The sequence below is a fragment of the Polypterus senegalus genome, chromosome 13, assembly GCF_016835505.1.
Source record: "Polypterus senegalus isolate Bchr_013 chromosome 13, ASM1683550v1, whole genome shotgun sequence".
In the NCBI taxonomy this organism is placed as follows: domain Eukaryota; kingdom Metazoa; phylum Chordata; class Cladistia; order Polypteriformes; family Polypteridae; genus Polypterus; species Polypterus senegalus.
Genome location: NC_053166.1, coordinates 68002126 through 68146304, shown reverse-complemented (window position 1 = coordinate 68146304; position 144179 = coordinate 68002126). Strand labels below are relative to the sequence as shown.

Here is a 144179-nt window from a genome sequence, read left to right as displayed (position 1 = left end):
CACAATTAGGACAAAGAACCTGAGGACCACTTATTTTACAATTCTCTGAAATGTAATATTCAGGACACCAAACTGCCAACCTCAAATGAGAAAAGAGAAAACATTGGCTTTGACATAAATTTATACCCTGCTTTAACTGATTCAACTTAACAAAGATAAAATGGTGTGATACATCAGGCCCAGAGGCACAGCAACATCAACCATGTGACTCTCCTTCATAAACAGTTGTAAGCCTTCTCCAGGCCTACTTAACACTTTAAGACAGGATGGGAAACTCCCTAAAAATATGCAAATGTTGCCACAACGGCCAAAGAGTTCTTCCACAGCCACCACTTGATCTGCAATGCTCTGAATTGGAGGTTTGATTTTCGACCCCATTTCTCCATTCCATTTTCCTGGTTTAGACCTAACACAAGCAGGCAGACGCTCAGTCAAAGGAAGGCGCTCACGGTGCTCATTTTTTAAATTTTGAATCATCATTCTCAACAGCCAATCCAGATTTTACCAACCTTACCTGTTGTGTAATGTTGAAGAAATGTGTTAATTATAACACATCAATAATATCCAGTGTGGGGAAACTCAGGTTCATTTTGGCTGACGCTCCCCTAAGGGGGTTTTCAACCTCCATTGATCTCAGCCATACAAATGGAGCCAGCCCCATTGAATGCTTTCTCTAAAGTGGCTGGTGTATTTGTTTAAGGGTTCTCTGTAACTCTAGATGATATCTGCATGATATACCACCTGCTCACCCCAAGTCATCAAATAATTTGTCCAAATTTCTTCATAAAAATTGTTCTTGTTGGCCACCGTTCTTCTAATATTGCATGAAGGGTCTCTTTTTTAACATTAGACTAATTCTGGACAAGGACAGGCCATTACTAAACTCACCAATCCTAATCACCTAGATTCTTTACAAAATCTTTGAGATTTGGAAGCCCTTAAGTCCCTGCTCTCTGTCACGTTACTTGGTAATTTATTCCATATGTCTTTGTGAAGAAAAACTTTCTAACATTTTGTGTGAAATCTGCTCTTAACTGTGTCCCTGTGTTCTTGTTGAAGGATTTAGAGTAACAGCCTGTATCGACTGGACTAATTCCCTTCTTGATTTTAAACCCCTCTTCTTATCACCTTGGAATCTCCATTTGCTTAAGATGAAAAGATTCAACTCCTTCAATGCCTTCTGATTGCTCATATTTCTCAATCCCAGAATGAGCCTAGTTGCCTGTCTCTGGTCTGTCTCTAGCACTGCTATGTCATTTTTTTGCAATATGGAGACCAAAACTGTCCACACTACTCTAAGTAATTCCTCACTCGTGAGTTATTAAGCTTAAGCATAACCTTCCTTGACTTGTACTCCACACATTGTGCTACATAACGTAACATCCTGTTAGCCTTCTCGATCGCTTCTGAATACTGTCTGGATGTTGATAGTGTCGAGTCTGCTATGACTCCTCAATCCTTCAAGTTTCAGACCTCCCACCTAACACTTTTATTTCCTATGAGAGAGCAGGTTCACCCTGAGCACGTGTGACAGATGTGAAAGGGTCTGGAGAAGCTATGGAGAATGTTATGCTGCTTGTAACATTGTTCAGCATGACCAGTTTGGTGGGTTAGTAATGGTCTGGGGAGGCATACCCATGGAGGGACACACAGACCTCTACAGACTAGACAACGACACCTTGACTGGTATTAGGTATCGGGATGAAATCCTTGGACCCATTGTCAGACCCTATGCTGGTGCAGTGGGTCCTGGATTCCTCCTTGTGCACGGCAATGCCTGGCCTCATGTGACCAGCGTATGCATGCAGTTCCCAGAGGATGAAGGAATTGATACCATTGACAGACCCCCATGCTCGCCTGACCTAAATTGAATAGAACACCTCTGGGACATTATGTTTTGGTCCATCTGACGCCGCCAGGTTGAACCTCAGACTGTCCAGGAGCTCAGTGATGCCCTGGTCTAGATCTGGGAGGAGATCCCCCAGGAGACCATCCGTTGTCTCATTAGGAGCATGCAAAACAACGTTGTCAGGCATGCATACAAGCACGTGGGGGCCATACAAACTGCACTGTACAATTTTGAGTTGCTGCAATGAAATTTCGGCAAAATGGACTAGCCTGCCGCTAGTTTTCATTTTTTCACTTTGATTTTCTGGGTGTCTTTGAATTGAATCCTCTGTAGGTTGAGTACATTAATCAAACAATGTGCCATTCTTTCATTCCTAACACATTACCCAGTCCATATCAGTATAGATATCCAGCATGATTGCTTTTCCTTTTGAGATCTGATGTGTTTTCATAGTGTTCCTTTAATTTTTTTGAGCAGTTTACTTACATCACATGTCATCTGACACAAATCTGCCCAAGCCTGCATTTTATTCACGTTGCTCTCCAACAATTTAGCAGATTCTACACTTTAAGGTTCCTTTCATCATAACTTTTTTGTTCTTGGTGTCTAAGCTAATTTTGTCGCCATCTTTTAGTGGAGTACTAGCCTCTCATGTGGTACCTTAGCCATCTGAAAATGAATATAAATAGTATCATATGCAGCTCTCTGATCATATGCTTGTTCTCCTAGAATTCCTGCATATTAATTAAACACAATCTCTCCATTTAAGCTCATGTTGACTTTTTGCTACTACACCCATTCTTGACATGTGCTGCTAGATCTTCTCCTTAATAATCACTTTCAGTTATTTTACCCATGATGCATGTTAAACTTGCTGTCTTCTAGTTACTTGGATCGGTTCAATCATCCTTTTTCTACAGCAGGATACCATTTGCTAGCTCCCTGTCTTTAGATTTATCAGACCAGGCTATGCTTCTCCAGTCTTCAGCAGTCCAGGTTTGGTGAGTGTGTGCTCTCTGCAGAACACAGCTTTCTGTTCTTGGCTGGCAGGATTGGACTTCTGCTCTTTTAGCCCATCCGTTTCAAGTTTCGAAGTGTTGTGCATTCTGAGATGCTGTTCTGATCACCACAGTTGTACTGAGTGGTAATCTGAGACACCATTGACACTTTCTGTCAGCTTAAACCAGCCTTGCCATTCTCCTCTGAGCTCTCTCATCAACAAGGTATTTCTGTCCACAGAACTTCTGCTTACTGGATGTCTTTGCTTTTCACGCCAACCTGAGTAAACTTTAGAGGCCGTTGTGCGTGAAAATCCGAGGAGATCAACGGTTACAGAGTAATTCAAACCAGCCTATCTGGCACCAATAATCATGCCATGGTCAAAATAACTGAGATCCCATTATTTCCCCATTCTTCTGCTTGATATGGAGATTAACTGAAGCTCCTGACCTCTATCTGCATGATTTATTACATTGCACTGCAGACACATAATAGGCTGCCTAGATAAGCAGGTGTAAAGGTGTTCTTAATAATTTGTTCAGTGGTTTATATATGTGCTCACTAACTTCCTTAAACACTCAAGGATAAATGTTATCTATCTTGGCAATCTTTTATACAAGCTATTTAATCTAAGTTTAATCAATCTTGACGCCTACTGGTATCCCACAATGGTTCTGCTGCCACCACCATTACAGTCTTCTCAAGCACCATGTCTCTTACTTGCCCCATGATTCCAGATAAGAGACTTGACCTCATCTTGAAGCATTTTGGATTCCAAGTTCTGCCTAACCAATATTCTGGCCAACTTGCCAAAAAGTACCAATCAACTGACACCTAAGCATCTCTGTTTACTCAATGGCTGCCACGACTTAAACTGACCTTAGGTACACTTATGAGAAATCTTCTGTTGGACCGCAGTGTTTGTTGTAGATGATCTCTGACTAGCTCCCAGATGCAATAAGAACTGAACACATGATTCAGATCAGGTAAGCCCCTCTGACCCATTCACCTCCCACCAGGTGTCCCTGTCATTCCTCATATGAGCATGTCAGCTGCAATTCAATCAGAAGCAGTAAGAAAGGTCAAACTGAGGTCAACTTTTGATCGCCTTTATGTAAACAGAAAAGACAGCAGAAGAAGATGGACCCCATTGGGTTAGGGCGGCTGACTGACATGAGCCACCACTTTAATTATCACTCAACTGCAGCCCTGCCTTGAAGGGAAATGCATTTACTTTAAATTGACACACACAAAAAACTGTCTAATCGTGTGAAACAGAAGCCAAGAGCCTGGGGGTCACGCAGCTGCAGGCCCCCTGGTTAGGCGTCTGCCGTTACTCCACAATTTTCACACCTCTTGTTTGCTAAATGAGGAAAAAATATGCTACAGGTGAAGAAAAAAATGTGAAAGAGGGCAGAGGTGAATGTGCGTGTGACGTTGCTTGGAGTACTTTCATGTGTTCAGCTCTGCCATTTCTGTGAGTGAATGTTAAATAACAATTTAGTTATCTCCAAACCGGTTTTTCTGAGCACTGCATCGCTGAGAAGTCATCCTACAAACAAAGATGTTACACTCACATAAATTACCCACTCCACAGTTCCATGTTTGTACAGAGGGCAGCACTGTTGTGCCCTGCAGCTGCAAAACCCACAGTTCCAAGCTGTCACTGTGTAGCTTACATGTCCCCACTGTGGGGTTTCTCCAAGTATTTTCATTTCCTCACAATTAAATAGTAACTGTAAACTAAAGTGTGTGAGCAAAGCCTAGTGTGCTGCCTTCAAAACTGCCTTGAGTCTCTTGAGGCCCACCATGACAGTTTATTAGCATAAGTAGGCCCAGAGCATCCATTATAAAACCCATTTGATCCAGTTCAGGGTCATGAGATCAGAAGCTAATACTGGATGGAGGGTCCATTCCACTTCAGGTCACACACACTCATACTGGCCTGATTTAGTGTCACACAGTAACATAACCTGCACCATTGACCTTTAACCCATAGATACACTTATGAGAAATCTTGAGTTGGACCATGGTGTTTGTTGTGGATGATCCCTGACTAACAATGAAATGGGATGAGAATTTAACACCCACCGATTCAGTTCAGGTAAGCCACTCTACCTCTGCACTCACCTCCCACCAGCTAAGCATGTTTGAACCTCACCTTTACTTGGATGGAAGACCATCTAGAGGAAAATCTAGGTTTGCTGCTGGAAGAGGTGTTGGTGAGGTCAGGAGGGGGTGCTTACCCTGAGGTGTGTTTCTGGATCCCAATGCCCCAGTGCAGTGATGAGGACCCTGTACTGTGTTAATGGTGCCATCCTTTGAATGAGATGTAAAACCGAAGTCCTGACTCTCAATGGTCTTTAAAGATCTCTGGGCATCTTTTGTAAAGAGTAGAATTTGTCCCAATGTCCTGGCTAAATTGCCCATCACAGCTCTGTCCATTCTGGCTCCCCAATCATCCCCTGCCTCTAACTGGCTATCTCTCTCACCGCTTCTACATCTAATAGCTAATGTGTGGTGAGGGTACTGGCACAATAATGGCTGCCATTGCATCATCCATGTGGGTACTACACATTGGTGGTGAATAAAATGGTTCTCCTTTGTCTAAGGGCTTTGAGTAGCCAAAATATACTATATTAAATAAATAAATACATAAATAAATAAATAAATAATATTATCTATAGGCTACCCTAGCAAAAAATTAAATTTCCAGATGGGCCTAATCTAATTCAGAGTCATAGGTGGCATAAGACACAAGACAGGGCCTATTAATACACACAACCATAGGAAGTCAATTTGGACCCACCATTTAACAGTATCTGCATATTTTTGGGGATGTGGGAGTTAAACTCACAGAACACAACAGAATGTTGGAGCCATAGGGTAGCAGCAGCACTTAATATTACCCTGCCATTCTCTTCTCACCGTTGAATGTTGAAGGGAATTCAGAGAGAATGAACCAACCCCACAGAGTGACTGAATCAGGATTTGAACCTAAGAGCTTAGAGCTGTGAAGAAAAGTGTGAGAACTCCAGAATTAAGCCAAAAGCATGCCGGTATCCTCACAGGCCTGCCCGGAAGAAGCAACACTTCAAGGCAGCCTGAATTCCAACTGTATAGGCTGGCTTTGGCCTACGCTGAGCCAAATGGGGCCTTGGCTTGAAAAGTTCAAAATATTTTTGAAAATTACAAATAATAACAATAAATATGCTTCAGAAAGGGGAGAACCACAAAACTCCAGCTTACAAAGAAAGATAAGTCCCACAACGAATATTTATAAATGAAGGATTTGTTCACACAAATGAAGTAAAATATAAAAATATTCTGAAAGAGCAAAGAAAAAGGTAAAATGCAATTCAAAGCAAGCAAGACTATAAATAAAATGAACAAAATTGACAAGAACAAACCCGAGAAGCAGAGGAAAATAAGTAAAAAAAAAAACCAGAGATCAAAACCAAAGAAAATACAATACTCACAAAATTCCCAAGTTCACCAGAACACATTTGAATTAATCACAAGGGACTGCATTTCCCATAAGCCTTTATAGGGCCTGGGGTGGTCCCTCAATGGAGATGAACATGTCACTCTGCCACTTGGGGAACCACCCACAAAATACATGGGACATGAAAGAACAGCAAGATACACATAGATACTAAACAATAACCAAATAGACTCAAAATCTACTATATAATAAAGCACTACAGTCTGTGTGTCTCTGCTTCCTCTGAACAATCTGATTGGTCAGTTTGGCTTTGGTGTGATTGTTCAGTTTGACTTTGGTAATGTGATCAAATGAGGAAGTGCAAGTGTGAGACACACAAAAATTAGTAAAGGTGTAGGAGACATGTCACCATCAAAGATTTACAGTATAACAGTGGAAAGGAGGCAAGCAAGGCACCATGACATTGACAGTCTAAGAAGCAGGCTTTATGTGAACGTACTCGAGAGAGGGAGCAGCGGTCAAGAGAGGTTCTGACACATGAGGATACCAAGGAAAGGCTCTGAGGATACACACGGGTCAAGAGATATCAAATATTTTTAAATTCATTCTTTTGTCTTTGATAGATTATGCGACTAGTAACACATTATACATTATTAAACAAATAATAAATAAGCAGAACCATTTTTTTAATAAAAACAATTATTTACAGTATAAGAAGAACAAAGAAGACTGAAAAAAGAAAATGAAAAATAAGCCAGTGGAGGAAACCTGGCTTAACCATAACACCTAGGTCCACTATGTGAATAATTAAATGTAGTTGAACACAAACCCTAAATACACAGACATGGAATTAAAATTATCAAGGAGAATGGCAGCTTCACAAATTTAGTGTTCAATTATTCCTACCTAAAAATCAGATATTTGGATGGCCTGTACGGGAAAATGTAACTGATGACAGACCTGGGTTTTCCTTTTAGAGGACACCCACAGGGGGCACAGGCAGTAGAACTCGTTTTGCCGCACACATGAATGGAAAGGCCATCTGTCATCAGTGTGCTTGGCTCAAACACCTGCTGAAAGACTGAAACAGAGAGCTGAATGCAAGGCGGAGTGCAGTCTGAAGAAGTGGACAGGTGTGATCTTGGGGGGGTGGCATCTGCTGATCCTAAGGCGACCACTTAATCCAGTTTGGGGTGGGGTTAATCAGTCTCTTGTTTGTAATTAAAGGTAAATTGATCTGTAACTGGGGCCATAAGGAGACTTTCAGTTGTTTGATATTGGGACCCAAGACAGAAAAAAAATTATGATGGGGAAGGCATTAGAATATCACATTACAGCTGTTAATATTCTGCAAATGCTGACCTCCAGGTCCCACTGACCAAATTTATTCCAGGAATGTGTTTGTTGCCTTTTTCTACCTGAATCAGGTGTTTCCAGGAGTTCAATCATAGGGGGCTGCAGGTTTTTGTTTCATCTTAATTATGTGTTTAATTAGATGACAATCCTTGGTAATAGCAGAACTTATTGTTTAATTTTAAGGCTTGAGAGTGTTTTGATTTTGCCACCTCCAGTCAGTCTTATATTGAATATTTCTTCTTTTTCAAGTGATTTTACGGCCAGAAAAAATGAGTAATTCTTAGTTCTTCAATTTTTCTCTTCCATTTCTTTTCAAATATTTTTTTAAACAGATGCTTCATGATGAATACACACAGATATAAGTGGGGCTAAATTAGGAGGTGAGTGGTTGATTGTCATCTTCCTCTCATTGTTAACTGGTAAAATAAACAAAAAATACAGACTTAGGCCCAATCCACACTATTTATTTTCATTAAAAAATGCAGACATTAGTTTCTATTTTTATGTTTTTGAGTTGCAAAAATGGGGAATCCAGACTGTATACTTCTGAAAAGGCATCCTCAGCATTGTGGTGTGGATGGGCAAAAACTGAGATTTTTGAAAATGTAGATGCTATTGTATTCCAATTTCCTTGAGCATATTATGCATCCATTTGCTGACTGGATTCTGCTCATTATAACATCTCATTCCCTGACTGGTCATCCTTCATCCTTGTCCAACCATATTCCAACATAGTGGACATAGAATTGCTTTCCATGGCACTTATTGTTTTGTGTAGGCATCTAAATTGTGTTTTGTACTGTCTGAAAGGTGGATACTTGATCAAATGGCAAATAATTTACTGGTCACTCCAGATTTGTGATAAATCCTGTGGTCTGTGGCATTACTGTCCCTTCAAGGATTTTTCCACTTATGCCTGCATGCTGAGTGTAGGAGAATGCCTACTTCACATATGCTTTGGATAGTTTTAGTGTGGACTGAGATACTTTCATAAACGATGTGAAAATGTTAGTGTTTTTAAATGAAAATTTTTGTGGACATAGCCTAAAAGGTGAACTTAAGGGTTGGAAATCTTGAGAAGGGACATAAATAAAATGAATCACAAAAACATGCTTAAGCAGTAACTATTTCAGTGGCAGTAATGGGCTTCTAATGATCAAATTCAGTTTGGAACAGAAAACCTGCCATCACTGCTGGCATTCCAGGAACAAACCAGAGATGCATGTTTTAGGAGATGTCTCTGTCAAGTATGGCTAGAAGGGAAGAACATTGAGTTTCTGCATGGCTGTCCAAGGAGCTCGAGTTATGGAATCTTCTCTCTTACCAGGTGCAGTTAACCCAGAGCTTCCTCAGACATGGTGTTATATTTCAGCCAGAGTTCCTCCCCTAGCTGGAGTTTGTTTTATGTTTTCATCTCATTTTTTTATTATTTTGTTTGCATTAGATTTTTTATGTTTATTTACATTTTTATTTGTATTTAATTTTACCTTTGTGTTAATGCCTTTTGTTTTGTTGGTGGTTCTACAAAAGGCCACAACACCTACCTATCACCACCAGAGACTACCCTCAGTCCTATAAAGGTGAGGATTTCCTACGATTCCTGGTGGTTCACCTGAATGTGCTAGGGAGTGGTGAGATCTTCTACGTATTGTGATTTACTTGTGTCTTTTGTGATTTCCTGGATTTTTGAACCCGTGCTGTTTTCTGTCTTCACTTTGAATTTGTGATTTGGACTTGTTCACCTTTGATTGTCCTGCCCTTTCAGTCAGTCATTTTGTAACCTGCTTAGTCCCGAAGAGGGTTCACAGGGTCTGCTGGAACCCATCCCTGTTACCATAGGGTGCAGGGCAGGAACACGTACAGGCATCCACACACACACACACCAACCACACACTTGGGACAATTTAGGATGGCCAATTCACCTACCATACAGACACAGGGAGAACATGCAGACTCCATGCAGGGAGAAAATGGGACTCAAACCCAAGTCTCCTTACTGTGAAGAAGCAGTGCTATCACTGTGCCACTGTGCTGCCCCCTTTGCTCTTTCAGGTAGTCCCTTTTTGCCATCTGTGTTCCACAGAGCCTCTGTGCTACAGAGCTGTCATGATCAGGTTTAATTTTTACGGTTGTGGTCACTTCTAATTAAGGTTGAAATAGTTTACCATCTTCACTCACAAATTTTGGGCCCATCATTAGGGCCACATCCCATGTTTCTAGGAGTCTTCAAATTTACAACCCCTGATTTACAGGTTCAATGGGATTAAAGGTCAGCCAGGAGCCCATTTATTGATCTAACTAGCAAAATACCCTTCACTTCGCAGCAGCGAAGTACTGCCTTAAAATTTTTATTAAGAAGAAAATTAAACCTTTTAAACTGAGGGAAAATATATCAATAATTATTTGTTATGGATCTCTTTGTATACCACATTGTGAGTTCGGCCCTCTGGTTGTAATATGACCAAGCTGTGCGCTGAGCTTACTCTTGAGCATGCAACATACAGTTGGCCATGTGAACAGTAATCTTGTTTCAGATCTCACAGCTTGGATTGCTGCTGTCATAATCAGTTTGAGTTTCATGGTTTGTTTCAATTATGACAGTATTTGTAGGACTTGTGTTGAAGAGACATTTGGCATCTGACAAGCGTTGTAAGTATACAACTGGTTTCATCGATAACTTCACATCCAGTTTTTGAGAGTTTAAACATTCATAAACATCAAAGTGTCCACTACTGAAATCGTCACCTGTCAATCTAAGATGTTTAAGAGGCATTGGCGGATGTCATAAGGTGTAAAATATTTGGCCATTTCGGTACACTTGAAAGCGACAACCGAACAATTCAGCAGCAGCCATCAACTCACATGCAGATCCATAGGTGAAGGGCTTAAGCATTTCACTCTTATATTGCTCCTGTGTAGTATAATTTTCTCCTGTACCGTCATCAGTCCACACCTTGAACCTGTCCCAGTCATTCAATACATAAGACACAATGTTCCTCTGGATATCAAGAGTGAGCCTGATACGGCCGTGCAATATGTAACAAAGAGAATGTAAAAGGCAGGTGCCATCTCCGGGCATGGAAACCACTCGGTAAGTGACAGTTCTTTGATCGATGGTGATCACCTCGATAGACATGTTAATGGGGTTACGGTTGGAATGAAAAAGGAAATGGGTACCTGAACAACGTAAAGTAAGTCTAAAATACCAACACAATAACTATAATCGTAATAAATGAACAATAAAACAGCGGAGAAGCCGTGGATTAAATTAAAAGGCTGTAGTTATCAGCAGGGAGACGTGAATCCTGTGGCGTAGCAAGGAAGGGAATGTAGAGACTGGAGCGACGGACGGCCTTATATAGGCAGGCAGCCAACAACGTGGGAGGCATTGGGATGGGGGACCCAATGCCACCTCACACGGTGACTGAGCTGCAGGCTATGGACGTATATATGTATGTAAGTAGGATTCACTTAGCGTTGGGAACCCGCGTACCAAATTTCTTGAAGATGGGCCCATAAGTAACAAAGACCGTTGAAAAGTTCAATATGGTGGCCGACAGTGGCATCATACCACCGAAATAAGTACATACATTGGTTTCAGTTAGCGCAGGGAAGCCGCCTACCAAATTTCGTGAAGATGGGGCCATAAATAAGAAAGTTCAACATGGCGGACATTGTTGACCGTTATGACCGTTACGTGTAGAATTTCAAAATGAAACCTGCTTAACTTTTGTAAGTAAGCTGTAAGGAATGAGCCTGCCAAATTTCAGCCTTCTACCTACATGGAAGTTGGATAATTAGTGACGTTGTAAAGTTCAATATGGTGGCCAACAGTAGGTGTCATACCACCGAAATAAGTATGTACATTGGTTTTGGTTAGCGCAGGGAAGCCACCTACCAAATTTCATGAAGATGGGGTCAGCCTTCTACCTACACGGGAAGTTGGAGAATTACTGACGTTGGAAAGTTCAATATGGCGGCTGACAGTGGCGTCATACCATCGAAATAAGTACGTACACCGGTTTCGGTTAGTGCAGGGAAGCTGCCTACCAAATTTCGTGAAGATGGGGCCATAAATAAGAAAGTTCAACATGACCGTTACGTGTAGAATTTCGAAATGAAACCTGCTTAACTTTTGTAAGTAAGCTGTAAGGAATAAGCCTGCCAAATTTCAGCCTTCTACCTACACGGGAAGTTGGAGAATTAGTGATGAGTGAGTGAGTCAGTGAGTCAGTGAGTGAGTGAGTCAGTGAGGGCTTTGCCTTTTATTAGTATAGATCTACGTATGAATACAATGCCTTTTAAAAACAAACTCTCATTGTTACTATTCCTCATGTATTTCTTGGTTTTGACTTCTTGTCTGATTTATGACTGGGATTCAACTGGGCTTGAGTCACTATTTTTATTTTTATTTCATATATGCATATGTATTGGCTCTTCTCTGAAAAAGTTCACCTGTCAATTCTAAGGCAGGACAAGAGCATTTTTGTGCAGCATAAATCTTTGCATTTTATGAAGATTCTGCGTGCCTTCAGTGTTACTAGCCAAGCTGCATAACAGATGGGACACCAGGGCAAGAAGGTAAAGCCTGGTTGTACCTTGAGGTAAGCACAAATTAAGATATGATAGACTAAGGTAGTGCTGCAATCACAATGCTTTAAAAGTGTCTGTCTTTTTTAGTGTTTGAACTTCTAAATATTTTACTAAATATTTCAGATTATGAATGTGTTTCATAATTCATTCCTAACTGATAAATTTATATATACTTGTTACTTAATTTCTTTGGAGGACAAAACGTGACTTAAAAGTAAATTAGTATCTTCCAATTTCTGGTAAGGGAAAGGAAAGTTTGCCTGCGGTTGAATTTAATCATTGTGGCAGTCCTGGAACTAAAATACCTTCAAGAAGGTTTGGTCCAGGATGAGAGCATCAGGCACAAGGTCGGACCAAGCACTGGATGAGACACAAGTTCAAAGCAGGGCCCATTCATAGACTCATATAAAAAGGGCCAGTTTAAAGTCACCAGTCAGCTCAGCCTGCATGTTTTTGGGTTGTGGCAGTAATAGCTCTGATAGGACTGATAGCAATCCTCCAAAGACAAAGAGAGAACATGTAAAAGCAACACTGACCCAGACTCTGGAACCACTGCACCACCAAATTACCCTCCCATTGGAGCAGTTAGCTTTTATTGTTTTGGTGTTTATACTTTGGGTACTTTTTGTCTTCTGTACTTAAACTTACTTTAATATATTTCTATAATTTAAATTACTTCCTTGGCACAATTTTTCAGGTTGATGGTCCTCCTAATTACATAAAATGAAGAGAAATCCACAAGAGTACCTTTTAAGGGTGACACATTCATGGACTTTAGAATGCACAGTGGGGTCTGAGTGGTGTTTTGGCCTTTGAACCTCACAGGTTCATTTTTTCCAACTTCCTGACAAATGGAGTTTTTCTTTTCCTATCCTCCCTGACCCTCTGACCAGAGCTTGTAATTAAGCAGAACATTAGGATTCTCTACAATTACAAATAACTGTTCTTTAGTTTTTTTCTTTATTTTGTAGCTTTGTTTAGCTATTATTCTTCTAAAGCACCTTCATCTATTTCATGTATAAAATATGATATATTAGTAAACGCTATTGTTGTCTTTTACCTGCAGTCTGAATGTAGTTTTAGTAGCCTGTAGACACATGTGAGCTCAAATGTAGCTGGTATGGACTTTTCAATTTATTTTTACCATCCTATAGCATTGCTCCGAGCTTGGAGGGGCAGGTGCCACTGTGTCCCCGCAAAAACAACACTTACGTATGAATGCAACTTTTGCCAGTGCGTGGGCAGAGTTTCGTCCCTTGTTTATGTCAGCAGTGAAATGCCCTTGTTCTTTCCTCTTCCTTTAAAACAAATTGCATTCACAGGAGCAGACTTCCCTTCAGGAGGATGTTCTTCTAGAGACCACAACTGCAAAGGGAGAACACACTCTGAGGTACATGCAGTTTCTCTCAGTGAAAAGGTGAAGTGAACTGTGACAATGTACACTCATGTAAAGGAGTTGATGCTACACCATCAATTGGTTAGTTCTACCCCTTGACTCAAAGTTAAGATCCTGGTCTTCCCAGAACATCTGCCACTAGGACTATTGAGTCGAAGGACCACTTCTAAAGCTCTGGAAGCCACAGTCACCTTTTCTTTGTGAAATCACTGTGAAATCAATCATAGCTTAATCTATAGTACTTTTCATACAGAGTAATGCAACTGTAAATGAACATGAACATGAAACCTAAAGAAAATTATTATAAACCTACAATGCATAAAAAGGTTATTTAATGCAAACATGCATTCATTCATTTCCACGCCCAGTTATTCTACTATGGGGGTCATGGAGTGCTGGATACTTTTTTGGCTTCAATTGGCTCAAAGCAAGAATCAACCCTGGATGTCTTGACCCTGAGACCATGCACTTACTAGGCTAAGCTACCTGCTAGGGAACAGTAAGAGGGAATATTTTATTAAGGACTGTCTAACAGCCTCTCTTCTTCAGATTTTTTTATGGTTTATTTAATTCATGAGTAATAGATTCCAGTCAGTCATAAAGCAACCCATGAACTTGCAGTTAAATATGGAAAAATAATTGGAAGCAGAGGGACATATGGTGTGTCATTTCTAAAATGGAAGAGCTGCATCTGTCACATTTTTCCGAGAACTCTTGTCCATTTTGTGTGCTGTGTGTAACATATTTTTGTTTGCAGTGGGTGCAGGGATTTGAGTGTCATCAACTTTGACCATAGTAAACAGGGCAGACTAAGACACAGCAGTTTGTATTTTACAGATCTTAGGGGTGCACACAGGGTGACATATCAAATGAACAATTTACAGTCCTGGAGGGGAAACTGGGAGCTGAAAAATGAGCAGAAGCTCTTTAAAAATGTGACAAATATGAACAGTGGCTTTTGTAGTTCAGTTTTTAGACTAGCCCTGTCTATGTGTGTGGACATCAGCATACTTTGTGATGTACTGGTGTCCCATCCAAGGTTGACAACTCCTCGTGCCTGACGTTCCTTTTGTAGGCTGCCACCTCCCTATTCTGATAATTGGGTGAGGCGTCTAAACATCTGACCCCTCTCCATAGGTTACAGAGAACTTTCATTCCTCCCACTTTACCAAGGGATGCTGGTGCTGGATGAGTCCTTGTCACTTTTCTTCTGCAACAGAGGTAAACAGAAGAAGAACAGACAGCTCAGTGTGCTGTCTCTGGATGTTTGGCCAGGTCACTGATTCTAAAAATGACCCTGGACTGTGGAAAAAGAAATATGCCCACAAGGCAGAGATGAACAGCCGGAGTCTGAAGTAACACCATCTTTGGGGAGTACATTTCTAGTGAAAGGAGTGAAAGACAGAGGGAAGTGAAATGTGTGACATGGAGCAGAGGAAATGTGGATCTTCACTTGCACTAACAGCAGTATCTGCAGAGGGAAGAGCTTTCACAAATATTTTATAAAAATATGTACACAATCTGAAACTATGACTCAGGGAAAGGAAAATCTTCTTCTTGGTTGAAAGGCACAGTAGCAACATACTGAGCTGAACAGAATAGACCACTTTATTCATAGATTTGCAATTCAAAAGTCTAATAATGTAATTGGTGAGGGCCACTCGTACAGTGACTCGCAGTCTTGAATATAGTGACATGTGACAATAACAGACCATGTAACTTAAAAGGCAAGTGCTATTTTAGGTTCACCAGGAACATATCAGTACTCCATATAGTGGTTATATGGTACCTTCCCATAGTGAACCCCAGCTCAGGACACCAAACATTTTGTCATGCAGCTGGAGCAAGTTATGTGAGTTCTTCTGTGCCACACAGTGGTGATGATTGAATCAGGACCATTGTAGTCCATTCAGTTAGAACAGACTGGCTGTTTCTTAAGTGTGTTAAGTTTTGTGTGATGCCCAGCGTGAGAGTGTGTAAAAATATGTTACTACTAACTTTGCTAACTGTCCAATATATGCTTTAATCTAAATAATCAACAGAAACCTCAATGTTAAACGTTGTGTTGTGCACTACACAATTTATACGTCTCTGTTATATGCCGTTTGGTATGGGATTTGTAAAAACAGTGTTAATGTTTCTGATGTCCAATCTATTGGAATGACAAATACCATGCAGTTTAATACTAAAACTGTTTATTACACACCATCTTGTGGAATGACAGAGACATAACAACTGGACAGACACACAAATATTTACCCTTTTAAAGTGGATTGTGTATACGCATTGTGATACTTTCAATAAAGTTGAGCAAAATACACAGCACAGGATGAACACTACACATAATAATATATTGTGGCACCCAACAAAATCTGGGAGAATAAAGACTTTAATATGAATTTAATTTTAAAAACAAATTACTTTTAAATACTTTAATGTTATTTTGGATAATGAAATCTGAAATGCTTATTTAAATCAAGTGAATTTAACACCTTGGGTTACAGATGGATGGAGAATTGGATGAATAAGTGGAACTGTTTTTATGACAGTTTATTTCGCCAGGAAAAAAAATTTGGCAAAACTCTTTGTCTACTGACAACACAGATAAATAGATCTCACTTTTATTAATTTACTCATTAAAAACATTATATAATGCTTAAAAGACTATTAGTTCATAAAGATTCTAATTGTCATTCAATTATAATGTATGTATTGGTAACACTTTATAATAACAGTAATAAATCAATAATTAATCAACACACATTACACAGTACAATGCAATTGGAACTGCTTTCTTTTGCTGTGTGTTTAAACTATATATATATATATTTTAAGTTTTATTGATTTTATTGTGATCATTCTATACAAATAGATCAATTTTTACAAAAAATAGGATTTGAAAACAAATCAGACCCCACCCCCAACTATATTTTTATGTATTTTGTGTTGTTTCTGAAGTTTGTGTTTGCATTTTACCTTAAACTTGATACACTGCTCTGAGCCTGAAGGTCGTTATATGGAAATACATTGAACTGAGCAATTCTTTCTTTACGTCCATGCAAATCACTTATTCATTACTTCTAGATGTTTGTGCAGCCCAGCTAATTTAAAGTTGTAATTATTGATCTATTGTAAATCTTTGTAAAAGTTACTTACTGAAAGTAATGAAAGATCCTTCTGAAGTGTTAGATACAGTATATGGTAGCACTTGTCACTAGCAGAGTAACGATCAAGAAGCTCAAAAGCCCTAAAACAGTGATTACCTTATTAGGAGGAGGACAGAAGTGACTCCTGTTCATGTGCACAATGACGGGCGATGTGAGGGAGACAAAAAAGAACATTGTGATCGCCAAACTTACAAATCAGCTGGTGTACCCACTCCAACATGCTGCCAAAAAAGTCCTTTGCTTCCAAGAACAAACCATCCAAGGAATCTTTAGTGGCTGCAAATGATCATTGTGCCATTGCCCTCTCATTTTTCAGATGTATATCTGATTGAAAATCTGTGGTCTGTAATGAAGAATTCTGACCACAAGTGTATACCTAAGGAGCCCAAAGACCTGGGTAACCACTACATCATGAAGGAACAGATCCCATTATGTTCTTCTATTTAAATAAAAATTATTGGAGACAACATGGAGCTGTTAACTTGTATCATGTTGAACGTTCTACACTTAAACACACCTCATTTTAAATGTGACACCTTCAAAGTTAATCATATGAAAGTTTAGGCACCAAGTCAACTCTACTCCTTAAGAGGTGCAGTGGCTGTTTATTTTACTTGTATACAGTCTACACATCAGTAACCGCCATATGTTTGTAAATGGCTGTGTTCGACTACACTTTTGATTTGTCTAACAAGATGTTTAGCAATTGTCTGTTTTACAAGTTCTTTTGGAAGTGATTACAATATTTTTATATTTTTTCAACCTCTGTTATATGTCCACAAGTCTTAGCCATTCTATTCAAGCCATAAAGAAAAAAAAAAAAAAAACAAGGAGCATACAAACCCAAATAGGTGCTGCCACCTAGTGGGAAACCTTAAGCAGACTATTTAAAAGGAAGGCCAAACTGAAATGTGACTAGAGGACATTATAGATTTATAGGGTCATTACTGTCACTTGTACAGAGTACAGTGAAATTCTTACTTGCATTTGACACCTGAGACCTCTCTTTAGGGATCTTAGACAACTAAAAGCTTGGTTTAGATATGCAGAAGTGTGCTACTCTTACTTACCTTCTCTAATGCTGTCTTAATGTTACATTATGTCCTAGAATCAACAAAATAATAGAAATTTATTCTTAAACACTCATTAATCCCATTAACTTGTGGTGTTATGTTACACCACAGGGGATTTTTGCACTGTGATGTATTTATATTTTTGTATTTGTAGTATATTATTGTTTTTGTTTTATTTGAATTATTGTTATTCATGTATTTATTTCTGTTGGCCCTGCTTACTATTCATTGATTCCAGTATGTGCTGTCTCTTACAAGGAAAGGTAGCACATTTAAAGAGATGGCACATAATTAATGAATAATAAAGAAAACTAACAGAAATGACTCAAAAGCATGAATGACAATAATTAAACTTAACAAAAGCAACACTGAAACAGTGAATACATTTAAACCAGGAAAAAAAACCTGGCTGTAATATAACAACTGTATGCCATTAAAGGGTTTGGAACAAGTCAGGAACCAGGCCTGCTGTAGATGCAGGACACATTCTTGCATACGCCCATGTGTACACAGACCAGAACATTATGAATCACCAGTTTATCTTATAACTTTGACCTTAGGATGAAAAAGAAAATGAGAATGCCCAAAGAAAACTCACATAAACCCAAGGAGACTGTGCAATCTCCACAGAGGCATTGGCCAGACCCAGAATTAAACTTGGGTCCTTAGTGGTGGGAGGAAGAAGTTCAAATTACTGCTGCAATCTACCACACATTTGGATTTGACACAAAATAACTGAGGTATAAGTTGCAGTGCTGAAGCCATGTATATACAGTGGTGTGAAAAACTATTTGCCCACTTCCTGATTTCTTTTTCTTTTGTATGTTTGTCACACAAAATGTTTCTGATCATCAAACACATTTAACCATTAGTCAAATATAACACAAGTAAACACAAAATGCAGTTTTTAAATTAAGGTTTTTATTATTTAGGGAGAAAAAAAATCCAAACCTACATGGCCCTGTGTGAAAAAGTAATTGCCCCCTTGTTAAAAAATAACCTAACTGTGGTGTATCACACCTGAGTTCAATTTCCGTAGCCACCCCAGGCCTGATTACTGCCACACCTGTTTCAATCAAGAAATCACTTAAATAGGAGCTGCCTGACACAGAGAAGTAGACCAAAAGCACCTCAAAAGCTAGGCATCATGCCAAGATCCAAAGAAATTCAGGAACAAATGAGAACAGAAGTAATTGAGATCTATCAGTCTGGTAAAGGTTATAAAGCCATTTCTAAAGCTTTGGGACTCCAGCGAACCACAGTGAGAGCCATTATCCACAAATGGCAAAAACATGGAACAGTGGTGAACCTTCCCAATGAGTGGCCGGCCGACCAAAATTACCCCAAGAGCGCAGAGACGACTCATCCGAGAGGTCACAAAAGACCCCAGGACAACGTCTAAAGAACTGCAGGCCTCACTTGCCTCAATTAAGGTCAGTGTTCACAACTCCACCATAAGAAAGAGACTGGGCAAAAACGGCCTGCATGGCAGATTTCCAAGACGCAAACCACTGTTAAGCAAAAAGAACATTAGGGCTCGTCTCAATTTTGCTAAGAAACATCTCAATGATTGCCAAGACTTTTGGGAAAATACCTTGTGGACTGATGAGACAAAAGTTGAACTTTTGGAAGGCAAATGTCCCGTTACATCTGGCGTAAAAGGAACACAGCATTTCAGAAAAGAACATCATACCAACAGTAAAATATGGTGGTGGTAGTGTGATGGTCTGGGGTTGTTTTGCTGCTTCAGGACCTGGAAGGCTTGCTGTGATAGATGGAACCATGAATTCTACTGTCTACCAAAAAATCCTGAAGGAGAATGTCCGCCATCTGTTGTCAACTCAAGCTGAAGCGATCTTGGGTGCTGCAACAGGACAATGACCCAAAACACACCAGCAAATCCACCTCTGAATGGCTGAAGAAAAACAAAATGAAGACTTTGGAGTGGCCTAGTCAAAGTCCTGACCTGAATCCAATTGAGATGCTATGGCATGACCTTAAAAAGGCGGTTCATGCTAGAAAACCCTCAAATAAAGCTGAATTACAACAATTCTGCAAAGATGAGTGGGCCAAAATTCCTCCAGAGCGCTGTAAAAGACTCATTGCAAGTTATCGCAAACGCTTGATTGCAGTTATTGCTGCTAAGGGTGGCCCAACCAGTTATTAGGTTCAGGGGGCAATTACTTTTTCACACAGGGCCATGTAGGTTTGGATTTTTTCTCCCTAAATAATAAAAACCATCATTTAAAAACTGCATTTTGTGTTTACTTGTGTTATATTTGACTAATGGTTAAATGTGTTTGATGATCAGAAACATTTTGTGTGACAAACATGCAAAAGAATAAGAAATCAGGAAGGGGGCAAATAGTTTTTCACACCACTGTAGCAGGATGGTCCAAGACCCACTAAACAATCACAGAGTGAAGCAGAGTAGCTTTCTTTTCATTACAGTAGAAAGGCTCTTCACCCAGAATTCCCTCATGCAGCTTCAATACCAGTAATGACTATGGATATCATAGTCCTTGCACTGCAGCCCTGATCACCAAGGGACCTTTGCCTATGCAAGAAAAAAAATGCAGGAATTTTTCCGTTTCAGCAGTACCATGCATTCCATCAAGTAACATACAGTATTTATATTTGGGTGCTCAAAGCTTCATGCATGACACTTGTTACAATCTGCATATTTCAGCCTTGCTCAAATATCCAAGAGGAACATCCCCCATTTAATTTAGTGTAAGAGTAAACTTGTGCTTGAAGTGCATAGAGTGTGAATTTAAGTGTATTCCTAGTGTGGTACAGAGGTGAGGTGGGCCTTTAGAGTTACCTTAGGGCCTGTGGAGGTCTTAATCTGGTCATATATATCGTGCATTAATATGAAAACTACTGATATTAAAATTGCTGCCTCTGGATCCCCATCAGCTGTCATTCACCTTTCTAAAACTTAAACCTCAGACAGTGTATGATGGCCCTTTGATTGCTTATACAATCAGTTTTTGCTTTAAGGCTGAGAGGCAGTTATGATCTTACCCTTGGTAGCACAAGGACATTGTAATTTTTCTACACCTGCCCTCTTTTTATGTGAACAATGTTTCATTGAAAAAATAACTAAAATACAGAAAGAAATACGATTATAAGGTAATGAGATAACCCCCCAACCTGGCAAGCAAGCTCATGAGGAACAAAACAAACATAAAATCAAGAAATGACTAAAGTGGAGTCTGCATGATTAACCAGAAAGGGCTGTAGGGTCTGCCTCCAGACTGAAAAAGAAAGGCAGCAAAGATAATAGGTTCCCATCATTACTAGGCATGAAACAGCCTTTCTCCCAAAAGCTTGATGATTGAAAGCCACTCCCTGATGTTGGAACCAAATGTTAATCCTCAATGCAGAGAGTTCAAGAAGAGTTAGGTTATAGGAAGAAGATCTACAAGAATCAATAGAGACAGAAGAAGAGGAATTCCATTGAGAAGGCTGGGTAAATCTAACAATGATGGTACCCCAAGAAAAGAACATCTGGTGCATTGGGCTGAAAAAGAGTGTGGAAAGGACCAGAAGAACAAAAATAAAAGGTGACAGAGGAATCTGGACAGAAAGCATTGAAGGGAGGGAATTCCAAATAGCAAGTCAAAAGTGAGCAACAGTTAGACTGTTCCAAAACATGTGGAAGAAGGTTCCAGGGACATCTAAGAAGCAGAAGTGACATAGGGGGTTAGTGAATAAACCTCTAGCAATTACTGAGGCATAATACAAACGATGGACAAAATTAAGCTGCGTTTGCTGATGACTGGGCTTGTAAAGAGGCTGAATGCAGGATGACTGCAGGCTTTTGTGTAATGAGAAAAAATGAGCAAAGACAAAAGTAGAAAGAAGAGAGGAGGAAAGTGATATATCTCATGTCTTAAGTGCTGATCTTAGTTGAAGATAAAAGAAGATAAAAGAAAAAAGAAGAGAAAGAGATGGAAACCCTGGATCTTAGGGCTTTGAATGTCTGGAGTCCAGAGTCAGAAAAGATATCCTCTGAGTATTAATAACTAAGTGAAAGTATATAAACCTATACTTTTTCCAGTGTGGTCAGGTGAAAGCATCTCCATTCTTGGGGATATTCTCTATGACTCTGATTCTTACACATTTTAGTCCCTGAAGTTCAACTGTGCTATTCCTACATTATCATTCCTTTCCTAATGCCAGTTAAGTTTAGTCATTTAAGCCTGTAACATCACATTATTGTCATCCTTTTGCTATAATTTATAACCAAAAGCCAAAAAAAAAATTTGCCATTTTGGAAAGGAACCCCCAACCTTTAAAATATTACATTTTTTTAGGACATGTCAACCCCTTGAAGATGATTTCAGACCCCCTTTGCTTTCTATTAGCTCATGTCTATCATTTGGTAGGCGCTACTCTGCCTCACTCTCATGTGCAACAAAGACCATTTTCCTTTTAGACAATCAGTAGGAAATCAGCTCTGACTTCTTCTGGCTTGGACGACATAATTTCTCATTGTAACCCTTTCAGTGTCTAGGGTTAATAGGGCATGTGGGGCCAATTTTACCAAATGGCAACATCTGTCAGATGTGGTACATAACCACATTGCTGGTCATCATTGTTAATATCTGGAGTGGTGCCCCATGGGGTGTGGGGTCTGCTGGGCCAGTGGTGCCACCTCTTTTCTCCTAAATACTTAGCAGAGTATGTGTACCTTTGAGAATGACAGGGAGGACTCTTTTCACATAATTTCATAAATACCATTTTATTTGAATAATTTTATTTGAATCATTTAACTTAATGAACTAAGAGGCAGTATAGTGATTCATATGTGGGAGTAAAGGCCATAAACCTTATGTTTGCCCTGCAAACTCAAACCCTCAGATATACTGTATATGTTTGTATGCAAAAAGATTTGAATGGTTCAGAAAACATAGCAATATAATAAAAAGTCACCGTCATTGCACAGAATCCATTTGGGAGTGCTAATTTATGAGTTAATGGAGCCCTTGATCCATTAAGGCATACCAGATGCCATCCTGGATTAAGAGGCTTTCATGCTTTGTACTTCATTGAACTTCATCATCTTTATGCACTGGAAGTCCCATGTGACGAAATGAAGAACTCTGCTTTGTGATATGAAGAATGGGGCTGGCAGTAGAGGCACAATTGAAATCACAGAAGTCTGCATCTACCACACAAATTAGATGATGTCCACTGTTATGATCTTGTGATGATTTTTATTTTATCTTAACCTTGCAATTCTGCACATTGTTATTTTGCTATTTTGTGATTTTTGACATGGAGAATTCAATTTTGTCACAGGCCTCCTCCATGTGGCACCGACCAGGCAACTTGGATCAAGTCAATCAATGGCTGACCTTGGCTAACAGCGATGGCTTCCATTCCACCAAGGTCACATGGATATGAAGCAGTGGAGGGCTCCTACAATAGAACACCCCATCAGTGGTATCAAAATCAAATGGTATTGCACGCACCAATTTTGGATAGTGTCAGGGTATCCCCCACAGTATGTGGCGCGACATGAGAAGTAGGAAAGGGCTGCCCAGTCATGGACAGAGTGGGCCAAAGAAGCTAGCCCAATGTCAACTACTCTGACTCAAGACCACAAGCCTCATCATCAGCATCTTCACTGGATTTTACAGAGATTTGGCTGACATCCTCATGCGCTGACGTGTCGATATTGCCTGCATTTAAGAAATTTGCTGAAAAGGTAGTAAAGCCCGGGATATCAGCAAGGGCTACAAGCCGTTCTACCACAGTCAATAGGCCAACTCCAAAGGTGTTGGCATTGTAGACAGTGATCACCTGAGCAATCTTGTAGTGGAAATCTCCCGAATCAATGATTGCCTCATGTTAATCAAGATCGATAATTCACCAGCTTTTTTGGATCATGTGTGCCTACGCCCCACAAGCAGGGTGATCTGAAGATGAAAAAGACAACTTCTGGGTGGCCTTCAACACACATGTCCAAACGCTTCCAGCAGATGAACACCTTTTCACTATCGGAGATCTCAACGGCCATGTTGGATCCTTGAGAAATGGATATGACGCCATGCATGGGGGATATGGATTTGCCACTTGGAACGATTAAGGTATTCGGATCCTTGATTTTGCAGAGGCTCACGATCTTGCTGTTGTGAAACTGTGTTTCAAGAAGTGGCAATCACACTTGATAACCTTCTTGAGTAGTGGTCGAGACACCCAAATTAACTTCTGGCTGATGTGACAATGGGACCTTAAGATTGCAAAGGACGCGAAGGTCATCTCCTCAGACAACTTAGTCCCCCAACATTGGCTCCTTGTCCTTGATGTTCAGGTTAGTTCCAGCCTTAAACCACCGGACCTGTGCAAATCAAGTCTTGGAAGGTGCCCAAAGGCAAAGATTGACTCATACAAGCTCTCGACGGCCTGAACGTAGACACCACCAAGCCTGTCGATGGATTCTGGGATGACCTCACCAATTCGATCTGCAATGCAGCTGCTGACAATGTTGGAACAATGAAACCTGGAAGAAAATTCACTGAACACAATGTCTGGTGGTGGAACGATTCTGTCCAGCTGCCGGTCAAGCAAAAGAATGCAGTGTTCAAGAAGTGGCACTTATTATGTGGTGATGACTGGCATGAGTATTGTTCACTCAAATAAGCAGTGAAACGAGTGGTTGCAAAGATGAAGTCTGAGTATTACGTGGACCATTATGATCAGCTGGATTTTCCACTGGGGGTCAGCACAGTGTTCTGCTTGGCCAAGATGAATCATCGAGTGACCCAAGACATTGGTCAATTTGTGCAGATCAAGGATCAGGACCACAATGTTCTCTGTAACCCACCAGCCATTCTTTATCATTGGCGTGACTACTTTGCAACATCGAATTTCCACACCCATCAATCATCAATTCGCTACCATTCCCTGATCCCGTCCCGGATATCATCACCCAGAAAGTGCAGAACATATTGAAGAAGATGAAGAACAGCAAGGCCAGGATGTATCCCTGCAAAACTCTGGAAGCTTCTTGGTTGACACAGACTCGACTCACTCACCTTACTCTTCAACTGTATCATAGTCCAATGCACGATCCCTAGACCCTGGAGAATGAGCATGACAGTGCCCATATGGAAGGGCAAAGGGGATGTGGCTAAATGCAAAAACTATTGCCTGATCCACCTGCTTGGCCATGCCATGAAGACATTTGAACGTGTTCTGTTTGCCCATCTTTGCGCAATTGTCAAAATCGCCAAACCAGTGAGAATGAATTAAAAGTAGTGGCACAATGGATGTGATACATGCCATCTGTCTGCTGATTGAATGCCACCAAGAGAAGAGCCTGTCCCTTCACCTCACCTTCCTTGACTTGATAAAGACCTTCGACCACATCATGAGCTTATTTGGCGCTCATTATGTGCTCACGGGGTTCATTGGTTCAAGCACGAGCACTGTCGGTTGCCTGGTTGGCCCTTTTCTGTTGTATTTCAACATCAATGTTGGCATCCACCAGAGATCATCCCTGTCACCGCTCTTCTTCATCGTGTGCATGGATACCATAATGGCCAATGGCTAGTGCCCCCACCCCTGAGACCTCTTGTACGCTGACAATGTATTTCTCACCAATGAGGCCCGCACCGGCCTTGAAGATCAAATGCAGTGGTAGGCAGCCAAACTCAGCACCAAACTTTCAGAAGATGGAGTATCTTGAAAGTGGCGAACAGACAGACTAGACCGTTCACTGGACTGGCCACGACATTAAGAAGACTATGCAATTTTAATACCTTGCCTCAATCCTCTCCTCAACACTCTACTTGACACTCAAACCGAGATCAATTCAGCCTGACTGAAATAGAGGGAATTCAAGGACATCCTTTGCAACTAGGAAGTACCCATCTACTTGAAGGCAAAAACCTAAAGAGCGGTCATTTGCCCAGTCGCCCTTTATGGATGAGAATGCTGGCCAGCAAACATGAAACACAAGCAGCTCTTCCAAGCCATGGAAATGAAAATGCTTTGATGGTTGCTAAGGCTCCCCTGACTTCACCATGTCGATGGTATAGCCATGTCATCTGTAGCGCCAACAACTCAGTAGCACAAACTGCACTCCATCTCAGCCCATATGGTCAGCGACCATGAGGCCAACCGAAGTGCCGGTGGATGGATCAAATTAACCTCAGTATGAAGCATGCCGACTTTGCCCCCAAGAATGCCAAGTGGAAATGCATACCGGACAGCAAACCGTACACTAATGCGGGATAGCTGCTAGGATAAAGAAGAATTCAGTTTTGTCATTCTTTTTTTACTTTTATTTTCATTTTGATATAGTAGATCAATTTTAAAATGTTATTTTGTTTATTTTAGGCCTCCATCTTATTATTTCGGGTGTTACCATTTTGAGGATAGTTGTATGGCGTTGGTAACCTAGTTACTATCATGGGATAACTTGAAGTGCATTACACGTGACTGTCATTGGGTCCCCAGAATTCACATTCTACATTTAATTTTGTAATAGTAAAAATTTGTTTTTTATTTTATTTTTTGTGTATTTTATGGTTTTTGGAATTGCATTTCATGTTTCCATTCTTTTATTTTTATGAAAAGTTGATTTCGGCTAATGTCTTGCTTTTACTATTTACAAGTATATGACGCTGTTGAAAGAAACATGTGAATGACATTCACATTAATGATGTCAAGGGTGTGGCACTATAAAGATGTGACAGTTTCTGTCTTCTCTGTCTCTCAGTGGATAAAGCAATGTTCAGTTTAGCATAGCATATGTTTAATGGTTGTAGAGTAACATTTTTTAGTTTAGATTTTATTTTATGGTTTTTAAAAATATTTTGCCTCTTGTCTAGGAGCATTTTTATTAGGGTACTGTTACTTAAATGATGCCATGCAATGGCAACTAGGAGTGCCCAGTATGTCACAACAATATAAAAGAGAGTGCTGTTCACTTCTTGATTATCTAAGAGTGTGAATTCAAAACAAGACTTTGCTTGTATTTATGGTGTTTCAGTGTTCCAGGTTACAAATCATTCAGTTTGAATTATAACCTTGATTATGGTTTACTGCCTACAGTTTAGTTGGCTCTGAGTATTGATTTGATGGTCATGATTCCTGTCCTGTTTCTTGGTAGAATACTGTAGAGGACATCTTTGTTTGCCATTTGTGGATAATAAATGTCAGGATAGATCTGAACTTCCTGATGTCTAGCTTTTGAGGTGCTTTTGGTCTACTTCTCTGTGTCAGGCAGCTCCTATTTAAGTGATTTCTTGATTGAAACAGGTGTGGCAGTAATCAGGCCTGGGGTGGCTACGGAAATTGAACTCAGGTGTGATACACCACAGTTAGGTTATTTTTGAACAAGGGGCAATTACTTTTTCACACAGGGCCATGTAGGTTTGGATTTTTTTCTCCCTAAATAATAAAACCATCATTTAAAAACTGCATTTTGTGTTTACTTGTGTTATATTTGACTAATGGTTAAATGTGTTTGATGATCAGAAACATTTTGTGTGACCATGCATTTTGAATGAAACGCTAATTGCTAGCGCTCTTGGTTTTTTTTTAAACATAAAGATTTTTGACTCTAGATTTTTTGAGTTTGGGTTTTGTTTAATGTTCTGGAATTTTATTTATGACTTGAATTTCTTGCTTAGAATTTTGCTTTTGCTTAGTGTTTCATGTTAGTAGCTTTGATGTATTAAAATTGGTTTTTAACCTCTTGCCTGTTTTTTGACTTCTATTCCTTTTGCTTTTTGCACTTGTTGCCCTTCTACTTCTTTTATCTGTGGTAGAAACATTCACCAGATCAAGTGAGCTATAAAGACAGATCATTAACAATTAACAGAGTCAAGGGTGATATCTCAACAAGGGTTTCAGACTTTCCAAAATTATTCTTAAAACTAAGATCAACATTTTGAATTCATACTTTGCAGTTCTTCTCAAAGGGTGTGAGATCTGAACATGTATCGAAAAGCTGACATGATATTCTTCAACCAAAGGTTTTCTACAACAGCAACTACAACAGCAACATGGAGATTAAGATATAAATAAGAAGTAGTCTGAACCATCCTGGCCTACACATAACATGGAAGAAGGCATATAACAGAACAACATGGTGGTCTGTTCCCTATGTCCACAATGCAGTCATTAGCTGCTTTAGGTGACTGCCCTCTAGTGGTGTTGAGCTAAAAAATGTAAATTGATGTAAATATGTTAGGTTCAAAAATCTGCAAAGTTGTCAGATATTATTTACCCATTTTTAGAAATATTTACTCCAATATAAAAATATAATGTTCATGCAATATTATGGCAGCAGGAGAAAAGCAGAATCCACTGGCACACATTGTAACTGTCTATGGTCAAATAACATAAAGATTTCAAAAAGAAATAAAAGGTAAATGGTTTAATTTAGACAAAATATATTTAAAATTCAGAGTCTAAAAATACAGTACATTGAATTTGTAAGACATTTCAGCCAGTCTGTGGTGGGCTGGCGCCCTTCCCGGAGTTTGATTCCTGCCTTGTGCCCTGTGTTGGCTGGGATTGGCTTCAGCAGACCCCTGTAAACCTGTAGTTAGGATATAGTGGGATGGATAATGGATGGGTGGATGGATTTCAGCCAGTTTGACAAGGTCTGTATTTAAAAGATAGCTGAAGAAGAACAAACAAAATTGCTAAAACCTTCCATACATGTGTGATAATGGGCTGTGCTAGGTATAGACACTTGAAACATTAACGCACCTATTGTACTAACTGTATTACTACTGTACTAGTACTGCACTACTGTATTAACCCCTACTCTCTTCTGTTTCCTTTTCCAGGGTCCTTTTGGTGGTGGCTTACGCCACCACCATCTACTCAAAGCACCGTGATGTTCCAACAATTATGGATGGATTAAAAGCCAGAAGTCTGTATGACTATCGAAATCAAGTGACTCCGTGAGAACCCTAACTACAAAGAGGAGTATTTCATTTATGTTAGGTAGAATGCCCAGAGGGGACTGGGCGATCCCGTGGCCTGGAACCCCTGCAGATTTTTTTTTTTTCTCCAGCCGTTTTTTTTTTTTTTTCTGTCCACCCTGGCCATTGGACCTTACTCCTTTTCTATGTTAACTAATGTTGTCTTATTTTAATTTCTTGTTTTGTCTTTTATTTTTCTTTTCTTCATAACGTAAAGCACTTTGAGCTACTTTTTGTATGAAAATGTGCTATATAAATAAATGTTGTTTTTGTTATTTAAATTGTAAAGCTCAATTTGAAAACTTGTGTATCCCAGGAAAATCAAGACCTCACTGCCTCCTTTAAAACTACAGAAGAAAAATTCAGGAAAAAAGAAAACTAATGGTTTTAATATATGCCCTGAAGTGACAGGGTTTACTCAAAATTAAATCAAATTTATGTGGATTGCTGGTCTTGTAAACTGCTCATTTGTACAAATATACAGGCTAGACATTCTTTTCACAGCACCTACTATCTCCATGAGCGAGCAATTCATCTCAAAATGTTTGCCTATAAATTAGCACAGTGAGAGGTCACTTGAAGTATGTTTACACATTGCCTTGTAATCAGTTTACTTTTCCTAGAATATATATGAATTCACAAACATGAGCCCCAGTCATGCAGTGCTCAGCTAAGAGCTCAACAAATGCAACATTAGATGGCTGTCTTTAATGGTAAATAATCTAAAATGCAGAAAGCGTAAAGACTGAGGGATTAATTGAGCTGTCAGTCATGATTAGCAATGTGGTGAACTGTATTAAAGAAAATAAGAATAAAAATGACTAACAAGCTTTAGTTTTTCCATTTATCACTCATTAGATAAATAAAAAAAGATTAGAAAAAAGCAGCTCTCTTGAACGATGTCCTAATGGAATAAGTGAAAATAGTTTAACCTGAGTTTCTTGCACTAAAGTCACACAGGTAATAATGTTATAAAAGTAACTTGACAAAAAATGCTAGTGAAAGCCTTGATTGTACAATAACACATAAGAACTGCAGTGGTCTCAGCCCACTGATCTGAATGTGAAATAGCAGTTGGTGAGGCAGGTCCACATCAGTTTGACAGCACGGTAATGGTGAATGAATGTGGGCTTTATGGTTTCTCACTACGTTTATTATTAAGTTGGGGAGTTTGAATGAACTTTACATTTATATTGTGTTGCAAATGTGCTTTAAGGCATATATATCTTTAGTTACTCGAATAAAACCTGAATGTACAGTATATTCAGAAAGAATTCAGACCCCTCCACTTTATGCACAATAGATTTTTGTAGATTGTATTTTAAATGGAAAAATATGCCATTTTTAGTCATACATCTACACTCAATAACCCATAATGACAAAGTGAAAACATGTTTTCAGAAAGGTTTGCAAATTTATTAAAAAATCAAGGGTAAGAGGAAACAGATCTGCTGATCTATAGAGACAATAACTGTACTCTTTAGGCAGAACTTAGACAGTGCCATCCCTACAATAAAACATGGCGGAGGCAGCATCATGTTATGGGGCTGCTTCTCAGTGATAGGGACAGGGAGGCTGGTCAGAACTGAGGGAAGAATGAATGAGGCCAAATACAGAGAGGTTCTTAAAGAAAACCTGCTCCAGATAGCAACCAACCTCAGACTGAGGTGACACTTCAGCTTTCAGTACAGCAATAACCCAAAGTGTAAAGCCAATACAACACTATAGCAACTTCAGGACAAAACTCTGTCCCTTAATGGCCTAGCTACAGTTGTGCTTGAAAATTTGTGAACCCTTTAGAATTTTCTATATTTCTGCATAAATATGATCTAAAACAACATCAGATTTTCACTCAAGTGCTAAAAGTAGATGAAGAGAAACAAGTTAAACAAATAAGACAAAAATACTATACTTGGTCATTTATTTATTGAGGAAAATGATCGAATATTACATATTTGTGAGTGGCAAAAGTATGTGAACCTTTGCTTTCAGTATCTGGTGTGACCCCCCTTTGCAGCAATAACTGCAACTAAATGTTTCCGGTAACTTTTGATCATTCCTCTGCACACCAGCTTGGAGAAATTTTAGCCCATTCCTCCATACAGAACAGCTTCAACTCTGGGATGTCGGTGGGTTTCCTCACATTAACTGCTCGCTTCAGTTCCTTCCAAAACATTTCGATTGGATTAAGGTCAGGACTTTGACTTGGCCATTCCAAAACATTAACTTTATTCTTCTTTAACCATTCTTTGGTAGAACAACTTCTGTGCTTATGGTTGTTGTCTTGCTGCATGACCCACCTTCTCTTGAGATTCAGTTCATGGACAGATGCCCTGACATTTTCCTTTAGAATTCTCTGATATAATTCAGAATTCATTGTTCCATCAATGAAGGCAAGCTGTCCTGGCCCAGATGCAGCAAAACAGGCCCAAACCATGATACTAAGACCACCATGTTTCACAGATGGGATAAGGTTCTTATGCTGGAATGCAGTGTTTTCCTTTCTCCAAACAGAACGCTTTTCATTTAAACCAAAAAAGTTCTATTTTGATCTCATCTGCCCACAAAACAGTCTTCCAATAGCCTTCTGGTTTGTCCACGTGATCTTTAGCAAACTGCAGAAGAGCAGCAATGTTTTTTTTGGAGAGCAGTGGCTTTCTCTTTGCAACAGTACCATGCACACCATTGTTGTTCAGTGTTCTCCTGATGGTGGACTCATGAACATGAATATTAGCCAATGTGAGAGAGGCCATCAGTTACTTAGAAGTTACCCTGGGGTCCTTTGTGACCTCGCCGACTATTACATGTCTTGCTCTTGAAGTGATATTTGTTGGTCGACCACTCCTTGGGAGGGTAACAATGGTCTTCAATTTCCTCCATTTGTACACAATCTGTCTGACTGTGGATTGGTGGATCCCAAACTCTTTAGAGATGGTTTTGTAACCTTTTCCAGCCTGAAATTTCCTTTGTTCTTGCCATGATACACTTCCACAAACGTGTGTGGTGAAGAGCAGACTTTGATAGATCCCTGTTCTTTAAATAACACATGGTGCCCACTCACGCCTGATTGTCATTCCATTGATTGAAAACACCTGACTCTAATTTCACCTTCAAACTAACTGCTAACCCTAGAGGTTCACATACTTTTGCCACTCACAAATATGTAATATTCGATAATTTTCCTCAATAAATAAATGACCAAGTATAATATTTTTGCCTCATTTGTTTAACTGGTTTCTCTTTATTTACTTTTAGGACTTGAGTGAAAATCTGTTGATGTTTTAGGTCATGTTTATGCAGAAATATAGAAAATTCTAAAGGGTTCACAAACTTTCAAGCACAACTGTAAAACCCACACTGTAAAAAAAAAATGTTAAATTTACAGTAAAAAACTGGCAGCTGGGGTCGCCAGGATTTTACCGTAAAAAAGAAGGTAACAATGTTTTTTGATCTACAGTACACTTTAAAAAATAATGTTAAATTTACAGTAAAATACTGGTAGCTGGGTTGCCAAAGTTTTACTGTAATAAATAAGGTGACAATACTTTTAGGTCTACAGTATAATTTTGTAGTAAAAACTTATTTGGTCTTTGCTGCAACAAACTCCAACATAAGGGAATGTTCAACCATAACCAGAAATTCATTTTATGTAATAAATATGATAATCAATAAATAATATGTACTGTCAGGATCAAACCCCAGTACATAGTTTGCATCAGTTAGTTAACAACAACCAATAGCAAACATGTACCATCTAATTAGACGCATTGAAAACAATTCAATGCTTAAGTTACAGCGCTTGCCTGGTACGGAAGTAAAGTTTTCTCTATTGTGGTGTATGGTTTCCTACTTATCGAATACAACCCACCATAAATCAGCTTCCATAACCTCAAAAATCCTTCAGCACGTGGGGAAAAATAAGTCTGCTAACTTAGGTTAAGTTTTTTCCCCTACTATTCAATGGTATGCGGTTCACCAGGAACAATATTGTCAAAAGGGGCGTGTCCTTATGCAAATATCGTAGCCGGTTTTACTGAAACAGTGATTTACCGTTTTACATTTTACGGTTGTTTACCTTCGTTATTTAAAAGTTGTACACTGTAAAATTAACAGATTTTTTTCAGTATAACTGTAATGCATCAATAAACGGTATTTAGCATATTTTGAAGGTAGAAAAATATTGATTTTACAGAACTTGGCTGTAAAAAATAATGAAATTTATTGTTTAAGATATGCAGGTAATTTTCAGTAGAACATAAGGTAACATTCCTTTTTTTCAGAAAAGGTCTTTTACCTTCACCATTTACAGTATTTGTACCGTTAAATTTACTGACATTTTTTACAGTGCAGACTTAAACCCCATAGAACATGCGTGTAGAGACCTGAAGGTGGAAGCTTCACATCAAATCTAACACAGCTTGAGAGAATCTGCCAGGAAGAATGGGATAAACTGTCCAAAGTGCTAGACTTACCCAACTAGACTCAAAGCTGTAACTGCTGCTAAAAGGGCTTCTATAAAGTGCTGACTTCAGGGTCTGACTGATTATGTGAATTAGAGATGTCAGTTTTTGATTTTTAATAAATGTGGAAACATTTTTATGAAAGCATGTTTTCCCTTTGTCATTGTGGGTTATTGAGTGTAGGTTGATGGGCAAAAGTGGCAAATTTATCCATTTAATAAATCTACAACAACATAAAGTGTGCAGAAAGTGAATTGGTCAAAACACTTTTTGAATCCACTGTATGCTGCACTCCTCACACAATCTGTAGTGGCATAGAGTCATTTTTTTTCAGCTGCTCCCGATAGCGGTTGCCATAGCGAATCATCTTTTTTCCATATCTTTCTCATGCCATAGAGTATGGGATCAAATTCCAAAATGGGATTAAATGTTGCCTCAAATTTGAAACCGATGAATAATCTGAGGCCATATAAGAACAATTTTGACCAAACAGACCGTTCGGCCCAACATAGCTCTTGACCTAACTCTCTAAAGATAGCTATTTGTACATGCAACAAAATATGTTTTCTGGCGTGTACTCGATATTAAAGACACAATACCTTGAAGTGGGGTGTGGGGTTCTTCCAGTATGTATTCGGTAGAGGGGCGTATGGCACTTCATATATTAAGTAGGTGACAGGGCGGGTCTCCACTATGTCAGTCCTGCCGGCTCGACTCAGGTGTCGCTCTTCTCAGGTAACGGATCCTCGGCAGGCGCGCGACTGTCAACCTCTACCAGGCGAAAGGTAAGAGACGCGTAGGCATAAGGATTAAAAAGCACGAGGTGGCATTTACAAGGTGTACAGAGTTCTTGAATACTCCGTATTTTAGAACAAGACCCTAACAGTTTTGCATATGAGCGGCTAATTTTTAAATTTACCTTAGCGGCGCTCAAGCGAAGCGCAAACGGCGGTTGTCATCTCTGGACGCTCCGGTGTCGCTCCCCGCAGCGCGACTTTCCCGCTTAACGTGAGACATCGGGAGGAGACGGCCGGGGCTTCAGATGTTGGAAAATATTAGAACGTTTCGTGTAAGTTAAATGAAGCTATGCCACGGGGTTAAAAAGAAAAGAAAACAAGTTGAGATATGAGGGTGTAGTCGAGGTGGGCAGCAGGTGGCAGTTTGTTGTCGACTCTCCCAATTAGTGCATTAAGCTTCTTACTTTTTATTTAAAAACGAATCGGTGTAAACATTCTCGTGAATATCAGCAGCAGAAATCTTGGACGGTAACGTACATGTCCTTGCCTGTTTTGATCAGTATTTTTTTTCTCCGTGAACCAGTTTTCAGGACATCATTTTTCCTATAGCAAGTGCTCCCGTCTGAGTGAGTTGGGTTGGTGTGTTTTACTCTTGGATGGACTAATGCCCAGCATACCAGCCTTACAGGTGATGCTGTCAGTGACGAAGCTAATGGATTCAGTTTTGTTGATAAATAAGTGCTATAAAGCTGTGTGGTATTACACAATGTAGGCTGTTTCAGTGTAATTTTCGCCATATCTCACTTTAGGTCTAACACACATGTTCTTCAGTTTCAGGATGCAGCAGGACCTCTGGCTGAAAGCAAAGGCTCGGGTATTGGCATCTTTAAAACCTGTGTGGGCAATGAAAGCCACCAGTAATAACAATGAGGCTGGCCAGACTGAGCTTAAGAAAGGTAGGATTTTCTGGACTGCTTTGGAAACGGTGCTACTACTATTTTCATAATCTACAATTCTGAATTAAACATATTGTTTCCTTCAAAACAATTCATAGGCATATTTATAGCCAGTCATGTTCATAATAATTGTATGATGGTGGTATAGGGGTTGAGCAATTGGGGTAGTTGTATGGTATCACTTCTTCACTTTTAGAGGAACTGAGTTTTATTCTAGCCTGATAAATCTCTATGTGGGGTGTACACATTCTTCCTGTGTTTTTGTGGAGTTTTATCCACATACTCACTAAAGAGTGATCAATTCGTTTGCACCTTTCCTTAACTGTGCTTTGCTTTGCTTAGTACTGTTTAACACTGTATGGCTATGCAGATTTCACTGTTTGGATTAATTTTGTATGTTTTTGCCAAGTCTATGTATACCAAAAATGTGTTTGCTTTATTAAATAAAAGTTCAGACTGGCACCATATGAATGACAATCTCTTAGGTATTAGTGTGTCTGTGTCCAAAGTTCTTTACTGCTTGGATAGGCTCCAGCACCTGTGTCACTGTCCTAAAAATGATTTATAATGTTTTAAAGGGGATGAATACAATTCTAAGTTTCAGGACCTTATCACCTAAATGTCTCTGGCTTTATTTTAGGTGTTTTCCACTTAGAGTTTGATTAATAGATCAGTTTTAAAATTTGTGGTAGTATAACTACAGGCCAGACAAAAAGAGGGTGTTCAGTCCTTCAGCAGCTGAAATGAGATTCCAAGATGGAATTGATGCAGCCCCTTGTAACCTGACATTAGACTTTGTTCTGTATGTTGAAAGACAATGGTATCAATGAATTGTCTCCAAGAGACCACAATAATAGGTACTGTATATAGTTGCATTGTGTCGAGACTGCCAAATATGTGTGACAGTCAAAATGCAGTTTCAACATAGATCCATGGCCTAAAATTACAGTTGATAACTGTTATTTCTCAGTTGCGATATTTAAAATACATCCACTGAACAGAGATTACTAAAGATATATGTCTCTTTAAGTCATGAATTAAAGTGTTTACACAAAATATTTAAATTCATCTTATTCTTAATGGTGGCCTGGTGTTTAAAGCCATTGTCTTACAGGACCAGTGTACTGGATCACCCTGTATGTGAATGTGTTTAATTTTTTCTTTCCATATCCTCAAATAATGTACATTGGTTACTCTGAATTAGCTTCAAAGTTAGGTGAGTGAGAGAGCATATGTGCCCTGTGATGGACTGGTGCCAAATCCAGGGTTGGTTCCTGCCACTTGCCAAGTGCTGCTGGAATAGGTTCCAGACCCTAGATAATGTATGTGTGTATCTTACTCTTTCCATCTCTCTGAACATCCCTTTGTATTCACCAGTGGAACAGTAACAGAAAAGCTAACCAAACCACTTTTTAGTAAATGTTGATGATGTGTTAATTTGTTCATTGCATATTAAGGGACTGTATTTTTTTATTACCAGAAAACGTTAATGATGACACAATCGTCAGTGTTACACATAAAGTTTCAGGTTTTCCTACTAAAACATCAAATCCTGCTAAGTCAACAAGGACACACCAGGAGTTGCACAAGGAGCTTCTCCTTGCCCACAAAAGGTAGGATTTCTTTCTTAAGCAGAAGCTAGCATTCAAGCTATTTCCTTTGAAATTCCTTTGAATATTCCTTTCATCATTCCTCGGACATATTGTTTAAGTAGCTGTGCTAACCGTCTAAAACCAGTTTAAATCTAAGTAATAAATATACACCTCAGTGTTAACTTTGCAGTGCACCATGCAATGCATATGTCTATGTTGTATGCCATTTAGTATGGGATTTGTAATAGCAGTCCCGTGAATTGGTGAAAATGATGTCCAGTACTAATAAGAAATGATTATTTAAAATATTCCAATTTACTCTGTTTCTATTAAGGTGTTTTTATTGACAGCACCTGAAATCAGGCGGCATGGTGGTGCAGTGGTAGCGCTGCTGCCTCGCAGTTAGGAGACCCGGGTTCGCTTCCCGGGTCCTCCCTGCGTGGAGTTTGCATGTTCTCCCCGTGTCTGCGTGGGTTTTCTCCCAAAGACATGCAGGTTCGGTGGATTGGCGGTTCTAAATTGGTGTTTGTGTGTGTCCTGCGGTGGGTTGGCACCTTGCCTGGGATTGGTTCCTGCCTTGTGCCCTGGGATTGGCTCCCGTGACCCTGTGTTCAGATTCAGCGGGTTGGATAATGGATGGATGGAGAACCTGAAATCATAGTGTACTGCATTATACTGATTCTTATGTAATACTAAACATTTTTGGGAGCCAAGTAAGAAAAGCAAAACACAGAACTGAACCATTCATGATATTGTAGCATATGTCAGCCTGTTATTGGTTTTCACTGTGTAGATCAAAACTTACTATTTTTTATCAGCAGCAGTGTTTTCTCACTGAAAATTGTTTGTGACTTCAGTTAAAGAAAAAATATTAATTCTTCAAGCTTCCTTACCATAGGAAGATTTGAGAAAAAGATTCAACTGTTGAAACCAGATTTTTTTAGTTAATTTTATGCAATTGACACCTTGGCAGTTTTCATTAGAGTGTGTCTGCAGTCACCCCATTTGCAACATTTATTTGATTATCAACCAAAACACATTTGACACATTACATAATTTGGCAATAAATTACAAAATATTAAGTAATAGCTCAGATTTTAAAACCAAACAAGATTTCTTTTCTAGGAAAATAGATGAAAAGGAATTTCATTTTTTATTTAGTTCAGATTGCATAGAAGTCTAAAGTGAACTCTAAAATAACTGAAGTCAGTGGTCTGAGGTACTACACTGCAATTAAAATGGCAAAATCTCCACACAACACCTTTAAATGTAAGTTGTTACAGTATGACGTTTTGTAGATTAATGAAATGATAAGAGAGGAATGTTTTGCAAATGTAAGAAAAAGGTTCAAGTGTTACTTGTATCTTAATTTTAGTTAAATGAGAGGAAAGCACAGTTTATTGTAGGCTTATTTTTAAATAGCCACAACTCGGTGACTTCCTGCAAGTCTATGCATTCCAGACATAAGATATAAATCCTATTCACCTCAAAACAGTGGTATATTTTAGTATGACATTATACCTCATGTGCTTACACTCACATTTTGTGCAGCTTGATGTTTCTAAGAAATTTTGTCTTGAGGATTCACCTGGTTGGGTAACTTTAAGTTAAATGAAAAAAATGGATGTAGAAAATGTGTAAAATCAGTCAGTAATTATCACTCAGACATTAAATGTTTGACTTTTGTCCTCTGATACATTTTCATTAAAATCCTTTCTATCCCTCTGTCTAAGATGTTGTTGGGTAATAACAGTAGCTGAAAGAAAGCAAATTCACCCTGAATAGGGTTCTAGTGTATAAGAGAAATGAAAATGTAAGTTTTACCTTGCAACTGCCAATCCATTTTCAAAACTACTTACTCTAGATCTGGGGGGCTTGAGGTTTATTGCAATATCACTAGGCACAAGGAAGAACCTAAAATTTTGTGGGGCTCTAGTATATCACAGGGTTCATTCATACATGTATAAATACTCTCTTACCCACATCGAATGAATTTAGAGTTGTTAATTAACCTGAAACACAGAATGTCTCCAGAATGTGGAAGGAAAACAAAGCTACCCAAAGTGGAACCCATTACAGACATATGTAAATATGCAGTACCAGTCTTCTGGAGCTGTAAGTCATTAATGGAAAATACTCTGCCACTGGACTAAACTTGACTTTCAATGTAAAGTAAAATTATAAAGACACAATAAAGGACTGTCATTTTATTGTTGTTTTTTTAAAGACATCACTGAAAACAGATCATTTTTTTTAAAACAACTTATTTTCTTAATGCAACAGGAAATTTGGTGTATATAGAACACAGTAGGACAGATGTGCCCCACCTTCTTCTAGTACCATCAGCTTATTAAATTATGAATGTCTTTTACATAAAGCTCATTTCCAAAAATAATCCATTTTAAAAGCACAGACAAGTGGTTTCTTTTGTTCACAAAATATAAGGCAGTGGAAAAATAACCCTGCCTGAGGTGATACTCTTGTAGCTGACAACTTCAGAGGACACATCGATATTATTTCTGTCTAACCAATATACAAAATGAGGCACTGTCACCAATGTAACAGCAATTGGTAGTTGAACAAATGAAGTGCTCAGAGTGAAGATGATTTATACAACGGTCCTACAAGGTATTGTGAGGAGCCATCTGCTGGCAAATGGCACTTAAATTGTGTTTACTTTCTTAGGTTTCTGTTTATTTTATTCTGCATTTAATGTTAAAAAGTCTATATTCATTGTTTAGATAAATTGTTGAAAATGTAATGCTGATATTAGGAAATAATTCATTTAAGTTTGGGAAAGAGGTATCTTGCATAATGTTTTCAAATTTCAATATGTTTTCATCATTGTTGCTAAAATATTCAGATCATTTCTAAGGAAAATGGGTTTTTGACAATTAATACCTAAAGTTAAACACAGTCTTTAGTGTAGTTTAGTTGCAAAAACTTAATTGCTTTGTTTTTGATACCTCATCTTACAATCTATTTGTATCATTACAAACCCCATGGCTAGAAGTACATTGACACACCTACAGTAGCATGGGGGGAGTACTTTGGTGTATTTTGTACATCTTAAATATAGCCTTATTTCAAATAACTCTTAATAGAAACTTAAGATGCACCAGTATTTCAGAAAAAGTATATACAGTACATTTTAATAAAACTGAGATTTTAAAGTGCTAGTGTCTAAATAATTTAATCCAGTTAATTTTAAACTGTAATCTTCTTTACCCTCATGTGTTTTAGAGGATTAGTGGTAAAAAGTAAACCAGAACTACAGCAAGTGTTAGAGAAACGTCGTCTGGACAGAACAAAAAAAGAGGAGTGTGAGAAAGATAGAACTCCCCTTGAAGAGGAACTTATGAGGAGAGCACAGAAACATGAAGAGGTAAGAAGATTGAAACCTTATTGAACATCTGAACAAACTACAAAAAATAGTCTGCTTATGTCCAGCTATTATGAACTCACTCATTAAAACAGGACATGAACTTGTAATTCATTCATTATCTGTACCCTTTAAGTTCAATACAGAGTCTTGGGATCCAGAACATATTGTTCTAGTAACACCAGACAGGATGACAGTTCATGGCAGGGGCACTCATTTACGCACCCATGCTTACACACACCTGACCAGCTTAGAGACATCGATTGACTACTCATTTAATTTGGTAAATATTACTTAATACTATCTGTTATTCCCACATTAAAAAGTACTCTATAGAACTATAACCAAAGCCATAGATGTGCATCTACTTTAAAGCACAAGAAGGTGAGTAAAAAGAATAGTAAAGTTTGAAATTGTAATTATTTCCACTAAATAATTGTTAAGGTACTTATTTCAATACCTCATGGCAATGAAAAGCTGAAAATAATTCTTTAAAGGAAATGTTTCTTCATATAAGGAAGACAAGATAAAGTAAAGAGAAACATTCCTGGAATGGGAATACATAGGCACATATGGGGATACATCCTAGATGATAGATTTAGGGGTTTACAGATCAGTGGTTAAATCCTGGATGGCCCAAGTAGCCTGACTTGGCTTGGCTTCAAGATGGCACATGGAGTCACAATGTAGAATCTTCACCCACAATATAAAGGGAGATGTTCACGGGCAGTGACTGGCAGGAGATGAGTGTGTAGAGACTATATCTAGACTAGTGTTGTGTAAACTACCTCATTTTGACTCTGGGTTCGAGTAAAAATACTGTCTGCTTGTACAAGTCTAAGAATTATTCAGAATATTAATACTTATTAGAGATGGTAGAGGTTGTGCTCAAAAGGGTGCCATCCACCAAATTGTTAATCCTTCAGTTAGACTTCAGAGTTCATGTTAAGAGAATTGTCTATTTTTGGAGTCATGATCTTTCTGAGCAGAATCTAAGTACTAATTTTTTGTTGGATTTCTGTGTTAGTTATGGATTATCCATAACACACAGAATATAGAAATACATACTTGCTTATTTGTATAAATTGTATCAGAGCACCTTATCATGAGGCATAGGGAATACCATTTTTGAGAAGATGAAGACTGTATCTCAGATGTTTATGACTGATGTCTTTTTGACCTTCATAAGACTATGGTTTCTGTCATGTACTGGAGAATTTTCTCACTCTAGTGTGAAGAAGTCAGCATCTCTAATTCTGACTTAATGATTCTCTCCCAGAAAAAAAAAATCTTGGTTTCTGTATGTTAGGGAGAGAGGTTGCAGCTTTCTCAATTGGAATAGCTTAAATGTCTTAGTGTCTTATTCGCAGAGATTCACCAGTGGATTAATGCATTGTGAGTGTTGTAGCAGATGATGCTTATGGATCTAAATCCTCAGCCTAAATTAACATTCAGCTTCCCACCAGATTGTTACAAATTCTGTCGTGTCCTTTTTTGCCTGGTAAATCCCAGGCTGGGGAACTCTCTAGAGTAGTGGAATAAATGTCCCTTTGCTTCTCTTGTCTACAGTCACTGGTATATAAAGGTGCTCTTCACTCACCAACTTTGATTGCTCTGTTTTGGGCCCTTTATCTGTCTTGCTTCTTGATCATGCTCTTGCTGTACCAGGAATGTGATTACAAAATAGAGAACTTCCATATTTGAAATGGTTATTATTTATTCTACCAAAGAGGTTTATTTAATATTTGAATTTAATGTTAATATTAATTCATTGATAATTGGTATTTCCATTTCCAGAAAGAGCGAATGGAAGCCAAGGCAGAAAAAGAAAATAACCAAGAGTTTCTCATGGTTAAAGCCAATCTGAGGAAGACTGCGTGTATCAGGCAAGGGAACTCTTCATCAACAGCCCAGTCGTGACCTGATATATTGGTGGATTCTTTAATTACCAGAGCAGCATTTACCCAAGAGACACTGAAAGGAAGGATTCTAGTACAATTTTATTTTATCTCACATTTCTCCTACAATAATAACATTTTTGGAGTGACTGCATGAACCTGCTGCACTGATGCAGCACCAGGACAACAATTTGTTCTAAAGCAGGATTGACTTTATATGAAATCATTTTTGAGACTTAGACTATGGCCTTCTACCCTGGGAATTCAGCATGTTCTGTTAGTGAATGTATTTTAGCCAATGAATTTATTTTTCTTAATGCAGTATTTGAAACATAAATTTTAATGAGTTAAACAGCATTTAGTTATTTATATTTATTAAGTGATATTGTTTAAAGTTATATGAGTAAAAATGTTGGTGACAAGTTAAAATTACATTTATAAAAGCTCCTGTGAATGATGTTTTTTAAATGCAGCTATGATTCATTTCTTCTTCATTTGTTTCTACAGACATTTATTTTAATTTTAAAGTGGGTGCAATTTTCAATAATAAAACACTTATTTATTTATTTGTGGGATAAATTGATGCAAACCTAAAAAGTCTGCCTAACTTTTTCCTTTCAGCTATTGTCCACATTTTTGCTGATTATGTATAATTTACATATTTTTCAACAGACACTACAGATTCACTGGGAAGGGGCAGTTGATGTTTAATGCCTTTTTGACCTGTGTAGCCTCTCACACAACTGCAAAATAAGCAATTCAAAAATTTCTTTAGTAAGATAAAGCATGTAGATAGCTGGAAAAAATGGATCAAACATCTTTGCAAATTGCTGACCATGTGAGGCTGGAATTACATTACAAGTATTTTGCTTAAGAAACCTGCGTGGTGTTGCATTTCCTAAGTGTATGCATGTTATCAGCAGTGAAAATGTTTATACAATGGAGTATTAAACTCAAGCTATTTAATCAGGAGACATACAGTTACAGAGAAGGAGCATTTATGCACATGCTTTACATTATCATGTTGCACAATTTTATGGAAATGCAAGAATAACCATAGTAACTCAGAACTATTTCTGTGTTTTGCCAAAAACACATATATTTATATGATGTAAATATATTAAAATCTGTTACAGTAATTATTCTCTACTATAAAGATCCCTTTAATAGTGATTACCATGCCAAAGGGTTTAACATGTTCATTATTAGGACTTAAGTACTGGAAAATAGGTGAATGTTCATAATCTTTGTTACTCAATCACACTGTCTGACAGATGTTTAGTGAAATATTTTACGTTTAACATAAAAATCATAAAATAGTGCCTGCTGCCATGGGAACTGGTGTGGTTCTGCTCAGCCTTGTACTGAAGTAAACTGGTTCAGAAAATGGGTAAACGAAAGCTAACCCTTTCTTCAAAACCTAAGACCCTAACCCGTTGTTTTTTTCTGGTCTATGTTAGATAGTTTTCTGTTTAAAAGGTACCTTATGATAAAAATGGATTCAATAATGTATACTTTGTAGTATTGCTTTTATCTATCAGAAAATATGGAGCTTGTCCAGCTACAATAATTTACTTAAAAGTAATGTATCAGTAGCTAGGTACAGAGGGAACAAACGCTTGACAAAAGATTCTTCTTTATAGCGCTCAACGTAAGAAGGTCTTCAGGGTATCTTTCAACATTCTAACAAGAAAACGGTTCACATTAAAATTGATTATCAGAGCAAACACTTTTATGCAAGTAACAGTGCATTGCTGAAAGCTTCTTGTTGCCGGTGTGACCAAAAAAAATGATACGTGCTGAAAGAGAAATGCAGCTCAGAGGTTTGGGTTACTATTTAAAAATGGATAGGCTGAACAATCAGACTTTCCTAGGCGGAGCAATAAACCACGCCCCTTCTTTAGTAGCCAGCTCTTTTCCAGTAAGTAAATGCGGAGATTGGTTTAAATGACACGCCCACATGCTGGTGGGTTAGTTCTATTTGCGCATAAATGATAGGCATCAAACTTATCTTCCAGTAGGGCGTGTCAGTCACGTGATTTGTCACACGGCTGAGCTCCGCCTTGACGTAGTTCAGGGACGTACACGGTCATATGATCTACCAAGTTGGTTTGCTGTTATTCTGTGAGTATGAATAATAAGGCGTGCTGCCGATTCAGAACGAAGAAATTATGTCTATTAATTGCACAGCTGCTTATGCGAAAATAAGAAATGAGTCGGTAACAAGCTGATATCTTTTCAGGGTTATGTCTGCAGCAAGTAGTCACTATCTGCAGGGCTGGGTTAATTTCGCAATTAGAGAAAAGCTTTTTGTTCGTATTTAAGGGATGCTTTGCAGGAATGGTCAGTGCAGTTAATTCGAGAGAAATGAATTTGCCGACAGTGTTGTCTTATGGCGGAGTCTGTAGTGAGCCTTCCGCAGTGAGTGCTGTTGTGTCTTGTCCTGTGAAGTCAGCATATCCTAAGGATGTCCTGCACGTTCTGGTGAAGATGGGGGAGGGAGTAGTAAACCTCCGACTTCTGTCAATTCTATGCTATAAAACATACTTTTTACTGGTGAAATATTTTAAGTATGCTTTTAAATTTCCTTAATTATGGAGCGTAACTACATGCAATTTAGTATTGCCTAATACGTATCTTGTATGTAAACCTTTGGCAGATGTTACTGTTATTTTTTTTCTGGAAGTTAACATTAGAAATATTTGACAGCTCACATTGCAGTTTTTCTAAAAATCCTGGAACTCCACATTATGTGTAGATTTTCATTAGCACTCGTTGAATAACCTGTAAACTATTCTAGTTTTGGCTAAATATTGTTAATTTAAGTGTTGTTTTCTTGTTTTAGTATCCACTTATATGAAAGATAATTTAGTTTTCAACCAGGCTACCATGATTTAAAAGTGGTTCTCACAGTCCTAAAAATTTGGTTCAAATCATTCTCTGGTCAATATATGTATTGAGTTTCTCCCCACATTTCCTATAATGTCTTCGTGAATTTATCTGGCAAAAAGATGAACAAGAATGCTTTAAACTGGATAATTTCCTCTAATTCAAAATATAGATGAATCGAACTGTACAAAACATTAACAGATTGGAGGGGAATGCGAGTAGTGTGTCTCTAAAATATGGTCCATATAATTCCGTGTTGTCTATTTTTAAGAAAGTCAGTGACCAGTTTTGTTCATAAATTTTGTTAAATCAATTTGATATATCTTTGACATGTTTTCTGGTATTTTTGCAACCTAACCGACTGTCTTTTCACACCCAACCTCTCTTTTTTTAACTAGAGGGTTCTAGGACATCAAGAGCTTATCTTAGCAGCAGTTGATGCAAGGCGTGAATGAAGTAGTTCATACAGGCACAGACACATTATCACTTGCAGTCGGCCTGATTACCTAACAAGAGTGCCTTTGAACTTTGGGAGGCAACCCATATAAACATGGAAATAATAACAAACCATACAAAAGGCACCCTAGTTTGGAATTTTAGTACACCCAGTTAGAGTTCACGACATATGTGACAAGGCCTTGCTAATGCTTACTTTTTAAAAGATGCATGTGATGCAAGTAACAGCAAGTTCAATTACAAAGAACTTTAAAGAAGAAACAGGGTTGCCGCATGGGAGTAAACTGGCAGTTTAACAAGTACAATAAAAATGTAATGATTTGAGCATGCTGCAGTGATCTGTGTGCAGCATGCGAGTGGGACACAAGGGATGTTGGTGGATAAGTTAGCTCACTGGAAGCACATAAATCCTGAAGTGCAGTTTCCCAAACATAGTACTTTAGCTACTTTTGGTAATCAATAGACAGAGGCTCCTGTTTGTTGGGCAATAAAAGGGAAATGTCCTGCTAAATATATAGTTTCTTATAAGTAAGTTCATAAGTTCATGTCTTATGTTCTGATTTATTAGAATGTAGATAACAGAAATGTGGTGTTCACTCTGGATAATAAAACTTTACGCATTAATATAAATCAAGTAAATCTCATCTGAAAAGCTTTAATATTCCAGTGAGTCATATTTCATCTCTGCAAGTGAAGTAGTTACAGTGTTAGCTCCTTCCTGATTCAGTATGTAAAAATGAGTTAGGATTGCAGACATTTATTGCACACAACTTACAGTACTATATAAGTAATCCACCTAAATAAAAGGATGTGTTGTTATGTCTCCGTTTTTCCAACAGATGGCATATCACAAACTTTATCACTGCTTTTATGAATCCCATACCAAATGGCATATGACAAATGTTTTGCATTTGTTATCCCAACAGGTGGAGCTTACAAACATTTGTAGTAGTACATTTTACTAGTACAAATGTTTGTGATGTGCCATTTGTTACAATGACAAGTACAATGCATTTTATTACTGCATGCATTGCAAAATATATTCCAGTGGATGGCAGAACTGCAAATGTTAAAGTAGAGATCTATGCTGATCACTTACATTTCAACCCATCTATAGCTGTGTAACTCACAGCAAAATCATAATAAAAGGGTTAAAGAAAAAGGTTTTGATCAGGCAGATCTTTAGGGAAAAAGTACAGGGCCCTGTTTAGTAGAGGGGAATTCAGTATTTATACGTAATATACATCTATTATTGTCACATGCACAGAGTATTGTGGAATCCTTACTTTCATGTTCCAATCAACATGCAACACATCAATCTTAAGAAGTGCAAAACAGACAGATGCCAACAATTCAGAAAATTAAGAAGGAATTAATCTTATTTTTTATTTTTTTTTATTTAACCAATATCTTACTAAGTTCAAACAAATGAAACAACATTTAAACTAAGCAAAACTTGGTAGTTATTGTGCTTTTTTTTTCTTTTTAAATGTATCACTATGCTCAATAGTTACTGAAGTTGCCTGAGAGGTTTGTGAACTTGGCTTTGGTTTTTCAAATAGTAACTGTCCATGTGGCATGTTCACTTTTTAACTGTACTCGTGTGTTGAGCTTCTTGTCCTGGTACTACAATTTTCATTCCGCAGACCTGCACATTAGCCTTCTATGCTAGGCAAGAGTCACATCCCAGGCTGAGATGTCTTAAGGTCAAAGCGGCTGCAGTAGGCCTCAGCTCCCTGAGACCATGTAAAAGAAAACGTAAGATGATGGAAATTATTATATTCACATTAAATCTTGTTATAAAAATTTCTTGCAGTATAAAGATTACTGGGTGGCATGGTGGCGCAGTGGTAGTGCTGCTGCCTCGCAGTAAGGAGACCTGGGTTCGCTTCCCGGGTCCTTCCTGCATGGAGTTTACATGTTCTCCCCGTGTCTGCGTGGGTTTCCTCTGGGTACTCCAGTTTCCTCCCACAGTCCAAAGACATGCAGGTTAGGTGCATTGGCGATCCTAAAATTGTCCCTAGTGTGTGCTTGGTGTGTGTCCTGAGGTGGGCTGGCACCCTGCCTGGGAGTTGTTCATGCCTTGTGCCCTGTGCTGTCTGGGATTGGCTCCAGCAGACCCCCGTGACCCTGTGTTAGGATATAGCAGGTTGAATAATGAATGACTGACTGACAAGTCAGTAGAAGTAAGTGGTACTAAAAGTGAACAGCTGGAGGAACATTTTGCAGCTAATTAGGTTAATAGTCAACAGGTCTGTAATATAATTGGACATAAAAAAGAGCATCTTAGAGAGGCAGAATCTCTCAGAAGTAAAGAGGTCCAAAGGTTCATCAATCTGCAAAAAACTGCATCTACAAATTGTGGAACAATTTCAGAATAATGTTCCTCAATGTAAAATTGTGACGACTTTGAATATCTCATCTACAGTACATAATATCGTCAAAAGATTCTTAGAATCGGGAGAAATCTGTGCTTGAGGGACAAGGCCGAAAATCAATATTGGATGCCTGTGAGCTTTAGGCCCTCGGGTGGCACTGCATTAAAACCGGAAAACATGGAAATCACTGCATGGGTTCAAGAACACTTTCAGAAATCACTGCCTGTGAACACCGTTTGCTGTGCCATCCACATATGCCAATTAAAGCTCTGTCATTTAAAGAAGAAGCCATATGTGAACATGATCCAAAAATACTGCGTCTTATGTGGGCCAAAGCTCATTTAAAATTAACTGAGGCAAAGTGGAAAATTGTTCTATGGTCCGAGGAATTGAAATTTAAAATTATTTTTGGAAAACTTGGACGCTACGGCCTACTGACTACAGAGGAGACGGACCATCCGTCTTGTTGTTAGTGTTCAGTTCAAAAGTCTGCATCTCTGGTATGGGGATGCATTAACACCAATGGAGCTGGCAGCTTGCACATCTGCAAAGGCATCATCAATGCTGAAAGAAAGGTATATACAGATTTTCGGGACAACGCCTTTTTCAGGGAATGCCGTGTATATTTCAGTGTGACACTGCTAAACCACATGCTGCATCTGTTACAACGACATGGCTTTGTAGTAGAATAGTCCGGCTGCTGAACTTGCTTGCCTGCAGTCCTGACCTTTCACCAGTTGAAAACATTTGGGGCATCATGAAACTAAAAATACAACAGGAGAAAGAGGACTGTTGAGCAGCTAGAATCCTGTATCGGACAAGAATTTGGACAACATTCCTTTCCCAAAGGTCCAGCAACTGGTCTCCTCTGTTCCCAAATGTATACGGACTGTTAAAGGAAGAGGGGATGCTACACAGTGGTAAACATGGCTCTATCCCAACTTTTTTTGAGATGTGATGCTGCCATCAAATTCAAAATAACCTTATTCTTTTCTTTAAAATGGTACTTTTTCTCAGTTTTAAACATTTTGTATGTTTCCTGTGTTTTATAGTGAATAAAATATGGGTTTATGAGATTTGCAAATCGCTGAATGAGGTAAAGCAGTTAAACGCAGATCTTTGTGTTCAGCCCAGTTTGTTGGAGTTGAAATAAGTGTGATCATAAATAGTTAGTAGTTTACCATTTTTTTTTAAACCTGCTTAATCCTAATCAGCATCCCTGGGAGAGCCAGAGCCTGTCCTGGTAATACAGGGCACAAGACAGGAGCCAACCTAGGACTGAGTGGTGGTCCTTTATAGGACCACATCACATGAGGCCAATTTGACCTCTCCAGTTCATCTAACAAGCATGATTGTGGACATGTGGGATAAAAACAAGCAAATTCCATACAGACTGCTGATCATTATAGAGTCAACTAAAACAAGAAGTTACATTTTTTTTAAACCTTTTTTTTTGTTTTTAAACCTGTCATATTTTTTCCTTTTTGAGAACATTGTAAAGGCAACTAAAGGTCAAGAAATCTTTAACATTTCCCATCTGCAGTTCAAAATCTTCCATGGCAGATCCGGGTGGGTAGTTCTTCAAAAGGAGTCATTTTTAAATAATGAGTGGATTTGAAAAATAATTTCTCTGGAACAATTGTTTATGAAAAGAATAATTACTATAAAATCGGTAAAGGAGCAATCATAATCTGATATAAAGGTGCTGTGCACACCGGGCACCACTGGTGTAATATTACTTAAATTGAAGTCTACTTTTTATGAGTTATTCTATCAAGTGTCTGGGGTGAGTTATGAGGACTGCCTGTGTTTGTCCTGCTGTTAGGCCTTAACTTACATTATTTTGTCTTCATCTAAAAATGCAGACATACATCTTAATTGTTTTGCTTTTCATCCATGTTACAGCAGTGTTTTCAACCTCTGAATACAAATACTTCTGAAAGCACTCTCCAGAGCTGGATACTTTCAAAAAACCCCAGCGCACCATTTTATTGTCCATCTATCATCCAACCTGCTATATCCTAACTACAGGGTCACAGGGGTCTGCTGGAGCCAATCCCAGCCAACACAGGGCTCAAGGCAGGAAACAAACCCCCGGGCAGGGCGCGCACACACACGGGACAATTTAGAATCGCCAGTGCACCTAACCTGCATGTCTTTGGACTGAGGGAGGAAACCGGAGTACCCGCAGGAAACCCACGCAAATACGGGGAGAACATACAAACTCCACGCAGGGAGTACCCAGGAGGCAAACCCGGGTCTCATAACTGCTAACCACTGTGCCACTGTGCCGCTCCCATTTCATTGTGGATGGGAGAAATCAAAGATATCTTGAAATGCTGAATTGGTTCATGTTTGTTAAATGGTTCTTCCCCGATTGGATCCTGTGACTGGTCACCCTCATGGAAGAAAAACATTCCAACATAGTGGGCATAGAAGAGTTGCTTTACATGAAGTGTGCTGTGTTGCTTACGTATATGCATCTAAATTGCATTTTGTGTGATATTATTTTTTTTTTTTTTAAGAAATCATGGTCAAGTGACTTAGCCCATTGCTTAAAAGTCACCAGTCTTGTATGTGCTAAAACTGTACAAGCAAATTTGGTCCAATTTACATGCTACGATGTGTACAATGCACACTATATGCAGTCATTGTGCAATTAATTTTGGGAAGCTTGATGGCAACATGAGAAAACTGCCTTGTGAGAGTGCCCCCAATATAAGACAACTGATTGAAATTTCTGACATGACAAGTATTCTTCAATTGTGCAACATCCCAATTGTAAGATGCAATCGGGCATTCTATCCACTCTCATACTGCATGTGAAAGACTTGCTTATGAAACTGAAACTAAGGCCAACTCTGAACATCTGTCAGCAACTGCAAATTGGGCTTAAAATCTCCATGCCTGGTTAAAGATACCTATGCCATGTGCATGCCCTGTCTAGACGGCAATTGCGTCATGTGCATTTCTAGGTGTATTAAAATGGATGAAAATACTTTTGTAAACAATATGTAAATACTAGTTGTGGATGGAGATCATTTTTGATCATAGTAATAGGGATGTTGCCTTAGTTTGTGTGGTCAGAAACATACAAATGGGCTGCCAACAGGCTGGAGATCCTGTATGAGCTGAAGAATAGGCTGTTATCACTGACTGCTTACTTACTAAACCAAACCTCTGCTTGTGAGAATCCGCATTCTGTGGGTAAGACTGCATTCCAAACTCCTTTAGATGTTGCATAGGAAAAGGGCATTGATGGCACCACAGGCATTAATGAGGTAGCTGATAATGTAAGAGACAGGAGGCAGCGTCATAAAAGGTGTAGGCCAAGTGACCATGAAGGTTGGAGTAGGAAGTCGGTCAGTCATTTTCCAACACGCTATATCCTAACACAGGGTCACAGGGGGTCTGCTGGAGCCAATCCCAGCCAGCACTGGGTGCAAGGCAGGAACAAATCCCGGGCAGGGCGCCAGCCCACCACAGGACACCCATGCACACACTAGGGATAATTTAGGATCGCCAGTGCACTTAACCTGCATGTCTTTGGACTGTGTGAGGAAACCACACAGACACGGGGAGAACATGCAAACTCCATGCAGGGAGGACCCAGGAAGCGAACCCAGGTCTCCTAAATGTGAGGCAGCATCACTACCACTGCGCTACCGTGCCGCCCATTGGTTAGAATTGCAAGCGCTTCTAGAAAACGATGGAAAAAATTGAAGTGCTTAGTAGTGACTTTTCTGTGACTGCGCCTTGAGCATGGGAAAGGCACTACTGTATCTACACAAAATGTATTATTATCCTGGCCTAAGGTGAATGCGGTCAGGCTCAACAGGGCACTTGCTATAGTGCGCTGTCTCCTTTGTCACCCATGTGTCTCCATAAACCAGTGAAACTTGCTTTTAACCTGAAGATTAAACCTCAGGCGTGGCAGCAACAACATATTTTGAGGTTAACATCAGGGCAGCGGTTTTTTGGAGGATGTTTTGTTGCTTTAGGCTTCATGGATTTCTACCACTGAAGTTATTAATTATGTTGTGTGTCTTTCTTTTGTCAAAACATTTTCCCATAATGACGTGGCAATGCATGTAGCATACAATGTAGGTGATACAGTACTTAAAAGTACAGGGTATTAATTGAGATCTAGTTTGAGTCCCTGTTGGACGCACACATGGACATGTTAAGGTGTATTCTTCTGTTTAAAATAACCACAGGCTAAAAAAAACAAAAGTGTGTGTGTGTGTGTGTTTTTTGTTAGTCTCCACAGAGATTTTCATGAGTGGCATCGATCTTTAATTATATCAAGGCCCCCTGGCTATCAACTGCTCGATATTCCTGTATCTCTCATGTCTCATCATTAAAACTAGGAAGGAGCACCAGATTCTTTGACTGCAAGCTTGTGTGCCTTCAGCCCTGAAGTCAGGTATGGTATAACAATGTATCCTGTTGGCGTAATACCCACCATCGTCCAGTTGCATGCTTACGGCCATCATTTTGCTAACCAGGCTGAGGGACATTTGTCTTACATAAAATCTCATTAGCACTATGCCACTGGGCTTTTGTCCCAGGTACTGCAAACAGGATAAATTGTTTCAGTTTACTGTGTTGCTTATATGCTGATGCAAATTATTATTATACAAACCCCCATTTGTGATGGTTTAGTTAGTGTTTACTGGGCTATTGCACAAAAATAGATCCGTGTTGTGTTTAATATGAGTTGCAGAAAAATTGACGTATCACAGTATAGTATGTGAGTTTATGTAAACTTTTTTTTTTTTTTGTTTTTTGCTTTTCAAGTGGTGATGGTTCCTGCTTCCTTCATGAGGCAGGCAGTCGGTCTTTATTTTGCCTGTTTAGAATGCTCCTATATGGCAAAGTGTTGTAATAACTGCAATGTTTTACTCTTGTAGAGTTTTTCCATGGCTGAAGAGGTTTTGGAAAGCTTCCGCAAAAAGATTTGTGCTGAGCTGGATCAAGTTGTGGCTTTCTGGCTGAAGCACTCGCATGATGAAGATCACGGGTAAATAAGATAAAGAAAGTGATTTTGAAAAATTAGGCATCCTGTAGTGCAAAGCAAAAAATAATCTGGACAAGAACACACTGGGAAGTGAAAGTGTTCATAATTACTAACCCTTAATGTAGCTTGTGCATTGCCTTTGCTGCTTTACTTTCCAGTTTGTGTACTGCTCCTTGAGTAGTAATGTGTCTCTCTGAGCTGGAATGATGGCGGTCTTTTGAAATTTAGCTTGTTTGTTCAAAATGAGCGCCCATTTATGGCAAAGCGCTATAGTGCTGGTAACTTTCAATATAGCAACATATCAGATTTTTTCTCAACTCTAAGCAGCCTTTACTGACACCATTACAATCTGTTTAAACAATCCATGTTGTAACTTTTATCTTTAAACAGATCAGAGCAAAGTCAGACAATACAATCGATCAACAGGATACAGTAAAATTCTACATTTAATATGCAAACTCCTGGACTAAATACAAGTTTCGTAAGACCTGCTGTAATTAAAGATGTATGTCAATAAATAATTTACTTGTATCACAAATTAATAATTGCATGTCAGAGGTTTGATATACAATACAATACAATACAGTTTATTTTTGTATAGCCCAAAATCACACAGGAAGTGCCGCAATGGGCTTTAACTGGCCCTGCCTCTTGACAGCCCCCCAGCCTTGACTCTCTGAGAAGACAAGGAAAAACTACCAAAAAAACCTTGTAGGAAGAAACCTTGGGAAAGGCAGTTCCAAGAGAGACCCCTTTCCAGGTAGGTTGGGCGTGCAGTGGGTGTCAAAAGAAGGGGGTGAATACAATACACAGTACAGAACAAATCCTCAATACAGCATAAAATACAAATTTTACAAGTATGGAGCAGAATGTAACAGTAGATGATATCATATAATAAGATTTGGATATTTTTAGAGTCCTGGAGACCTCATCCATCAAGCTGCCTCCCCATTTGGCCATTCCACGGCTGAAACAGTGCTGCCAGCCAATCCGATGAAAGGACCCCTCTTTCCCATGATTCCTGTGATCCTCCATCAGGGATGACTTTACCATAGGCAGGCAAACAACTTGGCAGGTGGGCGTGGCACCAATGCCACATTTGAGTACCGAGAACAGAAACAGGATAGGTGAGGGTTAGTATTCAATTATAACTATCATGTTACTTATGTTTTAGTGCTAATGACTAACAACAGAGATGCAGTCTGTACAGTTAATCAGCAGCTCTAGTCAGGATATGCTAAACTGAAGTAGTGATTTAAAGGCTGAGACCGAAGGGACATCTCTTATAGAAGCAGGAAGACCATTCCACAGTTTAGGGGCCCTGTAACTAAAAGCTCGACCTCCCACTGTTATTTTATTAATCCTTGGAATCCTAAGCAGACCGGCATCTTGAGATCTTAATGTGCGCTCAGGTTTGTAAGTCATGATAAGTTCAGACAAGTAAGCGGACCTTGGCCATTTAATGCTTTATATGTTAAAAGGAGGATTTTGAAATCTGCCCTAAACTTAACTGGGAGCCAGTGTAAGGATTTAAGAACTGGAGTTATGTGTTCGTATTTTCTTGTTCTTGTAATAATTCTTGCAGCGCATTTTGGATTAACTGGAGGCTGTATAGAGAACAGTTTGAACAGCCAGTGAACACCGCATTGCAGTAGTCAATCCTACTAGAGATAAATGCATGAATTAATTTCTCACAATCCTGTTTATTTAGAAAGCCCTTAATTTCCTAACATTTTTAAGATGGAAGAAACATGTTTTGGACAACTTTGTAATATGTGCTTTAAATGACATGCTAGAGTCAAAGATAACTCCTAGATTGCGGGCTGATTCAGTAAAATTAATTGGGATTCCAACTGAGTTAAATGATGACAAAATATTGCTGTGATCAGCGTCATTCCCTCCAACAATTAACATCTCTGTTTTATCTGTATTTAAAGACAAGTAGTTCTCATTCATCCATTCCTTTAATTCACTAACACAACTAATTAAAGACAACATCGGAGAAACTTCATTTGATTTAAATGAAAGGTATAACTGGGTGTCATCTGCATACAGTGAAAATTAACATTATGTTTCCTAATGAGAGATCCCAGTGGAAGCATGTAAAGTGAAAACAGTAAAGGTCCCAGTACTGAGCCCTGGGACACCATATTGAACTTCTGTGTATAATGATGGAGTACTGTCAGCACATTTCTGTACATATTGGAATCGATTTGATAAATAAGAACTAAACAAGCGAGCATGGTGCCTGTAAGCCCAACATCATTTTCTAGCCTGTGCAGTAAAATAGAATGGTCAATGGTGTCAAATGCTGCACTTAAGTCCAACAACATAATTACAGTGGAGTTTCCTTCATCAGAGGATATCAGAATGTCATTTACAACCCGTGTTAGTGCGTTTCTGTACTATGACCAGTGCGTAAAACAGACTGGAATTTCTTCAAATAAATTGCAATGTGTAAGATGTGACTGAAGCTGACTGGCGACTACTTTTTCTAGTATTTTAGAGAGAAATGGTAAATTTGAAATAGGCCTATCATTATTTAGTATGTGTGGGTCTAGGCCTGACTTTTTAAGTAATGGTTTAACTACTGACACTTTTAGTGCATCAGGTACTGTGCCATGCAATAATGAATTATTGATAATGTTTAGAATAGGCACTGCAAGAACATCCATTGCACTTTTTACTGGTTTTGTTGGCACTGGATCTAGGGAACAAGTAGTGGGCTTCATTTTAGAAATTAAAGTTAAGACTTCCTGCTCAGTTACAGGATTAAAATTATTAAAGTGCTGAATGCAATGTGAGACAGGGTCTGCTAAGCTAGTATTTGGTTTGTACTGTGATGCTGAGATCTGGGATCTTATATTTTTAGTTTTCTCATTGAAGAAGTTCATAAAGTCTGTACTGCTAATATCTGTTGATATTTTGCACTGTTGATCTGAATTGCCATTTGTTAATTTAGCCACTGTTCTAAACAGTACCCGAGGATTTTTATTATTGCTATCTATTAATGTAGAATAGTATTCTGAGCAAGCTTTAAAGAGGGCTTTTTTATATTTATTAACACTCTCTGTCCATGCAATTTGAAAGACATGTAGCTTTGTTGTTCTCCATCTGCGCTCCAGTTTTCGACACTCTAATTTAAGAGCGCAAGTGTTTTCATTAAACCAGGGAGAGTTTCTATGTGCTTTGATATACGGTATATTGGGCAAAATCATGTGGGAGCAAGCGTGAGATCATCTAAGCATAAACATTTACACTGCACTGTCAAAAGACAGAGGAGGAAATTATGAACACAAGAAATTAGTTTTCCTTTCCAGTGATGCTTTTCCTGTAAATTATTTAAAGTTCTGATGTTAACTCCAAGAAGCCCCCGTCCTTGTATAAAATGGCATTGCCTTTATCACGTAGTGGCTTCTGTGCAAATGTGCCTGACCACAGCCGAGTGACAGCTGCAAATCTGGAAATGCTGACCTCCTTGGAGGTGACAATCGAGACATAAAATATAAGTGAAATTAGGAATACAATTATTTTCTCCTAAATTAGCAAGTGGAATACATTAATAAATCAAGAAAATACTAGATTCTGTTCTGCTAGATCTGACAATTTCATTCTTCTGTATATAAGAAGAAAAGACTTAGATAAGGTAGACTTGCTTGAAATGTAACTTATCCCTTTTATTGGCAAAATCGATAACATTTACACTTGTAAATTGGTTTAGGATCCCCCAAAATATTAATTTGTACTTGAGATTGCAGTTACAAGCTGAGGTCCTTATATGTACGTGCATCATTCTTTCTGTGTGAGAGTTCATGAAACTTTTATACAAATTTAAAAGCGGACATGACATGATGGGTAAAGAATGAGCCCCTGATTACAATGTCTGGATCTGCATTTGGTAGTCAGTCCTTGGCACAAGTGAAATGTATAAATACAAGAACAGTCAGTGATTTTTAGGTGCTTTTATTTGTTAAGGTCTGCAGGATGTCGCTTCACACGATTAATCTGTTTACCGGTAAATACAAATTGGGTCATCTTTGGTAAACCTTTGAAATACAAAGCACAGAGTTAGTTTGGTAGAGATACGAGATGATTATTAATAGTATGTTGTCAATAGTATGTTGACATTGTCATACCTTCATTGTAAATTGTTGTAGCTGCCATCTTCTCCAGTGCAGACTGTGATGGACCTAGGATGGTGGAATTTTTCACAATTTAAGAAACTTTTATTTGCATTAAAACCACCATGTTTGCACATGAGAATATGTATTCTTTTTTTCTGCTTTGCAGTGTTTAACATTATGCTTTCAAGTATGCAACATATATAACATACTAGCAAAATACCCGCGCTTCGCAGCGCTGAAGTACTGCTTTAAAATTTTTATTAAGAAGAAAATTAAACCTTTTTAAACTGAGGGAAAATATACCAATAATTATTTGTTATGGATCTCTTTGTATACCACATTGTGAGTTTGGCCCTCCGGTTGTAATATGACCAAGCTGTGCGCTGAGCTTACTATTGAGCATGCAATGTACAGTTGGCCATGTGAAAAGTAATCTTGTTTCAAATCTCACAGCTTGGATTGCTGCTGTCATAATCAGTTTGAGTTTCATGGTGTGTTTCAATTATGACAGTATTTGTAGGACTTGTGTTGAAGAGACATTCGGCATCTGTCAAGCGTTGTAAGTATACAACCGGTTTCATCGATAACTTCACATCCAGCTTTTGAGAGTTTAAACATTCATAAACATCAAAGTGTCCACTACTGAAATCGTCACCTGTGAATCTAAGATGTTTAAGAGGTATTGGCGGTTGTCGAAAATTGTAAAATATTTGGCCATTTCGGTACACTTGAAAGCGACAACAGAACAATTCAGCGGCAGCCATCAACTCACATGCAGATCCATAGGTGAAGGGTTTAAGCATTTCACTCTCCTAGTGCTCCTGTGTAGTATAATTATCTCCTGTACCGTCAGTAGTCTACACCTTGAACCTGTCCCAGTCATTCAATACATAAGACCCAATGTTCTTCCGGATATCAAGAGTGAGCCTGATACGGCCGTGCAATATGTAACAAAGAGAATGTAAAAGGCAGGTGCCATCTCCGGGCATGGAAACCACTCGGTAAGTGACAGTTCTTTGATCGATGGTGATCACCTTGATAGACATGTTAATGGGGTTACTGTTGGAATGATAAAGGAAATGGGTACCTGAACAATGTAAAGTAAGTCTAAAATACCTACACAATAACTATAATCGTAATAAATGAACAATAAAATAGTAGAGAAGCCGTGGATTAAATTAAAAGGCTGTAGTTATCAGCAGGGAGACATGAATCCTGTGACATAGCAAGGAAGGGAATGTAGAGACTGGAGCGACGGACAGCCTTATATAGGCAGGCAGCCAGCCAACGTGGGAGGCGTTGGGATGGGGGACCCAACGCTGCCTCACATGGTGACCGAGCTGCACGTACGGATTCAGTTAGCGTTGGGAACCCGTGTACCAAATTTCTTGAAGATGGGCCCATAAGTAACAAAGACCGTTGAAAAGTTCAATATGGCGGCCGACAGTGGCATCATACCACCGAAACAAGTACATACATTGGTTTCGGTTAGCGTAGGGAAGCCACCTACCAAATTTCGTGAAAATTGGGCCATAAATAAAGTTCAACATGGCGGACGTTGTTGACCGTTATTACCGTTACGCATAGAATTTCGAAATGAAACCTGCTTAACTTTTGTAAGTAAGCTGTAAGGAATGAGCCTGCCAAATTTCAGCCTTCTACCTACATGGGAAGTTGGAGAATTAGTGACGTTGGAAAGTTCAATATGGTGGCTGACAGTGGCGTCATACCACCGAAATAAGTATGTACATTGGTTTTGGTTAGCGCAGGGAAGCCGCCTACCAAATTTCGTGAAGATGGGGCCATAAATAAGAAAGTTCAACATGGCGGACGTTGTTGACCGTTATAGACTGTTATGACTGTTACGTGTAGAATTTCAAAATGAAACCTGCTTAACTTTTGTAAGTAAGCTGTAAGGAATAAGCCTGGCAAATTTCAGCCTTCTACCTACACGGGAAGTTGGAGAATTAGTGATGAGTCAGTGAGTGAGTGAGTGAGTGAATGAGTCATGAGGGCTTTGACTTTTATTAGTATAGATAAACGAAAATGGACTGACTTACTCACTCATCACTAATTCTCCAAGTTCCCGTGTAGGTAGAAGGCTGAAATTTGGCAGGCTCATTCCTTACAGCTTCCTTACAAAAGTTGGGCAGGTTTCATTTCGAAATTCTACGCGTAATGGTCATAACTGGAAGCCATTTTTCTCCATTTACTGTAATGGAGTTGAGCTCGAAAGCTGTGGGGGTGAAATAGTGTGACATCATCACGCCCCCACGTAATCACGTGAACTGACTGTCAACGCAGTGCGTAGAAAACCAGGAAGAGCTCCAAAAAGCGCTGAAGAAAACATGCATTATACAATTGAGAAGGCAGCGAAACAATAAGAAGCGAGCGAGTGACACATACTGTTCAAGCTTATTCATGCCTGCAGCTACTTCGGAAACAAAGCAATGTGTAAACCTAAAGTTTAAATTAATTCATAGGCTGCTGCTGGCGTTTGTCATGCCCACGGGAAATGCAGGATACAAGTTTAATGAGAGGACGCAGGATATAAACGAGAGTTTTGATCACTTTGTAACTAAGTTAAAATTATAATCCTCCTTCCATTTTATAATTTTTCCGCCACTAGCCATGATTAAATGAACGGTAAAAAAGTAAGAGCGAAGTGAGGGTGACTTATTCAGGCAGGCAGGCGACAGCTCAATAGCTCGAATTTGGATATAAGTAGGTTCTATTTAGTCGCCAGAAATATCTTTGTTAGGAATGGAAGTTGAATTTAGTCTTTAAATTTCTATGGTAAAGAAAAAGTTATGCAATGATGACTACATTTAACTATATAAAGTCAAAACTTGAGTATATAAAGTAAGCGCTGCAATATATAAAGTCAAAACTTCAATACAGTATATAAAGTCAGCGTCGGAATATATAAATTAAGCGCTGGAATATCCATCCATTTCCCAACCCGTTGAACCCGACCACAGGGTCACGGGGGTCTGCTGGAGCCAATCCCAGCCAACACTGGGTGCAAGGCAGGAACCAATTCTGGGCATGGCACATGCATCTTTTTCAAAACATTATCCGAACCTTGTTTTTTTTTTTTAATTTATTTTTCTGAATACATTTTTGTTCACTTAGTTCAGTTCAGAGTCGTTTCAATCAATAGATTTTGACTTTGACTTTATATACTCCGATGTTGACTTTATATAATCAGGAATGACTTTATAAATTACGACGCTGACTTTATTTATTCAGGTTTTGACTTTATATATTCCAGCGATGACTTTATAAATTCAACTTTTGACTTTATATATTCACAAAATCAATTTATTTGCCTGTTTGGCACCCCATAGTGTGTGTGTGTGTGTATGTATGATATATATATATATATATATATATATATATATATATATATATATATATATATATATATATATATATATATATATATATATTGTAAACGCTGGCCCCGGCACAGACAGACGGACATCATATTGTCACCACACACCATTTATTTACAGTATTATTTACAAAGTTTGTGCTCACGTGCACCCCCAGTGCCTTCTCGCACCGATCTCCCCAAGTCCAGGCCCACAGTCTTTTGTGCCTTCCTGGCCGCCTCCCGTCCTCTCTCTCCAGCTCCGTCTGCTTCCTCCCGACTTCCACCGCTGACTGGAGGGAGGCGGCCCCTTAAATAAGGCTCCCGGATGAGCCCCAGGTGTTTCCGGCACCTGTTCCTTGGCCACGCCCAGCGTGGCGGAAGTGCTGGCTGCCTTCCTGGCAGCTCTCCGGGCGCCACATAAAGTCTTCCCCCCGGCACTTCCTGGTGTGGCGGAAGTGCCGGGCTCCCGGGATAATTAGGCACAGGGGCGCCGCCTGGCGGTGGCCACGGGTCCCTACAGGGCTGGGCTTCCATGCCCTGTACCCGAGGCCCCCTGCGTAACCAGGACGGACGCCCCCACTCTGTCTGGAGGAGGCACTCGCCCTCCTCTTGTCCTCCAAGCGCCCCGCCGGGCTCCAGCCCCAGCCGCGGACCGTGCGGGATAAACCGGCATCGGGCGCCGCCTGGCGGTGACCACGGGCCCCTACAGGGAAGGGCTTCCATGCCCTCAACCCGTGGCCCCCAACAGAACCAGGACGGACGCCCCTCGCGGTGTGGAGGAGGCACAAGCCCTCCTCTCGTCCTCCAAGGCGTCCCGGCCGGGCTCCAGCTCCAGCCGGCGACTGCATGGGATCAACCGGCATCGGGGCACCGCCTGGCGGCAACCACGGGCCCCTACAGGGTAGGGCTTCCATGCCCTCGACCCGTGGCTCCCAATAGAACCAGGACGGACGCCCCCTCGCGGTCTGGAGGAGGCACAAGCCCTCCTCATGTCCTCCTGGCGTCGGCGGGCTCCAGCCCGGCCGGGGCCACAGTGCCCCACCGCTAGCGAGGACACGTGGTCCAACGGCACAACCCGAAGGGCAGCACGCCCCGGCGAGGGTCCTACTATGCCCCCAGGGTCCAACACGCACCCTGGGACATCCGCCTCGGCACCCCCGCCGGGCGCAAACGCCCCTGTGGTCTGCGCCGCCTCGCCCGCTGTTCCCCGCAGTTGGGACACTATTGGCCTCTCGGCGTGGAGCCCTCCCGCGGAGCGGCCCGCTCCAGGAGGGCAGGTCCCTGACGACGCCGCCCTCAGCGCCGCCGGGGCTTCGCCTGTGGAAAAGGAAAAGAGGGCCAGAAGCACTGCCAGGACACTCACCCGAGTGCCCTGCCGTCTCCCGCACTCCGCAGTGCTCCTGCCCCCTCCCGACAGCCCCTGACTTGCCTGCTGAAGTCCTCCGCCGCAGGTTCCATGCCCGGCCCGCCTGTTGTCCGGCACGCCTCGCAGGCGGTTCGCCCAGCCGCCCAGGGGATCTCCTCTGCCCACACAGAGGACGGCCCTTCTCCGGACGCGCACCCAGCGCCAGCCTTCTCCTATCGGAGGAACCGCATTCACCCTTCGTTTCCTCCTTCTTTTCTGGACGAGCTGACGGTCTGGGTCTGAGCACAGCAAAAGCTCAAATCCAGCCCCGCTGCGCCCAGGCAGAGCGACAGGAGACAGCTGCAGGCTTGAGCGCAGGGCGCTAGGACCCAGGGCACTCAGCAGCCCCGATCCTACCAGCCCCTGCATATTCGAGCTCCTCGCGCTAGCCGCCTGCACCGGCGCCTGCTGTCGGGAGGTTGCTTACTTGAGCTGATCGTCCGTGCAACGGTCACAGCCATGTTCGCAAACCTCCCCGCTTGCTTTACGGGACGGTAATACTCGCACCCCGCCGTGTTCTGCCGCCTCGTTCCAGCGCCGCCCGATCCTCCGTCTCACGCGGCGTCTCTCCCGACGCGACCGCTTTTCCGTCCAGCTGCTCACACTGAGCGGCGAGAACACGAGCAGCTCCTCTAAGGACGGCTTGGCGGGCGAAGGGACTCTCCGACACACGCCGAGCCGCTGGTGGAGAGAGAGACAGACGCCGGTGAGCTTACCTGTCGATCGGCTCCACGCGACGCCTGCCTCCTCTGGGCCACTCCCTCTGGCCCAATGGTCTCGCTTTGGCACGAGATTGGCATTCCTAGGTCCCGCCCATCCAATCCTCGGCGGGCACACTAGACACACCAGCCAACCCGTGCCTGTCAGCTGGCGGGACATCCGCCCGCGCCATTTTGGCTCTTTCCTCCCTAGTGCGGCGACATGCTGGCTCTTCAGGTTGCAGCGTCTCCTTTCAGCAGCTCTCCGCTGCTGCGGCGCTTAACGCAGGCACCGCGTTCGACAGGCCCCTGCCACCGACAAGGATCCGGGCGGCCCCTGCCTGTTAAAGAAAAAACAGACGCGGGCCCTTCCCCTGCGAGCAGGAAACTTACCTCCCGGGTCCTGTCTGTCCGGGAAACGCCTCCGCATGGCCTCGATAGGCGGCCTGCCGCCCCAGGCGCTTCTGCCACGACGTGCTTGCGGAGCCCGCTGCACTCCAGCAATGCCCATGGTCCTTCCTCCGCACCTGGCAAGCTCGCCATACGCGTCCGGGCGGCGTCTCCGGGTAAACGCCCGCTGGGCTGTGCACGGCGCCGCTGCGCCAGTGTGTGGGTCCGCTGCTGCGCCGGGCCGTTCACAGACATTTTTGATACAGGTCCCCGCCTTGCACCAGGCGGAGCATCCTGCCGACTACGCCACTGTAAACGCTGGCCCCGGCACAGACAGACGGACATCATATTGTCACCACACACCATTTATTTACAGTATTATTTACAAAGTTTGTGCTCACGTGCACCCCCAGTGCCTTCTCGCACCGATCTCCCCAAGTCCAGGCCCACAGTCTTTGTGCCTTCCTGGCCGCCTCCGTCCCTCTCTCTCCAGCTCCGCCTGCTTCCTCCCGACTTCCACCGCTGACTGGAGGGAGGCGGCCCTAAATAAGGCTCCCGGATGAGCCCCAGGTGTTTCCGCACCTGTTCCTTGGCCACGCCCCAGCGTGGCGGAAGTGCTGGCTGCCTTCCTGGCAGCTCTCCGGGCGCCACATAAAGTCTTCCGCACTTCCTGGTGTGGCGGAAGTGCCGGGCTCCGGGATAATTAGGCACAGGGGCGCCGCCTGGCGGTGGCCACGGGTCCCTACAGGGCTGGGCTTCCATGCCCTGTACCCAGGCCCCTGCGTAACCAGGACGGACGCCTCACTCTGTCTGGAGGAGGCACTCGCCTCCTCTTGTCCTCAAGCGCCCCGCCGGGCTCCAGCCCCAGCCGCGACCGTCGCGGATAAACCGCATCGAGCGCCGCCTGGCGGTGACCACGGGCCCCTACAGGGAAGGGCTTCCATGCCCTCAACCCGTGGCCCCCAACAGAACCAGGACGGACGCCCGCGGTGTGGAGGAGGCACAAGCCCTCCTCTCGCCCTCCAGCGTCCCGCCGGGCTCCAGCTCCGGCCGGCGACTGCATGGGATCAACCGGCATCGGGGCGCCGCCTGGCGGCAACCACGGGCCCCTACAGGGTAGGGCTTCCATGCCCTCGACCCGTGGCTCCCAATAGAACCAGGACGGACGCCTCGGGTCTGGAGGAGGCACAAGCCCTCCTCATGTCCTCCTGGGCGTCCCGGCGGGGCTCCAGCCCCGGCCGGGGCCACAATATATATATATATATTATGTGTATATATATAATGCCAGCAACACTCATGACAAAACAATTACAGTGTCAATCATGTTACGTTATTATTAATATGTTTTCTTTTCTTTTTACTTCTCCGCTGCCAAACGCGGGTATTTTGCTATAGCTATATATATATATATACACTCACCTAAAGGATATTTAGGAACACCATACTAATATGGTGTTTGACCCCCTTTCGCCTTCAGAACTGCCTTAATTCTACGTGGCATTGATTCAACAAGGTGCTGAAAGCATTCCTTAGAAATGTTGGCCCATATTGATAGGATAGCATCTTGCAGTTGATGGACATTTGTGGGATGCACATCCAGGGCACGAAGCTCCCGCTTCCACCACATCCCAAAGATGCTCTATTGGGTTGAGATCTGGTGACTGTGGGGGCCATTTTAGTACAGTGAACTCATTGTCATGTTCAAGAAACCAATTTGAAATGATTCGAGCTTTGTGACATGGTGCATTATCCTGCTGGAAGTAGCCATCAGAGGATGGGTACATGGTGGTCATGAAGGGATGGACATGGTCAGAAACAATGCTCAGATAGCCAGTGGCATTTAAACGATGCCCAATTGGCACTAAGGGGCCTAAAGTGTGCCAAGAAAACATCCCACACACTATTACACCACCAGCCTGCACAATGGTAACAAGGCATGATGCATCCATGTTCTCATTCTGTTTACGCCAAATTCTGACTACTCGTGCAAATTGTAGCCTCTTTTTCCTATTTGTAGTGGAGATGAGTGGTACCCGGTGGGGTCTTCTGCTGTTGTAGCCCATCCGCCTCAAGGTTGTGTGTGTTGTGGCTTCACAAATGCTTTGCTGCATACCTTGGTTGTAACGAGTGCTTATTTCAGTCAAAGTTGCTCTTCTATCAGCTTGAATCAGTCGGCCCATTCTCCTCTGACCTCTAGCATCAACAAAGCATTTTCGCCTACAGGACTGCCGCATACTGGATGTTTTTCCCTTTTCACACCATTCTTTGTAAACCCTAGAAATGGTTGTGCGTGAAAATCCCAGTAACTGAGCAGATTGTGAAATACTCAGACTGGCCCGTATGGCACCAACAACCATGCCACGCTCAAAATTGCTTAAATCACCTTTCTTTCCCATTCTGACATTCAGTTTGGAGTTCAGGAGATTGTCTTGACCAGGACCACACCCTAAATGCATTGAAGCAACTGCCATGTGATTGGTTGATTAGATAATTGCATTAATGAGAAATTGAACAGGTGTTCCTAATAATCCTTTAGGTGAGTGTGTGTGTGTATATATATATATATGTGTATATATATATGTATATATATATATATATATATATATATATGTATATATGTAAACAAGCTTTATAGCCCGACCGCATAGAATAGGCAGAGGCACGTGTTCACACTCAAAGGTTTTATTTCTTTTTCAGCCGTGTGACACGCCTTCCCGTGCCACACAGCCCAAACACAGTCCCAAGCACCAAACCAAGCACCAAACCAACACAAAACCAAACTTTCCTGCTCCACCACTCCTCCCAGGCAACCTCGTCCTCTTCCTCCCGATTCTGGCCTCGATTGCTGGGAGGCAGGCCTTTATGCCCCACCCGAAGTGATCCAGGTGCCTGACCAGCTGGTCTTAATTGCACCTCCGGGTGGGGCTGATAAACCGTCCAGTGTGGTGGCTGGAACTCTGCAGCACCCCCTAGCGGCCACCCCATCTCCCAACCGGGCTGCTGTGGTGGACTCCATGTCCCATGGAGCCACGGGGGAGATTGAGGAGGAATCCAGTGCCAGGGAGACTGCCCCAAGCGCCCGAGGGAGGTATTGCAAAGTCCATGATGGCTCCCCGGGACGTATGCATCAGAGGCGCCCGGCCGGGCATGGGACCCGCCTGTCCGTCACATGGCCCCTCCCTCAGATGAGGCTTGTGGGGCTCATCGGCCTGCCCCGCGAGGGCCGGTCTTCTCCAGGATGGGAGTCGGCATTCCTGGTTCCGCTGCTGCGCCTGTAAAACAGAATAAACAGGTCTGGGGCGTTGCCCGATGTCCCTCGGGACAAGCCCGCCAGACATGGCCACCGCGCCACAGTCATAACACCGCCGACTCCTCCAGTACGCCCCTCTGCATGCGGAAGCAGGCAGGGAACATCTGCCCCTTCGCCCCCTCCGAGGAGGGCTTGTGACGGTTCCGCTTCCCTGCAGTGCAGCCCTCCTTCGCTCCAAGCCGCCAGGCATACACTGCTCTATGTAATGGGTTTCCGGTTTCCTCTTCCGGTTCCCCCTTTTCCTTTGGGTCGCACTGGCGTCTGAGTCCCCTATGAGAAAAGGAGGGACCCCGCACCGCCTCGTCCTTTGGACTGCCGCAAGACTGGCGCTAGCGGTCGGGCGGGTTGTTTGGCAGCCGGTTTCACCTGCTGCCTCCCGACGCCGTCCGCCTTGCTGTCAGTCATCACAGCAGCCTCTCGTGTGGTGGGCGGGTCCGCCTGACAGGCAGTACTAAGCAACACTGCTGCCGCTGCCCCGCCTTTTCTCTGCGGTGCCGGCTTCACTTACCTGCACCGCTCTGTCCTGCCGGTGGGAGGCTGGCCACCCGCCGCCACGGCCATTCAGCCAGGGTCCCGCACGGATCCCGAGCTTCTTCTCCAGCCCCTCCTTCGCCTCCGACAGGACCTGAAAAACTTGTAAAAGGGACTGTAGGGCGAGGACAACGGACTTCACCTCCCTACAGCCCAAGAAACATTAATAGTGGCGGCGGCGGTGGATTTGGGCTCTCCGTGTCGCCTCCGCCGACCAAGCGTGCCAAGAAGACCCTGTGGATCCCCCACAGGGCCCTTCGGGTAGTCTGGAGGAGAGGGAAGGGCGTCCGTCATCCCCGCCTGCCGATCCTCCTCGGCGGGTGATTGACACACGCCCCCGCTTACCTGTTTGCTGGAGCCGCTCCTGCCCCACTTGCAGGGGCGCCGCGCTGGGAAGCTCGTCCGGGCTCTCCTCCGCCAGCCGCTGGCTCAAGCCGAGGGAAAGACACAGCTCCGCCTCGCCACCCCGAGCTGGCTCCGCTGCCACGCCATGGACACTCGTCCCCCTGCCCGCACCGGGTGCTTCGCCCCTCGGCGTCCAGGAGGTAGGATGACCCGCAGGCGGAAAAACATACCCGCAACTCGTCACCTACCTCCGGTTGCAACCCGCGCGGCGAACTAGCGTGGCGGCGCCTGCCAGTTGGCCTCTGTGTCCGCCCGGCTTTTTCTTCCCCATGACAAAGCGCCTGCAGCAGCTCCTCGGCTTCGTTGGATAGTCCCCGCTGGCTTGCGCGTGCCTGCTTGCGGCCCCTGCGGCGTGTCGCGCTGCGGCGCTGTACTGCGTGTGCTGGCTTGCGGCTCCTGCCGCGGTGCGCGCTTCAGTGCGCTGTGCTGTGCAGTCCTGCCCGATTGTTGCCTGTAGCTGCGCCGGAGCGCGCTCTCCAACGCCGCTGAGCCGAGAACCGTGCCTCAGCGCTGTTGCGCCGCTATGCCGGGTCAGCAAGAGTAAAACCGCAGGTTCCACCCAAATGGACGGGCGGGATCCTGCCGACTACGCCAGTGTAAACAAGCGCTTTATAGCGCCCGACCCGGCATAGAATAGGCAGAGGCACGTGTTCACACTCAAAGGTTTTTATTTCTTTTTTCTTCAGCCGTGTGACACGTCTTCCCCGTGCCACACAGCCCAAACACAGTCCCAAGCACCAAACCAAGCACCAAACCAACACAAAACCAAACTTTCCTGCTCCACCACTCCTCCCAGGCAACCTCGTCCTCTTCCTCCTGATTCTGGCCTCGATTGCTGGGAGGCAGGCCCTTTTATGCCCCACCCGAAGTGATCCAGGTGCCTGACCAGCTGGTCTTAATTGCACCTCCGGGTGGGGCTGATAAACCGCCCAGTGTGGTGGCTGGAACTCTGCAGCACCCCCTAGCGGCCACCCCATCTCCCAACCGGGCTGCTGTGGTGGACTCCATGTCCCATGGAGCCACGGGGGAGATTGAGGAGGAATCCAGTGCCAGGGAGACTGCCCCCAGCCCGAGGGAGGTATTGCAAAGTCCATGATGGCTCCCCGGGACGTATGCATCAGAGGCGTCCCGCCGGGCATGGGACCCGCTGTCCGTCACAATATATATATATATATATATATATATATATATATATATATATATATATATATATATATATATATATATATATATATATATATATATATATATATATATATATATATATATATATATATATATATATATATATATATATATATATATATATATATATATATATATATATATATATATATATGTATATATATATATATATATATATATATATATATATATATATATATATATATATATATATATATATATATATATATATATATATATATATATATATATATATATATATATATATATAGAGATAGATAGATAGATATGAGTGTTGTTCATATCTATATATCAATGACAAAACAATTACATTAACAATCATGTTACGTTATTTTTAAAGTTTTTCCTTTTCTTTTTCATAACTTCTTTAACACACTACTTCTCCGCTGCGAAGCGCGGGTATTCTGCTAGTTACAAGATATTTTGAACAATTCTGTTGTCTTTGTATTGTTTTCCTGCATTGCATTAAAAGTTGCATAATTAGATCTGGACCACCCTATAGTTCACTTCATGTTCAGTATGCTTTTTTGAAGAGGTTCACAAAGGCAACTTGGCTGAATGGAAAGAACAGGCCATCCTATCCTGCGAAACCTTTTCCAGTATTTTTTAGATGCTTCCAGACATACAAATTTAAGAAAAAGAGATTTCTGTGTATTCTGGTTATGCTCCTGTGTCTTTTTTCCTGTATGAAAAAAAACACAGACCAACTTAACTGGTTCCTCTTGATTCAGAGACAGACCGGTTCCAGTCTGAGGTCCTCCCGTAGTGCTCAGCTTTGCCTTTTATTAGTATAGATATACATATATAACATTTTAGCAATTAAAATAGTTATTTTTAAAGTTCTACAGTATCTGCAGCTTCTGTTTAATGTTTGAGGAGTTGCACAAGATAACAGATATTTTGTATAATTGTGCTCAATGGTTCAACTTGGACCTGACAAAGATGTAATATTTAGTTATTTATCTGTTCTGTATTCATTCACATATCTCTCTGTTTGCAGAGGTTTCTTCACCTGTTTAGCAAAGGATGGAGAAGTCTACGATGATCTTAAATATGTCTGGCTGCAGGGAAGGCAGGTGAGGTTTTTAAGCACTCCTATATCTACAGTATATTTATGTAATATGTTTTATGCAGGGTATCATTGTAGAAGGCGTTCATGTCTTGTGAGCAGCACTCATCACTTTAGCCAAAGATAATTGGACTTTAAAATGAGAGGTGGATGTAGGAAATCAATTGAAACCATTAACCACAGGTTATAATTACAATTCGATATGAGGTATATTTACAAATATGTTAACAAAATATATTTGTTTAAAAATGAATTGCATGTAACAGTGATCAGGCTAGAATTAGAGAGAATTGAAGTTGCAAAATAAGCATAGCTTTAGTCATAAATTGAATTAAAAAAAAAATGGGGACCTCATTAAGCTGCTGTAGGATTTTACTAAATTGGGGATGCTGGTGCAGGACTCCACTACCTCCATGATGCTGCAGCATGAAGTTCCTATTGCAGATCTTTGACATCAAACTGTTCACTGTCCTTCTCTGTAATTACTGAAGATGGACTCATTTTCTAGTTTCTGTTTGTGTATTTTTTTGGAAAAATGACAGCCACAAATATTTTTTAAATAAATGTTCTCAAGGTTAAATGAACATGGACATTTCGCTGTGGGATTATACCATTGTTGAACAATGCTGAGTAGTGAGATTTCTTTTGGCAAAGAAAGTGTAACCTGCTGATATTCACAGAATTTTGACCTTCCCATAAGCCGTTGCAAATGCATTGTATTGCATCAGCTTCTATCCATTGAGGCTACCGCATAATTTTCAAGTTTCCTTTACTTTTTGATTTACCTTCATAGCATTGTATAAGTGAGTGTACAGGTCAGGTCAGGTTGGAGAGCATGCACTGGTACAGCACTTTGCCACACCCACCACACAACGAAACAGCTCAGGATCCTGGTTGGCAACCACACAGGCAGACGCGATCCAGTCAATGACAGTCAATCAGCCGTAGCCAGGTGTTACATGGGCGTCCTCTTGGTCTGGTCCATGTGCTCAGGTCCTCAAAGATGAGGATCCTGCAAGCCAGATCAATCACTGGGAATCGTGCCTCATGGCTGTAATGCCGTAACTGACGGTCCCCCACAATGCAGGTAATGTGCCTTATTTGTAACTCTGTGAGCAACCACTCCTTCCACACAGTCAAATCAATGGTACCCAAGGATTCTCTGAAGAGTTACTGAAGGAGTCCTGTCTTTATCCCAGGTCATTGGATAGCATCCATATCTCACAAACATCAAACTCCTGGTGCTTCCTGTTTTAAGACTTGGACCTTTATTCTTTTGCAAAAATATCGGGAGCACCACACACCCTTTTCTAAGTGACCTCATGACCCTCCAAAGCCCTCCCAATCCATCTACTGACTTAGTAGGATGAGTCACCAGAGACATGAATGTAAGGAAGTAAACCTCTCGACGAGGTTGACGTTCTCTCCGCAAAGAGACACACCACTGATGGCTGTGCCCAAGAGGTCATTAAAGGCCTGGATTTTGGTTTTTATCCAAGACACTCAGACTCCTCGCTCAGTCTCTCGAGTCTCCATTGATTCCAGAAGTTACCGGCAAAGTCAAAATCAGGGAATCTTTCTTCACTAACAGCCACAACCCTGCCCAACACCCAGTAAATCCAAGCACTAAACCACTCTGTACAGCACTCAGGTCGGCCGTGATATCCAACAACTTTGGGGGAAACCCGCAAAATGTCAGGATGCCCCACAGGGCAGCTTGGCCAACTGAGTTAAATGCTTTACGAAAATTGACAAAGGCTGTGGAGAAACTCTGCTGATATTTGCGTTTTCCTTCCATGAGAACCCTCAGTGCCAGGATGTGGTTCATGCTAGGCTTACTTACTACTTAGGCATAAAACCAGACTGCTCCAGTTGCTAGTAGGTGAGCAAGTGATCACGGATCCAATTGAGGATGACCCTAGCAAGGACCTTACCCTTCACGAGAGAAGTGTTATCCCCCGTAGTTGCTACAGTCCAGGCAATCATCCTTCCCTTTCACAAGTCCGGTTTTCCAGTCAGTTGGAATGATGCCCGTCTCCCAAATGGAAGCAAGGGTTGCTTGAATTGCAAGGAGGACAGCCTGGAGAAGCTCACCCCAGATACTACAGATCCCTGTAGCCTTCCCTACTCTCAGCTGGATCACTGCCTGTGCAATCTCCATGAGATTAGGTGGTTCACAGCTAATTGGAGGATCCGCCTCAAGAACTGTGGGCCCATAGATGTCCAGCGGCCTAGCCAGAGGTTTGGTTTTAAATAGCTGCTCAAAGTAGCCAGCTCAGTGGGTCATAAGGGCCATAAGGACCATTCTATCACCCGCTCTGACTCCAACTCTCGGAGGAACAGATTTGGATGTGCGTAATGCTTAGATTCCTCTGTAAACAGGATGTGAATCACCAGATCATGGATGGTGTGTCACTTGCTCTCAGATTCTCTAACAAACACCTCCTTAATTGCCCTTGGAGACTTGCAGCCGTCTTTTTCAGTTCCCAGAGTTGCCATCAAGCTGTGTGCTGCGACTCCTATCGATTATATCCAGGGTGTCCTGTGAGATGAAACACCTCCTTCTGAGAACACCGGCAGCACCAACACAACCCTCGGCAACATTCAGGGTTTTTTCACAGAAGGTTTTCCACATTACATTAGGATCAGCAGTCACACCCTAGTCTGCAAGTTCCTCACACAAACTGTGTGCAGACACATTAGAAACAGTCTGATCTTTGCATTTGGCCAGGTCCACCCTCATTCTCTTAGTAGGTGGTAACCTACTGAACCTAAGCTGGAGGGTAGCAAACAAGTCCGTGGTCAGAATTCACAAACTGGGCACTTCTGTAGACTCTGCAGTTCTGTAGGAGCCTCCAGTGTCTGCCCATGAGGATATGATCAGTCTCCTTCACTGCACCACCAGTATTGGAGTACCAAGTCCAGCGATGACACTTAAGGCACTGGAGCCAGAATCCAACAATCTGCAGCCTCTAACCTTTTGCAGGGTCAAGGAACTTGGAGCCACTTTCATCACAATCACTAGACCCGTGGGGATGACACAATCCTCATAGCCAACCCTGTCAGTGCCAGTGGTTGCATTGAAGTCGCCCATGACCAGAGGAGTGTCACCTCGCTGCACCCATCAACCACCGAGCGAAGTTGCAAATAAAATGTCTCCCCCACCAAGACATCACTCACCACAGTCCGACATACACTGAGACAACAGACGAGGCATCCAGAGAATGCCTTAGTCTGAGTTGCATAATATGCTTGTTGAAAGGAGCGACATCGGAAGGAGCTGATCCATCACTGCAGCAGCTACTCCCTTGAGTGTGACGGCCATAGGAGCGACCAGACCAGTAAAAGTTGTATTGGAAAAAAATACCTAATTCTTGCAGTCGGAGAAAACCGAGATAAAGAAATGATGCAAAATTATGATCAACAATATCTCTTTTTACTTCTCCTTACTTGTAATCTAGGTCCGTATACAATATACCAATTTGACCAATGATTAGGGTTATCCTGTCTAACAATATTGTCTTTATACAGTAACTGTAGCAAGTGAAATACTGGTTATTCAAAAGGATTTATATACTAGCAAAATATTTGTGTGAAATTCTTCCATCATATTTGATAAGCTCAAGGCTGTGTCCCACAGGTGTGGATGTATTGCCGGCTGTATAGAAGTGTTGAGCGATTTCGCAAGCCTGACATATTACAGGCTGCCAAGTCAGGTAAGTGTTGACTTTTTATTCATGTCTTGTGAGGTGGTCAAACTAAGTGGTGCATTGCTTCTACAACTCTTTAGATGGCTTAATACTGGTACTTCTAACAAGTTTATTAATAATATATTGCAATTAAATATATTCTGCAGTGCCCTCCATGCCCAGTGAAGATGCATTTACTTTCTGCCTCCAATTATTGTGTACCTCAGCTGAACAATTGCCTATCCATAGTTTATAATGAGGCTGCTTCAGCTGTAATAGGGTTATGTATTCTGTACTGGAGCTGTCGCCCAGTTAAACAGTTTTTGCCTTTTACAGTATCTTTCACAGCAGTCACTATTGCAAAGCAAGAATATAGAAGAACTGGTAATCTGAAAAAATAACAAGTTTTGGTGATATGAAGCTGTTTTCCTTGTGCTGTTTTCACAGTAGCCTGTATGCACATTTCATTTACTATGTTTCATTTCAGCAAAATTTGTTTTGCAATTCTTGAAATCAGGGCAAAACTGTAGTCAGTATCTGGAGGGGATCACATTTATTGAAAAAGAAAAAACAAGAAAAAAAAATCATTCCCAAGGTTCTAACATGCTAGATTGAGTGAAGTGGCTCAAAAATGAATTTACATGTACTGAATGAAATGACTGAGACTGAAAAGTGCACAACCGCTACAATTTGGGGAGTTAAACAGTTTGGAAGGCTGGAGCCGCCTTTCAGTGAAACAGGACCAGGCTCTTGGGTGTTTGAATAGTAACTAGAGAACCTCTAACTAAGCACAAGCCATGCTGCTTTAGAAGTAATTTAAGCTTGTAACAGATTAAAAGAGTGCTTTTTGTAACTGTTATGTGACTGCAAATAAGCCCTCATGTCTTGTATTTCATAAACAACAAAGGAGGCAGAACCAATAGTCTAGACCCCAAATCTAACCCCGTCCCAGTTTTAATGTGCTATAAAGATTACCTTTTTCCGTTAGGGAATATTGCAGTATCCATTGAAATACTAGATACTGTACTAAACTACTGTATTCGGAATGCCCTCTAGTAGTTCAGAGATTTAAAAAAATGTCTTTTAGTATAATCTATAATTTTGTTTTCAAGGCTTGAGATGACAATGTTCTATAAAGTCTTCTTCTGTTTATGACCTGCAGGTGGAGAATTTCTCCGGAGTCATGCATGGGTACCTGTGGCTGGCAACAAGAAGTGTGCATTCTGTCTTACTCACAGTGGGCAAGCGGTCAAAGTGCAGCGGACTATCTTCAGCGAGTGTTTCTATGTGATGGCAATGGATGAGCTGGCAAGAGTTACTGAAGAGCAACAATACCAGGTCCGGTCTCAAGGTGGCACTAGCTCATTACAGTTAGGTGTAGATATACACAAAATAGAAGAGTGAATCCAAAGTCTTGAATGTGAAGATTGCATACGGAGTTTGTACTGTTTGTTTTGGTCAGAAGTAACCAGTAAAAGAAAGTCCGATTACAATATCTAACTGAACTTGTTATTAAAGTGCTTCAGTCTGATGTGCAGAACGAATTTATTGAAATGGGATGTAAAGTTTAGAAGAATCGTGAATGTAATATGTGCCAATCTATTTGGGCACATTCAACCAAGAGTGCCTAAAGAAATAAATTTATATTTAGAATAGAATTGTCCTGTTTAATAGAATACTGGAATAAGTTGGCCCTGGTAACTACAAGCCAGCCTAATGTGCATAACAGACTAACGCAATGTAAATGATGACTGTATAAAAGACAAGATTATCACACACACACTATAGTCTGACCACACAACAGAATGACTAAAAAGCAAGGAAATTAAAAAGAAAGAAAACTTCACCCCTGGCTTTTGCAGTCACAGTGAGGCATTATGCAGTTGTATAGCTGTTGGTATAAAAAATATATACAGTGGAACCTCGGGTCACGAAGGTCTCTGAACGCGTACAAATCGGGTTGCGACCAAAAAGTTTGCCAAACTTTTGCATCTGTTCACGACCACACACTCGGGTGACAAACAAGCCAGTTTCCTTTCAGGTTCGTACGCACCAATGATTTCCACACGTGTTCAGTCTCTCCCTGTGCAGCGAGAGAGAGAAGGCAGTAAGGCCGAGAAGGCCATTAAAGAATGCGCCAGGCTTGTTTTTAAAAAGACTGCAAGGTTAGCTTTCTCTGTTGAAGGTTTTCTCAGTGTTATTCAATGTTTTTAAATTTAGTTTACTATTACACTGTGCATTCTATGGTATAATTAACTATTTTTGTGCTTAAAAATCTTTAAAAAAACACATATTTACATACAGCTTGTACGGTCCGGAACGGATTAATTGTATTTACATACAGTCCTATGGGGGAAATTACTTAGGGTCACGACCAAATCGGGTTGCCAGCAGAGTTTTGTAACGAATTATGGTTGTGACCCGAGGTTCCACTGTGTGTGTGCTATCAATATCTTGGAGCTCCCTCTCTGTCGAGTGTCAGCCCACAATGAGACGCCACCTTGTGTGAGTACCTTGAATATATAGTCATATGACTGGAAGGGGCAGGGTCTGTTGTCCTCATTGGGCATCTTCTCTGTGCTGTGGGAACAGAAAGAGATTCTACGATTAGCGACCGTGCCCCCTTTCATCTTCAGGTGGTATTGCTTATCAAGGATGTGCCAGAAGGGTGATCCTTGGACGCGTATGTGTGACAGTTTGAAAAAAAGCATTGCTGTTGCATTGCAACTCCAAGGGGCTGAGTTAGAATTACATCCTGGTCACTAGAACTGTGGAGTTTTCATTGTGCCATTTTTTTTTTCATTTTTGTTTTGTTCCCCAGTGTACATTTTCTCACATATAAATGTGTCAAAGGGCCTGTGATACGAGTGCATGTTAGGTACTCTGTGTATACTTGTAACATGGCTGATTTAGAGAAAGCTCGCTGTGCAAAGAAGACAACATCTCCGTTAAAAGACAGGTTGGTCACTAGAGTGAGGGGAGTTGCCCTTTAGCTCGACTGACTAAGATGGTTGTATTCAGAATGCAAAATACAGTGGCCAAATTTCATTTCCAACAAATCAGAACTGAGGATTAATAACTAAGAGAGATGTTGTTTCTTGCTATTGACACATGAAAATTATGCACAGTTGGTATCAAGAACATATTCACACTGTTACGCTATGACCACCAGCCTGTGCCACTGATACAGGACAGGATGGATCCATAGATTCCACTAGATCTTACTCCAAACTCTGACCCTACCATCTGCATATTGTAGCATACTAACTGGCTTTGTCAGACCAGAGGACATTTTCCCAGTATTCATTTGTCTGCTTTTGGTGATAACAAGCCCATGGTAACCTCGTCTTCCTGTTCTTAGTTGACATGAGTGGATATTGTTTTGGTGTTCTGTTGCTGTTGCCTGTCTTCTTTGAGGTATGACATATTGTGCATTAAGAGATGTCCTTCTGAATACCACTGTTGATTAAGAATGTATGGTCTTTATTTGAGATTTAATGAATTTGGCTGTTCTCTTCTGAGCTGTCTCATTAAGAATTTTCATTGCAGAACAGCCACTGACCGTGTTTTTTTTGTTCATGTTTTGGTTATCCATTCTTAATAATTGTTAAACTGTAATGTGGGAAAATCCGTGGAGGGCAGCTGTTTCTGAGATGCAGTAACCCCTATGTCTGGCACCAGTGAGTACATCACTGTCCATGTCAATTTGAAGCCCGTTCTAATGTTTGTTCAGACATAAACTAAACCTCCTGACCATTTCACCATTGTATATGTTAAATGTTATCGCCTGATTGGTTGTTTGGAGGAGGCTATTTTGCAATAACAAGCTGGTGTACCTAATAGTGTCCAGTGAATATACATATAAATGACTTAAAACTATTAAACATAATTATGGTTATGGAGCTTGAAAGCACACATTATGAAATTGGCTTATCACTGTTCTCAGAAATAGGATGGTGTATAGAATTAATTAAAAAGACTAATCAGTTGACTAATTGTTAATGGTGAAATTCTTACTTGCATGTCTAACATTCATGCAACCACTCCGTGAGAAAGATGGATAGACTCATAGATATGACAGGCACTATATAAGTAATTATTGAGCGAGAAATTGATGAGTGGCTGTGTCTAAGATGCACAACGTACTTGTGATGCTATATGTGGAATACTGTGTATAGTGTGGGGTACAGCCCGGACACAGACATGAAGACATGATGGTTTCACCACACACACATTTATTTACACTATATATACACGAGAAAGTGAGTACAACCCAGTGAAGCAGCACCAATCACCCCTTTAAGTCCAGGCCTTCTCACAATGCCTTTCTCTTCTCTGGTCCGCCTCCACTCCTCTCCTCCAAGCTCTGTCCTCTTCCACTTGACTTCAGCCATCGAATGGAGGGAGGCGGCCCCTTATATCCACACCCGGACGAGCTCCAGGTGCTTACCAACACACTTACAGGTGTGGCGGGAGTGCTGAGGTCCAGGGCTCCGAAGGCAGCAGGGCGCTCCCTGGCGGCGACCACGGGCCCTTACAGGATTGAGCTTCCAAGCTCCCCACCCGTGATACCCAAAGCAACCAGGGCAGTTGCCCCCACATGGTCTGGGGAAGGCGCAAACCCTCTTCCGGTCCTCTTGGACGTCCCAGCCAGGTCGCCTCCCCAGCCGTCTCTGAAAATAGCTTTGACCTCCTTACCATATATACCAACTCTAGAAAAAAAAAAATGAAGATGGTGGGAATAAACTACGATGAAAGGTTGGTTAATTTAAAATGAAAAGATTTATCTTCTTCAATTAAGGGGTGAGTGTGTTCACATATGGTTCCAGCGTACTGCTCAGAACTACTGGGATAAGTTATTGAATGCAAGGCGCTGTATTAAAATAAAAGGGTTCTGAAAATAAAAAAAGTGAAGAATTAAATATTTTTTAATTGTATCAGTTTGGCTTGTACAAGATGTTACTGTAAAATAAAGATGGGGGCATAAATGACAGCTGGCTAAGGTTAAATTTCACCTAAGGGCGAAGAATTAATTCTTCTTACAGAAAACTGCGCACAAAGACATATGGGAAAGTTATGAAGTAGTGTAGTTGGTGGTAGTACTTTAAAGATTTTTATGTCTTGAATTAATATTTTGAAACCCTTGGTGCATGGGAAAGGTAAACTAGATTAAATCGGCGCTCTCTTAATTTGTTCTACGGTAATTTAGACATACCGTGCTTCTTCCATTTTACTATAAGGCAGTAGTTGAGCATTTTGCCAACTTGCTGCTCATTGCATACTGAGTAAGTAGTGCTTACTGTCTTCTAAAGCTATTAAAGTGTATTTGATTAATCATAACAGTCTAAAATGACTTATGGGGGCCTTTTTATCTGTGTCTCTGTACGTTTTGTTTTGTTCAGACCTTTTACAACTTACTAAATAATAGGAGGACAGACATTTTGAGGTAATGTAGTTATTCTCACTAATCATGGAACCAGTGAGTGCAACATGTTGCATGTTCATTAACACATACAAGTAAGAATTTCAGTGAACTCCGCACATGTCACAGCAAAGACCCTTTTTAGAAAAATAATATAACTGGTATTTCTCTCTTTTCTAGGATGAAGCAGTGCGTGTAATGGATCAGATTGTACACTGGACTCAAGTTGACTCTTCTGGTTTAGGGCGACCGGAACTACCAGGAGCAGGACCCACTAATTCAATGGCTGTCCCTATGATGCTCTTGTGCTTGGTAGAACAGCTCGTGGAAGATCGACCTGAAATGGCAAAAAAGTACAATGAGCTAGGCCACTGGTGCATTCAGCAGATCCTGCAGCACGTTCAGGTATTGAATAGCAAGTGCAGGAGTGCGTGGTTTGTTAACTGAGCAGTGGATGTGCAATTTGCTGTTACTGACTAGGCCTGGTTGATGCAGTCACTTTACTAATTTAATAGATTGTGATTTATTGCTGGAGCGAAACAGCTCTCACAAAGCCCTGGCTAGTTAGCTAATCAGTATGTCATTTTATAATAAAAACTAAATTGGCATATACAGTGCTTTTTATTTTTATTTTTTTTTTCCTAGAGAGATGGAAATGCTATCCTGGAATGTGTTTCTACAGATGGACAAGAGCTGCCAGGCTGTCTGGGCAGACATCAGAATCCAGGTGTGTGGTTATTACCTAAACATGCAGTGTGCTGATTTGCAGTTCAAGAGGTTGATGGCCTTGGCTTTATAGGCTGTTTTGAGCTAAGAGTCCAGTTAAGCCTGGGGCCCCTAATAAACATTTTGGAGCCCCTATAATCCTTAAAATCAAAAGGTTAGGAAGTCTGTAATTGTAACAATTGTTACCAATTGCTTAACACACATTACATTTTGACAAAATAATGTAGTGATTGGCATACTGCCCATCAAAGAAATGGCATAAAGTGGAGTCTGCCTGTAAGATAGGATGGGTGGGATTAGACACTTCAGTGGCAGCAGCCAGTCCAGCAGGAGTTGGGGCTGGGGTGTATCTTTGGTCGAGGATTGGAAGGATTTGAGAATGGAGGTCAAGACTTTCCTATGAAAGTAATAAATAGGAGCCCACATAAGCGTTTGTGCCCGGCATGGCCTCACTTATACTGAGGATTATGACCATGGAAAGCAGAGAGTGGCTGAACTGGTAATGCAGATCGTGTTCATGGTGCAAGGGAACAGCATGAGTCTGTTGGTATCTTGTCCTCAGTTCCCATTTGTTGTTTCAGAGGTGTTTTAAATTAAAAGGATGCTGGGAATCGTGGCTATTCGCTAAGCAAATGAGCTTGATGTACTGAATGGTCTCCTCTTGTTTGTCAAACATGTTATGTTTTAATCGTTCTTGTTAAGCCTTTGGAACCCTTTTACTGTTTGTCATTGTCTAGTAAATAAGTCCTGTTATTGAGCTGAACTGTAATAGAGTGTTGGACTCAGTCCTTCCATCTCAGTGATTAATACTCCTATGCTCAGCCACGTATTTAGACAAAGGTAAGTTTTATTGTGTTTTTGTTTTATTTTAGTCTAGTTTAATAAAACCGCGACAGTCTATGGTATAGTGCCAAATTAATTCACAACACTCGATTACCTTCGTTCACATTAAGAAATAGCCATTTTAGCATTGCTCACACAGAGTCTAAGTATGTGTCCCGAATAGCGGCCCTTCTCCATGATGCTGGTCAAAAGTACATGGTGGCGTAGCTTTATAATGTGGTTCAGCTACTCGTATACATAGACTAAGTTATAGTATTCTCCGCTACTAGCCATTAAATATTACCAGAGTAAATGTCAATGTTCACACAACACTGGAGCACTAAGTGGACCCTCTGATTAGCACAATGGCTAAGAATACCCCCTGCAAATTATACATGACACACCACATAGGTTTTATTTTTAATCTAAACCCAGTTTGTCTTAGTAATGGAAACATTTAGATTAGATGGGTTGTTTCTAGTCTGAACATCACATCTGAGACTTGCATGCTGGTCAGAGGTGGACAGGAGACCAGTTCTCCACTCTGTATTTTCTCTGTTGATTTAATTAATACTGCAGCTAATAGTAAAAAGTGAATGTTCTAAAAAGAGAAATAATCCTCCGGAGAAGATTTGCTTTTTATAAAAATAAAGATCTTTTTGTGCTTATTATTTTATGCCTACTGAAGCTATTAAGATCAAAGACATTTCAAAGCCTATTCTGGAGTATTTCCCATGCCTTGATCTTAATAGCCACATTGATCTCTCTTTGTATTCTCTCACTGGGCTTCAAAAGTACTTCAAACAAAAACAGAAGAATCTAAGTTCATTCTCAAATTTGGGTCACACACTACATGACCAGCTAACCTTTTAATCTTTCCCTTCTAATGACTGCTTTTCACACCTATCCCTTTCTTTCATTCCTTTTGTCTTCCTAGCTTTGTTTGATAGCTAAACTTTCTACACGTTGTCTGTCTGTCTCTATCTCTGTCTGCCTGTCTGTCTCTATATCTATCTCTATCACTTAATTTTGCAAATTCAAACTTATGCAGTTGTTCACTAATTCATCAGATTAAGATGTTATTTTTCAGAAAAGGTATAGATCTGGACAGTTCAGGTACTGCAGAGGTACAAACCCATTCCAGCCTGGGAAAGAACAATAATGTTATAGACAAAAAAAAAAAAAAAGACTTTTGCTTTGTACCTCTCATTTCTTCAAATTGCGATGGGCAGTATAGATACATTTTACTCTTTTTATCCATCTGACTAGTCCAGAACTAAATCCCCAAAAGCTCAGCCAGAAGCATGTTTAATAGAGAGTAGTGGGTGGATGGCAGTTTATTAACTTTTTAGTTTTTATTTCTCCTTTCAGGCCATGCTTTGGAGGCAGGCTGGTTCCTTTTGCAGTATGCCACCCGCCACCAAGATGAGAAGCTAAAGAAGTTGGCAATTGAGAAGTTCATGCTGTTGCCATTGGCATCTGGTTGGGATCAGCAGCATGGTGGACTCTTTTATTTCCTTGATGTTGAAGGCCACTGTCCCACGCAGGTGTGTTTTGACATTCAATACAGGGTACTAGTCTCTATTTGATAGGAAATATATATATTTTTTTATTTTCTGTATTCACTGTGATACTTTCTGTCTTAGCTTGAGTGGAATATGAAGTTGTGGTGGCCACATTGTGAAGCTCTAATTGCATTCCTCATGGGGTATTGTGAGACCAAGGACCCTAATCTGCTGGAGAAATTCACTCAGATCTTCCAGTACACCTTCTCACACGTGTGTTCTTCCATTCTAATTAACATTTAATCTCATGCTAAACAAAGAGAAAGAACTGTGAACTATTGTGACTTTTCTGCTGCAGTTTCCAGACGCAGTACATGGGGAATGGTTTGGATATCTGAATCAAGAAGGTCTAGTGGCACTCGACATTAAAGGTGGACCTTTTAAGGGTGAGTTGAAAAACTAACATTCTGATGGGATGTAAGGGGTACTTTTAAAATGGAGAGTATAAAATGGAAAAACATGGTTAATATCGGCATACAATTTAGAATTTTCAGTATTGGTGATTATTAGGAGTAAATGAATTACAGGAGTACAGGATTCTTTGGCTGCTTTTGTGTGTTATTTGGTCCCTATTTTTGTGCCTTCATTTCAGACCGTTCATTGTGGGTGTTGGACTCCACCAGGGGTTCATCTTGTCTCCTCTCCTGTGCATAATTTTCATGGATGGAAAGTGAAATTGCGGCTAAGGCTTTTAGGAATATAAGGGCTCCATCATTGCTGTTTGCAGATGATGTTGTCCTCTTAGCCCCTTCAGACTATGGTTTGCACCAGAATGTGATATGATTATCATCTCCATATCTAATGTCAGGGTTCTCTTTTGAGAAGGAGTGGTTTGCCTGATAAGTGGATAACTTCATGTAGCTTCGGGACTCTCTTGCAATTGAGGGAAGAGGTGGTCATGAGATTAATCAATGACTTTGTGCAGTGGAAACAGTTTTGCAGATGTTCTACCAAACTGTGATGATGATGTAGAAGCAAAATGTATGGATGAAGCGTTTGATTTATCAGTCAGTCTGCAGCCCCAACCTAACCTATGGGCGTCATCTCTGGATGGTGACCAAAAGAGTTAAGATCACAAGTACAAGAAACCAAAATAAAGTATCTGTACAGTGCTGTTGGCCTCTTACTCCATTAGTAGGTTGATGATGTCCTAAATACAGGAATACCTTGGAGTTGAACTTCTGTTTCTCCATGACAGGAGCGGCCGTTTGGTGTGGTATGGGCATGTAGGTAGAATTTACTTGGGTGCCACCCATGTGCAGTGGTGTAAAAAGGACAGTTCACTATGAAAAGAACTGTGGCAGACTTGGGACATGCTATAAGAATTCTGTCTCTCGATTTAAGAACATCTGAGAATTCTCTGGTAAGTGTTCAAAGAATTCACTAGGGATAGCATCCATCTTGTATATTGTTACCATATTCCCTTACCAGAAAGAGTGGCGTGAAAGTGGAGTGAAACACATAGATGAAATCATTTTTTGTTTTTTCGTCACACATTTTCTAATTTCCTCACTTGCTCTCAATTTGCTTTATATGAGCATCAGAGACTGTCCTAAATTAGTTTTTTTTTTTTTTTGGTGGATTGGATCAGAACAGGGAAACTATGGAGGTGAGGAATCTTCTGTGACTGAAGAGTCTCTTTAAAATAAGGTTTGAGAAGTGTAGTGAAATGTGAACTGGATGATTAACTTCAAATAAAAATGCTCTGGACAAAGTATCTGAAGACTTGCTTATGGGGAAATACTCCTCATATATTTTCTTATACTAAAACTGTTTGCCACCCACTCCTTCATTTCAGCTGTTATACTTGATAAGCTGTCAGACCTGTCAGCTTGGCCTTCATAACAACCTAGTAGTTCTCACTTCCTTTACCTCTGGGGTGGATCTGTGTTACATTAGTGTAAGCAATCTTGAGGAAAACACAATGTTCCCCTCGAAAGGACACCACCTGCGCGCCTTGTTAACCGAATTAATCACTGATGTGTAACTATATAAATAGCATTTAAAATCGCCTAAAGATAAAAAGGCTAAGGAGAGTAAAATAACAATATGGCCAAACTGACAAAGAATTGGAGATGGAAGAGGCTTGGGTATACACAGCCGGATTCATTATCGTCATAAATTGTGAAAAATGCATCAAATGCTATTAAACCATTTAAAGTAAATCCTGAAAAGAGGTAAATGAGAAATACCTGAATCCTTGAACCCTTCCCACATCCAAAGAATGTGACCCTTGTGTAAGTATTGCTCCCCAATATCAACTTAAAGCTTAGTACATTAACTTTTCTATTTGGTCAGTTACAGGGTATAACACCAGTTTCATGTGATTTGGTCTGGTGGAAGTCATATGAGTAAAAATATCAATGCTAACAACATACCATTTACCACGGTACTAATCAACAACAACATTTATTTATATAGCACATTTTCATACAAAAAGTAGCTCAAAGTGCTTTATATAGTGAAGAATAGAAAAATAAAAGACACAGTAAGAAAAATAAAATAAGTCAACATTAATTAACATACAGTAGAATAAGTGTAAGGTCTGATGGCCAGGGTGGACAGAAAAAACAAAAACAAAACTCCAGACGGCTGGAGAAAAAAATAAAATCTGTAGGGATTCCAGACCATGAGACCGCCCTGTCCCCTCTGGGCATTCTACCTAACATAAATGAAACAGTCCTCTTTGGATTTAGGGTTCAACAATGATTGTAAGAAGTACACCATATACTTTTATGAAATGAATGCAGAAGACTTAGGATAGCTTCAGATGTTAAGTTCATGCATTTAACATCTTATCAGATAGCACTGTTAAAAAATCTGGTGGCCATAATCATCATAGGCCTATGCTACTTACCAGATGGAAGGAGAGATGAGGGGACTGTGTGGGGTACAGCATATTTATGGTAAAAAATCCATGAGATTTGCTGGTTAAACTTGTGTTTGAAATTGAATGTGAAGTTTCCTGAAAAATTAAATATACAAACAGGTTTCTTATAACACTCACTTTCTCACACTTTTTTTTCCTTGTCAGTTTGTCCTGATGTGATGTTAAAGAAAAGTAGTGAGGTTCTCAAAAGCAGTAAATTGTTTTTTTTTTGTTTTTTTTTTTAATTATTCAGTTGGAGATTTCCTTCCCTTTGGTAAGACTGTTTTCCTCCATCACTCCAGCCTCCATTGCTTCACCCCACAGCAAACCGTTTCTTTATCCTACTCTAGATCATAAACCTCTGATTCAGGTCTTTATTTTCACTTCTTTGTCCGTCCCCTTGCTGAGCTGGACTGACCAATTCTCCCTCTATAAGAGTTTCCAGCTCTTCATAGTGAGATCCAAGATGCCATTCTTTCCCGTATATCTTTGGCCTACTCTCTCTCTTATTTCTAGTTGGTTTTATCTAGTCCACCTCCTGAGAGACTTCCTTTCTACCTGTCTCCTTAACTGTGACTGTTCATCTGCAGACATAGTGGTCCTCTTCCCTTATTATCATGTTTGTCAGTGTATTTAGTGGGATCCTAATTATGTCAAAGTGCTCCTTTCACTTCTCCTTGATGTCCCTAGTTGAGGCTTTGCTGCTGCTCCTTGTCCTGATTATACTTCTCAGTCAAATGTGGAGCCTCTTCTGCTATGGTGGCCCTCTTTCATTAACTTGACAGCTTCCCTCACTACTGGTGTTGATCAGTAGGACCTAGCATTGCTCCCATGACCGGGACTAACCATATTTTGGCCAAGCTTATTGTGTTTGGATCTTGGTAGTAGAAGCAGCTACATAGCTGGAGATGAAGTGTGCATTCATCTATTTATATTATCAAATGTCTGTGTCTGCTCGGTTTACATTCATTGTGCTTGATTTGCCCATGTCTACAGCTGCATTCATTCACACAAACGCACATCACAAGGACTTCAATCCTTCCAAAAAATACATCCCTCCATGTTCATGTGTAAGGTGCCTCAGCCGCATACACACTGAGGAGATGGTTTTCTTTTGAAGGGCACTCCAGTGAGAGTGGTTCAGGTTTTTTACCCTGAGCTGTTGATGCCAGTTGCGTTTTACTAGCAGTACTGGGGTCTCCACCAGCCTGTATCCTTCCTTACAGTGAACAGAATCACCATCACCAGACATTCTTTCAGGTGTTTGAACAAGTAGCTGAGAAACAGGGAGTGTCAATAAACCATTAGTATGTCTCTGGTTCAGCAGCTTTGCACCTGCTGCTGCTTTTATTTTAGGAAGTGAAAAAGGGAAAAAAATTATTATTATTGATGTACACACGAAAAGACGTGCAGTTAGTTTGATTTAAAGGTTTAAATCAAGGCAGCATACGATATGATACGGTTCAGGCACAGGACCTTTTCATTCTCGTGCAGACAGAAATGAGCACCATGGGATAAATGCCAGTCAACAGATGGCCTTCATTGTTCAGCAAGAAATACTGATGCTTTGTATATTATCAAAACCGTTCCATTGCAAAATTTTATCATGTTTAGGTTTTAAAAATTCAACTTTAGTGCTTTTTTTTTTTAATTTAATTTCTGAGGACCAGATTAGTCTTGTATATAAAGACTAAGCGTGAAAGTGTGTCTGTCTGTCTGGACCGGAAGTAAGAGGTGGAGTCATGGAAGCAGCGCTACTAACGCAAGCGAGACGAGCACGTCAGCAAAACGAAACCTCCGAAGAAAGATAAATTCGCTTAGCAGCTAACATCGGCAAAACAGGTATCCCTTTTACTTTTCCTTCCGCCGCTAATACACAAGTGATGCAAGCACATCGGTAAAACGAAACCTCCGAAGAGAAAGACCCTCGCTTAGCGGCTAATAACACAAGCAAGGCGAGCACGTCAGCAAAACGAAACCTCAGGAAAAACGCCCAAGTTGCTTAGCCGCTAACATTGGCAAAACGGGTATCCCTTTTATTTTTCCTCCTGCTGCTGATGCACAAGAAATGCGAGCACAATCGGCAAGTCGAATCCTCCTAGGAGAGAGATCCCCCGAGTAGTTCCTTTTAATTACATTTCAATTTTTTTTTTTTTTTTGACCATTTCAATAGTTTCTAGGACCTCGTGCTTTTTACACCGCGGGCTTACACAGATAGTTAAAGCATAATGAGAAAAAGCAGTTGGCAAATGTGCAGAGGACAATAAAATAAAAAAAACAAGTCAGAGTTTTGGAAGAGATTTTTTTTTGTTGGGTGGATTTAAAATTGAGATTTGAAGGAACTAGACTGACTGAGCTGGGGCAAAGTTTTATAGTGCAATAATTGGGGGGAGGAAAGAACAAGGATGGATAGGAGTCCAGGCTGCTGTGCAAACAGGTATGGGATTTAAAAACAGTTCTGTGCGCAGGTAAGCACATCTCATCGGGCCAGCTGTGAGTGTGACAGTGCCCAGTGATAGGCTGGCACCCCTTGCAGAAACTGTGCCTGCCTTGCTTGGATAGGCTGCCGCTCCCAGTGCACATGTAGTACATTTAGAATTACACAGAAAACGACTGAAGTACTTTGAAGAGTAAATGAAATACTTTGTTGATTTTTTTCCAGGATGCTTCCATGTGCCTCGCTGCCTATACATGTGTGAGAAGTTGCTGGATGACTTGCTTGGAAAGTCCCCTCCTCTGTGAGTCACCTGGAGCTGCCTACAGAAAGATGGCTGAAATCTGTGAAAATCAGTAGTGGTGATGATCAAAAAAATAAAACATAACAAAAATGCCCTCATGATGGGTAAGGAAGCAGCCTTAAAGGGAGATTGGATCATATATCCCTGATGTAATAGTTTCTAATTAGTATCAATCTGTGAAGCATATGATTATAACACCAACAACCAAAACTCATGTAAAAGGAGAAAGCAAAAGAAGCATCAGGATTTGTGCCAAATGTAAGGGCAACCAGTCCAACTCCAGCAGCTTCAGTGATTCTGCACTTAACAGTTTGCAACAGTTGCTATTGACGGGTCTGTTTTAACAGTGGGATTGGCCCATTTGTTCTTGTAGCTCCCCTTCTCCCAAATTGTGTCAGGACTTGTGTGCACCCTTCTTTGCTTCCTTAAACTGCTGCCTGCGTACATGGAGATGTTAGATAAGTGACAAGTCTTGGGCAAAGCATATCATAAGGTGCTGAGCGAGGGGAAAGCACGGTTGTGTATGAACTACCCTAAGCTTGCAAGCCATGACAGTTTCATCTACTACTTCCACAGCTGGGGAGAAAAAACAGTAATGTATGATGTTGTCCTTGCACATTTTAAACCAGTAGATCTTCCTCCTCTAAAGCTTTTCCCATTTTCACTCCTCCATTCTCACCTGTTTTACGTTTCCTTGTCTGACACTCCTTCCTCCCTTAGATCCCTCTTCACACAGCTAATCGATTTTCTCTTTGGTCGTCCTTTTCTCCTCCATCCTGACACCTCCATATCTAAACCGGATCTCCAAAATACAAACTGGTAGCAGTAAAACTCTGAAATGATGGCCTGTAGAAGCTGCATGTTTATAAAGTAGCGAACGTGTTCTGTAGCTAATCACACTCCATTTTTGAATTGAGTCATTTTTCCTTAACCAGCTCCCAATTAACAATGAAGGTGAAAGGGAAACCAGGAGCCAACCTGTTAACTTAGAACTATTTACACCTAAACAAAATCAGAATTAATCAAATATTTGGAAAGGTAAAAGTGAAAGGCTAAGAAATCGTGAACAGCTCTACACCACAACCAGCAGTATTAGAAACGCCTGATGTGGCTGAATTAGAACACTAATAAGCCATAGAATTCAGAAGAAGCAAGAACATGATGCCAATGCTATGTAACCAATTTAGGAGAAGCCATTTTGACATGACTTCTACAGCTTCTGCTTTGCTTCACCCTCACTTTTGTAGCCTCTAAATTAAGAATGGAAGTAAGCGACTTGATGATTGCTTGACAGCTCTTAGCATATACAGTACATTTTAACAATTCCTATAGCCTTCTGATCAGGGAGGCTACACATTCAGCTGACTCTTAACCAAAATTATTATTATTGTTATTAGGACAGAGTAATGCTGTAGTTTGTTCTGATTTTTCTACTCTCGATAAGCACTGCGTAATTTAAAGTCAGGACAGAAAAGAAGACACGGTCAACTTGCAATAATAAAAGGAAAGAAAAATCATAATCAACAGCAACGTGTCCCCAAACTCCATTCAAAACCTTCTGCCTACACTTTGTATATATTGGTGACTGGTTCCTACAAAATTTCCTTTCAGCATACTGTGTGTAATTTCACTTTCCCACCCTTGTATACATGAGAGAGAGCGAGAGATATGCAAAAAGCACACAACGCTTGCATAATTTATATGAGACATGCAACACAAGAATCTGAGATTAAAAAGCATATTGTTTAGACGATCTTGATGTAAGTTTAAATAGAAAATTTGTGGATGAAAGGGAGAGTGGGAAGATGAAGCTACCCTGAAGAATAGAGTATAAGAAAAAAAATCCCATCTCTCCCTCCGCAAGTGCTACATTCCTCAAAATGAGGTACATGAGGATTGTGTTTATAGTGTACGTTTTCTCAGCACATTGTTGTGTTGCCGCACTGATTTTTTTAAAATATCCATCCATCATCCATCTCGCTATATCCTAACTACAGGGTCACGGGGGGTCTGCTGGAGCCAATCCCAGCCAAAACAGGGCACAATGCAGGAAACAAACCCCGGGCAGGGCACCAGCCCACCGCAGGATTTTTAAAATATCCTTTTACTAATCCTTAACTAGGGGGCTCCACCCCCTGCTCGATTCGCTCGGCCACCCCCGGGTTTGGTTTACCAGTTATACAATTTAAAGAGATTGTTAGTTTCAAGAGAATTGTTACACATGCATTATTTTCACTTTTACTTTAAAACTTTTGTAAAAACAACATGCTGGATAGAAATATTACTCTACAACACAGACTCCCACAGCCCAAAACTTAAAATTAAATCCTCACCATGTCTGCATAGCTTCTGTTTATTTCACGATGTCAGGTCTGCTTGAATCTAAAAGTTGACTTGTAAGCTTCAGTAGCCACTGAGAGAGAAGGAGGGCTGCAAGAGAATGTCAGCTGGGGGGCCGGGCACTAGCCCACCTCCAGCCAAAAGCAAAGGATTAATTTTAAAGCACCAGGACTGGCATGTAGAGCTCAGATTGGCCGTCCATCGCCTGACTTTTCTTGTGTGTTCAGCGTTTCAGGAATTGTCGAATTTTGACCTGTCACTGTAAAGCATGACGGGTTCTGCACAGACAGCCCTGAGGCATGCTGGGAGGTTTTCAGGCTCCAAGTCGGTCTTAATGGCTCCGTATCTCCTGGTTGTATTTCAGGCAGCTGTTGTGAGCCGACACCAATACCGAGGCCATGATGGACCTTTTAGTTTCAGCACATTTATGTTTAGCGTATGCCTGATTAACTTACTTAATAATCTGTTTTTTCCAAAAACATTTCAAATGATGATTTTGACTGAAATTGTATGGATGTTTCATTTAATAAAAATTTTCCTGAAATGTTCTTTGCTTTGTTTAAACTTGTAATGTTATCCACCAGATGCTTCTGGGATATTCTGTGGCCCCACGACAATCAACTGAAAAAAGGGTGGGAAGGGCCTAAGGAGACCCTCACTCGACAGCCTGGGGTTTTGCCTCAAATTAGTGTTCATTTAGGAATGCATTTGGTGTAAACTGGTCGGCTAAGAGCGTGTCGACTTCTTCATATGTACTGCACACATCTTTCTTACTCACTTCATTTATTTACTTGGATCAACCTTTTTTGTTTTAAATGTGCTCTATAAATAAAATTGACTTGACACCAGCCTTCCATGGAGACAGACCAGAGTTTTGATTTCCTTATTGACACTGGTAAGATGGAGTATGCAGCACATGACACATTGTGACCTGCACTAGCTTTGTGCCTTTTATTCAGTCGGCCATTTTTAGCAATTTATGTATATACCCCAAATGTTAATTTTGCCATTCATTCAAAATCTCTATAATGGGCCAGAAAATCACTAAAGCAGCTAATAGCTTACTGGGCAGTATCTCATGGTGCACATACAAGAAGTCCACATTTCATGGAGGACAAGCTGTCAAAATGTTAGCAACACAGAGGTCGGTCGTGCTAAACCGCACATTGACTTTTGAGAACTTGTGTCCATACCGTCCATCATGATGGTGATGACTTCTGGGGTAATTTTGGTGTATTGCTCACAGGGCTAGTAGTATGTTTCTTTATCCCCATTTACCAAAGTGTGTATTTTTCAGGAAGTACAGCACTTGCAATTGTGTGTTGCTCCACAAATCGCTTACGTTTCAGCTTGATGGAGCTCTACAAACATGCAGGTTCACAATTAATATATGACATGCAACTCACAAAATGTAAACACTATGTGTGGAGCTACTTTTTCATACAGTTATGGCTACCCATAGATAACAAGAAAAGCACAATTCCAGTGGTCTAAATAATGCAAAGCCTAGAGCAGGGGCACCCAACTCCGGTCCTGGAGGGCACCAGTGGCTGCAGGGTTTCATTCTAACCCTTTTGTTAATTAGTTAACTGTTTTTGTTGCTAATTAATTTCTTTTTCCTTTCATTTTAATTGACTTGCTTTTTAAGATTTGTTCCCCAGAATTTCTTCATCATTCCTCTGAATTGCTTCATTTCTTACCTTAAATGGCACCCAAATAGAAGTGAAACGTGAAATGAGTGAGCCAAGAGAAGACCATCTAAGTCAGGGTCTCAAACTCCAACCAGCTGCTTAATTAGGCCCTGATTCTTCTTGTTAATTAATCCCGTTCTTTAATTCCATGGCTTGTTGCTGCTCTCATTGTGCAATAGCATAAATTTCCAAAATTGTTGACTTTCTCTTTTCTATAAGCACTGTTAACATGGTTTGAGGACCTGAGCAGATCAGCATTCCTGAGACCTTCACCTTTCTTTGTTTTCAGATATTGTATGATGGACACAGTTTAGCTGCTCATGTTTTGGTTCATTTTGTATTTCATTATTGTTAGGCTGCTAATTAAGAAAAAATTAAGGGGCCTGAGTCTTCAAGAGCAAGTCAATTAAAATGAATTCAAAAGAAGTTAATTAGCAGCAAAACCAGGTCGCTAATTAAGAAAAGGATTAGAATGAAAACCTGCAGCCACTGCGGTCCTAAAGTACTGGAGTTGGAGACCCCTGGCCTAGAGGGCTTGAAAAATGCAATCACTCCTTCCTTATGGGGGCGCTGAATCTGAGAAAAAGTGGAGGGAATGTGCATCAAGGCTGGGTGGTGGTGGTGCTGCCTATTACTTGCAGTATGGCATCAGCAAACTTCAGTCTTTCACATACTCACACAGCCAGGGTGGTCACTAATTAAGGGCCATTGAGTCTGAAAACATGGCTTCAGAGGAACTGCAAGGAGGCCATATTATGTAGCGGGCTTTACTACCCCTCACTGCCAATCCCAAGTCAGTTCCATGGATTTTCATTTTATTGTAACATTTATTTATACAGCAAATTTTCATACAAAAAATGTAGCTCAAAGTGCTTTACATAATGAAGAATAGAAAAATAAAAGACATAGTAAGAAATTAAAATAAGTCAACATTAATTAACATAGAATAAGAGTAAGGTCCGATGGCCAGGGAGGACAGAAAAAACAAAACAAAAAAAAAAAACTCCAGACGGCTTGGAGAAAAAAAATAAAATCTGCAGGGGTTCCAGACCACGGGACCGCCCAGTCCCCTCTGGGCATTCTACCTAACATAAATGAAACAGTCCTCTTTGTATTTAGGGTACTATGCCAGTGCCCATATCAGTCGGACTAGGATGGGAATTTGTCCTACCCCAGGCCTCTCTTGGGTTTAGAATGCTATGTACAAACGGTTAACTCCGAGAGTTTCTCAGGTTACGTTTTTATGACTCGATATAAAGAGTCAAGCCTGTTAACATTCAGGACAGTGTTCTGCTACCATCTGGTGGATAAAATATCATCCTGGTGCCAAAAAAGAAGAAAAGCCACACGGGCACAATACACTGCCTAATACACATGATCTGAAAACCACCGCACTTGAGGCTGTAAGCTCCATAAACAGCACAACTGCAGATGGACACACCAAGAAATGTTCCAAGTCGTGGTGGTGCACCGATATTAACATCGCAGGTTCTACATGATGTCACTTTTGTATGGCTCTGAACATCTGCAACATATCACGAACATGTAAAGCAAAATTTACAGCTGTGGTGGTCTGGCAAGGACACTTACTCTTACATGGAGTTTTCCCACCCCCTCTTTTTAAAAAATGCTTTACTTCACACAGTGGGCAGTTTGTTTAGCAGTGATGAGTTTCAGGAGATAGGGACAGAAAGAAAAACTGAAAAACACAGACCACCCAGTCCACTGCAGGTCTCTGCAAAAACAGAACAGAAAAATCGACCAAAGGCAACAGCAAATGCAAACAGCCAAGTTAAAATACTTTATTAAAAATAACTACACTTGAATAGAGATGTTTCATGGGAGCTTAGCAAGATACATCTTACCAGAATATACAAAGTTAAACAAGTCAAATACAGAATGGCTGGCACTCTTAGAAAGTGTTACTGATAGATCAGTACTGTATGTTTTGTAGTGCGTGCCGATTGTGATACAACTGTGACCTCTCCTAGGGGACTGACGCCACTTTAAGCACCGACCACTAAAGGACAGAGACAAAGGACGGCCTTCTGTGGCACTGTGATGGATCACTCTTAAAATGGCAAGTTTGTCTTTTAACATGTACTTGTACTTGCCTACACTGTACCCCCATTCCCCTACTAGCCCCGATCATCAAACATGGAGATCCATCACAAAAAACCAAATTAACAGATGTGTTCCGTTGACATCCAGATGTTACAGGAAAGAATATAAGCTCACACTATATTTATATAATCATTTCTTTCACCTGCTGTGGGTTGGCGCCCTGCCCGGGATTGGTTTCTGCCTTGCGCCCTGTGTTGGCTGGGACTGGCTCCAGCAGACCCCCGTGACCCTGTGTTCGGATTCAACGGGTTGGATAATGGATAGATTTCTTGTCACTCCCAAGAGATCTTAAAAGTTCACAGCTACTAACAGAGATTGACATCAAACTTTATTATTAACGTTACTTTTCTTAATACACATGTATGATAACAAAAATAGTCTGTCACAGTAACATAGCGCTTCTAACTGCTCAAAGTGCTTTTTCTTCCCATAGTGAGTGGGGAGCCACTTCAACCACCACTAATGTGTAGCATCCACCTGGATGACGGGATGGCAGCCATTTTTGTTCAAGTGCACTCACCACAAATTAGCTGTTAGGTGGTGAAGGGGTGAGAAAGAACACCAGTTAGAGACGGGATGATTAGGGGGCCAGAAAGACTAGGCCATGGAGAGCAACTTAGCCTGGACATCGGGATACACCCTGCTGTTTACGAAGGATGTCCAGGGACCTTTTGTGACTACAGAGAGTCAGGACCTCTGTTTTACGTCTCATCTGTAGGACGGTGCCATTTTTACAGCAGTGTCCCCAACACTGCACTGGGATCCACATTCAGACCACAGCGTAATTGACCCCATCTAGCTTCGCCAACACCTCTTCATATTAATAAAGAGCATTATTAATAAATGTGATATGAGTGGTGTTACTACATTACTTCAATGTTTTGGGAGCCTTCTAATCTGCTACTCCAAGAAGACAAAGTCTGTCACTTCAGTCATCTCTACGGGGCAACTGCTCTTTTCTTGGGTCTGTTGTTTTTTTTTTAGTGTGGCACTGTTTGTTAATCTCGGCAGCAAAGTTGTCTGTAGTTGGTGGAGCACAACATTTGTCCAAAGCTGCATACCCACCACAGTTTCAAGTCCTATTACTAAATTACTTTCAGTTTGTTACAACTCACCTACTATGGCCTGAACATGAACTCTGAAACACCAGTATATTTGTAAACTAGTCACCAAATTAGTCACAAATATGCAGAGTAAAAAGACAGTAAGGGAAGTGTTCAATAAAAACTCATTCCTTCAAAATCAACAATGAAACACATACTTTTCCATGCAGCAAGATGCCACCTATAAGAAAGTTAGTAGAAACCGCAGTAATCTTTAGTCTGCCAGTTACAACCACCCAAACGGGAAGCATGTGACAAAATGTTTCAAGCTTTCTAGTAAATCTCACTTAAATACAATGATTATCAATTACAGATGGAACTTTCATAGCAGCTTACAAGTATTTTTAAAGTGCCACCCAGAATGCTTTTGGAGCTCAGAGAGACGGCCTCATCGATGCTAGTTGGTTCCTCCTTCTGAGTGGAGTTTACATTTACATTCCTGTGATGGCCATTTCATGTCAATTTAAATACACACACACAAAGCATATTATATTATGCCAGCATGCTATACAGTGTCCCAATATAAACCTGTGAGATTCCAGAAAACTTCTCAATCCAGCCTAGACTGCATTTTTTCCTAAAGCCTTTTTTAAATAACCCAGGAGAAGCGAGGAGCCAACTCACAATATCACACAGATCTACAACAAACAGCATGCTGATGCTCAGTGTAGTTTGTAAAAATGTACAGACTCAAAAGTAAATGTAAATTGCAATAAAAGGTGTTAAAATGTCCAATTTAACATACTAATTCAAATAAATATAAAAATATAACCTTTGTTTTTAATTGTGTAAGTTTCACCTTTTGTTTGTTACTTAATCTTTGTAACTTCTTTACAATAAATATAAAAAGGCCACAATGGTATCACTACAGCCTTTAAACCCAGACTTTAACAGATTAGGGTGCTAAGAAGTAGGCTGATGATTCACACTACAAGTGATAAAATGCTTTGTATCTTGTATGTTGTGTGCTTTCAATCAACCTTTCAAAAGTTTGGGGTCACCCAGAAATTTTCCTGTTTTTGATATAAATTCATTTATACCTTTTCTATCTAGATACCATTATATTGATTTAAACTCATATTCAAGGTACTACTAGTGTTTATAATGGCCATTATTACTTGAAATGAATCATTTTTAATTTATTAGTTATTATTCAACTAATTAGGTCAGTAGGATCAAGACAGAATACATGTGTGTAAATGAGAGGGAGGTCAGTGGAATGATGAGGATGCAGGGAGTAGAGTTGGCGAAGGTGGGTGAGTTTAAATACTTGGGATCAACAGTACAGAGTAATGGGGATTGTGGAAGAGAGGTGAAAACGAGAGTGCAGGCAGGCTGGAATGGGTGGAGAAGAGGGTCAGGAGTAATTTGTGACAGACGGGTATCAGCAAGAGTGAAAGGGGAGGTCTACAGGACGGTACTGAGACCAGCTGTGTTATATGGGCTGGAGATGGTGGCACTGACGAGAAAGCAGGAGACAGAGCTGGAGGTGGCAGAGTTAAAGATGCTAAGATTTGCATTGGGTGGGAGGAGGGTGGATAGGATTAGAAATAAGGACATTAGAGGGTCAGCTCAAGTTGGACAGTTGGGAGACAATGTCAGAGAGGCAAGACTGTGTTGGTTTGGACATGTGCAGAGGAGAGATGCTGGGTATATTGGGAGAAGGATGCGAAGGATAGAGCTGCCAGGGAAGAGGAAGGCCTAAGAGAAGGTTTTATGGATCTGGTGAGACAGGACATGCAGGTGATGGGGGTAACAGAACAAGATGCAGAGGACAGAAAGATATGGAAGAAGATAATCCGCTGTGGCGACCCCTAACGGGAGCAGCCGAAAGAAGAAGATTATTCAACTAATTATTTTTATTCTAGGTTTCAGCAGAGCTAATGGAATTATAAGAGTTTTCTAATCTATTACCATGTAAAAATGACCAAGGATAAGCTAAGGGACTTTACTATTAGGACACTGAAGGATTTGCTGCTGAAAATGGGGCTTTGCGGTCATATGTGAATAATAAATTAAAAATCTGTCATTCAAGCAGTAATAGCCATTATAAATATTACTAATGCTTTGAATGTATTTTTAAATCAATTTAATGGTATCTTGATAAAAAAGTATACATTTCTATCAAAAACATGAAAATTTCTGGGTAACCTCAAATGTTTTATGGGTACTATATATTGGCTTAAATTACAAATAGAGGAGTCAGAGATACCATAAATTGAGGAGTCACAGTTTCTGTGTACCAATTCCACAGTCCTGGGGCCTCATGTATAACGGCGTGCGTAGAACTCGCACTATAACATGGCGTAAGCACAAAAGCCGAAATGTACGCACAGAAAAATCCAGATGCAGGAATCTGTGCGTACTCCAACTTCCACGTTCTTCCGCTACATAAATCCCGGTCAGCGTGAAAAGTAACGCTCGTGCATGTGCTTTATGTAATGCCCCAACTCCTCCCAGAATTATGCCTCTCTGAATATGCAAATGAATATAAATCGCCCTTAAGCTCAGCCTTCTGTGAAAAGACAATGGGAAAAGCACGGGTGAAAATATAAGAATTTCAGCGAATACCAAGTGGAGGCAAAGGAAAAACATACTATTGGTTCAAATAAACTGTGGTATAATCAACAAAAGGAAGTTGATCGAGTGACATAGCGCGTTGGAGAAACTTGAAAGCTCACGTTCACAAAATCGCACAGTGCCAGAAATAAAAAAGAAGTCACATATCAAACTCGCCGTGAAAAGGCAAGTTGTAGCCCACTGTCATAGTGTCATATCAAAGCTTATTAAGGTACAGAGGAAAAAAAGGCACACAGTGGGGAAAAGCATGAAATGTCAACTTCAATCTCGACATTTCCACTTTAATCATGTAGTTTATTTTGTCATTAAAGTAGATCATCATAAACTTCATCTTAAAATCGTTTAATTAACCAGTTTCTCAAATCACATCGTAATTAAAGTAGCACGTTAAATGCTTTGTTTTGTATTTGATCTTCTATGTGCTCTGTGTGTGTGAATCACTACTTGCTTCTTAAACCGGCTCTCTTCCTTCAACTAGACACAGAATCCATTACATTTGTGATATTACAGCTCTCTGAATAACTAAAATACTGAGATGTATACGTGATATCATTTTTATGATAATAGGAGTTAAAGCATGTTATTAAACATGGCTTTCACGGCACAGTGATTGTGAGCAACCTTCGATGAAATAATTTATTGCAGCAGTACTCAGAGGCGGCTCTAGGCTTGTGGTGGCACTGGGCAGAGGAAGAATCGGTATAATATAATAAACATATTTTGCTGCATTTCACCTTAAAAATGATATCGTCATCATATGTAAATACGCGCTTTATAAAGTGGCTCAGGCTGTGCGATATTATAACTGTAGTGCAAGTTTACAGTGGGGTGATTGTACTTATAAGTACAAACAGTTCTACAAGGAGCAATTGATTTGAGTGCGTTTATAGTTCTTGGGATGAAACTGTTTCTGAACTGCGAGGTCCGTACAAGAAAGGTTTGAAACGTTTTGCCGTGGCTGAGACAGCGTGTGCTTGAGGCTGTATACCGATAATTCTCTTTCCGTTCAGCTGCTGCTGTGATTCACACTCAGATACAGTGATATAAATACTCCGAGTGGTGCAGTGAGAGTAATATGGAAAAAGATGATCCGCTGTGGCAACTCCTAACGGGAGCAGCTGAAAGAAGAAGGTGCAGTGAGAGTAACAACGCTAAAGCAGTTATGGTATTTGGAATACTATGGCTATTCCCTGGACCATTATATTGTTACAAGTTAATTACAATCAGATGCGTTACACTAATAAACAATATGTGGTTAGTTTCAGTGTATTTATAAAGCCGCGTCAGGAAAATAAGGTGTAACCACACAGGAAAAGTAGCACTGCTTTGACACTGGGTGCCGCCAGTCTGCAAAACTGAGCGGAGAACTTGCGTACGACAAGGTATGAGGTACCGTGGAAAAGTGTGTGGCTTTACGCCAAGTGTAGGTTTTATACATCGCGATTTGAACGTGGAAAAGTTCTTACGCAACATTTCTGTGCGAACGCACCATTTATACATGAGGCCCCTAGTGATGCTATACATTAAAAAAGGAATTTAAATGAAAATTTTACAAAGATCAGTTTAATACATGTAAACTGAAATGAACATTAAAATAAAAATACAATTCTCATATACACCCAAATAGATAAAACGATACAGATGTAAAAGTTTTCATGCTGTAACTTACTCTAAGCAGCCAATTTAGTGTCTAAATTTATTTTACCCTTAATCCTGCTTTATTCAGAAATATTACAAGCTGAAAAATATACATTTAATTTTAAATACATTGAAAAATGTAAGAATTGGAAAATATCCAAAGTATATGCAAAAAAGCCAATGTCCTGAAATGCAAGAGTTTAAAAAAAAGACACTCTTCGCTCACTTGAATCATTACAAAAATATTTGCAAACACCATGGTAATTTTTAGATGCCAGATTAATTTAATTCCCTCCTAATTTCAAAACAGAATGAAAAGGATATAAATGAATATTGCACAAAATACAAAAATATACTGGTATAAACAAAAAAAAAAACCTGTCCAGTTTTCATTTGATGAAACTCTTTTATATTTGTTTGAGCTATGATCAGGACTTTGGTTTAGACCAGATGTGTCCAAACGCAGGCCCATGGATCCCATGTGGCTGCAGGATTTTATCCCCACCAACTTCTGTTTTCAATTGAGCTCTTAGCCTAATTAAGGAAACTGATTCAAGGTCAATGTAAAATTTAAAACATGAGCTGGCTAAATTTTTACAAAGTATTTATGTATAGCAGATGAAGATTTTAATCTTCATCCCTGCAAAAGTTATTGTTTTTCCAGATATTCTGGGTATTTAATCCATCAACTACTAATTAGCACAGTGATGGGTCTAATGCTGAAGTTGTTGCAGCCTTTCAGCATTAAGTATTGTTTACCCAGATGTCTGCCCTGTTTGTTATTGTTATTATTAGTATACAATTAAGGGAGCAAACTACACAGGAAAAAGACATATTAATAGGAATACAAAAGACAGTCAAGCATTTAAAGTTACATAAAAAAAGAAATCTCTCTACTTAATCATAAAAATTGTCATAAATGAAACAATCATGCTGCTGTGGTTTTTTGAATGCAGACCAAGAGAAGAGAAGGAGAGACCAGCTACTTAAATTAACTCAACCAGAGGTAAATTGACTGACTGTGAAACTAAGGGACAGAAACCTGCAGCCTCAGGGGGTCCTTAGGACTGAGCTTTTAGTAAAATGAGTAGTAGATGAAACCTGCATCAGTGTTAAAAAAGACCAATGGCAAAATATTTTTTTCACCTCACAATTTTCTACTAAAATTTATGTAAATTTACTCTTTTTATGCTGCAGGTATACAAGTAAGCATCCAGTACTATACTGCCTATACATAATTATTTATTCATGCTATTTATATTTCCTTGATAAATTTGGTTACATTTTACCACAAGTGTTTAAATAACCCAAAAAGGGTTAGGAGTAAAAAAATAAAATGGCTTTATACAAAGTACCGGTACACTCCACATATATTTTACAATTCTGGTCTATTACAAATTTAAAAATTGACCATTGAAAACCTGCCAAAATACTTTTGCTACTAATTTTTCAAGTTTGGGATGCATCTGCACCAGTATGCATATTACATATATATTTACTTTATACATAACATTCAGGTAATCAGTTGTAAATAATGAATTCCACATTAATAATCCGATCACTCTTCTTGAGTATTTTTCTTTTTTGCAGTGTACCTTTCTTAAATGCTGTTTTCATGTGTTACTTTCTAAAATAAAATATGAATACAAACAAGCAATCCATTTAGCCAGAACAGATTTACTAATACTGTAAAATGTTTACATAGGCCTGTACATAAATGTAGTATGTACAAAAAATCTTTGGTCTACTTTACTCAACCAGCAGGATTATTCCAAACTTTTCAAAAATATGCCAATTTCAAATATAACTGCAGTTGACAGTGCATGGAAGTTCACCATAAATTTGTATTAGGGGCTAAAACATACACATAGAATAACAAACTTTCCCTCAATTTATATGCTCAAAGGGATTTTTGGGGGTAACTTCCATATTAGTAAAAACATAGTAAAGAAATCCTGCAAACAGAATAAACACCATAAACTGCAGCCAGATAGGAATGTAACGCTTATCCTGGGAATCCTTTATTGTTGTAGGTTTAGCAGGGGGAGTCATGTGAGATGGTTTTGAATGTGATACGTTACGAAAGGTTGCAGAACTGCTCCGAATAGGCTGTGACCTAAAAAACAAAAAGGAAACTGTGAAATGCATTTTCTATATAAAATGTCTAAGATCCCCTAAGTAGCTGTAAATTAATCCCTAATCTGAAATCCAATACATCCAATCAACTCATTTCTCTTACTTGCTTAATCCAGTTTTAGAGTGACAATGCTACTCAGCTAAGGCTCTGAATGGTAATAGTGACTGCACATTTTCACTGATCTCATGTCCCTCAATTTTAGGTCAGTCTAAGTGTTTTATTGAATTCTAGGTCTGACAGCTTTCTACTTTAGTAATTTCTGCAGTATATATCCCTGCAGTATGTATTTAGCTATTTTACCAAAGTGAACAAATTAAGGAAAAGTTTAAGGCATTTTATTGATAGCGTTTCTCCACTGAAAATATTAAATCAAGTTTTATTGCACCAGTAAAGCTCCTTTTGCCTATGGAAGAACAAAATGACACCGTCCTTATTTTCTTTGGCATGACAAGAGAGATTTTAAATTCAAATATCAGGTCTGAGAAATCTCTACTGTACTTAATATCAGTCACCATCTTGGCCAAAATGGAGTTTCTTTGTAGCTAAAAAAGAGTCTGAGGATCCAATAAAGTAGGCCTCACTCATTTGGTAAGGTAGGCCCAAGAGCTATTACTCTCTACCTGACACGTTTATACCAATTATAACAGGATGTCACTCTGGCTAACACTGCACTCACTGAATGTTACATGTCTCATGTTGAAGGAGAGTGGGCATAAATCTTGATAGACAAAACTATGCACTAACTGCCACCCAAACATTTGGCCTTAAGTATGCCAAAGGACCCAAAACTTATACCAAATAACTTTTCTGCTTATAATAGGATGTAAATAGAATCCAATTAATTGCTCCCTGTACCTCTTCACAGACTGGTCTATCTATGTTTGCTGCAGAAGTATATCCTATTTTTAATGCTTAATGTTGCAACTGGAATTGTAGTGCCTGAACCTTTGCAGCAGTAAACAGTCTGGTGCGGTGCCACAAAGAGCTCAGCGCTGCTAGGGAAAGGTGCACAACAGACACACACACACAAAAGAAAGTATACATAATAGCAACATGTTTGCCCTCATAAAGCAAAGGGTTAATTAATTGACTAACCTTCAGCAGACATAATTTAATGCTAGTAAGACAGAATCATAACACTAGAACATGAAATGCAGTTAACTGCACTACTGATGAACACTACAAAGTGCAGTAAAACGAAAAGAGACCCCGACAAAAGGAAAGGTAAGTATGTTCTACATCCATGTACATGGGAGCTCTGAAGTCTATGAGACAAAGTATAACCTCCAGCCCTTAAAACCTTGTAGTTAGGGTAAAAGCCAACAAACGCAGCACCATACGTGTTTCTAGTTATTGATGTCACTTAAGCTGAAAGTTGTAACCTTAACTTAAAAATTTCCTTAATCCAAATTTAACAAGAAAACAAAATGTTTGTTACCAAAAGCTCCCTATATTAAACATTTAGTTGTTGGCTTCAGCACCCGAACTACTACAGTGTTTTGGGTGACATTGCATACAAGTACACCCACTCCTATAGACAAAAAACTCTAAGTAAAAGTTCTGCTGGATATGAGAGATTTACCAATTAAAAAAGCATAAACAAAATCTTGAAAACTAAGCCAAATCTTAACAAATCATGTGATTCTTATCATCTGACATGGAGTCTTTTCCATTTTCTTTCTCTTCTTGGTATCTTATCATTATACTTGACATTAATGACATTTTCATGAATGTTTTATTTTTTTTGTAGCAGACAAATTGGTATTAGGAATCAATAAGATAGACCACATATACACACTTTATTGCAACTGGTGAGAATCACTTGTGTTTCCTTATGCCAGGAAGTGCTATTGGAGCTGTATGATGACAAGATGGTTCAGCAACACCTGAAGCATATGCGGACTAGAATTTTGTTTTTGCTTGTACATGGAGGTGTTCCATATACAGTATATCCAAACTGAAATGATTTGAATAAAATCTACAGTTTAAAAAAAATCTTCCTGCAATTACAGTTTTAGTTAAAATAAAAGCCTGTATTCATTGTATACAACTATACTGTTGCAAACATATTAGATGAATCTTTTAATTTAGCTTTATACAAAACCTTTTAAAATTACAAAATATAACATTCTCTGATCTACATAGTTCAGTTCAGGGCTGTGGGGGCAACAAAGGCTGTAAAGAGAAAACAAGCCAGCCCTGAGCTGGGTGTTAGTGAAGTTTATAGTTTTACTTGCACACTCCCACATATTCATACTGGGCCAATTTAGAGCTGACAGTTAACTTTTCCTGCATGTCTTTGAAGATGTCTATGTCAAAGGGGGGAAAAAAAAAAAAATCAGAATGCCCAGAGAAAAACACAGATATAGATCCAGGAAGGACATGCAGGCAATAACTTGATGAAAGAGCCTAACCAATAATGCTGAATCTGTGAGGTAGGAGTACTAACCAATGTATCAAGGTTTAAAATATTTTATAGATGCACTGATGTAATAGTTACAACATTTAAAAACAAACAAATTTGGGGACTGCAAAAAAAAAATAAAAACTCTTCACACATACTCATCTTTATAATCACGCAGAACCTCTTGATATTTAAAGGAATGTCCTGTAGGCTCTGTAGAGTACTGCTTTCTGTTGTATGCACTATGATGGTCCATTTCCGTAGTGCGAGCCTCCCTAGCAAAACAAACAAAAATAAAATAAATAAAAAAAAAAAAAAAGATAAACTGAGTATTTTAAATAACAGAAGCCCACAGAAATATTCATACTTTTAATAAAGCATGAGTCATGAAGTATTTAAAACTAGGATATTTTTAAAATCAGAATCAGTATAAACACAATTCGCTCTGAAAATAAAATGACATACCATGCAAGCGTGGTTTTAAAACAAATTTAAAAAGCTTCCCAATCCCATAGGTAGAAACCCTAACTCAGATAGGATTAGTAAGAAGTCTCCAACAATATTTTGGAATACATGTGACCAGTATGATCAAAGTTGGTTTTAGTTTGACCTTACTGTAAAAATGCAACCATTTCTAAACATTTCATTAAACAAAATAACGAATATGAAGTCATAACAAACAGTGCCGAAGCAAAATAAACCACTTTACAAAGAGTGACAGAGGCACTGGATAAGAAAAGGTAGCTTGAATACAATCAATGAGTAACATTATTGACATAAGGGGAATGTGGAGTTTTGACTTGTACCATTCCTTGATAGCCAATATTATGTACTTCACAAACCTCTGGGCAAATGTTGAGTACAGTTATAGAACTTTTATTTGAATTACAAGTAAGATGCTACATTTTGAGCAACAAATTTAAAAATAACCCACACATTTTCTAATAAGCCACTGTGAAAAAAACATAGTTTTTGAAGAATAAATGTTTATTTTTTTGAATAACATTTATTGAAGTCTGACAACTCTTGTAATGTTGGTAATATTTAGCCAACACTGGAAACAAATTCTTAATAAATTGGAAGACTTTCTTTTTTATATATACAGTGCATCCGTAAAGTATTCACAGCGCATCACTTTTTCCACATTTTATGTTACAGCCTTATTCCAAAATGGATTAAATTCATTGTTTTCCTCAGAATTCTACACCCAACACTCCATAATGACAATGTGAAAAAAACTTTTACTTGAGGTTTTTGCAAATTTATTAAAAATAAAAAACTGACAAATCATATGTACATAAGTATTCACAGCCTTTGCTTAATACTTTGTCGATGCACCTTTGGCAGCAATTATAGCCTCAAGTCTTTTTGAATATGATACCACAAGCTTGGCACACCTATCTTTCGCCAGTTTCACCCATTTCTCTTTGCAGCACCTCTCAAGCTCCATCAGGTTGGATGTGAAGCGTCAGTGCACAGACATTTTAAGATCTCTCCAGAGATGTTCAATCGGATTTAAGTCTGGGCTCTGGCTGGGCCACTCAAGGACATTCACAGAGTTGTCCTGAAGCTACTCCTTTCTCCTTTGAGATCTTGGCTGTGTGCTTAGGGTCATTGTCCTGCTGAAAGATGAACCATTGCCCCAGTCTGAGGTCAAGAGCGCTCTGGAGCAGGTTTTCATCCAGGATGTCTCTGTACATTGCTGCAGACATCGTTCCCTTTATCCTGACTAGTCTCCCAGTTCCTGCCGCTGAAAAACATCCCCACAGCATGATGCTGCCACCACCATGCTTCACTGTAGGGATAGTATTGGCCTGGTGATGAGCGGTGCCTAGTTTCCTCCAAACGTGACGCTTGGCATTCACACCAAAGAGTTCAATCTTTGTCTCATCAGACCAGAGAATTTTGTTTCTCATGGTCTGAGAGTCCTTCAGGTGCCTTTTGGCAAAAACCAGGAGGGCTGTCATGTGCCTTTTACTAAGGAGTGGCTTCCATCTGGCCACTCTACTATACAGGCCTGACTGGTGGATTGCTGCAGAGATGGTTGTCCATCTGGAAGGTTCTCCTCTCTCCACAGAGGACCTCTGGAGCTCTGACAGAGTGACCATTGGGTTCTTGGTCACCTCCCTGACTAAGGCCCTTCTCCCCCGATCACTCAGTTTAGATGGCTGGCCAGCTCTAGGAAGAGTCCTGGTGGTTTCGAACTTCTTCCACTTACGGATGATGGAGGCCACTGTGCTCATAGGGACCTTCAAAGCAGCAGAAATTTTTCTGTAACCTTCCCCAGATTTGTGCCTCGAGACAATCCTGTCTCGGAGGTCTACAGACAATTCCTTTGACTTCATGCTTGGTTTGTGCTCTGACATGAACTGTCAATTGTGGGACCTTATATAGACTGGTGTGTGCCTTTCCAACTCATGTCCAATCAACTGAATTTACCACAGGTGGACTCCAATTAAGCTGCAGAAACATCTCAAGGATGATCAGGGGAAACAGGATGCACCTGAGCTCAATTTGGAGCTTCATGGCAAAGGCTGTGAATACTTATGTACATGTGCTTTCTCAATACTTTTATTTTTAATAAATATGCAAAAACCTCAAGTAAACGTTTTTCACATTGTCATTATGGGGTGTTGTGTGTAGAATTCTGAGGGAAAAATTAATTTAATCGATTTTGGAATAAGGCTGTAACATAAAAAAAAATGTGGAAAAAGTGATGCGCTGGGAATACTTTCCGGATGCACTGTATATAAATCTTAAAGCTGCAATAAAATGCCATGAAGCTTTGAAGCTAAAGTACACAAGGAAGGAAATTGAATATGTTGCCAGCACAGTAACAGAAAACTTCATCTGATTTTACCAAAATCTATACAGACTCGTGACCTCTTTTTAACATCCTTTTCAATTGTGGTGTATATTTTTTTTCCTCTATTTTCAGACCAGTATTACAGGGAGTCTTACCTGACAAAATAATTAACTCTCCAATCAGAGCTTTCTTGGCCTTTTGTAGACTGAATGTACAAATGAAATAACAGTCTTTATACTAGTATTTGCATATTTGTGTAATATTATACACAAGAAAAAAAAACTTAATAATCCTCACAAATTATAAAGTAAGGTAGGCTTAAAAAAATATCAGATCCAATGTATCATATACAGTTGGCCCACTCCACAGGATCAAAGAAAAAAAAAATTTGCACGCAAGGGTCAGTAGGCCTTGAGCCCTGGGAACCAAGTTACCTGAACTAGTCAATAACTTTTCTGTATTTATATACCACTCTGATACTGATCTTTCTGATCATATAATAGGTAATTATGATAGCAACTGATGAGATGAATTCATAATTAACTGAACAATTACAGTATTTGAGGGTTCCTTTAGAGTGCCACTTTCTCTTGTACGATTTGGCTCAAAAACTAATCAGAACATTATCATTTCATAACATGCTCAAGTTTGGAGTTTCATATTTCTCCATCCAGTCATTTTAGCTCTAGACCGTCCTCAAGAATCTGTGACACACAGATTCACACACACACACACACACACACACACCCATCATTGAGATACTGATGTTTTCAGTATCAGTGGACCAGCATCAGTATCAAGATCTGTCAAAAACTGGAGATCGAAATTTTTGATGAATCTAAAGCTTCTACTCCTCCCCCTTAAGACAATAGGTTATGGTGGGGAAGGGCGCAAAGCAAAAAACACCATAAAGTTTCAAACAGCAAAACTTGACTTTGCTATGTGCCAAGCATTATGCTTAATCCGTGCAAATAAAGTGATGTGTAGCCTCCCGCCATTTCACAAATCCTCAGTCTCTCTCCAGCACTCACTGTTTAAGCATTGATCGCCTCACATCTCGTTTGCTACTTGTGTTGTGTGCACCCTTTGTTTCTATAAAAAAAGTCCCCAAAAATTCAAATTAGGTTGACAAAGCAATTCCTCAGTGAATAAAAAGGAGCATAAAGTTCTAAGATTTTTTTTTTGTCGAGAGATTGATGTTTTGAAAAGTAGTATATTTCTTGCTGAGGGGAACATAAGGCTGGTAAGAATGAGTTAAGCATTCACCCAATAAAGCATAAAGAGGAAGAAATTCGTGGAAGTACTGCCCGTAGAATAGGAAAAATTGTCTCCGTCTGTACTGAACACGTACTGACTTTTTAAAATTTCTTTTCATTATTCACTTAACTATTTGCGTAGCATTTAATTTTTATTAGATATTATAAGTGATCTAGAGAGGATTTAAAGCATATTGGAGGATATGCGTAGCTAGTATGCAAATACTATGTCATTTTTGAATTTAGCAACCTTCTGTCTGATTTGGCTATAAATTATGATCACGTAGTTCTGATGGGGGATTTTAATGTACACATTGATGTGGAAACTGACACTTTTAGCAAATGTTTTACTTATTTGTTAAATTCAGTAGGATTTTGTCAGATTGTCAAAGGTCCAACTCATAATCATAACCATACATTAGATTTAATTATAACTTACAAAGTTGAAATTCAAAATTTAAATATTACTCCATTAAATGTAGTTATTTCCGATCACTTCTTAATTACATTTGATTTAGTTCTGCCCATGCCAAGCGCTTTCAGATTAAAACAAAGACAGTGCGACATCTAGATTGTAATTCTGCTTCAAAATTTATAGATACCTTGAGTAAGTCGAGTGTAATTGTGGAAAACCATTTAGATCAATTAACATCAAATGTAAACGTGGAAAACAATTTAGATCAGCTAATATCACATTATAATGTGACCTTGAGAGATGCTCTGGACACAGTGGCTCCCCTAAAAACAAAAGTCATCAAAGCACATAGAAACTCTCCCTGGTTTAATGAAAATACTCAAGCTCTTAAATTAGAGTGTCGAAAACTGGAGTGCAGATGGAGAACAACAAAGCTACATGTCTTTCAAATTGCATGGACAGAGAGTGTAAATAAATATAAAAAAGCCCTCTTTAAAGCTCGCTCAGAATACTATTCTACATTAATAGATAGCAATAATAAAAATCCTAGGGTACTTTTTAGAGCAGTGGCTAAATTAACAAATGGCAATTCAGATCAACAGTGCAAAATACCATCAGATATTAGCAGTACAGTCTTTATGAACTTCTTCAATGAGAAAATTAAAAATATAAGATCCCAGATCTCAGCATCACAGTACAAACCAAATACTAGCTTAACAGACCCTGTCGCACATTGCATTCAGCACTTTAGTAATTTTAATCCTGTAACTCACCAGGAAGTCTTAACTTTAATTACTAAAATGAAGCCCACTACTTGTTCCCTAGATCCAGTGCCAACAAAACTAGTAAAAAGTGCAATGGATGTTCTTGCAGCGCCTATTCTAACCGTTATCAATAGTTCATTACTGCATGGCACCGTACCTGATGCACTAAAAGTGTCAGTTATTAAACCTTTACTTAAAAAGTCAGACCTAGACCCACACATACTAAATAACTATAGGCCTATTTCAAATTTACCATTTCTCTCTAAAATACTAGAGAAAGTAGTCGCCAGTCAGCTTCAGTCACACCTTACGCGTTACAATTTAAACATCATTGTCACGCTCCTATAGAAACAGCAAACACGAAAAAACGATAACAGTTTATATTAGAGAAAAAAAAAAACTTTTACAATTTTGCAGTTCTCGATTGCTGCAAAAAGAAAAAAGACGTTGCCAGTGAATTTGGAATCTTGCCATCAACGCTGTCAACTTTCTTGAAAGACCGAGCAAATAATGAAGAAAAATCTTAGGTTGCAAATGTATGTAAACTGCTGCATTTGAAGATGTCGAAAAAGCAGTTTTTATGTGGCTCAGTGATGCTCGTTCAAGAAACATTCCTATTAATGTGGCACTCATTCAAGAAAATGTGAGGTTTGTAAACTCTCTTGGGACCTCCCCCAACTAGACAGCACTCCGAAGAGCGTCCCGAAGTCCGATCTCTGCATCTATAGAAGACTATTTATCTGTTGCCGGGGCAACAGCAGGCTCAAAGCTATGCTGCATCTCTACGCCAAAGCAGACAGTAAAGATATCAATTGGTGATGCAAGGAACATTGTAAATACAGGTAACAGGATTACTTGATCACTGATCTGGCAACGACCCTGCCTGACTGTTGTATCTGTGTATAGCAGAGTGTCAGATCATGCTACAATAAATAAGTGTGCCGTTCCTGTTTCAAGCTGAATAAAGCTGGTTTTGCTAAGGTACGGAGACTAAGCCTCGTGTTTTGGGTTGCAAGACAGGAACTTATAGTGCGACCCTGATCTTTTATGATTTGCTTCTGTGTTGTTTCACTGCAGCGCTATGAGCCTGTTGTTGACCTGTCCCGGCAACGGACAAACAATCTTCCACAAACGCTGAAGTTGTGCTTCGGGACGCACTTCAGTGTGTTGTTCCCGTTGGGTGGGGGTCTCAAAAGAGTTCAGAAACCTCACAATATGAAGGATGATTCGGCTCCTGATTGATAACTGTGCTGCTCACAACATGCTTCCACATTTAGATAATGTTCGCGTTGAATTTCTCCCACCGAATTGCACAGCAGTGCTTCAGCCATTGGATTTGGGCATCATTCGCACCTTGAAAGTGTATTATCGCAAGGAAATGCTGAAAAAAATTCTAGTCAGCGTAACTTGTAGGCAGGAGGAAATTAAAATTAATGTGAAAGAAGCTATTGAAATGATTGCAAACGCCTGGGCACAAGTTAAAGAAAGCACTATAATAACAAATACAGAATCTCATTACAACAAAATATTTTTTAGGTCCTGGGAGTTCCTTGTAATGGAATTTTACCTTTAAACGAATCCAGTTGGGTGTACCCCATGGTGTCTGCCAGTTGATTATGAGTTTCTTGACAGGTATGAAGCAGTATATGAGACTGGGCCCTTATATGTTGCCTCCCGCCCCCCAGGGTTTGCCCCTTCACCCCTCCCATTTTTACTTTATTTAAATAACTGTAGATCCTTAGGAAAATCTGTAAAAATCCTCAAGTCTGCAGATGACACAAAGGTAGCGGGTCTCAATTCCAATAATGACGAGCTTTCCTACAAAAGAGAGGTGGGCTGTCTTGTACAACGGTATTCTTGTAACAACTTGGAGCTCAATGCTATTAAGACAATGGAAATGAGGATTGATTTCTACAGACATGTCACTAACTGTTCACCTTTCGTGAATTAATGGCCAGATTGTGCTTGTGGTTTAGTCGGTTAAATTCCTATTTTTACCAATACATTTAAATGGGACTAGCAAATCACTTCCAATATCAAGAAAGCCAGGCAGAGATTGATCTTCCCTTGGCATATGAAGGTGTACAGTTGTGCTTGAAAGTTTGTGAACCCTTTAGAATTTTCTATATTTCTGCATAAATATGACCTAAAACATCATCAGATTTTCACTCAAGTCCCAAATGTAGATAAAGAAAAACCAGTTAAACAAATGAGACAAAAATATTATACTTGGTCATTTATTTATTAAGGTAAATGATTGAATATTACATGTTTGTGAGTGGCGAAAGTATGTGAACCTTTGCTTTCAGTATCTGGTGTGACCCTCCTTTGCAGCAATAACTGCAACTAAACATTTCCGTAACTTTTGATCATTCCTGCACACCGGCTTGGAGGAATTTTAGCCCATTCCTCCATACAGAACAGGTTCAACTCTGGGATGTTGGTGGATTTCCTCACATTAACTGCTCGCTTCAGGTCCTTCCACAACATTGAGATTGGATTAAGGTCAGGACTTTGACTTGGCCATTCCAAAACATTAACTTTATTCTTCTTTAACCATTCTTTGGTAGAACGACTTGCGTGCTTACGGTCGTTGTCTTGACCCACCTTCTCTTGAGATTCAGTTCATAGACAGATGTCCTAACATTTTCCTTTAGAATTCTCTGATATAATTCAGAATTCATTGTTCCATCAATGAAGGCAAGCCATCCTGGCCCAGATGCAGCAAAACAGGCCCAAACCATGATACTACCACCACCATGTTTCATAGATGGGTTAAGGTTCTTATGCTGGAATGCAGCGTTACCCTTTCTCCAAACAGAACGCTTTTCATTTAAACTAAAAAATTTTATTTTGGTCTCATCCGTCCACAAAACATTCCTCCAATAATCTTCTGGTTTGTCCATGTGATCTTTAGCAAACTGCAGACGAGTAGCAGTGTTTTGTTTGGAGAGCAGTGGCTTTCTCTTTGCAACCCTGCCATGCACACCATTGTTATTCAGTGTTCTCCTGATGGTGGACTCATGAACATGAACATTAGCCAATGTGAGAGAGGCCTTCAGTTGCTTAGAAGTTACCCTGGAGTCCTTTGTGACCTCGCCGACTATTACAAGCCTTATTCTTGGAGTGATCTTTGTTGGTCGACCACTCCTGGGGAGGGTAACAATGGTCTTGAATTTCTTCCATTTGTACACAATCTGTCTGACTGTGGATTGGTGGAGTCCAAACTCTTTAGAGATGCTTTTGTAACCTTTTCCAGTCTGACGAGCATCAACAACTCTTTTTCTGAGGTCCTCAGAAATCTCCTTTGTTCGTGCCATGATACAATTCCACAAACGTGTTGTGAAGAGCAGACCCTGATAGATCCCTGTTCTTTAAATAACACAGGGTGCCCACTCACACTTGATTATCATCCCATTGATTGAAAACACCAAACTCTAATTTCACCTTCAAACTAACTGCTAATCCTAGAGGTTCACATACTTCTGCCACTCACAAATATATAATATTCGATCATTTTCCTCAATAAATAAATGACCAAGTATAATATTTTTGTCTGAGTTGTTTAACTGGTTTCTCTTTATCTACTTTTAGGACTTGAGTGAAAATCTGATGATGCTTTAGGTGATATTTATGCAGAAATATAGAAAATTCTAAAGGGTTCACAAACTTTCAAGTACAACTGTATAGTTAAATTTTTACTCTGCCATCATTGAGAGTATTGTGATCTTCGACCATCACAGTTTGGTTTCTTACTGCCTCCTCTTTTTCCAAGACTCGATTGCAGCAGGTGATTTGTTCAGCTAAGAAAATAATTGGCCGTTGTCTCCCTACATTAAAAGACCTGTCATCGGCAGAGTCAAAAAGAGTGTAGGAAAGATTGCAGCTGACTCCACCCACTCCAGCATCCATTGGTTAATTAAATTGCCATCACAAGGGAAGTATACATCTGTTGCGACCCAAACTACAAACCAGCTCCGCTGCTTCTTTCTTCAAATTATTCAGATCCTAAATAAACTACATAGGGGTTACTCCTAAATGTTTTTACAACATACAACTGGTAACTGTGCTGTCTATCTATTTGTAAATACTTCATAAGTGTTTAACTTGTAATATTTGATATCTATATTATTTTGTATAGTTTTTCTATTTATTTGAGTTAACTATTGAAGTTTGTAGTTATTTTGTTCAAGATATTGTTGTATTTGTATAGTGTTTTGCACAGTGTTAGGTAAATGGAGGTTTGAAATTGTGTTGTCTTGCGTTGATAATGTCTTATATCTCATGTTTTGCATTTAACCAAACTCAATTCTGGTATTTTTCTATGTTAGCAAAAAGGGGATTCTAATTCTGAAAAGACACACATATATTTTGTAAAATAAAAACACTCAAACAAAGATGGCTGCAAGAGCCATTTGCTAGTTATTTAAGTTATATAAATCTTTTACTAAACATTAGTGCATGATCTATGGGAGGTTCCCATAACACCCATAAGTTGAATTGAATTGGTATATTCTAACTATACTGCTCAAAAGAATTAAAGGAACACTTTTTAATCAGAGTATAGCATAAAGTCAATGAAACTTATGGGATATTAATCTGGTCAGTTAAGTAGCAGAGGGGGTTGTTAATCAGTTTCAGCTGCTGTGGTGTTAATGAAATTAACAACAGATGCACTAGAGGGGCAACAATGAGATGACCCCCAAAACAGGAAAGGTTTAACAGGTGGAGGCCACTGACATTTTCCCTCCTCATCTTTTCTGACTGTTTCTTCACTAGTTTTGCATTTGGCTACAGTCAGTGTCACTACTGGTGGCATGAGGCGATACCTGGACCCTACAGAGGTTGCACAGGTAGTCCAACTTCTCCAGGATGGCACATCAATACGTGTCATTGCCAGAAGGTTTGCTGTGTCTCCCTGCACAGTCTCAAGGGCATGGAGGAGATTCTAGGAGACAAGCAGTTACTCTAGGAGAGCTGGAGAGGGCCATAGAAGGTCCATAACCCATCAGCAGGACCAGTATCTGCTCCTTTGGGCAAGGAGGAACAGGATGAGCACTGCCAGAGCCCTACAAAATGACCTCCAGCAAGCCACTGGTGTGAATGTCTCTGACCAAACAACCAGAAAGACTTCATGAGGGTGACCCAAGGGCCCCATGTCCTCTAATGGGCCCTGAGCTCACTGCCCAGCAGCATGCAGCTCGATTGGCATTCGCCATAGAATACCAGAATTGGCAGATGCACCACTGGTGCCCTGTGCTTTTTACAGATGAGAGCAGGTTCCCCCTGAGCACGTGACAGAAGTGAAAGGGTCTGGAGAAGCCATGGAGAACATTATGCTGCCTGTAACATCATTCAGCATGAGCAGTTTGGTGGTGGGTTAATGATTGTCTGGGGAGGCATATCCATGGAGGGTCACACAGACCGCTACAGGCTTGACAAAGGCACCTTGGCTGCCATTAGGTATCAGGATGAAATCCTTGGACCCATTGTCAGACCCTATGCTGGTACAGTGGCTCCTGGTGCACGACAATTCCTGGCCTCATGTGGTGAGAGTATGCAGGCAGTTCCTGGAGGATGAAGGAATTGATACCATTGACTGGCCACCACACTTTCCTGACCTAAATCCAATAGAACACCTCTGGGACATTATGTTTTGGTCCATGCAATGCCACCAGGTTGCACCTCAGACTGTCCAGGAGCTCAGTGATGCCCTGGTCCAGATCTGGGAGGAGATCCCCCACAACACCATCTGTCATTTCATTAGAAGCATGCGCCGATGTTGTCAGGCATGTATACAAGAACACAGGGGCCATACAAAGTGCTGCGCACAATTTTGAGTTGCTGCAATTAAATTTTGGCAAAATGGACTAGCCTGCCACATATTTTTTTCACTCCGATTTTTGGGGCGTCTTTGAAATCAGGGCTCTGTAGGTTGATCATTTTCATTTCCATCAAACGATGTGGCATCCTTTCGTTCCTAACACATTACCCAGTCTATATCAGTATAGATATCCAGGAGGATTTCTTTTTCCCATTGAGATCTGATGTGTTTTCAAAGTGTTCCTTTAATTTTTTTGAGCAGTTTATTTCTAGCCTCTCTGACTAAACATTATTCTCAGTTAGTGATCAGCCTTATCATGTGTAAGATGTAGAGGGCACATGGTTTTAATCTGTGCCTTGCATGCATGTTTTGTGTACCAAGTAACATGAAAGACAAAGCACTTAATTGTATGTGCTGCACCGTACGTTTAAAGCGTATAGAAGAAGAAGTAAAGAATCTTTAGATATAGATACAACTAAAGTTTTACAAGAAAAGCTAAGAGTAAAGAAAATCAGTTTTTTGCCTTTTATTCTACTTGTGCAACAACTTTTTTCTTTATTCTTGTGTGGATTGTTTGCTTTGAATTTTCACTAAATATTTTAAAACAAACTTTTGGACTGAGAGATTTCTTATGGCACGTGTTTTACCCGTGCTTGAACTCACCTTACCATCCTGTGGCTACAATGACTAAACAATCACTAACCAAAATGTTTATCTGAAAATGGACTTTAAACCCTTGCTCCCCCACAAGATAATCTAAGTGAGTCAATTTATCAGCCTGCAGACACCTGGCCAGAGCACCAGCTTTAATTAAACTAAGGTAAGGTTACCTTTACAGACTGCCTGTAGGTAATCAGTACACCGTAAATTAAATACTAAAGTTTCAACTGGGAAAACCATTATTACTGACAGGGATATATTTGTGCTGCCCCATGTTTCTTTACACAAAAGCAATTCAGCCAGCAATCCCAACTATAAGGCACTGTGAGGGCATAGGCATCACATTTGTGCACTGTTTGGCTCCTCAAAAGCTATTAAGTGGTAAAAAGCAATCTCTAAAAGGTTAAGAAGGAGTGTTAGGTGCTATCTCATGATTAGAAAATAAAAACTGTAGACCTTTTGAAAAGTGGCATATTGCTTGCCAAGATCATTATTTCCTAAACGATACAGTATAACAACTATTTACATAGCATTTACATTGTAATAGGTATCATATGTAATCTAGAGATGATTTAAAGGTGGATGCATTTAGATAATATGCAAATACTGTGCCATTTTATATAAGGGACTGAAACATCCATAGATTTTGATATCCACATCAGGTCCTGGAACCAATCTTCCATGGCCATGGAGGGCAAACCGTATATTCAAAATATCTTTATTGTGTAAAATAAAAAATGAGAACAAGAAATACATATATATTATGCATATTATTAGAAAGACAAAATCATTGAAAATGTGTCCTGTATGGAAATTTAGTAAGAAAGAGTGAAATCAACAGTGATATTAATATGTACAGAACAGCAAATCTGCCAAAGTTAACTTTCATACATCTAAGCAGGGAATTCCTGTGAATGATCAGAAAAAAAAATGTCAGTAAAATGTTTTTGCCACTGTCACCTGGACAATTTGTAGATGTGTATGGAAAATGCACGACTTAATTAAAATTTCACTTTTTTGCCAAAATATGCATAAAGCAAGCAGAAAACCTAACAGGGAAGCTAAGCGTCTTTGACACAAGTTTATTTTAGTAGTTATCAGTGTCTCTGTTGAATATCCAGTTGTTTTTTGTTTCCTTGTTGTGTATAAAATTATATGCTTTGTCACGGTTTACATTTAGAATGTACAAAAATATCAATGTCCAATTTAAAATACATAATTCCAGGTGGAATTGTAAAGCTACTTTATGCCAGAGACAATGCTGTGGCTTGTGTTAGGGAAAAGTCTGGGTTAAGGGCTCAGTGGTGAAATGAAGAGGTTGGGAACTGAATAGGATTCAGTTTCAATACATCAGTAATCATACCACACTACAATGAAAATACTAATGCGTTAACTAAAAAAAAAATTGTTTCGGCGATAAGGCGTGAATAAATTAACACTTACCAGTCAGTATACGATTCACTTTTAGGCTAAAAAAAGAAAAAAAAAAATTAGAAAAAGCACAACTATGAACTTAAAATGAACACTTGCCATTATCAGTTATTTAACAAAACTATTTTTATTGCTTTTGTTTACAAAAGCCTATTAAAAATACAGAGCACTCAAAGAATAAGAAGAAACATACTTACAGAAGGTCGAAGAGCTGAACGTGTAAGAATAATTTCCTCCTCTAAAAAAAAACAGTTTTTCTCATTAGGTACATGTATTTCTTTTTGAATTTGATATTTTAAGTTGAAGCTTTTTAAGTTTCAAGTTACAATTACCTCATGATATTGTCTGCTTAAGCTATTCACAATATAACTACTCAAAACATTTGAATATACTTTATTTTTAATTGTATTTCAATGGGACAAGTCAAATGGTCTTTGGAAAAATGCTTTACTTTTCTAAAAATGCAAAACCCTCAACTGGGTATATTATATATACTTTTGTCAGTAGACTTGACTACATTCTGTTACTGATCTTTGTTAATTTTGTGTATTGAAATAACCTTTAATTTGCATTCAATTGCCTTTGACTCTGCTTTTATGAAAAATTGACCCTTAGCCACAACTTTAAAATCAGACTCTTATAAGATGAGTCAATCATGTTTATCACATCTTTAAAATAGTATATCTTTAACAGTGATGAGTGATCTCAGCAGTGTTCTCTTCGTCTCGAGTTTGCGAATATTGCTGAACTCAGCAAAATGCATTGAACTCAATGGGGACGGACAAAATGAACTAGATTTGACTGGATTGAAATGGTGCAATCAACTCTAAAGTGTCCCTAAAGGCTTAGGAAATGTCTGCCAACTATACTGGACTGATTATTGTGGCCAAAAAGGCGACCTGAGCTGTGCGGCAGCAGTGCCAACTACTGCACCACCATACTTTCGTGAAATCAAAGAAGAAAACCGGAAATGCTGAAATTGTAGTAAACAGAAAAAATATGTAAGTTGTTTTATGTTGATTTATGTGAGAAACTAATGCTTTGTGTGCTTTTCAGAAAACAGAGTTTTTTGGAAATATATTCAGCCCCTTGGGGGGAAAAAAATCAGCCCTATAAGAGTTAAAGGCAGAAAATACACATAAGTGCCACGATTGAAGCCACATTTTTTGAAGTCACATTGAAGGCTCTCCAAACTGTCTGTGCTGATTCTTTGCACTTTTTCTTCCATCAAAAAGATAAAGTCTCATAAATAGTAATGAATCTTTCGTTATTATTATTATTTCAAAGAGTTTCCTGTGTTTTGGGTTGGGCGTCAGGCTTTCAAGGTTTGTTTTCATTCTCTGCGTGGCTAATTACACATACATAGGGCACGCCGATAACCCCCTTCTCTTATATTGAAGTGGAATTCAAAGATCAACCTGCACATTTGGCGACAAGCAGAGATAACTTGTTACTTATGCTGTATATGTTTCATAAAAATAACATTTGAGAGCCTGGATTATTTACTTCTCCATTAGGCTCCTTAAATTGAGTTCACCTACTATACACAGTATTAATGTGCCTTTATGGCTTTACATTTTAAAGCATTTGTTTTTATGGAAAATGCAAAAAAAACTGGTATGAATACTGGTGCTATAGAAGTTCATTAGCTGCCTTAGCACCTTTGGTTTCAACAAAGTCTGCATGCTCTGTTTATATCTGCTTGAGTTTTTTCTGCAAACCTCGTGTTTTTTCCAATATTCAAATCTGTAGTGTGACAGCCAGCAGACTAGCGATATTAACTCTGAGCGTGATTGTGTGTTCTTCATAGTGCCAATCACTGCACGACCGTGCCTCCGTGAGATCAAAGAACAAAGAATGTAGTGAAAGATGTACATCCTTCATAACCAGTCTGTAAAGCAGATGATCAGCATTGTATACCTGGGGACGGTCCCATCTAATGCTGGCTGTTACGGCTCCGGGTGATGTGGCGCTGACCTCACAAAGCACTATGGGATGCTGAAAATAAAGTTCTTCTAAACTAAATAATTCGACGAACAAGGACGAATGTTGTAAATTCACTGCAAATAACGCTTTGATGAAATTCGCTTATCAACACTAATCTGTTATGAAACATTTTGAAACTAATGATGCATCAGTATAAATTCTAAAATCATACTACTCCCTAAAAAGTACCTGAATACAGTATAATGTAGATTATCTGAGGTAATGTGGATTGATAATACCTCGGGACAGTTAAAAACTCAGATGAAATGGATGGCTACTGCAACGGCAACATTGCAGAGAGAAGGTGGGGATTAAGAGTGAGAGACAAAGAGCAAGACCAGCTGACATAGCCAGTGAAGCTTACATAGCCATTTTGCTCATGCCACGAGTGGCTTGCCTCTGTGCCACAGAATGCTGGATCACAGCTACCACAGTGCAAACTTTTGAACTGAGATGCTCAGTGGTGCGAGTCCACAGCAATTCAATTGGTGAGAAGGACAGAATTTGCACTGTGGGCAGGTGGACTGTAGTGGTGACACAGCACAGAGAAGTTGGGGGATGAGAGAGACAGAGATCAGCTGACATTACCATGGAAGCACATCATTCACAGTGGTCAGAGACAGTCATTTCTCTATAACTCAGGCTGCAAGGCCCTCACCTATGAGCCAGCGAACATGGGTTCCCAGTTTACACCTGCAGTTTACCACATCATGTTAAAATGTATAAACACAAAATTCCTAATTGAACAGTAAAGCACGTGTACACAGTCAACACACTGAGTGAATCAGTCATGCCTACATTCCAACAGTTATCACTTCCTCAACTGCTTGCTCGGTACAGCTGAGGTTAAAAGTAGAATATCTATACACTTAGTACAGTATTCATGGCAAATCTTTTGTGAATAGGAAAAGTAGTGTATTACACTTACAGGTTTATCTTAGATTATAAGGAATGTCGGCAAATCATCATGGGTGGATAATAGAGGTTCTATTGTAATTTAAAAATTGCTCTTGAAGTCCATAGCAGCTTTGCTCATCAGTATATTGTGAACCACAAGTTTATACTTCATGCATTTTTTGAATTTCAGCAGTGTTAAATAGATAGGACTTCATATACTCTACAACTCAATGAAATTCTCTCTCAAGCCAAATTAAAAAAACTGTTTACTTTTTATAGATTCAATTGATTTTTTACTACTGACTTACAAAAGTTTGATTTTACTTATGTAATCTGTGATTTATAGTAAGTCAAGTGGCTTAAATGTAAACTTAAAAATCTCACACCATCTTACAAAAGTTTCTCACATAAATCAAAAATCTTAGCGAGTGTCATATACACTCAACAATTTTAATATTTTTAATTAATAAAGGAAAGCTTCAGAATGAAGCATATCCTCATAAAAACACATTATAAATAGGTTTACAGTACATTGGGTCTACAACAGAAAATTTTAAAAATATTAGATACATGTGCTTATATGTAGAAGAGGAAGTAAAAAAAAAAATTTAAATTAATGTATAGCATTACAACATTTTGCCCTGGATTGTTTTCATCCATAAAATAACTAGTTTATTTGCATGTTAAGGCTATAAATATTTTTTCATCTTTTTTAACAGTTGCATAACAGGATGCATAACTTCTAAAGACCATGATATTGTACACCCAATCCTTTCATTTCTCTTGTGAAAACAATAGTAATCTGTGAAAATTTTTTTCTTTTTTTGGTTTACAGGGAGTAATGGCCACTGCTTATGTTAGCAATTTGTTTTTCACAATGTAAAAGGGAAGAAAGAACTTCATATGCATACAATCTATAAGCAATACCATGTGAAAATGAAGTGCTCCTGCAATACAAGATACATAAGGACTCGCTTCATAAGGCATCTCTAAAATCTAATGTTAAACTGCATAAGGATGTATGTTTTATTTATTATTTTCAATCTTACTATGGACACAATTGAGATGCTTGAATTTCATTTTCAAAATTAAAAACAAAAATTACACTCCAGATCAAATGTTTAAGAACACCTTAGTTTTTCCCCTTTTTAAAAAAAAAACGTAATCAGTTGAAATGCAACGAATGACCTAAAATGGTGAAAACATGAGCAGTAAACGGTCAGAGGTTTAAATTTAGAGGTTAGAGTTAGCACAAGCTGGAAAAAAAAAAAAAATAGAATATTACAAATGGGCCTTCTTTAGTGAACACCTAATAGGTTGCAACCTACAGATGTTCAGCAACAATTAAAGTAAATAAAGCCTTGCAAGTTGAAGCAAACAATTTGCACAGGTGTTCCAACTTCTGTTGATTACTTAAAAACCTGTCTGTTTTAAAGCAGAGTTGGAATACGAGTGTGTTACTATACTCTCTGAAGTGCTACTTGGACAATATTACACTGTAGAAAGTTGTACATTCCACTGATAATGTCAAGAAAATGGCAATTAACACATTAAATTAGTATAGGCCTTTTATTTAGACAAAAAAAAAAAGTCAGTGACTATGGTATCCTATATAATTGGAATCTGAAGAAACTCTGATAGGAAGAGATCTGGCAGACCCAAAGTCACAACCCAATCAGAAGACAAGTTTGTGTGATAGGCGCCTTATAGTACAATAGCTTCAAGCACAACTTAACAGTGGTCGATAAAAGCAAGTCCTGGGTTTCTACTGTGAGACTTTGCGTTTCAGGTCTGATAGGGTGAGAGGCAGTAAAAAAAAAGTAACTCCTTTAAGAACAAAATAGGGCCTTGATATACCGGCGGTTGAAAACTGCTGACTGGAAAAAAGTCTTATGGACCAATGAGTAAGGACAGGTATTGAAAATGTTATTAAATTGGTACTGGTTCCGGACTGGCGAATACCAAAATATCAATAAGATGATGAAAAAATGGTACCGCTTTCAGCATTTTTGTAACGTTAATTCATTATAAAATTAGCAGTGTTCTGAAATTCCTAACCGTCCCTAATGATGAGAACACTGCAGGCATTAGGTGATCACATTTTGACTGCATAGCTGCGTGTATACATTCTGTGGTCTCCAGTCATCATGATAGATATGTAAAGCGATCAAACGCGTGGGTTCACTTGAGTAAATGTAATGTTAATGCAACCAATATATGTAAGGAGGTTGCTGCATGTAATGGGGGTAACAATAGTAACCTCATAAAGCACTTACAAGTACAACATTATATAAACGTGAAGCAGTGCAGCGTGTTTGCTTCAAGAAAGAGGCTGCTGAAACATACTCAGTCCAGCCACCAAACCTCCAATACTGCTGGAATTATCCAAACTGAAAACGCGACTGTCTAGCCAAAACTGAAAACGCGACTGTCTAGCCAACGACAAGACAAGGTAACACTCATTATTATAAAATTAAGTTTGTAGTTATTCACTCGTGACATACAAAGTGAGCATCAGTTTTAATTTGTGTTCAGACAGCATCACTCAAGCAGCAGCTGCAACTTTGTCAGCAGACACCACTATTCAGACAAGCCCACTCTCCATTGCTTGACGAGGAAAAATGGCTTAGGAAAAACAGCAGAATGCTACAAGGCTGTTGCAAAGTTTATTGTGAAAGATACACAGCCCTTCACCATAGTGGACTTCAGTTGGTTTAGGCATGCATAGCTTAAGTTACCTTAAGTTTGAAGTGAGCTGTCCTGACAACAAGGGATAAGTTAATTTACAACCAACCAAATTAAGTGTAGTCCTTTACAACTTGAGTTTTGAGATGGTAATACAATGTTCATGATATAATTAAAATTGGATTAAAACTTTTTTTTTTAATCATGCTTATTGTTAAATTGTTATGTAAGTAAACACTGTTATTTATGTTAACGTATGTAATTGGGTTGGATAGTAGTTAATGAGAGCACAGGTCAGTGGTGAAGGAAGAAAATATGGCGGGGGGAATAATGGTGTAGGTACTGGTAAAAAGTTTTTCGACAAGATAACAATATTTGAGCTGTTACCATGAGAAATTTGGTCATTTCAATGGTAAACTTCAGCTATTAGTTTATTTAACAAAGAGCTGATTCCAGCACGGAGTTAACAGTCAGGAGAGAATACATAGATATGCTAGTGGTTGGATGGACTGCGTTGCGAACACCAAACCGCTGAGCAGAGGAGAGCTGGAACTGTGGGGCGCCGTCTGCAAAAGGCTGAACAAAGGAGGCTTCAGCAGGCATTGGAGTTCATTGTCAAATGTTGTTGCAGCTGATCAACGATCGCAGTAGACTTGACACTTGCCATGATGGACAACAGTGTTGGCTTGCTTCTGCTGGGAATGAGCGATTTCTGTATGCTCTAGTAGAATGAAGGAGTCAGTCACAGAGTAAATCTACAATCGCAAGCAAGTATCAGGCTTGCAACATTTATGTGTGGTACCATTTACATAACTTTTTTTTCTATTAGTTTTTTTGCCAGCTTAGATCGGGCATATACTTCACACGATGTGACATGTGTGCCTGTAGAAGCTACTACCAAAGTGGTGAACTACTTATACTTGTGTGCATAAATCTGGAAGAGTTCATCAGGCGGCAGTGCAAGATATCATTGTGGTGAGAAAACGTTTGCTGTGCTGTGAACTGCCCGAAACATCCATTAAATTTCCAGAACACCTTGCCACAGTATCTCTGAAAAGGATGGATGTTTAATGATTAAATCCATCAATCCATGAATGTGCCCATTCCAGCATGCATCGGGCGCGAGGCAAAAACAAACCCTGGATGGGGCATCAGCTCATCGCAAGGTGAATACATGCGCAAGCACACACACACACACACACACGCTAGCGTCATTTTAGCATCACCAAATCCCCAAACTTGCATGTCTTTGGAAGGAAACCGAACCACATTGTTGAAACCCACAAGGAAAACATGCCATCTCCAGGCAAGGAACACAAGGGACATGACTTCCTCTGAGGCAACAGTACTACTGCTCCACGATTGTCCCCCACATGTGTAATTATTAACAGCATGCATTATTTACATGAGGTTTACAATTAATCTGTAAAATGTACATACTTTAATGCATTTCATCATGAAAGTGATATTAAGTAGTAAATCGAATTCTATATGTGCAGAAAGCTAGAATATCATAAATTTAATGCGTTCTGTGTGGCAGTTGCTGCTTTCACTGCAATCAATACTGACATGCAGGCTCCCTCAGTCTACTGGTCTAGGATGATAGCTTTGTTTCTTTTGATATACTGTAAGCATAAGTTTGTGTCTTTTGATATACTGTAAGCATGAGTTTGTTTCTTTTGATATACTGTAAGCATAAGTTTGTTTTTTTTTGTTTTTTGGCCTACAGTGTAGTGTGTTGCTCATTAATTCAGTCAACAACAGACCAGCATAAGTCAGTCTCCCGGCTCCCACTAAGACTGAGCACAGTGGACTGGAAGGAGTCTGCACTTCAGTCAACAGCTTTGAACAGCAACTTGAAATTGCAATGCGTCAGTCTGTTGCATCCGCATTATCTGTGCCAAGAAACTTTCCTTCACAGAATGACAAGAAACTGGATGCATCAGTAAAAGCTGAAATGGCGGTATTTCAGAGCAACAGCAAGCGTGGACGTTGTTTAGAATAAGTGTATCGGTATCCGATGACTGTTTCTTTTGATATACTGTAAGCATAAGTTTGTTTCTTTTGATATACTGTAAGCATAAGTTTGTTTTTATTACTGTAAGCATATTTGTTTCTATAATCTATCGCTACTGCATTATACTGCATTATATGTATTTAAATGTTATAATTGAATAAGTAAATTTTATTGAAGTATCGGACCTCTTCTCTCTGATTTTTGCCCACTTATTCTAAAGAACCCCTTGAACCATTTTCCCCAAATCAAAACATTTTGGCGTAGTCGGCAGGATTTTGGGGAATCTGGTAAAATATTTAACTATTAAGTGAGGCAACGGAAATCAGAGATGTCTAAGAAAAAGGATAAAAAAACCCTGGCACGGCTCCTTTACCTCTTCCCGGCTGGGAGGAAACGGTATGGGAAGACTGCGCTAGAGAATTGAGACGTCTGGGGGTGGGGGAACGGGGTTGGGGATTAGCACAATATTGGCAAAGTTTAGGCCCCCCAACACCAGTGAATGTACTAGCCGCACTTAAGAAATGTCAGGTGTCTGTAAAAGAACCCATAACGGGCTTGCAGACGCGGGGGTGGGTTTTACTAACGGCAGTTAGATGTCTGGACAGCTTGGTAGACGAAAAGGAAAGGGAGATTAAGAAAATGCACATGGACTTGCTGGGTGCGTTAGGGCGGGCCTCAATCGCTGAATCCCAGGTATCTGTACTATTGCCACGGGTACAGAGTGCCGAGGGGTTGGCAGAGAAGGCAGCCTTATGCATAGCCAAAGTGAAATCCCAGGTAGCTGTATTATTGCCGCAGGTACAGAGAGCCGACGGGATGGCGGAGAAGGCAGCCTTTTGCATAGCCAAAGTGAATGCGAAAAAGAAGCGCAGACCGGATGTTGCGAAGGTTAAAGCGCTTGTAGTTGCAGCGAATGTCCATGAGTGGGATCCCGAGACATGGGATGGTAACATTTGGGATGATGATTATGATGTAGATGATCAGCCAGACCTTAATCCCCCGAGTTTACAAGCTAAACCCGTGGTACGTCGTAAACTTTATGGTGACGCCCACAGTAATGTCAGGAGTGTGTGGTGGCGCAGTGGTTAGCACTTATGCGAAGATTTGAGTTTGTTATTTATGTTGAAGCTTACATGTTATTTGTTTTGAGTTAATATTCTCAATGACAGTTTAGTCTTTTTGATGGGAGTGCCGTCTTGCTGTGGTATTGAACTGTGTGATTTCTCAATCGTTGGATTTGCCCTTATTGTCGCAGGAATAGGATCGCCACGGAAGCAATTCCTCGTTGTCGCCGAGTCATTCCGCCAATAGAGTCTCCTTGATCTAGAAGCCAGCGCTGTTTCGAGCTGAGTAGGATCGTGTTATGTTTCCTAGGGTTAACACCAGCTAACGTCATGAGAGGCTGTTTTATATTCGTTTGTCCTGATTGGTAATGTTAAGTGAGAATGGAACTTTCTCTTCTTCAGAATTCGCTTTCTCTTTCTGATTCCTTTGCTGCATTGTTTCCAAATATAGTGTGTAATAATGAATAATAAGTGACAAAACTGAGGTAAAGTTGAATGTGTTAAAACAATGGTTTGGGTGATTTTGTGTATGTTATATAGTGTATTAGAGGGATCCTTATGTGTGTGTATGTTAAATAAGTTTCAATGTGCTTAAAAGTATGTGTAAAAATATGTGGTGTTGTTTGCAAGAATGAAATAATTAATATTATTATGCGTAGGAATGTGAATGTAAATGTTGAAATTAAAAGAGCTCTTAATTCTAAATTAGAAAAGATATGAACAGATGGTGTAAAAAGGTCTCCAGATTAAGCATATTATATGAGCACCCCTTTTATTTGAGTACTGGCCAGACTCTGATAAAAGGGAGGATTTTAATTAAAATGACTAAATTTCGATTGAAGGAGACATTCTTTTAGCAAAATGAAGCTGAAGAAAAAACAGGGAATAAGGAGGGTTAACTAAGAGAAAAACAGACTGTGCTCTTTGGAGTCAACATTCTGAAAAACGTGTAATAAAACATCTGGAAGATAACAATTAAAGAATGTGCAAGATCAGCTGTCTTTGACAGAAGGTTATGGGGAAAAGAAAATCAGTGTATGTAACTGAAGTAGATTGAAAGTATTTTCTTAGTTTGAGATTCTGGGAAAAATTTACCTGATGAAGTGGATTCTTCATTCTAAATATGGGTAGGAATGTGCAAATTTCTTAGAGGGCCTTATAGTAAATAAATAAAGGCACATTTTGCATTATAGGGCATTCTAATATATTGATTTCTTTCCTCATTTCCTTTGTGTGTAATATTGACATGTTTGTGTAAAATACAGTAAAATACTGGTATCACAACAAAACTAATGGAAGGTTGACTTTTATATTTTTGATGCATTAATGAAATATTGAATGAGACATTTTATTAAGATCCAAATGTAATGTGGTATTTTAATAATTAGTAATAAAAAGAAAGAAAGAAATTACTTAGGATACATGTATAGAAACTTTAAAAATGAACACCTTGTGTAAAAAGAAAAATGTTTTTAGGACTTTGCATAATTGAACAATGGTTTGTGATTAGATACATGGGGGAAGAAATGTGGAGCCTAACTTTTTGTTATATTTAATGTCACCAAGGAAAAGATTAAGAATTTACCCGTCTAGATTGTGGATTTCTTTCTTGACTCTGCTTGTTATGTTACGATCATATAAGGGAGCTATAAAATTTGGCTTTTAATGGGATCAGTTTCAGATACCCTCTTGCTCCACATCTCTTCTACTTGTAAGAATGAAAACAGCAATATTGACACAAGTGTCAATAAGAGGGGAAGGGTTGGTATAATAAGTATTGGTATAAGTATGTTTGATTTTGTTTAAATTTTAAATTTTGAAACCAGTTTAAATTTTGGAACTTTTTTTTAATTATTAGGGAACAAATTCAGATAATTTGAATATTATGTCAATGTTATTGGGGCCAATTTTTGTAATGATTTATTATTGAGTACATTTCTCTTTGTGATACATTGATTGACTTTATTTTAATAATGACTTGGGACATGTTTTTTAATTGAGTGGAAATTGCAACCGCAGCCAAACTGGAAACAGCTATAAAGGAGGACTTGAACATTGTGCTTATCAATTTAAACTTTTACTCTGACTGTTTAAAGACAAATTGATTTAGACAAGCACAGACTGGATTGAAATGACTGTTTGTTTTACTGTTAGCAATATTTTTAATAGGGGTACCCCCAACGAAACAGATCTGACATCTTAGGACATATTGTTTTTTGGATCCATAAGTAGCTACCAATGAAGAATTAATATGCAGACTATTTAAATGAGCGTTTTTAAGTCTTTACGTCTGCAGGTGAAAGCTGTTTTTCCTAGTGCATCGTAGATGACAGCATTTGAAGTTGAACCAGAGATTGGGCTGTGATAAAGGTCTGCAGATAAACTAATTATCTGACTCCAAGGAGAACCCAGCCATACCAAAGAGGGAATCAAGTCATGAATCAGGCCATCGATCAGCTGACTACTGGACAACACCTTGATTCCAGTTCCAGGCATCATGGATACCTGCTGCCAAGAGCTCAATTATGCTGGTGATGTTTGAGCCCAAAAGATCATCGTGGATTCCGAATCATAGATGACATCTGCCTACTTGGGTCCTTTTTGCTTGGGATGTTGGACCCCAACACCTGCTTTGGTCCTTATTAGAGAAGAAAGTCTGTCACACTTTTACTCTGCAGGGCTCAATGTTCTTGCTGGAGCCTGCTTTGACTGTCCACTTGTTTGACAAATGGCAACATCTTTGAAATTAAAAGTATTTGAACTGTGAAGTATGAAAGGTATAGAAGGGAAAGCTAACTATTTGTAAACAAAGCAGAATATAGGGATTCCTAAATAATATGTATTTAATGAATGTTTGTATTAATGGGAATACTATATAATTATTATGAATTCATAGTGGTTAAGAATAGATATTTTTAGATAAATGTTTTGATATGCCTTCTGATATTTTGTATGAGATAACAAGTCACCTTTAAGGACCAATGATTTGGTTATTTGTAAAGTTAATCAGAATTGAGTCTAATCTAACATAAGGGATCTATTAGAGATTGTTAAGTGATTGTCATTGAAGGGACAATGCACTATTACTAGTTAGGGTCAGTCCAGTTTAGATATTCTACGTTATTAATTGTAGTACTATAGCAAATAATATACAGCTTTACATTTAGGTACATTTATTTAATTGAAAAGAATAATAGTAAGCATATGGGATGACACACATAACTAGTATTTTGAGGATAAGGGACACATATTATAGGTCAGGACATCCATAGCTTTTAGAAGAGGATAAAACAGTTTAGGCTAGTATGTTGATGGTGATACAGGTCAAATGATTAGCATCATGGCTTAATGAGTATATATGTTATGGAAATCAGTGAAATGAAGTACAAACCGGATTCCAAAAAAGTTGGGACACTAAACAAATTGTGAATAAAAACTGAATGCAATGATGTGGAGATGGCAAATGTCAATATTTTATTTGTAATAGAACGTAGATGACAGATCAAACGTTTAATCCGAGTAAATGTATCATTTTAAATGAAAAATATGTTGATTCAAAATTTCACGGTGTCAACAAATCCCAAAAAAGTTGGGACAAGTAGCAATAAGAGGCTGGAAAAAGTAAATTTGAGCATAACGAAGAGCTGGAAGACCAATAAACACTAATTAGGTCAATTGGCAACATGATTGGGTATAAAAAGAGCTTCTCAGAGTGGCAGTGTCTCTCAGAAGCCAAGCTGGGTAGAGGATCACCAATTCCCACAATGTTGCGCAGAAAGATAGTGGAGCAATATCAGAAAGGTGTTACCCAGCGAAAAATTGCAAAGACTTTGCATCTATCATCATCAACTGTGCATAACATCATCCGAAGATTCAGAGAATCTGGAACAATCACTGTGCGTAAGGGTCAAGGCCGTAAAACCATACTGGATGCCCGTGATCTCCGGGCCCTTAAACAACACTGCACCACAAACAGGAATGCTACTGTAAAGGAAATCACAGAATGGGCTCAGGAATACTTCCAGAAACCATTGTCAGTGAACACAATCCACCGTGCCATCTGAAACTCTACAGTGCAAAGAAGCAGCCATTTCTAAGCAAGATCCACAAGCTCAGGCGTTTTCACTGGGCCAGGGATCATTTAAAATGGAGTGTGGCAAAATGGAAGACTGTTCTGTGGTCAGATGAGTCACGATTCGAAGTTCTTTTTGGAAATCTGGGACGCCATGTCATCCGGACCAAAGAGGACAAGGACAACCCAAGTTGTTATCAACGCTCAGTTCAGAAGCCTGCATCTCTGATGGTATGGGGTTGCATGAGTGCGTGTGGCATGGGCAGCTTGCATGTCTGGAAAGGCACCATCAATGCAGAAAAATATATTCAGGTTCTAGAACATCATATGCTCCCATCCAGACGTCATCTCTTTCAGGGAAGACCCTGCATTTTTCAACAAGATAATGCCAGACCACATTCTGCATCAATCACAACATCATGGCTGCATAGGAGAAGGATCCGGGTACTGAAATGGCCAGTCTGCAGTCCACATCTTTCACCTATAGAGAACATTTGGCGCATCATAAAGAGGAAGGTGCGACAAAGAAGGCCCAAGACGATTGAACAGTTAAGGCGCTTTTCCACTGCACAGTACGGCACGACACGGTTCAGTTCAGCTCACTTTTGGGGGGTTTTCCACTGGGAACAGTACCTGGTCCTTTTTTTAGTACCACCTCAGCCGAGGTTCCAAGCGCGCCGAACTGTTACCAAAACGTGACGTTTAAACTCTGCTGGTCACTGTTTGGCCGGAGAAAATCGTCATTACTGCGTCACTGAACTTGCGACACGAGACACAACAGACCCGCTAGATTTTTAGCACAGCCAGCGAAGGTTCGGACGCACCATTTTGTTTTAACCAAAAATGGCTGTTTCGTGGTCTATTGAGGAAGTACAGATGTTCCTCTCGTTGGTAGCCGAGGAGCGGATCCAGCGAGAGCTGGATGGGGCGACGCGGAATGAAAAAGTTTTTCAGGAGGTCGCTAAGCTCTTGGGCGCACATGGCTACCATCGGATTTACAAACTGTGTAGGGACAAGTTAAAAAAAATGAAGAGCGAGCAGTAGAGGCGGCGCAACTATAACGACACGTGAATAATCCCGCCACTCTAAAGCGGTACTAAACTGCAGTCGAAACGCAAACCGAGCCGAACCAAGGTGAGCTGTACTGAACCGTGCTGTGCCGTACTATGCAGTGGAAAAGCGCCATTAGAGGCCTGTATTAGACAAGAATGGGAGAGCATTCCCATTTCTAAACTTGAGAAACTGGTTTCCTCGGTCCCCAGACGTCTGTTGAGTGTTGTAAGAAGAAGGGGAGATGCCACACAGTGGTGAAAATGGCCTTGTCCCAACTTTTTTGGGATTTGTTGACACCATGAAATTCTGAATCAACATATTTTTCCCTTAAAATGATACATTTTCTCAGTTTAAACTTTTGCTCCGTGATTTATGTTCTATTCTGAATAAAATATTAGAAGTTGGCACCTCCACATCATTGCATTCAGTTTTTATTAACGATTTGTATAGTGTCCCAACTTTTTTGGAATCCGGTTTATAATAATTTGGCCCATAGGAGATGGAGTGTCTTATACATACAGTGGTGAGTGTGTGGTCTGTGAATTAAAAAGCCCAGATGAAGTCTGAAGATCTCTGAAGATATGAATCCTTAAGAAGAAGCTTGGGTATAACCCTTGAAATTGAAATGAATGTGACCTCAAAAATGACCCAGTGATTTGCATTTTGGAAGGTAGTGCTGACATCTTCCGAAGGGAGGATTGACACCTACTGTCCACAAAATGGCTGCATTAATGTGATAAAGGTGGCTTAAGATTGAGACCACAGCTGGGTGTATATTTGGGCAATTTTATGAATGAGTGTGTTAAGATGTGAGCATGGTGAGGTGTGTAAGGACTTTATCTCTGATTATCATTGTGCGCAGCGGTGGCAACCTAAAGCTGAGAACTTTTGAGTTATTTAAGATAAATATTTATGCCATCTGTATCATCACCAACAATATTATTTATAGGTCTGATCGTAGATGAACACTTAGAACTAGGTGCATTAAATAGTTATTTCACCATATTTAGGAATTAGGACATACATTATGTGCTTAGTGTATATAATTATTATTAGCTTTATTTGAACCTGGGAATCATGGGGGTTCATGTTAGTGAAGCAGAAATTACTATCTTAATGGTATTGTTATATATATTTGAATGGTATTTTGTTGCTTATTACCAGTTTCCTAATTAGTATTACTAGAGTTGCTGTCAAACAAGTGTGCATCCAATTTCTTGAACCATGGACATCTTCAGTTAAAGATTTTTATTCTTTTCTTGATGACAATGTGGATGATGAAATACCAAATCAGAAGAAACTCCTTGGGTGAAGTGCTAGTAACCGCTCCCCAGGGAGGTGACCCTCTACAGTGCGCAGAGTACCTCGGTTGAAGGAAAAATGTAATTTTACTGGAAAAACATTTCTCCAAGCGAAGAAAAAGCACTTATTATGGACAATTGTTTTATTATTGCTTTAATGACTATATTCAACTGTTATGTGTTTTGTGCTTTACGAAAAATTGCAGTCAGAACAAGAAGGGCAAGAGCGCTGGTTTTGCGCTGAGCGAGGGGCCGAATGTAATGAAAGGATTTTTCTCTGTAAAAAGCAAAGGTGAAATAAAGAGAGGGAGGGAATCAGGAGAGCAGATGGGCGTTGGTCGCTTCAGCGCAGAATCAGCTACAGAGACTAATGTTTTGGGAAAAACAGCCGGGAATGTTCTAAAGATATAGCCAAGGCTATGTAAGGAGTTGTTTTTCACTTCGAGAGGCTTTTTTCACATGTAAGCATATTACTGTGTCTTCTGGTATCAGGCACTAGTCTCAAGGCCGAGTAGAAGAAAAATAGCGCCGTGTCCCGTGAAAGGAGGGGGTATGCTGAAACTGATCACTTCTGCATGCACTGCTTTCACGTAGGCCGCTTTTGGGCAAGGACACCTTAGTATATAAGGGAAGGTTCCGCCCTCAGTTTCTTTGGAAGCTCAATCGTGGGGAATGTGCACACCTGTTTGGTACTTGGGACCAGGCACGAGTTGATCCTCTGACGAGACTGACATGCGGGCTCCCTCAGTCTACTGGTCTAGGATGATAGCTTTGTTTCTTTTGATATACTGTAAGCATAAGTTTGTGTCTTTTGATATACTGCAAGCATGAGTTTGTTTTTATTACTGTAAGCATATTTGTTTCTATAATCTATCGCTACTGCATTATACTGCATTATATGTATTTAAATGTTATAATTGAATAAGTAAATTTTATTGAAGTATCGGACGTCTTCTCTCTGATTTTTGCCCACTTATTCTAAAGAACCCCTTGAACCATTTTCCCAAATCAAAACAGTGGCACAGTTTTTTGGCCTACAGTGTATTGTGTTTCTCATTAATTCAGTCAACAACAGACCAGCATAAGTCAGTCTCCCGGCTCCCACTAAGACTGAGCACAGTGGACTGGAAGGAGTCTGCACTTCAGTAAACAGCTTTGAACAGCAACTTGAAATTGCAATGCGTCAGTCTGTTGCATCCGCATTATCTGTGCCAAGAAACTTTCCTTCACAGAATGACAAGAAACTGGATGCATCAGTAAAAGCTGAAATGGCGGTGTTTCAGAGCAACAGCAAGCGTGGACGTTGTTTAGAATAAGTGTATCGGTATCTGATGACTGTGCTGCCTATTTCAGTGGAGGCAGAGCATGCTTTCTCAGCGGCTGGCGTACTCTGCACGAAGGCGCGCTCTTGCCTGGGCAGCCACACGCTCGACATGTTGTGCTTTCTACGCTCTTATTACCACAACTAACTAGATACATGTACTTATATGACAGCATGAACTGCCTGTACATAAGGTTAGTCTTTTATTGGTGTCAACATACTGCAGTAGTTTTATTAAAAATACGCAAGTGTTGGTCATTCTAAAACCGTTCACATGTGAGATGCCTGTGCACTGTGTCATCCCCGGGAGCCCGGGATTCCTGGGAATGACATGTAGGATTCCCGAATTCCCGGGAATGGATTCCCTAGTTCATACAGCTAAACTAAAAAACTGAGTTCCTAAGTGTTTTTGAAATTAACAAGCTTAGCTAGAGTACAGCGATTTAGCATGTGGCTAAAGTTTTATTAAATGTGGTTTAGTAATGAAGGGTGCAACTGATGGTAAAGTTATGTAACTGTTTAAAATATTAGTGTATCTTTTTTTTATGGATATGGATAGATTATTAAGATTCAGATTATTAATTAGTTCATTAGATTATTAACACAGGTTTGCTCATTAAAAGATAACGCTGAGAACAATAATAAAACAAGGAGGTCATATTTATTATTTGAAAAGAAAAAAAAAATCTCAGGTTAGCTCCCTCAGTAAAAGCTATGGGGTGTTACATAAGCAGTGCAAAAACTTAAAATTAATTCTCAGTTGTCAGTCAGTCATTCTTCAAGTCGCTATCCCTCAGTGTGTCACATGCAGAAGGAAATGTGATGGTCTCATTTGATGCAAGAAGAGTGGGTAACTTGCACAGACTGACAGAAATTTTGAATCAAAAGGGTTACCATAGTTTGGCTGTTATATCAGCAAAGGGTGGCTAGTTTGATTAATCAAAAATTTAAATACAATTTTGTATGCTTAATGATTCCTTGACTTATTGTTTTATTTGCCATTGTTTATTTGATCTATGCCTTTATTTCATGAAACATTAAATGGCGTGCATTTCCATAAAAACTGAAAAAAACGGAGGTGTTCTAAAATTTGACCAGTAGTGTAAGTAGAATGAAGTAAATAAACATTTGTTTGTGTACTGGGAAAACACATTTTGCTCATGCAGATATAATTTCAACTTTTACTTCTGTCAAGTAAAAATGAAAGTGAAAAATATTGCAGAATGAAACCAAAATACTGTATATGTTGCTCACAAAAAAGCATTATCATCACATTATAACTTAAGCTAGGCTCTGGAAGACAGTAATTTGGACCTTGAAATTGATCTCCCTATCTAACCTTCTTAAATCTAATTTTAGGGCTGTGGGGAATTCCAGCCTAACTCAGCAACACAATTCCATTTCAGGACACACTTTCTCATACATTCTCCCATACACATTGATACCATACTAATTTAAAGACGTTGCTTTTAGAAAAACAACTTCCGATACATAATGAAAAGACCAATCAGGTGTTCCAGGTTAGGAAAGAATACAAATGATGTATAGACGTGGTTGTCTAGACCAAGTACCACCATGTCATAAAGTATGTATCACAGAAAGTATTCTAAAAGTTTAAAAATTCTTAAAACTTGACTGCCTGAAACACTTGTACACTTAAGTTATAATAAAAAAATGTATGTCTTGTATTATAATCTTACTTTACTGTACTGTAACGATATTAATAAACTACTATCATGTTAATGCAAATGCCACAAGAACTCATACAAACATGTTATGTACCAGAAAATTCATAAGCTAAAAAAAGTCAGCTCACCTTCTTCTTGATAGATGGTTTTCAGTGGTGAGGATTTTTTTCCCTCATCACTTCCCAAGGCCTCGTGAAGTTTTTTCTCATACAACTTTCTAGTTGAGTCTGGAATTCCAAGGAAAAAGGTAATGAATTATTGCCAATTATGTTGCAGCCAGAAACAAAGATTTAAGCTACTGTAACAAGTATGTAATGTTTTGAGAATGTAAGAAAACACTGCTCAAAATTCAAACAATATAAATAATTTTATAGGATATGAATATAGTACAATAATAAAGCTTACCGACAATTGGTCCATGCTTAATCATGTACTGGTCTAGTAGTTCAGCAATTTCTTTGTCTGTCTTATTTGAGAAATTCATTCTGCAAATGTAAACATACCAATATAGTAATAGCAATCTAAGAAAAAGTGATGTAAAACAATCCAACTGAGATACATTTTTCAGTATCAATCTATAAGCAATATAATCTGCCTTTAACAAATGATTGAAAGGACAAAAAAGCATTTAAACAATATTTTGATTTTGTATGGGGTAATCAATCAATTAAAAACTGAAAGTTTCAGAGATGTTTGATTTAGTAAAAACAAAAGAAAGACAATAGATAGCATGCTACATTTCAAGACTGTTTTAGACAAAATATATTAAAGCTCCATTTGTTACTTATGGTAATAAAAACTGAGAAAACCAAATCCCTCTGATGTGAAGATCAAGCAAATCAGCGACTCTAGCTTGGTTTCGGAGAGTCTGTAAATGCGTGGGCATACAGAAGTCCTGAGATGGACTGTGAAGTTTAATGCACAATAAATTTTGCTTACAAAATGTTCTGAGCAAAAATAAGCCACACTTCCTTAATTTAGAATAATTATATAAACAGACTGATATATAGCTAGTGTTAGTAATAATATTTATAAAAGGGGCATGTTTCAGAATCTAAGAGAAATTAAACATCTACACTGCTATACATGCCTTTAAAGATTTCATTCACTATGCCTATTACAAATGTATAATTTCAGTCTTGCAGAGCCTATTGTGGCATGAGCAGGAATGATGGATTAATGCATAGACAGGTAGAACTTTGTGTGTCCCAAGGGGGAAATTATGTTTTTTACAAAGGCTCAAAAAATAAATATCAAACAAAACCACAAAGGTCTTTAAAATGCAGCCACACCATTAGGTGGCCAGCAGAAACTGGAGAGAAAAAAAACAAAAATGTAGATTTCAATAGGGGCAGTACAGAAAAGAAGCAGCAACAACTGCTGCACCTCCATGATGCCTGATGGTAAATTACAGCATGCTGCAAGAGATTTAGTAAAGAAGTGACAGATGAGCAAAAGTCAACTTGGAAAATTCAAAAGTTGTCAGAGCCGATTTAGAGAAAGGAGGGCAGAATTTCAAAAATTAACACTGCATTTAAGAAACCTAACAAAGAATTCCATAGTATAGTACAAATGAAATTACTTCTAAATTTTCAAAGGTCAAATTCTGCACTCCACAATTTTTTTTATTTAAATAAATGAATGTGCAGCTCACTGTAGCTGCTTGTGTCTGTTAAGTCAGATTTGATTCCACACAATCAGTACATTTACATGCACACAAATAATCTGGTTAAAGTGAATAATCCAGTTAAGGCAGAAATCTGGCTTTCTAATAATCCACATTTACATATGTAAGTAATCTTCTGGAGTTCTCTTTTTAAAAAATGTTCCAATGTCATAAAACTGCACAAAAAAATGTTTAAGTATCATTATCTGCCACCGAGAATTTGAAAATAAGCCTGATTTCTATGATAATTTTATTCTGTTTTATAAATGTTTAAGCTTTTATGTTTTATAAATATTATTAATAAGTTTCTGTTACAGGATTTTTCACAGCTCACTCTTTAGATGCTTGGCTGTGCGATTGAGCACTGCAAAGTACCCAGTACATGGGCTTCTTGCCTTATACCCAGTCCAAAGTATTTTTACTTCAATAAATTGTTAGGTTACTTGTAACTTTACAAAGCAATTGGACAAGATAACACACGTTACTTTGATACATTATCCTCTACTGCTCTCAAGATTGCGCTAGTGAGCTTAGCACTATACATTCATAAATGTAATGATTTTTGAAATATCGAGACAGATTATTTGATCACTTAAAATATACTTTGTGGACGCTTCTACCCCTGGCTGCTGTGCCAAGCAAATACAGTCATGGCCGAAATTATCGGCACCCCTGGAATTTTCCCAGAAAATGCACCATTTCTCCCAGAAAATTGTTGCAATTACAAATGTCTTGGTATACACATGTTTATTTCCTTTATGTGCATTGGAACAACACAAAAAAACAGAGAAAACCATCAACAAGCTTGTTATACCTCTCAACTGGAATTTCCGGCCACTCTTCTTTTGCAAACTGCTCGAGGTCTCTCAGATTTGAAGGGCACCTTCTCCCAACAGCAATTGTGAGATCTCTCTATAAGTGTTCAATCGGATTTAGATCTGGACTCATTGCTGGCCACTTCAGAACTCTCCAGCGCTTTGTGTACAACTATTTCTGGATGCTTTTAGAGGTTTGTTTGGGGTCATTGTCCTGCTGGAACACTCATGACCTCTGATGCAGACCCAGCTTTCTGACACTGGGCCCTACATTGCGCCCCAATATCTTTTGGTACTCTTCAGATTTCATGATGCCTTGCACACAGTCAAGGCATCCAGTGCCAGAGGCAGCAAAACATCCCCAAAACATCTTAGAACCTCCACCATGTTTGACTGTAGGTACTGTGTTCTTTTCTTAGTAGGCCTCATTCCGTTTTCTGTAAAACAGTAGAATGATGAGCTTTACCTAAAAGCTCTACCTTGGTTTCATCTGTCCAGAAGGATTTTGGCTTCCTCAAGTACATTTTGGCAAACTCCAGTCTGGCTTTTTTATGTTTCTGTGTCAGCAGTAGGCTCCTCCTGGCTCTCCTGCCATAGCGTTTCATTTTGTTCAGATGTTGACGGATAGTTTGAGCTGACACTGTTGCACCCTGAGTCTGCAGAACAGCTTGAATATGTTTTGAAGTTGATTGGGGCTGTTTATCCACCATTCGGACTATCCTTCGTTGCAGTCTTTTATCAGTTTTTCTCTTCCGTCCACGTCCAGGGAGATTAGCTACAGTGCCATGTGTTATGAACGTCTTGATTATGTTGCGCACAGTGGACCAAAGGAACATGAAGATCTCTGGAGATGGACTTGCAGCCTTAATATTGTTAACATTTTCCCACAATTTTTGTTCTCAAGTCCTTAGACAATTCTCTGCTCTTCTTTCTATTCTCCACGTTTAGTGTGGCACACTCAGACACACAACAGAAAGGTTGAGTCAACTTTTCTCCATTTTGACTGACTTCAGGTGTGATTGCTATATTGCCAACACCTGTTTCTTGCCACAGGCGAGTTCAAACGAGCATCATATGTTTGAAATAAAATGATTTACCCACAATTTTGAAAAAGTACCAATAATTTTGTCCAGCCAATTTTTTGGAGTTCAGTGTGACATGATGTCAGATTTGGGTTTTTTTCTCTGTTTTTTTTGTGTTGTTCCAATGTACATAAAGGAAATAAACATGTGAATACCAAAACATTTGTAATTGCATCAATTTTCTGGGAGAAATGGTGCATTTTCTGGGAAAATTCCAGGGGTGCAGATAATTTCGGCCAGGACTGTACATGCTCAGGCTGACAAGGTGCAACTGACATGCGCAGACTACAAAATCCTAAACAGTAACCCGATTATGGGTTTACATGGCCACATAACAGGATTATTCACAAAGATATCTACCTCCGTTAATCTGGTTTCTCGGAGGTCAATACCACAATTTCTCTAAATGAGACAAATGTTTACATGTAATTTTATAAATCAGGTTTCTTTGCATAATTGGTTTATTGAGGTGCATATACTAAAGGAAGTATCTTGGTCTTCCAAATACATATAGTATGGTACACCCATAGGCATTCCCTAAATATCCAATACAGTCTGGACTAAAGCAGCCAATACCGTTGAAAGCACATAGGTTAAACAATGTTCTCCTGTACAGTTCATTGAAAATCTGTCGCTTTATAAAGTAACTTAACCTGTCAATAAGCTACATGTATAACTGAATCTCATAGGCATCTTAAACAGCAAGGAGGAGATATCTTCTGTAGGTTTTGTCCCTTGCTTACTAATTGATACTTTGGCAAAAAACAGCAGTTCCAAAAAAAGATTTAAGTTCTGCGGTTCCTATAAAATTCATGCATTTGTCAATTTTAAAATCAGGGTCATGGCTGCTGGAGCAATGCAATGTTGGGCATAAAGCATAAACCAACCTTATCACATCAGCAGGCACACTCATGCACACATTCTCACTAACTCATAAAGGTTATGTTAATTCATAGGCATTAGTAACGTAAACTGCACATCTCGCAGAAATGGAAGAAAAAACAAAAGAGTAACAAGAAAACCCTCTAACGTGTACTGGGAAAATTTGTAATACAGCCCGGAAAACAACACTCAGAATGGTACAAACAAATGAACTAATGTCATGTAAAGAAAGGTACTTAGTAATCAGTTACCCAAAATATACACTTATATTCATCTAAAACAATAACAAAGAAAAAATAGTTCTAACAGGAGACAACATGCCATATTAAATAAACTGACTTATTTTAACAGTATTATGAACAAGTTGTTAAAAGCTGCTCTTTCAGTATTTCTTTATTAGTGCCATAAAGATAAAAAGGCAGTCTTTAATTCAAACAGAAGTACAAACTTGTTTTCAAAAAAACAATTAAAAATACAAACAAAACAAATCACATAATATATAGAAAAGCTAATAGGTCTATAGCTGTACCTTCAAAAAATACATTTAAAAATCCCATGAAAGGCTTAGGGAAAAATAGATTAAAAGTCCTTGATTAAGAATGTGGGGTAAAATAGTGTTCTCAAAAGGCAAGTGGCCAATTCAAAATGTGCAGATCAATGAATTTGCTTACAGAACAAAAATTCAGCCATCCTTTTAGTTAACCCATCTTACATGGGGCAATCAAAAATGTTAAACTAACCTATTAGAAAAAACACCAATAAAACTAAACATTTATTTTTCAGCATTACCCCTATAAATATTAATATAATTAATACACTTGTTACAACATTCATAAAACTCTTCTACGCCTTACAAATAAAACAAGTCTCGCTGATTCCTGCACTATTATGTAGCTGTCAGATTAGGGAATGAGAGGTAGTCACATGGGGCCTGCCTGCAAGGGTGGGTTTGGTACCTAATTGAATTCACAGTTCTGTAGTGCAGCTTTTGCAGTATCCTTGGTTTGAGTGAGTGAACTGTTGTTAAGCAGAAGACAGAAATATTAACCAGCTATCTGAGGCTTTAGAGGCATGTAATCACTGGGCCATTAAGATTCTAAAATGTTTTGCTCTTATTATTACAGGCTTTAGCCAGGACCCTGAATTTATCTGGTGCTGGAAAAAAAAAAATCACGCTTTATAATGACTTTTGGTTGAACTCTGGGTCATAGCAATGTCTCCCATTCTAAATTCTTTAGCTAGAAATTCTGCTTGAACACTGGATGTGGGGACGCTACACTTCAGGTTTCAACCTTCTCAGTACCAAAATGTGCGCAGACCTTGCTCACAATTAACAGTTCGTTAAAATGGATTCAGTGACCCATAATTAATTCCTATAGTGTATTCTATCTCATGCGCTATCACTTAGTTCTCAATAGCTCCACAGTAATATTTTCTTCTGTCACTGAGGTCATCTTCAAGAGATATAATGTCAAAAATGTATTTTTGCAGCTCACCTATTGGTTGTGGCATATAAAGGGGACTGACTCTAGTACTAGCCAAGAATTACACATTACAAATAACACAGTACTTTGTTTTGCAGATTACATCATAAATATTGATTTTTTTCTTAAACAAAAACCACACATGGTTGAAACTTGTAATTAACACGTCCAGTACATAAGAACTATTCTTGGCCCCTCAGAAAATCACCACCATTAAATACATCTTTTAGATTCAAGCTCAAACCATTCTGACCAATCCTTATACTGTTATTTTGGCAAGGAATGTGATTAATTTTGTTTAAATTACTGTTGGCAGTTAAACTGATGTAGGCTTTATTTCTTTAAATTCTACCCATATTTAGAAATAGTTAAATCTTTGCTAAGATACTGCTTTTTTAGGAATTATCGACAGCACTTTAAATAAGGAGGAAACCTGTCAGAACTGCAATGATGTGCAACCTCTGGCAACAGAATAAGGGAAACGTCTATTTTAATCTGTCCATCCATTTTATTTTATAGAAAAAAAGGTTCTCAACAGAAAAAAACTATTTGATGTCACTAGAATATTGCAAATTGTATATATGTGCTTCTCTTGAAAAAGTCTTGTGGGCCTTTGGGAATGAATGGATTAATTCTTTATAAAACTGTGTGGAGAAGTTACACATTATTTGTAAGAGTAAACTGGGTGAATTACTCATGTTTGGGCTTCCCAAGTTCATCTTTTTATAGACGCCACCAATAATAGCCAAACCACTGCTGAGAAGCTTACACAAACTGTAATACACATTTAGAAATTTGAAAAAATGTTTTTTTGTGAATTTTGAATTCAATCTTTGAATTGAAATGCACTTAGGCCCTAATTATTAAGAAACATTAGGTACACTATATGCCTTTTTAAAATTAACATCTTATTTATTTGTTTGGGTACTTACTTTTTCTGTTTAAAAATGATTTTCCTACTTTTGAGTTTTGTTCTTGGCACCTTTATTTTATGAGTTTGAGGCGCAAACCTCAAGACCATTCTTGCGGTGCGATTTTCTCTAATTTGTAACAAATAATTTTAAACGATGTTAAAGGTGGATTGACTCATTAGATGTTCAAATTTAGGGAAAAAATGTCCAAATATTTCATGTTTTACCTGTAAAAAAATAAGAATTACATTTTTAAGATTTCCTTTAACAGACTTAAATGTCAAAAAATAAAAACAGGCTGTAGCGCATCTTGTGTTTTGTTGAAATCACACCTTATGCTTTATCCATGTTGTGAGGTGCATATCCATGTTGTAATTCTGAAGAAAGTTGTGTTCTGCCCAAATTAGTTAGTGTTTTTTTTAATTGCTGGCCCAAATCTATCCAGGCTGGAGCGAACACTGGCTGGGACGTCAGTCCTTCTAATTTAGAGTCGTTAATCTAGAGAAGGCGTAGATGTAAACTGGTGTCCGCGGCACATGCAAACTCCAGCCTGACTGGGACCACAACAGGGGCAGAACAAACGTCCCCGAAGGTCACTACCACTGATGTTTAGTTGGCAGGCGCCTTTGTTCAAGCCAATTTACAATATCAGTATACGTTATATTTTCTTTTATTCTTAAAATGACGAAAAACAGGATTATACTGCAAGGCACAGACATGAATCGAACCAACAAACTCGTGGCTTAAGGTCCACTACGCAATACTGCCATTCTAACCACTTTAACATTATTATTGTAACGTTGTCGCGTCACTGTACCCTTTATAATAAAGTAACCACAGTTTCCCTCTATACACCCACATTCACAAGTACCCTGCGCAGCATTTGAATGAGAAACTTGCGCGGGCAGCCTTATATAGATTATGGCCACTTCCACTCCACACGCTATAATGACAACATTGATCGTTTCATCGTTTGATGCGCGATATCTTACGGAAAGCATACAATAAACATTTGCTTGCTCAATTTTTGTCTTTTTCTTCCTTCCCGCGGCTCACGGAGGAGGCGGGTTTCGTCAACCTTGCGCCACGCGCGTCTTCCTCCCAACTGAGTCGCTCCAAAAGTTGGGATTTCATTTTCAAAAAAACAACAGACACTAGACTGTCCATTTCCGAATAATTTAAAATAAAAAAAATGTAGGAGACTACGCCAATAAATCTGTCATAGTTTAACGAGTGCATGTTACGAATACATCTCGTTTTCCGTGCAAACGTGTTTTAATTACCTAAAATCACCATATTAATAGTAAGGCCGCAGGGTGCCGTCTCGTTTATGCGGTGTAATTTCAAATTAAATACTGTTGCACGAACTCGAATTCGGGGCGTTGTCCCTATTCGGCATCTAAGCGACTAGGGGAGGAGGTCGACCCTTCGCCGTCCTCGATGTATAAACTGTGGCGCCATCGTGTCTTTTCTTTAAGGTGGCGTGAAGGCCCGGCTCCGGAGAACTCCAAGCGATAAACACCAGCTTACCTTGTGGTAAAAGACGCCTTTTCACTGGAATGGCAAAGGTTACACAAGCAAATCTGAATTTTGAAATCGAAAACAAAAGATTAAAGAATGCTTCGGAAAGCGATATGTTGTAGTCGGCCCAATGAAACGAGACTTAGAAAACACGTGACCTGGGCGCTTAGCTGGCGTCCCGCTTTTCTAAACGTGGTGTTCAAGCGCCCTCTAGCGTTAGCCTAACTTTTTTTTTTCCTAATATGGACATGGATCTCAGTCTTTGACTGGCTCCTTTCAATTCCTGCTGGTTTTGGCAGACAGCGTATAGGGCGTTGCCCCTGGCAAATAACGGCCGTTACTAAAGTAGAAACAGACACACGGCTTTGCGGACAAACGTCACAAATATGCAACTCTAGAATTTTCACATCGACCTTCTGCCCAGTGATGGACTGCATGAATCTCATCTGAAAAGGAATGGATGCACCTGAAAGAACATAATGTAGGTAAAGCCAATGCAATATTTACTGTATTGCAGACTAAAGGCCTGCCCTTGGCTGTAGTTTGAGAGCGACTGACCAACGAAACATTGAGTGCTTTTTATTTTATACATTTGAGTGCATTTCTAAAAAGTATCCAAATACTGTAAGGTCGCTAAAGTTGAACAGGGCACATTAATTCATAAATATACCCATATTTGAAATCTTATGAAAGGTAAACATTCCCTTAGACCTTATCACATTTATAAGAAACAGCTAAATATCAATATATCTAGAATAAATATGCAAGGATCAAGAGCAATCTAACCTGAATGGGACACCCATTGATCATAAAGAATTTTGACATCTCTGCACTATCCAACCTAGAGTCCCCAGAAGGCAAACTACTACTTCTACTAATATCATAAATACCTCTCTTTGTTATAATAAATTGTGCATCTGAATGCAAACGTTTGGGCACCCCAGGGCAATTTGCATGTTTACACTCAGTCTGGAAGTAAAAGGAAATTTACAAAACTTCTGCAGAGTATAATCTTATACATGGCCTTTCTGCACATATTACTGTGTAAAACTGTAGGTGGTAGTACATATTTTCATACAACATGCAGCAAACACATTTAGAAAATATTAACACAAATATGTCAACATCACTCATTCAGTGTACATTTGAGCTCATTATAAATCTGAACCTATCTAGTAGTTAGGTAGGTACTATAAGCCTCTGGGTCCACATTTGGAATATTGTATGCAGTGTTGGGCTTCCAAGTCAGAAGTTTTCTTTGTTTTAAATCATTCTAGTGTGTATAGGAGAGGGGTTTGTTGTTTGTCGTAGTATAATAATATTTATTGAGGTTCTATAAAAAGACAAATTTAGATTTCATCAGGTTATATAAACTTTATTAATCCCAAGGGGAAATTTAGATGCATACAGCAGCAGAAATTTAAAACCAATCAATCTATAAATGGATAGAAAGATTCACAATAAATACAGTTCTTTGCAGAAATAGCAACATTAACTCAAAATAGTATAGGTATCTAGTGTAGGACTTCAGGAGGAAGTATTAAATTGCATGATAGCAACTGGCAGAAAAGATTCCCAGAGCTGCTTCACAGAACACCATGGAGGAATG

At 39.7% G+C, this 144179-nt stretch overlaps 3 protein-coding genes across 4 annotated transcripts; 2 read left to right on the top strand and 1 right to left on the bottom strand.

The window, feature by feature from the left end:
• Window positions 1–33881: 33881 nt before the first annotated feature.
• On the top strand, window positions 33882–42427 carry LOC120542832 (actin-associated protein FAM107A-like). The gene is made up of 5 exons (XM_039775514.1): window positions 33882–34081; window positions 34865–34989; window positions 36470–36602; window positions 39825–39966; window positions 41761–42427. Exons 1-5 carry the CDS (start codon window positions 33990–33992, stop codon window positions 41881–41883), a joined length of 615 nt encoding a protein of 204 aa, XP_039631448.1. The 5' UTR covers window positions 33882–33989; the 3' UTR covers window positions 41884–42427.
• Window positions 42428–43910: 1483 nt separating this feature from the next.
• Window positions 43911–89840, top strand: LOC120543374 (renin binding protein). 2 transcript variants are annotated; one of them, XM_039776415.1, is made up of 11 exons: window positions 43911–43985; window positions 52498–52607; window positions 69053–69128; window positions 72762–72837; window positions 73973–74148; window positions 78413–78637; window positions 78878–78959; window positions 81152–81327; window positions 81427–81558; window positions 81644–81731; window positions 86877–89840. In XM_039776415.1, exons 2-11 carry the CDS (start codon window positions 52507–52509, stop codon window positions 86954–86956), a joined length of 1212 nt encoding a protein of 403 aa, XP_039632349.1. In that variant the 5' UTR covers window positions 43911–43985; window positions 52498–52506; the 3' UTR covers window positions 86957–89840. The 2 variants fall into 2 exon arrangements, with proteins under 2 accessions (XP_039632349.1, XP_039632350.1); XM_039776416.1 differs by lacking the exon at window positions 43911–43985 and adding an exon at window positions 51642–52010.
• Window positions 89841–98333: 8493 nt separating this feature from the next.
• Window positions 98334–142725, bottom strand: emd (emerin (Emery-Dreifuss muscular dystrophy)). Its single transcript, XM_039774119.1, has 7 exons — window positions 142580–142725; window positions 134615–134694; window positions 134338–134436; window positions 116323–116363; window positions 116138–116163; window positions 103128–103244; window positions 98334–100544 (listed from the first exon to the last, which is right to left on the bottom strand). The coding sequence occupies exons 2-7, from the start codon at window positions 134691–134693 to the stop codon at window positions 100316–100318; spliced, it is 591 nt and encodes a 196-aa protein (XP_039630053.1). The 5' UTR covers window position 134694; window positions 142580–142725; the 3' UTR covers window positions 98334–100315.
• Between the last annotated feature and the right edge of the window lie 1454 nt (window positions 142726–144179).

Bases quoted from the DNA above. Each gene is read 5' to 3' on its own strand.
- LOC120542832 (XM_039775514.1), top strand. From the start codon at position 33,990: ATGTCAGTCCTGCCGGCTCGACTCAGGTGTCGCTCTTCTCAGGTAACG. The intron at 34,082-34,864 runs GTAAGAGACGCG...CATGTTCTTCAG, and splicing joins CAACCTCTACCAGGCGAAAG to TTTCAGGATGCAGCAGGACC. The intron at 36,603-39,824 runs GTAGGATTTCTT...CATGTGTTTTAG, and splicing joins CTTCTCCTTGCCCACAAAAG to AGGATTAGTGGTAAAAAGTA.
- LOC120543374 (XM_039776415.1), top strand. From the start codon at position 52,507: ATGGCTGAAGAGGTTTTGGAAAGCTTCCGCAAAAAGATTTGTGCTGAG. The intron at 78,638-78,877 runs GTATTGAATAGC...TTTTTTTCCTAG, and splicing joins AGATCCTGCAGCACGTTCAG to AGAGATGGAAATGCTATCCT. The intron at 81,328-81,426 runs GTGTGTTTTGAC...TTTCTGTCTTAG, and splicing joins AAGGCCACTGTCCCACGCAG to CTTGAGTGGAATATGAAGTT.
- emd (XM_039774119.1), bottom strand. From the start codon at position 134,693: ATGAATTTCTCAAATAAGACAGACAAAGAAATTGCTGAACTACTAGAC. The intron at 116,364-134,337 runs GTGAGCTGACTT...GTTTTTTTTTAG, and splicing joins AACCATCTATCAAGAAGAAG to AGGAGGAAATTATTCTTACA. The intron at 116,164-116,322 runs GTAAGTATGTTT...TTCTTTTTTTAG, and splicing joins GTTCAGCTCTTCGACCTTCT to CCTAAAAGTGAATCGTATAC.